Source organism: Platalea leucorodia (genome assembly GCF_965183815.1).
Source record: "Platalea leucorodia genome assembly, chromosome: 2".
NCBI lineage: Eukaryota > Metazoa > Chordata > Aves > Pelecaniformes > Threskiornithidae > Platalea > Platalea leucorodia.
Window position 1 is genome coordinate 57,968 of NC_138824.1, and position 119,860 is coordinate 177,827.

The 119,860-nt window shown below is 51.0% G+C and overlaps 2 protein-coding genes across 4 annotated transcripts; one reads left to right on the top strand and one right to left on the bottom strand.

Moving 5' to 3' along the window:
* Window positions 1–528: 528 nt before the first annotated feature.
* On the bottom strand, window positions 529–27,038 carry LCMT2 (leucine carboxyl methyltransferase 2). 3 transcript variants are annotated; one of them, XM_082304474.1, is made up of 15 exons: window positions 26,946–27,038; window positions 26,547–26,671; window positions 24,891–24,972; window positions 24,372–24,552; window positions 22,718–22,874; window positions 22,078–22,267; window positions 21,543–21,650; window positions 19,377–19,467; window positions 16,912–17,169; window positions 15,741–15,971; window positions 11,872–11,969; window positions 9,457–9,644; window positions 9,232–9,367; window positions 6,248–6,454; window positions 529–567 (listed from the first exon to the last, which is right to left on the bottom strand). In XM_082304474.1, exons 1-14 carry the CDS (start codon window positions 26,982–26,984, stop codon window positions 6,287–6,289), a joined length of 2,052 nt encoding a protein of 683 aa, XP_082160600.1. In that variant the 5' UTR covers window positions 26,985–27,038; the 3' UTR covers window positions 529–567; window positions 6,248–6,286. The 3 variants fall into 3 exon arrangements, with proteins under 3 accessions (XP_082160600.1, XP_082160601.1, XP_082160599.1); XM_082304475.1 differs by lacking the exon at window positions 529–567 and having other exon boundaries at window positions 4,236–6,454; window positions 19,377–19,419; XM_082304473.1 differs by lacking the exon at window positions 529–567 and having other exon boundaries at window positions 4,236–6,454.
* A 39,490-nt stretch (window positions 27,039–66,528) lies between these two features.
* On the top strand, window positions 66,529–115,687 carry DCHS1 (dachsous cadherin-related 1; the record flags this gene model as incomplete). The annotated part of the gene is made up of 20 exons (XM_082303892.1): window positions 66,529–68,280; window positions 85,098–85,286; window positions 85,400–85,631; window positions 86,665–86,901; window positions 87,283–88,302; window positions 88,497–88,684; window positions 93,569–93,665; window positions 93,850–94,007; window positions 97,143–97,977; window positions 98,291–98,530; window positions 98,969–99,094; window positions 99,392–99,601; window positions 100,201–101,064; window positions 101,559–101,672; window positions 106,040–106,251; window positions 106,433–106,587; window positions 107,818–107,948; window positions 108,460–108,746; window positions 110,054–110,192; window positions 110,445–115,687. 20 exons carry the CDS (start codon window positions 66,529–66,531, stop codon window positions 113,057–113,059), a joined length of 9,801 nt encoding a protein of 3,266 aa, XP_082160018.1. The 3' UTR covers window positions 113,060–115,687.
* Between the last annotated feature and the right edge of the window lie 4,173 nt (window positions 115,688–119,860).

Sequence of the window (119,860 nt, forward strand, 5' to 3'; positions counted from 1 at the left end):
AAAGAGAAAAGCTTTACTGAGTTGCCGCAGGGTACTTTGCTCTCAGATGCTGCCTCAGCCAACAACTGCCTCACCTTCTTGGACCGCACGTCAGTGTGCTGCTTCACTCTTCTGCTGCTACACACATCACCTGCAGAAATCAAAGCAAATAACACATGCTGAGATACTGCCCAAAACGAGACCCTGCCTGCACCGATTCCCATCTCCCGCTCCTTTACCTTGGCCTGTTGCCTGCGCTGCTTCTGCTGGTTTCAGGTTGCCATGTTGAGGTGCAGGTACCAGCTGTAAAACCCAAACAACAAGGGATGCTTATAGCTTCAGCAACAATACGACACCTGAAAAACACCTGCTACTTCAGCCCACTAGTCACTGCTTACCATGCCCAAGTCAGCTCCGGTGCCCATATCCCACATGGCTTCATACCTTCAAAATAAAACAAAAAAACTCAAACCATAAGCTAGTCATATAGCCACCAGTCACACCTTCCCTCTAATACCACCAACCCACCTTCTGATGGCACTCTGCTCACCTCTCCTCCGTTGCCCTGCACAGCTCATCCATCTGCATCTGCAAAAACAATGATATCAAACAAGTCACCTGGGTGCAGAGCGATAGCTTAACAATTCCAGAGGTCTTGTTCCCATTTAGGAATACCATCTAGAGCCCAACTACAGCCTGCCATTAAAAGAAATATACAGCTCAAACATTAAGCCCTAAACAATCAAGCATTAACACCTTTGAGATTCAAGCTGCTCAACTAGCAGCACCCTAGTGCCGCTCCCAGATGGCCCCGGTCATCCCCTTGGCACCTGCAGAACGCTACGGAAATTACTGTCCTCGCCTGCTGCCAATGGCTACTTGCTCTGAGATGGGCTGTACGGCCTTTGCCAAAACAGTCTAGGCATATTAACATTAACCATACACTCTTTGTGCTAATCTTCCCCTGACTTTACCATTGCTACACCCCCAGGCAGAGCAGCTCCAACCCAGACACACACATGCACAGACTGACACTGCACACAAACACTACAAATGACGCAACCCGGAGATCTAAGAAAACTCTCAGCAAGAAGAATGAGTCCCGGCCCAGAGATGCCGTCAGGCAAGAAGATCGATGGGGCCGTGAGGAAGAATTTACGGCAGCCCCAGAAAGTCAACTGCTGTCGCCAGTGATAAAAAGATATATAAAAAGATATATAAAAAATACATCCGTAACTGGGACAATGGATGCATGAGAAGCCAGGCTTAGAGACCTAAGAACGTTAAGACGCAGGGAAGAAGTCCCAGAAAAGGGCCCCGGGAAAACAGACTGCTCTTGAGCAGCGATGCTGACACTGCCTTAATCGCCACCACAAAATGATGACTATCCGTAAACTTCTAATACACGAGACACACAAGACAGATCCATGTGTTAGATTTATAACATGAGAAAGAAAGCACTCAGCATTATGCTGATGAGCTGAGGCTTGCGAGACCCCTGATATTGCTACCGATGTGCCTGCTGGGCACAGAGAACAACAGAGACGTGAAGACCCGAGTAAGGTATGGTATGAGACACAGAAGACAGACTACAAAGAGCACACAGTAACACAGACACAGGCTGGACCTGCCCTGCCCAGCAGATGCTCCTGTTTTATAGAAAGGACCCCGTGCCCTCTCTCTGCTCAAACGTGCCCAATCTCAAACCGCCTTCTCAGGTTAGTGAAGCAAAGAAGTCAGAATGGGGAAGGTTCACTGTTTGTTAGGATATTTATCAGCATCTGATTGACTTTGTTTTATTGCTGCTGCAGATGCAGAGTAGAGAACCGGACACTGAAGGGACGAGGCAAGCGGAGTGTCGTCAGAGGGTAAGCCGGCACACAACAACGGAGGGAACGTGCCCCTGTCGGTGCCTATGCAACCAGTTAACGCTCTTTTTTTTGAAGGTGTAAAGTGACTCACAAAACTACATGCAAAGCAGAATGTCTGCCCTGAGCTTGTCGGGCAAGTTGAGCAATGAACACCAACCATAGCAGCAGTTATTTTTGAGGTGTAGAATTGTTTGAGCGAGCAACCGCTTCCAGGCACAACGGTCGCTTTGTATCTCCGGTCTTCTAAGTGCCACGGGTGACGCTGGCCACAACATCTGGCATTAGACTGGGAGCAAGCAGAACACCGTGGCTTTTGCAAATCAACATTGCTGCCCAGTAGCCGAGTGCCCAAGGACTACATCTCCCGGCATGCTCTACCGGCCATCATGGCTGCTTGGCGTGGTCCTGGTGGAAGACCTCATCTCCCAGCATGCCACGCTGAACAACGTGGCTGCCCGGAAGCCGAGTGCCGGAAGACTTCACCTCCCGGCATGCCGCAGGCCCCAGGGTGGGGTCCGCTACAGCCCCCCGAGGACTCCGTCCTTGCCCCCTGCCCTCCTCCCACCCTGGTGTGGGACCCGGCAGCTGCCGCAGAGCCCTGAGCCCAGCCTCGGGAGCCCCAACACCGGCCCAGGGCTCACCCATGATGGGCCCTGGTTCGTCTCCGATGCTGCCATAGCCCCCCCCGCCTCACCACCCCACTCCTCTGGCACAGCCCCAGCCCACCTCAGGCCCCCGGCACACGCTTCATGACCTTCCCCTGGGCATCCTTTTCCTAGCATCCCACTGCACTTTGACACATCCCTGACCTGACCCAGGCTTCCCTGCAGTGCTACCATGGCCCATTAGCCGCCCTACCCGACCCGGACTCCCTCCAGGCTGATCCCAGTGCCCAGACATCCCTGCATGCCTAGGTGTGGCCCTTGCGCTGCCCGCGTGCACCACCTTCCCCCACCATGGCCCCCAGCTGCCCACCACCCCAGCGCTTCGTCCTCCTCCAGCCCCAGCGTGGTTCTCCCTGGGCCCTGTCCTGGTGCATGCCCAGGCTCCCCCACCATGTGTCACATTGCCTGGGACATGCCTGGTTGCAGGGACACCCTGCGTGTGCAGGACCTGCAGCCCCAAACACGGACCCCTGTTCACCTTCTCTGCAGTTTCAGCCACGGTCTTGATCCCTGGCGGCAATGCTTGTCCCAGACTGACCCTAAGGTGATGACCCCGAGCAGCACAGCCCCATCCAGCACCTGGCCTCTGTGAGCAGCACAGTCCCCCACAGCGAGCCTCAGATGCAGCCGGTGCAACCAGCCCCCATGGCCCACGGCTGTAGCCAAGGAGGAACAGGGGACCGTCACCATTAACCCCCGAGCTGGGGCTACCAAGAGCTGGGTAGCAGAGATGTGCCCCCCGCTCTTGAGAGCAGTTTGCTGAAAGTTAGAGCCCTGGAATGCACAAAAAGGAAAAAGCAGTATTAAAGGTGACAAGAGAGTAAATGCAGAGCCTGGAATACGGCAGAAATGGAGGACTCTGGAGGTACAGAAAGGTAAAGGGCGGGGCTGGGGCACACTGAAAGGAAAACAGTGACGCTGGAGCAGACAAAAAAGTACTTGAAAAATCTTTGGGACAGGGGAAAAAGTTAAACAGGAAAACTTTGGGGCACACTGCAATACAAACACACAGCCCAGGGGTATGCAGAAAGGCACGTGGAGGCCTCAGGGCAACCCAAAAATGTGAATTGAGGCATTCAGAAGGCAAACGGAGGGCTCTGGGCCACTACAAAATACAAAGGCAGGGTCTTGGTGCATACCAAAAGGGCCATAATGCATTCTGTGGGATCGGTGTTGCTGATCGAAGTTGCAGGCACTCCCTGTTCCTGTCAAACCCCCACCTTCCAGACCTACCCACACAGACCTCAGCCTCGGACACACGGGGGACATCTCAGTTTGTTGCAGGCAAACTGAGGAGCAGCCTGGGGACCTCGCACAGCTCTGGAGGGTGATGGGAAATGCCATCAACAGCCCTGAGTGTTCATGGCAACACAAAGGAAATCCCCCACAACCACATAAACAGCACAGGGGTTCTTCGGGAATCCCTGGGGACCCCAAAAGGTTCCAAGAGACCTTGGGACCAGCCTCCACCCCTTGAGACCCAATGGATAGGCCTCCTTCTCCTGGCCACAGTCTTCTGGCACTTTCTATCAAGGCTAAAGGGACTGCAGGAACCACAGACAAGAGTACAAAGAATGAAGCAATTGTTTATTAATACACATAAACAACATCTGGCAATAAGTCTGCCATGGGGCTCAGTGCCAATACACTGCCCCTTCTCTTGCAACACCTTAAGAGTCATTAATGGACCAGCATTCATGTCTGGTGAGGGAGGGCCAGCTCCTGCTGCTGCCTGTGGTGTAGCAAGTCACTGACTAGCTGTCAGCCACCACCCCCCCGTGCCCTCCAAACACTTTTCCCTTTGGGGATAGGATTCAGATCTTATGTTTGAGAGGAAAATCCTGCTCTCACCTGTCTGCATTTCTTCCCTACCCCTAAGACCAGAGCCCTGCAAGAAAATTTCACATCTCTGGTCATTCACCACCTCAGCAGTGTGACTGAATGGGTCGTGCCAGCTCTCTATCGAACCAAGACCTAAGATCTGAACACACAGCCAAATGCTGGCTGTCAAAGGGAGAGGTTACGGTAGTGATCCTAACCAGAGCAATACTGTACAGGAGTTAGTGATCCATTTAACAGTTAACCTTGAGAAGGCGCAGGCCTGGTGCTGTGCTATGTGGCAAATAAGCTTGGCCTTCAAGCCTGCGTCGTGCTGCACCTCAATACCTAACACAGTCTGAGTGCTTTTCTTACTGGGATCACAAAGAAAACTAGCTCCAGCGCACTACTTCTGTGAACCCATTCTGCATCTTTTGTTTTCTTACCTTTGCATCCTGTCCTGACACAAAGCAGCAGGACCTCTAGCATAAGAAAAGGGCAACAAGGAATATAGGTGATCCAGCTTATAACCTGAGTTAATTCCATAGACTGCTGGGGATACAAACTAGGAAGTCTTTCACGGATTCGTAACGCAGTTCCTAGCATAACCTGATTCACGTGCCTTCTGCAGCAGGAAGACCACGTTCAAGTGCATCAAGTTGCAATTCTTCCTCTGGCTCCTCCGAATGCCTCAATGAATTGCACTTCTCATCTTTTTTATTTACACGCTTCCCACCTGAGGCCCTGCCAAGTCACGGGACATCCCCAGTCTCCTCCAGATCCTGGGTACTGGCCATTCACAACTGCAGGAGGAGGGAGCTTGATGGGAAATGGAGCCGAGTGACTGCAGGGCCTACGCCTGCTCCAGTGTCTGCCAGCTCCTTGGACACGCTCCAGGCCCAGCAGGTGCTCTCAAAGGCACTTTGCTTTGTGTACCTCTTTCCTTACCACAGCCAGTAGAAGCCATGAAGAGCCACTGAGGTTATTGCACCTTCTCCTTAATTTCACAGGTTTATAGACACCTCTTCTCATTGAAGAATTCAGAAGGCAATCTGATTTTTGGATGCCTACAGATGTGATCCCAATCAGCAGCCTCAACCAATTTTGGTACTGCAATAGCTTTAGAGATCTCCCTTTCTCATTTTCTAGTTTATACTCTAAGGAGTCTCTCACTAGTAGTTTTCCATGGGGCCTTCCCCAAAACAAAAACCTCCCTGAACTACTTTGGTCATCTTATATAAAATACATATAGACAGAAGTGTATGTCTCTTCTCAAGAACATCATCCTAGTTTGAACATTGTGCTCACTGTGTTGCAAGCACAGTCTCCTCACCATGGCACCTTCCCAGGCATAGAAGAAGAGTTCAAATATTAGCAATGGGGCTGAGTTGTGATTTCATTTTCCCCCCCGCCCCTCTTTTATTGGTATGTCATTACCCTCCCAGGAAACAAGCAAGGGCTACAACTAGCAGGGTCTGAGCTGCTGGCAACAAGAATCAGAGGAGCATGAGTTTGTCATATCTAGACTAGACATGACATTTTGAAAACATTCAAGTATGACCTATGATACACTTCCTTTCAGTTATTTGTTTGAATGAACACTTCCAAGGGCTTTTTGACTCAGTGACTTCACCGTACCTCCAAGTCAGCATTGTGCAAAGTCACGTCCCTTTTGAACACAGCACTGTTCCTCCTTTCACCTCTAAGGACTACTGCTATCATCACAGAGCTACTTTTGAGATACTTTATTTACAGCAATGCAAAGAGCAGTACAAAAAAAAAAGACAGATGAGGTATGCAACCCCTTGTCATAACTGTCCCTCCTTATCCCACCTTTACAAATGCATTCTGGATACAAAACCTTTGTGGAAACATTTTGCTGGTCTTGGACATACAAGTGAATAGATGCCTCACCACAGTGCAGCAGCATGGTTCAATCCTGTTTGGTGCCAGTCAGTGGCTGGTCAGGATGCTGCTGAGGCTCAACAAGACAGGCTCTGGGTTCAGGTGTGTCCCAAAGGAGAAGCAGTTCCCACCACCGCCAATGAGCAACAACTCCTTCTCATTTGGCAGAAAGACACTACTATGATTGTGTAGCATTAATGGCCACTCCAGATGCTCCTAAAAAAGAAAAGGAGATACATACATACAGGAGTTCAACACGTGTAACTCATACAATGCCGTAGAGATATTTCATATGGTACCTTCATTAGAAAGTTAAGAGCAGCCACACTGGGTCCCATCTAGGACCGTTTAGTCTACTATACCACCCACAAATGTGGGCAAAAATAGATAGCTAGAGAACACAGGAACAAGGAAATGATGATACACTCTTCTAGTATACTCCACCCACACAACAACTTGCAGTTCAGTGATTTTTTTAATGAAAGTGAATGTCTTTGTACTCCCTGAACCTTAATGTTTTTCCTTTCGAGAACATAGCCAGTCACTTTTTGAATCCATGTAAACCTTTGGCATTCATGTTCTGTGACAACGAGTTCCAGAGCTTAACTATGTTTCATATGAAGTACTCTTCTGAAGCATATTGCCTGCCAGCTTCTTTCGATGTCTCCTAGTACTTATATCAGAAGCAGCAATGAACAGTCATGCCCTCTTCACCACAAAGGAGACAGTCTAAATTATATAGTTACACATTGAGGTCCACGAAACATCTGATTTATAACTTGTATATCTGACAATCTGAAGAGAAGCTCTTTCATGATGACCTCCAATATTTGAAAGCTCAGGAAAGTGAACCTTGGAGACACTTGTTGCAGATAACAGACTGCAGCAGTAACAAAACTGCTGTGTTGGCAATTCAGTTATTGTTGGGGCCACTGGAATCTGAAGAGGACAGGTTGTAGAGGCTTGCCTTGTAAAATGCTCAAGACAGAAGGCAGCTTTTATGAGGGTACCCTCGTCTATATTCTTGGAGAAAGATATATCTGCCCATGATAACTGTTCCATGGCTTTTTCAAGCACAGAGAAAGCTGCCAGACAATGGTTTTGGCGCCATCACCTTCTAATGCAGGTATCAAAGCAGTAATACTAATAGTATCTAGTACTGCATGGAAAATCACTCACAATTCCAGTCTTTCAAAACTTGGGACCAATCCACATACACTGTACAGTACTATCAATACTTTAGCACAGTACTGGTAAAAGCCTACAGAGTTTCACCTAAGTCAACGCAAACAGCTCATAAGCAAAGGCAGCTACCAATCCATCTGCATCCACTTATTCAATGTAAATAAAAAAGTTCTATTCTTTTAGATGGAACTTTATTATCACTGTACCCATCCTCACCACTATCCAACAAGAGTAGCCTATTTTATCTAAAGGATACTAGGCCACTTATAACTTCTGCTACAGAGAGTAAGAAAAAAACTAAACTAGATTTAAGCATACTTCATGCTTTATGCCCCCAGGAAAATGCTGCAAGGTCAGCCAGATGCACACGTATTGCCCATTATAAAAAACAGAGCAGTCACAAATTCCAGTTTCACCGAGGACAGGATCCATATGTACTGATATCTAAAGAAATTTGTTTCTTTACATAAAAGATAAATAAAAACTTGTCAAGCAACAGAAGCTTTCTCATAGAATCATAGAATGATTTGGGATGGAAGGGACCTTTAAAGGTCATCTAGTCCAACCCCTGCCCTGCAATGAGCAGGGACATCTTCCACTAGATCAGGTTGCTCAGAGCCCCATCCAACCTGACCTTGAATGCATTCAGGGATTGGGCATCTACAACTTCTCTGGGCAACCTGTGCCAGTGTTTCACCATTCTCATTGTAAAAAATGTCTTCCTTATATCTAGTCTGAATCTACTCCCATTTAGTTTAAAACCATGACCCCTTGTCCTATCACTACAGGCCCTGCTAAAAAGTCTGTCCCCATCTTTCTTGTAGGCCCCCTTTAGATACTGAAAGGCTGCAATAAGGTCTCCCTGGAGCCTTCTCTGCTCCAAGCTGAACAACCCTAACTCTCTCTCGGCCTGTCCTCACAGGAGAGGTGTTCCAAGCCTCTGAATATTTTTGTGGCCCTTCTCTGGACCCGCTCCAACAGGTCCATGTCTGTCTTGTACTCCAGGCACTATTATCACAGATGAAGGCTACTCATGGATTTAGACTAAGTTTTGCCCAGAGTATGCCAAAATCCTGCTATCCTGCTATGTGACATCACCTGTATGATTGTTCTTCACTGAATCATAGAAGAGAATCACAGAATAGTTGAGGTTGGAAGGGACCTCTTAGTATCATCTAGTCCAACCACCCCTGTTCAAAGCAGGCTCAACTACAGCAGGTTGCTCAGTGCCTTGCCCAGTCAGGTTTTGAGTATCTCCAATGATGGAGACACCACAGCTTCTCTGAACAACCTGTTCAGTGTTCAATCACCCTTACAGTAAAAAGTTTTCTCATGCTTAAGTGGAATTTCCAGTATTTCCATGCTGGTTTCTTGTACTTCAGGAAGCAGCTATAGCACACAGCAATTTCCACCATGAAGTTTTTAATGAAATTATACCACAGACCTCCATAAAGACTAACTGAGGCTCTGGTTTGATCTGTTCTCTTCTTCCATAGACATCCTGAAATGACTATGCTTGTGCCCATCTCAGTTCTCCCGCCCCCCCCCCCCCCCCCCCCCCCGCCACCTGGAATAGAGCAGCTCCGTGCCCTCCACTCTTCTGCACACTCAGACTCTCCCTCTCCTAACACTGTTACGTTCTCTGGGCTGGTAAAAGCACTTCAAAATTAGTTTCTACCTCAAACAGGGAATGTTTATTCCACTCACAAATTTGCCTACTTTGCATTCCCTACTCCATTTCAGGGAATAGCCCTAAAGTTACCACATTCCTTCACACAACACCCTGAAAGAAAAATTTCAGTACTTACCACATTAATTGCATAGTCCAAGCAGAGACCAGTAACTAAGTCAATGACAGTGATGCCTGGCACAGAGGATGAGTGAAACCACACTCCACCAACAAGCAGAAGTTTTCCATCATGCACATGTGCAGTATGTGAATACCTGTGAGTTCAAAATGAGATTGAACTTAATTAGTAAGAGAGGTGTGTAGAGACAGGCCGAAGATTCACTGCTGAATGCCTTCTACTTACCTTGGGATGAGAGGAGGGTGTGTCTCTATTATCTGCCACTGAAAGCCATGTTCAAGCTCCCTCAGAAAGAAAACTGAACCTAAGGGCTGCTCGGCTGCTCCCAGACCTCCTGCAATTAGCACTCCTCCTTTCCAGCTACAGGCACTGTGAGAGTGACGGCTTTCTGGTACTGGACCCTCAACAGGAATCTAGGAAAACATAAGTCCAAGGCTGAAGTTTGCCAAGCTAAGTGTCTTCTTCACGTCCAGGCTCTTAAATGATCTCTTCCTGTTGCATGTCCTGTGGGATGTAACGTTCTTTCCTGCCATAGGATAGGAACAGTTGCTGGAGGGGAACAGAGTAAGCATGATAGGGAACAATCAAAAAAACCCCAACTGACAGATGTTCCTCTAGAGCTAAGTAGAAGTGTTTCCTTTTACACTATCTCCAATATTTCTCCAATATTTCGCTGGCCCACAGTATATTTAATATCATTTAGTCTTCAGGAGGTTTTATTTCTGCATGTTTATTAGAGGTAACTTTATTTGTATTCTTGCGTGCTGCTTTCTGTTCAAGACATGCACCTGAGAACCACAAGCTTACAAACACATGGACTAATGCAGTGACCAGCAAAGCAGGTGATTAGTGGCTCAAACCACAGAGCAAGGTAACATGCTGAACTGCAGTACTAATATGCAGAAAGAAAACCTTTAATGCAAGCACTAAAGATGGTTATTTAATAGTTTCTGAAAGTCTGCAGTGATAAGAATTTCTCCCCTCTTTAGGCAGTCTACTGCAGCACTTTACTACCTTCACAATTAACAGCTTTTCTTAGTGTCAAATTGAAATTCCCCTTTCTATAGATTCCTTGTACTACCCAAAGTAAATATGGAGAATAATTTGTTTGTCCTCTCTGCAGCTGTATTTTATGTATTTGAAGATTTATTTCCATCTTGAATCTTCTCCAGACTCAATAGCTACAAGTCTTTCAAAATCGTCCCCTGTAAGGTATATGGTCTGGTCATTCTCGTTGCATACCTCTACAGAGCTGTACTGCATCCTGTCCACCACTTTTTCTCAGGAATCAGCTTTGGGTATTTTACAAGGGTCCTGCTGAGATTAAGAGCACTGAAGAGAAGGACCACTTCATGTGTCTTACAGATAACATTCCTAGTTACATACCTGAATTCACAGTATAGGCCTTCCACAATAGCATATTGCTCACTCATGTTTAGCTTGGGATCTCTTATAATTATGTGTGTCTCACCCTATAATTGTGCTACGCGCTATTTTAAAAACTCAGTCTATCTTTAATAAACTGCAATTTAGTTTTCCACAAGTATTTCTTCCATGTCAAAGTAATTTTGAATTTTCATCTTGTCCACTAATGTACTATTGAGCCTACTCTGCCTGATGTTAACTGCCTCTATAATATAAATACTGTTTGCTTCATCATTCTTGTCATTAATAATTAGACCCCAGTACTGATCCTGTGGGACGCCACCATTTCCACAGAGCATGATTTCTAAATATTCTCAAAGTCCGATTTCCAAATAATTTTTCACTAAGCTGAGGAGTTCCTCTGCCTGGGCACACCTCCTGCAGGTGTACCCTCTACTGCTGTCCCATACTGGCGTAAGAGTAGGGCACACCCTGCAGCCTGACACCTGGGTGGCAGCATGTTCCCATCAGAGCTCTGCCTGGGGAGATGCATCAGTTGCAGACATAGCCTTCTGCTGGGCAGACACCATTGCTCCCTGTTCGAGCCATCAAAGTTACAGTGCCCTTCCGTGCAAACTGCCGTGCAAACTGCCGCACCACACCCTGTTTGCCTGCTCTGGTCGCAGTCCTCCTGGTCGCCAGTGCTCCCTAGGGGTCTGTTTTATGGGGGGTGGGGGGGTGGGGCTTGGCCACAGTTGCTCCTGGCTGCATCTCTGCACGCCCCTGAGGAAAACCCCCTGACACCATGCTAGAGCATCCGCTGCGGATCATGCTGGCAGCGGAGCAGCTTGCCTCAGTGACCGAGAATGCTCACAGGGAAGTCTTATCAACATGTATAAATGCCTAATGGGAGAGATGAAAGAAGACAGGGACAGAATGTTCTCAGCAGTATCCAGCAACAGGGCAAGAGGCAAATCAAAACCCAACTGGACAGTATCCTGAGCAACCTGTTCTAGTTAGACCTGCTTTAAGCAAGGTTGCTGGCCTAGATGATCTCCAGATGTTCCTTGCAACCTCAACTACTCTGTGAAGACTATTCCACTAAATAGCAATGTGTTTAGAAGTTAGCTCTAACTCTAATCGCCACGGAGTGTGACAGTACTGCCAATGCCATCCACTGTGATCCACTGTGATTTAGTTGGGCTTCCAACACAGCAGCATGCACCTATGAAGTGAAGGCAATTTCCACTCCCTGGGGCTTCCCTAATTTCTTACCACAGTGCAGGAAAGTTCTTGAGTGTGCAGGAAATACCAATCCCCTAGCACAGGCTCCACAGCAGAGCGGCCACCATACAGAAACAGGTACTTCTCACCTATAGAAGAAGACAACCAGGTGAAAGGAGAAGTCAGAATCTGGTATGTCACAAAAGCAAAAATTTCTGTTGCACAGAAGTGAAGCTGACCAAAGACAGAAATTAATGCAGTCAGGCAGAAGTTTTATACACTATTCATACAAAGACATCCTGCAACCTGGCGAACATTTCCAGACAAGCAAGAAATTACTCTTGTATCTAAATCTTTTATAAGACACAGGAAAGACTAAATATTTTTACTAAGAAGCTGTATTCTTCACGTTTGCGGTCATTCAGAAGACGCCCGTCATCCACTTAAATTATGTAGTTTCTGAATGTTTAAGGTCTGAATGGAAATCACACACTATAGTCTCAAACGCAAAAGGAGAAAACATGTTTTTTTATATACTTAATAGACTTAAGGAATGAAAATTTAGGCAATGGAAAGATTACACCTGTAGAACTAATAAAACTAGAAAATCCTAAGTACATAAATCATAGCAACACAATGACATCTATTTATCCCAAGAAAACAGATAAATCCTCATAAAAAAGCAAGAATGTGTATTTGTTCATATAAAAGGGAGATAATGAGAATTTAAGTGTGTAGGAGTTAATCTGGAGAAGCGTCAAAAAGGAGGTACAAAAGGTGCAAAAGTACTTTGGGCAGATGTCAAGGATGTGTGTTAACTGCACTAAGCCCTGTCAGCTCATTTCTTCATAACGGACTACGCAAATAACACAAGTGTTGGTCACTTACTTCAGCTACAAAGCAAAATCAAGGCAAAAATAAGATGATACAATACAGTCTGAGAAAGATAAAACCCAATGTATTACTTATAAAATTTTATTTACCCATTTAGCATTTGCTTCTTTGATATAAAATTTAGACTGGAAGGATGAACTCTAAACTACATTACGGTGTTAATTAAACACTGCTCTACAAATTCAAAGTATGCTCCAGACTAGACTAACAACTGCTTAACAATTCCCCTGGTGTTCCCCTTCAATAGCTCCCTGCCAGCTAGTGGAGAATGAAACAGCTTAAGAAAGGACGGCTCTCACCTCCTGAATTCCACCGAGTCCCCCCACTGCTGAAGTTTTTGCCCCTTACAGTCAGTATTTTTTAGTAGACAAACCTTCAGTGTGCCACTGCAGGGCTTGATTCTAGACCTATTCAGAACTACTGAATATTTGTCAATTGCTACTAGAAGAGCAACATTTCTTCTGAGACACTTCTGGATAAAGAGCTAGGGATCCTGCTCTATAATGCTCCAGAATTAAAACATTATCATTCAGAGAGGAAGTTCTGAAACTTCTTTCTGGTGTGATCAAGCACGAATAACTTTAGCCATTAACGATCTCAAAGAATCAGTCTTCCAGAACAGATTACGTCCCCAGGTATCAATTCTACTTACCACTGGTGATTATGTAGTATACAAAATTGGAAATTATCACATTTCAAGTGTCAAGAAGAGATCTCAAAGCCTCTTTTAATTTCTTTTCTACTGACAGGATTGAGAAGTGCGCCAATATGAACCTGATGAAGTTCAACAAGGCCAAGTGCAAGGTCCCGCACCTGGGGCGGGGCAATCCCCAGTATCAATACAGACTGGAGGATGAATGGCTTGAGAGCAGCCCTGCAGAGAAGGACCTGGGGATGCTGGTAGATGAAAAACTAGATATGAGCTGGCAATGTGCACTTGCAGCCCAGAAAGCCAATTGTGTCCTGGGCTGCATAAAAAGAAATGTGGCCAACAGGTCGAGGGAGGTGAGACCCCACCTGGAGTACTGCATCCAGCTCTGGGGTCCCCAGCACAAGACAGACATGAACCTGTTAGAGTGGGTCCAAAGTCCATGAAAATTATCACAGGGCTGCAACACCTCTCCTACGAGGAGAGTCTGAAAGAGTTGGAATTGTTTAGCCTGGAGAAGAGGAGGCTTCAGGGAGACCTTACTGCAGCCTTTCAATACTTAGAGGCGGCTTATAAGAAAGACTGAGAGAGACTTTTTACAAGGGCCTGTAGTGACAGGACAAAGGGTAATGGTTTTAAACTAAATGGGAGTAGATTCAGACTAGATATAAGGAAGACATTTTTTACAATGAGAATGGTGAAACACTGGCACAGGTTGCCCAGAGAAGTTGTAGACGCCCAATCCCTGAACGCATTCAAGGTCAGGTTGGATGGGGCTCTGAGCAACCTGATCTAGTGGAAGATGTCCCTGCCCATGGCAGGGGGGTTGGAACCAGATGATCTTTAAAGGTCCCTTCCAACCCAAACCATTCTATGATTTACATAACGGCACAATAGTACTCTCCATTCTGGTTTTCGTTCCTTTACTAGTAATTCTTAACGCTAAGAATTCTTAACATTTGCTTTGCTTTTCTTTTAAGCATCTGTTTATCATTACAAAGCCTCACTCACTAGCAGTGCTAGGTTACCTGCTAAAAAGCTCACCTGCACACCCACAGAGGAGCACAGAGGCAAAAGAAGGTGGGGGAACCCAAATAATATCCTGCCTCAGGTACTTCCAGACCCATCCCAGGAGAGCAAGCAAGCCATAAAAGGCTCATTTCCTCATGCACAAGAGAAGCACAGAGAGGCAGTGGCAGGTGTGCAGGCAAAACCTCAATTACATGCTTATAGAAACAATCTGTCCCAGCTCCTCCCAGGGCTGTCCCAGGAGAACTGTCAGCCCCATTGTCCAGCTGTGAAACGCATCCAAATGAGTGAAGAGGAGCAATTCTCTGGAACACCTTTGAAGGGGTACTGCCTCGGGGTATGGGATACATTATAAGATGCAGGGGAAGAGCATTTGGAGTTTGTATAAGACTTATTATGAAGTGTTCAGGAGAGGAACCAGAGGCAGGAAAGGGGATGAATTTAAGTGATTTGGGGAGGTACAAACACAGGAAGATAGAGGGATAAAAGGATAAAAACGGCTAGTCACATCAACAGGTTGCTGGTCAATGTGCCTGTTTGGCCACATCCTGCACCTTAAACACGAAGAGCTGAAAATGAGTCTTTTCATCTGTGGGTAGGTGTGTTTGTGAGAGGTGAGCCAAACAAATTGCAGTTGCAAGTATATATTGTAGCACTTTCAAAAATGCATTATGAGCTTTTTTCGGCACTATACAAACATATATATTTTTTGATTCCTGCCCTACATCTAGAAAACTAACAAGATCGCAGCTCATCTATAATAAAAGTCATTATCACAAGGTATCTGTTGCATAGGTTCTGTAATGAATCAATCATGTATTAATGGCATAGATAATTGAAATCCTGCTCAATTGTTGGATCAACCAATTCAGTTGCTCAGTTCATGAAACTCAGCTGAGACTGCTCAGTCTTTCCCTTTTGTCAGATTTAGTAAAGTCTATCACAAATACTTTTGGACTTGACAAACAAAAAAGGCACAACAAGAACTGGGTAGATACGGTAAGAAAAGTACATTCAAATGAAGTTTAAGCCTTAAGTCTTTAAGCCCGGAGAAAAAAATCACCACTGGAACAAATTCATTACGAAATGTAATGGGATTATCTAAAATGATGATGAATCTATCAAGATCATATTCATTCCAAAATGTTCAGCAAAAAGCTATTGTTTCAGGCAAAGGAATACAACGCACCAACATTAACTGTATAGCCTGTACTACATAAAAAGTAAGGTTATATCATGACAATTTGCCTTTTAGACCTTACCGTCTGGACAGGCCTGCCCCATATATTCTGGAATTTGTATACCTCTGCATACCTACAGCCATTTCCACTCTTTCCAGGCTTTTTACCTTTGAATATTACTTCAGTTGTACTGTGTCTCCAACGCAAAGCAGCTGGTTCAGCAGCAGGCTGCAGACTTACAAGTTCCACTGTAATGTCATCTGGGTCCAAGGCATTACAGGTTTCAGGGAACTTCAACCACAACATTCCCAAGCCTGCACTTGATGGGGATGTTCGTCCTCCTACCACCAGGGCCAGACTGTTCGAAAGACATGACACAGTATGGTACAACCGCTCATCTGTAGAGATACAAAACATCATGGTTCACACTGATCTTTCTCCCATGAAATTTATAGAATCATAGAATCATTCAGGTTGGAAAAGACCTTTAAGATCATTGAGTCCAACCGTAAACCTAACACTGCCAAGTCCACCACTAAACCATGTCCCTAAGTGCCACATCTACATGTCTTTTAAATACCTCCAGGGATGGGGACTCAACCACTTCCCTGGGAAGCCTGTTCCAATGCTTAACCACTCTTTCAGTGAAGAAATTTTTCCTAATATCCAACCTAAACCTCCCCTGGCACAACTTGAGGCTGTTTCCTCTCATCCTATCATTTGTTGGGAAAAGAGACAGACCCCCACCTCACTACAGCCTCCTTTCAGGTAGTTGCAGAGAGCGATAACGTCTCCTGTCAGCCTCCTCTTCTCCAGGCTAAACAACCCCAGTTCCCTCAGCTGCTCCTCACAAGACTTGTGCTCCAGACCCTTCACCAGCTCCGTTGCCCTTCTTTGGACACGCTCCAGCACCTCGATGTCCTTCTTGGAGTGAGGGGCCCAAAACTGAACACAGGATTCGCGGTGCGGCCTCACCAGTGCTGAGTACAGGGGCACCATCACCTCCCTGGTCCTGCTGGCCACACTATTCTTGATACAGGCCAGGATGCCATTGGCCTTCTTGGCCACCTGGGCACACTGCTGGCTCATATTCAGCCAGCTGTCATCCAACGCCCCCAGGTTCCTTTCTGCTGGTCAGCTTTCCAGCTGCTATTCCCCAAGCCTATAGCATTGCATGGGGTTTTTGTGATCTGTGCAGGACCCGGCACTTAGCATTCAGTACCTTCTAGATCTCTTTGACTGCCAACATAATTGCACTGTGACATCACTTTTCCACTAGACGTTATTTCGTTGTTAGCACAAGAACGTCTCACACTTGCCATCAGTATGGGAACTCACCCCATCTTTTATCAGGATTTTCCTTTTTCACACAGCCAGCTTTCCAGTAGCCTGCGTGCTTAATTAGCACATGAAAATTTCTCATACGGCAGTGCTGTCCATCCTCCTCACCAAAGCCTCCAGTGGTGAGAATCACGTTGGGTTTTATCAGAACAGAGTGGTGACCGTATCGTCTCAGGCCAGAAATTTCAGATTGCATTGCACACACTGCTGCAGTGACACTCCCAGCTATCCTGGCAGGACCATCACGATGAGGAACTGTAAGTCAAGGAGAACCAAAGAACTTATGCACAAAAAGAACGAAGGACTACATTTTAAATGAGAGATTAAGCAAGTCTGTTCAGCTTTTCAAGAAGAAAAAATTATGAAGGAAGTTGACAGGGCACACAGACAATCTGACATGCCCTAGAAATCAAGCTGTAATGGTTTAAACTACCACTGTGCCAATGTTCAGCTTCTGCTCACTGCTCCCTCAACTCCTGACACAGTTCTGAGACTGCTTTAATGGGGTGGAGGTAAGACTGGCTAAGAGACTGGAGTATCCTAAATGGCTGTAGCAAGATAGGAATCACTGTAATACCTTCAAAAGGAGTACCTTTCTGATGAAGACAAGATTTGGCTACTTAAATAGAACAGCAGAAAAAGGACAAACACCTGGAAGCTGGATTTCAAACTTTCTTGCTAGATTTTGATCCTACCTTCACAAAAGCATTGAAATAAAGTTCTAAAGCATGACAAATAATCTCTGTTAATTCCAATGGTCCTACTAAGAGAATATTTTCAGTTATCTAAATATCTTCCCTCTAAATACTACACCCCTTAGTATGAAACAAGCTTTCAAGACAGGACTCTAGCTCACCTACGCATTGTACAAATTGTTTTCTTTTGATCAGTTTTGATTTGCATCTTCTTTGTTTTAAGCAAGTGCCTTATTCTGGTGTTATAACAGATGATGAGGTGGAGGAGAAGCAGCGCTCAGTCTATTTTTTGTATGCCATACCCAGAAAAATTGCCTGGGCTGAATGCTGTTTAGTAAAAGACCCTACTTTCTATTGCTTGATGAAGTAAAAAATTTCCTCTCCTTGGGCTTATCTGTCTTCCTACAGATGGGTCTTTTTAAGACCAATGTTGGTTTTTGTTTTTTTTTTTTAATTTCAGAAAACATACTTACCATGCTCTGTTTGGAAGATTTAGTACTTGCACTCTCTTGAACAGGGACCCAGATCTATTTGAGAGGATAGTTGTGGGGGCACATACTGGTATTTGAGACATACCTTTTGCCATTCCCAGTAAAAAAATCTAAGCATAGATAATTTACCAGACTTTGAAGGCTCTTGTTATCAGTTTTGAATACAACAGACACAGCAGCAGAAAGACCTTATTCCTGTCTCTAATGAATGAAGTGTCTTCACTGTATTAGTATCAGTTAAGCAAATGTCTTTTTTTTTTTTTTAAACTCATGGATAGATCCTATGCATTCAGGAGCCTTTAAGGTTTTAACATAAGGACCAGTGACAACCACAGATTATATTTAACCACATCCACATTCATTTAGCTTCGATTTCACTACACGTTTTCAGATCTAATCACAATGCATTCGGTGGCCTTGTTGGCTTAAGGAATGCCATCCTGACTTATCCTTTTCCAGCTGCTTTTCCTGCTCCTTAGAACACAGATTTCAACTTTCAATTGCAGAGAGAACTACTTGTGGTGCTATACTGTGGACAAGACTAGTGATGTGAAACAGGTTAAAAATAACCTTCTGCATTCCACCCTGAAAAAGGAAGGAAGCAGCCAAAAGCAGGAATTTCTTGCACTGCTACTGCTGCCAAGTCCTTTTTATCATGGAAACACAGTCTTGGTCTTGGCTTTTCCCCAGCTGTACCACTTTTCTCCCATCTAAAAAAAGCAACATACAGATCTAAAAGCATTTCAGAAACAGAAATACTACATGCACAATTCCATCCACAGCGGATAACAAAACAAAGCACAAACTTCGTGACATGCTCCTGAGTGCTCTGCTGGACAATACTATCATAGTGCAGTAAGTAAAACATAACAACCTTTCGGGAGCTGGAAGGATAGAATGACTCAGAGACCCCTGTATGGAGGCAAGTGGGCATAAATTGAAAAGGGAGAGTTTGTGGGATCCCAAAAATAGGAGGAGGAGCAGGGTAGAGTGGCATTGCAGCCAGGCACTGGAGGGCCCCACGTATAAACAGAAGGAAGAGCTGTCCAGACTGGAAGGTTCAATAAACTGAAAGAATGAAACCGCTAAGAACCACCAGAGTCAGGACGTGGCCCTGGCCTCGCTATGGACAGCAGAACCATTGTTAGAAGGATGGAGAAAGCTACTCAGATGGCAGCATCCCATCTGTTCCTTCCACGGTTTTACTGTCTCCTAAAACCTCTCAGAGAAGCCTGCATGAGATAAAAGAATACTACGAAAACTAGTCAGTACATACCTGTCATACGGGATAACAATGGAGTCCAGGAAGGTTCCATCCCCTTTGATGCAGTCAAGACAAAGTAATGAGAACATTTCAGATGCCATTCCTGTAGCAAGCCCAAAGATAAAAACAAAAATAAACAATCCCCCTCAAAATCTTAGAGCAAGCAGTAGTAAGGACCTCAGAACGGCCAGGGTAATCAAATCAAAGACCAACCTAGCCTAGCACTGTTTCCAACAGTTGCTAAAATCAGAAGCCTAAAGTTGAAGTTGAATCTGAGAAAGAGCAAGTGTGCAAATATCCTCCTCACCCCAACCTTCAAAAAATTACAGCTCAGGGATTTTGTAAGCAAGAAGCTGTGTCTTTGGATTGAACAATCCTTGATGGATTTCTCATCCATGAACCTATCCAGTTGCTCTTTTAACTCACATAAACTTTTATCATCTGTAATATGCTGTGGCAAGGAGTTCCATAGCTTAATTATACGTTTCATGAGGAACGTTTTTTGTTTTTTTTTTTTAATCAGCTTCCCTTTATGCTTCCCAGTTCTGATCACAGAAAAGAGTGAGGGCTGTATACCAGAGGGACTAAGGTTTCTTAAAGGTCACGGACATAAGTGATCCTAAAGAACTCACAAATGTTCAAAGGTGCAACATGGTCTCTGCTGGCCGATAATACATAAATATGATTTCCAGTCTGACCTTGGAATCACTCAGAGGCAGAAGCACAAGCAAGAGGACTGCACAGGAAGTCAGCAGCAATACCAGAGTCCACCCTGGCTTTTATGGACATTAGGGTATTGAGTATGTTCATTCCCATGGGGTGGGATATATTCAGCCAACTATGTGACTAGAAGGTATAAATATGAATTTAAAAGGCACAAGAAGCCACGATGTTAGCATCATTGCCCCAACTTCTACCAGAAGCAAAAAGCATCTTTTGAAAAGTGATATCCAAAATTCAATGTAAATACTGAAAATGGAAGAATCCGCTATTTGTCCCTAGGCAAATTATTCTAAAAATTAGTTGCTCTCAGCACTAAGCATGTATTTTACATTTCTTATCTAATTCGATCAGACTTGTTTCCAGTAAGACCTGGACCTTACTTTATCTCAAAGGTTAATTGTAGAACTCTCTGTTACCACATATGTTACTCCTATGCACATTTTTCAGCTTGGACTTGTGTACATGTTAACCTCCTCTATAAGGAAAATGATAAAAAGTCTTTACTTTCTCACTGTATGGGCAATTGCATATTTATCTACAGTAATTCTTGTAGACATTTCTACACCACTTTGCAAATCTGCCAGCATCTTTCAGTCATCACTTCTGCATTCATGTAGCAGAGCAGATCCTGCATGTTGGCAAAATAAATGCAAGCACATTAAACTGTTTTCATACTGCAGGCTGTTAGATTTCTAGAGATAATTATAAACAGAGAACCACAAAATTAAAAGGGAAACCTCTAGTAAGTATCCTACAGGATATTTATCTCAGAAGTTACTCAGTATCTTTGACTTCTCTTCTAGACTTCAAATAGTCTATAGTCAAATAGAACTTTGCCAGCAGTTAACATAAAAATGGCAAATAACAGAGGCATAGTTAAATTTCAGTCATTAATATAGGAATGGCTGTACAAAGCCAGACCAAAAAATATCCAAAACTAGTAACCTGCATCCAACAATGACAAACAGTAATAGCCTTCGGAAATGCAAGACAGCAGGACAAGCGCACCTACTTCTCCCAGGAATGCTCCCAACAATTTGCAGTCAGGAACCTCACATCGGGTGTATTTTTATGTATTCAGTAATTCTCAATGGATTTCTCTTTCATTAAAATAATTTCCCCTTGAAACCATGCAAACTTTTAGCATCTGCAACATCTTTTATAGCACTGGCTAGTCTGCTATGCTAAGACTGTCTCCCTGAGAGACCACTCACTGAGGAAGGAACAAGAATCTTTTCTAACACCAAAGACAGTCTTCTTCCCATGCTACTTGCCCCAGCTTCACATGGACCTTCCTGCAGTCTCTGCATTAACTAAGTCTGATTCAAGATCCTTTCTGCCTAAATGAACACCTATGCCTCAGCAGCTCTTCTACAGAACTGTGACCACAAGAAATTGCAAACACCTTATCATATCAAAGCCAGGTCACTGGTGTTCAGAATAAAGGAGGGTTACCTCATATTCATCAAAAGGCTCCAGAGCCTGCACTCTTTGCTGCTCATCTTCTGGAGTACAACAGGTGAAAAACTCATTCATATCCATGACACTGCACGCAGTCCAGCCCTAAAACAGAAACCCCTGAAAATTATTACCTCTGGAAGGATAGAGACTCACTTCCCACAAGAAAACAAAGACCCTAAATTAAACACCTCCATGAGCCTTTAAGACTGTCTAGCTGGAACAACAGCAGCCCAGAATCTGGTGAGGATAGATCTCTTACCTGTAAAGCTCTTAAGAACTTAATTTGGTATATCAAAAGTCTCAGAGGAACCCATCTTGCCTTAATCCCATACCAGAAAGTAGGCTGCAAGTTGGTTGGAAGGACCTGCAAATGACTAGTCATGCTACTAGAGAAGGCAGCGTCTCAGCCTTCGCCCTGTTTGGTTCAACCTGTAACTGACACAGCTGATGACTTCCAAAACTATTTGATGTTACAATCTTTCCCAGGCAAATTACGCTTCACGTGTGCCCTAGAGCTGCATGTACTTACCTTTTCAAAAAAGCGCCTCTGCTGTGCCTCACAATCAGGGTATTGTGCCAAAGAATGAAGTGCAGAGTTCAGCTGGCTAAAATGCTGCTGCATGACACGTCCGAAGGGGTCCCCTGGGTGCATCTGTTCATACAGCAGAAAGCATGCCTGAGAGAAATGCTCTGCTGCCCACTGAATCAAGGCATCTGACCTGTCAGGCACATTGTGCATAAGAAATTAAATAATTGAGGGCCTACCTATCATACGGCAGATGCAATGTATCTTCCTGCAACACCATAAAGCATGCTATTAAGGCATCCTGACAGAGGTAATACACAAAAGAGAATCCTGTGATGGGGACTTATGAACATCTCCTCCCCCATCTGTGCAGAAAATTCAGGGGATGAGAAGAACAAAAAACTCAAAATCACTCCTTCGAGGGTTTTGCTGCTGCTTCTTTTTTTTCCCTCCCTTTTAGGATTTCATATGGACACCAATTACCCCATCACAATTCTGATGTAAGGAACTGTTTGGCACTTGCACAGAATTCCCGAGGCTTTAGTTGTAAGACACCAGGTCTCACAGCCCCAAGTCACGTACGTACAAAGAACCTTGTTCTTTTCATTTTACCACCTAACTAACAGAGGAAAACTCAACTGACCTTCTATTTTCCATGTAGGTGAGCACCACCTCTGCTATGAAGAGGGTGGGGATTTCATTGTCCAGTCCTGCTTCCTCCAGGGCTCTCTCCAGCTCAGACAGCTCTGATAAATCCACTCCCAGTAATTTATAATCCTCTCCAGAAAAGGTGATGACTCCTGGGAGACAAAAATGATACAATCTCACTACAGTGCTGATGCAATACTGAGACCAAAAGGGACAAACCGAAAAATCAACCCCACAGGCAATCGCTCACAAGGCTGTGGCCATCAGCTCAATTTCTTTGGGACATGTACAAGAAAATTCCCATCACTAAATGAACCGTAAAGGGATAGTGTCACGAAGCGACCCATTAAATGCAGATCTAAAACTCTAATAAATAAATAAATAAATAATTATTCCTAATGCAAATTTCACCTACAGATAACTCATAGAATTATCACATTTCCTGTAACAACAAAACTTTATCATATTTACTTTAACATTCTCATAGAACCACTATAATTCAGAATCAAATCTTAAGGGCTCTCATTTATAGACCTTTCAGTTCAGGCTAAGAAAGTACCATTGCTTTGATAGAATTTGAATGGTTTGCCTCACAACCATAAAACCATTCTCAAGTATTTAGGGGCTTGTTTGTTTGTTTTTTAAACAGATTTCATTTCTGTAAAATGGCATTGAATCCTGAACCAGCACATGCTAGCTCTCTGCAAACACCAGGACTAGTCTCACAGATCACTGTTCTCAGAAATAAGTACCAATTCATGACTTGCAAGCATTATCATGGCATACCTCTATACTCCATAAGAATATCATAAGCTATAGCTTGTTGACTTGTTTCACCCAAAACCAAATCATAAACAAACCAAACTGCAAAGTACCTTTAGAAATCACCTACTCTATGTCTCTGTACCAGTGCAATCCAACAATGTCCTGAGGAGAACTGTTAATCTACGCTGTTCTCAAAGGCATCCATTACTGGAGGCAAAGTCACCTTCTTCAGAAGCCCATCCCAGTGTTCCCTGTTAATTTCTTCTAACAACTAACCTGTCTATCCATCACTTACTGCCCTCTGGACACAGAGAACAGGGTATTCCCAACTCTTTTGGCACCTGTCTTTTAGTTGAAGTACTTGAAGATTATTGATATGGACATTATTTGGGGACATTATCCCATCCTGTGGGATTCTTTCCCACAGGATGCTGCCAATATTAAAAATGCGAATGGATTCAAGAGGAAACTGAAAAAGCTCATGGAAGAGCTACTCACTAAGACTTGTTCAACTGCTCACAGGAGCCAGGGACTCCCCTCCTATGTCATGTCCTCCACCCCTTTATCACTCTCGTGACCTCTCACGGCACATGCTGCAGTTTGCCACTGTCTTTGTACTAGTGAGCCCAAAGCTGGACACAGTACTTCAGAAATTGTAACAGAAAGAAACTGAACTTGGTTTGATACAATCTGCTCCTGGCAGCCATACATCTTCTTGTTATCTCTATGATTTATTTGTTCCAAAATTTTTACAGAAAATGAATATGCTTTTCATCTACAACTTTGTAGTTCCTCTACCATCACATCTCATTTTTTGAAGGCTGAAACTAAGTTTGCTTCTTCTAAACATTTACTATCCAGAAAACCTTCCATAAATATCATACCTAATCCTTCGCCTCCAGTATCTCCCACCAGTGCCGACAACTCTTTCGTTCTTTTGATCAGAGTAGCTTTTTGGCATGCCACATTTGGGAAATCCACCTCATATACCACAGTGTGGTGCAGGAGACCCATGTCCTTCAAACGGAAGTATAAGGAGTCAAACCCAGCACCTAAAGACAGGATCTACAAAAAAAGTATCAGAAAAAGTTATACTCAACTCTAGCAGCATCTTGAGCGTCTATCTAGGTATGAAAAATATTCAGTAACATCATCTGCAGAGTGACAGAATCAGGCAATCTCCTGCAAGAGGTAGAAGCATTTTGTGCAGGTATTGCCCCCTCCCAGATATTTCTGTCAAAGTAACAAACGGACAGCCACAGTAGTGCCAGTCAGATTCTCTGCGCTCTTCTGGGAAAGATCACAATAGATGCATTAATAAGCTACTGCCATGCCAAGATACCAAAAAGACTTTTCACACATGTAGTGGAAACTGTCAGTACACCCAGACAAAGAAAATGCACCTGTGTCCTAGGGTGGCTTTGGGTCTTCAGCAGGAAGTCTTGAACACAGTGATCTACAGCACGGGTGCGGATGTAATAACCCCTGTGGAATGAAATTCAGTTGTAATCACTGTCCAGGAACCCTATTTCCCCAGTACTGGCATCCTCCATTTAAAAAAAAAACTGATTTTTTTCTCTCTCAGCTTCTACCCAATAACCCCACATTTATAGACCTGCACTGGGAGATGTCTGATGATTTTGTCGTATCTAGAGCTTGTTAATACATACAGATCTCCTGTATTCAGTAAGTGTATTAACCAACAAGACTATGGATAACCGAGAGAAAACGTGTAGGTATCCTACCTGGACCTATTCCGTTTCGCATAAATAAACATTCACTGGATGAAAAAGTACGAATCCAGACAGTTAGGATGCTCCCCTGCAATGTGAATGGCCAATACCCAAGTTCCTGCTCCAAATCAGATGCTATAACAATATGAAATTAACTCCTTTGCTTACAAGGGGCTACCGGGTATAACAAAATGAATGACAATGTGTGCAAATGCAGTGAGAGGGGAACAAAAAAGGGGAAGAGAAGAAAAGTCAGGAAAGGAATTTCATTCTGTTTTTTGAATGAATAGAACTAAGTAAGTCTAACTCCTGGAAAGTGTTTACCATTTGCCTAGTCTGGCAGGGACTGGTGCCTCTTTTTCCTTGGCATTCTCTTTCAGTTAGTTTCATCGTGTCCTCGACAGGCTTACCAGTTCCTGTCACCCCCTTTAACAAGCATGTTATCACCCCCATGCCTCTCAAGGACTGCAGATTTTACTAGATATTCTAAGATGTCCCAAAATTCACGACCGTGTTGACAACTGCAATACATAACCCTTTCTATGACTTTAGTTTGGCATGCCAATGTCACGTGACAAGTCCACACAGGCTCAGCCTCCTGACCTGATGAGCAACACTCATCTTCATAGGCCTGCAAGCTTCTGCTTGAATACTGCTTTTTTTTTTTTTTTTTTAAATTTCCCCCGAATGAAACTCCTTTAGGAATTCACATTTTGATTGCATTAAACTATTAGCCTCATATTATGTAAACTCCACTACCATATCAGCATCAACCCTCTACCCATGCACATTAAAACATTCATGCTTGTGTCCTGCAAAGTTCCAGAGAAGACCTACTGGTCAGACACGACTGATTCAAAAGATAACACTGTTTCCCTGAGCCACCAAAAACCTTACTGAAATTGTAACATTCTTGAGAATTAATGAGAAAACTATTGACGTGCTAACATTTTTAGTACACTAGTTTTTAAATCTTATCTAAAGTAGTTTTCAGCAGCATTGAATACTGGAGTTAGGAACCAGTTCGCTGATATATTTTACTCAGGACAAAGCTTTCAATTTTTGCCCATAAACCATGTAAAATTATACTAACAGTCTAAAAAGGTTACGCTACCGAGAGGCAGCGCTCTGCAAGTTGCCAACCTGTCACCGTGCGCGCTTCCTTAACGCATTTAAAGGAGTCGTGCCTTAAACCGAAGAGGCAGCTCCGGGGGCCCGGGGAACCACCGGGCCCCGCTGCAGCCGCCGGGGGGAGGCTGCGAGCCCCAGGCCGCCGCGGGCACCGGGGCTCGGCAGCCACGGCCCCGCGCAGCGCCCGCTCCTCACCGGTGCACAAGCGGGGCTCGCCGCCGCCGCCGCCCCACGAGGAACCGCAGGAACCGGTCCTGGGTGTAGCCCCGCGCCGCCGCCGAGCACTTGCTGACGGCGCTGCTGCCGCCGGTGCCCTGGACCTGCCGGGACAAGGACACAGCGCTGGCGCCCCACCGACACCGCGGGCCGAGGAGCGCCCGGGCCCACCCGGCCGGGACGGCGGGGCCAGGCGGCGCCGAGGGGGCTCCGCGGGGAGGGAGAGGCGGTTCCCGCCGGCGCCGCCGAGCCCCGTTCGCGTCCCAGCCTCCGCCCCCGCGTTCGCCTCCCCTCGCCCCCGAAGCCCCTCCGGGCCCCGCCGCCCGGGCCAAGGGCCCCGCCCGCGCGGACACCCGGCGGGTCCCGGGGGTCACTCACGGCGGCGGGGCGCGGGGCGCGCGGACGCTCGCGGCCCATCCCGCGCGCACCGGGGAGCCGCGCCGCAGCGACGGGAAGCGCGAGCGCAGGGCCCGGCGCAGGCCGCGTGACGCGCGGCGCCCGGCCGGGGAGCGTCCCGGGCGGGGAGCTGCCAGTGGAGCGCGCCCCCTGGCGGGCCCGCCCCGCCCGCCCTCGCCAGCGCCGGTCCCGCCCCCGGGCGACCCGCCTGGACGGGCCGCCCCCGCCTGGGATCCCGGGTGGCCGCCCCTGGCGTCCCGGTCCGCCGGGGTGGCGGCCTGGGCGCCCCGCTCCGAGCGCTGCCGCCGCGGCACCCGGCGGAGCCGCGAGCGCAGTCCCGTGGCCGGGCCCGGCGGCGAGGGAGAGCCCGGAGCACGTCGCCATGGCAACGGGCAGCCTCTGGGCGGTAAGCGGAGGGGCGGGGGGAGGGCGGCGCCGGGAGCGCGGTGCGGAGCCGCCCGCAGGGTGCGGGGCTCCCCCGGGCAGGGTGCGGGGCTCCCGGGGCAGGGTGCGGGGCTGGCCCGGGGCATGGTGCCGAGTTCCCTGGCGGGGTGCGGGGCTGGCCCGGGGCATGGTGCCGAGTTCCCTGGCGGGGTGCGGGGCTCCGTGGAGCGGTGCGGAGCTCTGTGCAGCAGGACCCGCAGCGGTTCCGCCCACGCTCTGTTCCCTGTGCTGCGGTTTGCAGCAGAGCTGGCACTGGTGACTGCGTGTGTTTTGGGACATGGCTTCTTGGGGGTTCGCAAGTGCTGAGGACAAACGGGCAGAAGGCCATGGGAGTGTCTGTGGTAGAGGAGGTGAACGTTTCATGTTATTTCTCTTTAGGATTTGTACTAGGAGCTGTAGAGGAGCCGTGGTAGCCTGAGCTATGTAAGATGTCATGAGTACTACGCTTCCTTCCTATTCAGTGTCTCTACACGTCTTGCACAGCACAAATTAGTATATTGTGCATTAAATAAGTTACAATCTCAAAGTGCCACTTTTACAGAGAATGGTCAGTATGCATATTTCTAACTGGGACCCATAAAGTTCAGTCCTCAGCCCGGTGCTAGCATTTTATCAACAACCACATGAAAATTTTTCTCTGAGGTGTATTTTATTAGTGTTGCGTTTTAGGTGATTCCTGGCATACCTGAAGTAGCTAGTCCTAGCTGCTGCAGTTATAGCGCAGGATACAGTACCTTATTGTAGCTCCTATATTTCTATTTGTATTCTAGATGTGTGCACAGTTTCTGCAGAGATCAAGGCTTCCTTTTCCTCCAGGTTCCCTTTTCCTAGCTGTTCATCATTTTGTTGCTCTTGTCACATCTCTGGAATCTGGAAATGATGTTTTGATTTAGTTACAGGTTAAGACTTACGGGGAATGCTAGCCCATCCTGCTGGCACTTCAGATCCTGCAGGATTTCCAATTATACTAGCATCCTGAGAATTGTGATGGAACAAAACACATGGCAAAGTTGGGGAGTGGCCACTGAGCTCACTGCATCCAGCCATCCCAGGAAGTCCTTTCCAGTCCTACGTTTCTATATCCATAACAATCTTCTGTGCAAACTCTGTGAGAAGACACTGAAACATGAACTGGGCATCTTGGGTTTAACACAAGAACACAGACCCAAACCGTTTTGTGGGGGAGAGCAGGGGGTTGGGAGGTTAGTTTCCTGTCCTTAGTACAAGACACCGCATGTGTGCTCCAGGAAGGGAGTCTCCAGATGAGATTTCCTTGGTAAAGCATGAGAAGGTGGTGTGCAGCCATTCTTGGGTCTGCGTGTCCAATCCCTAGCTGTCACAGATATAAAATCCTGTAATCAATCATCATTTTATCAGGCTCTAGTTTAGAAGCAGATGGCATTTTTGCTTCTGTGTCCTTCTTAGTTTGGAAGGATGTTTTGGAGCCTGATTGCTGTAATAGCTAGAAATCTCCTCCAGATTTCTTGTTGCATGTATTAATGGCCAATTTATATCCATTTATTCTTGATTCACAGTTAGTCTTAATCTGAAATTGTTCCTTTGCCTTTCTGGCACTGACTCCAAGTGTACAAGCAGACAGATTTATCACCTCTTGGCCTGTGTTTTGCTAGACTAAGGCTAGCTAAGCAAGTCCTGCTAGTAGGAAGCAGAAAGTTTTAAGATACACTTCTGAGAGGGGGTGGATGCTGTGTGTGGCGGGTATGCTGTCATAGACCTGGCACTTCCCTCTGGTTTGGACATCTTCACAGGCTGACGGGGAGGGGATGCCTCTTCCCTGGCGTGCATGGGCAACCTTCCCCTGCCTGGTCTCTCCTCCCACTCCTCTGAGGATTCCCCTGGGGCTCTGCACGACATTCAAAGCTTGTGAGGAATGCAGAACTCACCCCAAATAACAGAAAACACATAGCAGAGCAGCACAGGCATCTAGGGGCCCCATGCTGCTCCCACCCCCAACTGGGCGGGCGGTCTGAGGAGAGGGGAGTACTTAATGAAAAGCATTTGCTGCAACAGCTATCTATAGTCTTTTGTGTTTGGGAGCGGGCAAGGGACAGGCGTGGCCCTGCCTGCCTGACCTCAGAGCTGACGTCAGAGAACCCCAAATGAATAACAGGGAGTGCTCCAGAGAGAGAAGCACAGCCAGGCTACCCAGCATGGTAGGTGAGACACCAGCATCACTGAATGAGAGAAGAGATTCAATGGGAGGTATTTTCCCACAGAAGGGTACTCTGTATCCACAGTATCAAGACTCTGGCTTCAATTCAAGGTGGGCCAAAGAAGTTTGGGTCTTTCTGTGGGCTGACTCAGCACACAAAATCTGTGTTTCTGATCTACTCAAACATTTTCCCTTACCTGTTCTGCTTTCTTAACTGCTTAGATGCATGCTGAAGGTTACCAGTTGCAGCACGGTCTGTGTATCAGCTTGCACCTGGGAAACAGTTCTAGGAATGATAAGAAGGTTACACATCTGTGTTGTGCTAAGCAGTAGGACTGTGCCTTAAAAATATTGCTACCCAAAATATTTGGTTCTAACGCTACTGATATTGTCCTGTTGCTCCCAGTCACTGCAAGACTGGAGAGCTGGATTCATCTGCCAATCTAGGACAATGTGGTAAGAATTGGATCCAGAAGACCATATGGTATGAGTCTCAAATTTTGACCATTTTATTGTAATGTAATACCACAGAGAGGCCTCAGTGACAGGGCAAGGCCTTGTCAGGCTAAGGCCAGTGCGGCAAAATTTAGAGATAAACAACATAACTTGTGAGTCTTACATGCACACGGAAGTCTTGAGTGTACAGCCTAAATACTTCACCAAATACATCTGTGTCATCAAAGGGGCTCTGATTAACAAAACAAGATACAATCACAGAATCATAGAATGGTTTGGGTTGGAAGAGACCTTTAAAGATCATCTAGTCCACCCCCCTGCCATGGGCAGGGACATCTTTCACTAGATCGGGTAGCTTAAAGCCCCGTCCAACCTGACTTTGAACACTTTGAACACAATCACAGGAACCAACTTCCTAGTCATTGTTAAGAATGTAAACATCTCAAAAAAAAATCCATCACTGTCAAGGAAGGTATTGTGATTTTCTCATTCTTTGGTGTTCAGTGGAATCTTTTCTCCTTAAAAAAGAGTGATGGAAAGGAAGTTTAGAAGATATCCTTAGATGCTAAGGGCAGTGATGTTGCAAGTGGAGGGAATAAACAATCATCCTATGTCTTGTCACAGAAGTTAGGAAGTACAGGAAACAGTTGTGAGAACTTTTAAAAGATAAAAGAAATGCTTTGTTTTATTGCCTTGTAGAGACTGTGCAGTAGAGAAGGGAAACTGAGGTAAGGATATGGCTAAAATACTAGCCTGGAGGGATAACATTTGCAACGGTATTATAATGGACTTAGATTTATGGATCAACAAGGATGGTGAAAAGAACCAGCTGAGGAGATGTAAGGACAAAGAATGTTGAGGTGGGGTTTTGTTTTTCTCTTGTTTTTGTTTTGCAGAGATCTTGGACCAAAGGATCTTGGGGAATTACCAGTGCACTGATATTTATACGATGAAAGTGACATGTCTTGTGAAATTGTTGGACACAATACAGTATCAGCCCTGGGCAAAATAGTGGAAGGGTTGACCACACATTGTAAGAGGGAGTGATGATTGCCATTAACTATACAACCAATATAAATTTCTGAGCAATATAATTGTATGTCTGTTTGGAATACCACCAGTGGAGATATGTTGATATCCTAGGAGGTTTGCTTCCCTGTTTTATTCCCACATACTATTGTGGTCTTTTAAAATCTCCTTGTTAATAACTCAGAAGTTCATTAAATTATGTTGTCCATTCCATGTTGAAGGACAAGAGCTTGACCTTAGGCACTGCTATGATCTACTCTTTGTGAAAAACACCAGAGCTTTCCAAAAAATGTCTTGAAGTCTTCTTGCAGGAGGATGCTCATACGCTTCACATCAAGTGATACCGACCCCCATTCTGCCTTTCATCTGCTTGGTGGGAGGCACTCTTCATCTCCTTACCCACCACAGAGTTTCTGTGCTACCTGCTGCTTTCCCCACTTAAAGTAACACATTACCAAATGTATCTGTTGCATTTACATTCAGTGATTCTCTACATTTTGTGAATAAACATGGATTGGGGTAAAGCACCCGTGATACTTCTGATAAACTGATATGGCACTTTATGCTGCATTACACTTATGTTCGTGCTATGCAAAGACCTTATCACACCATCTCAATTTGCTTTTTCTCTCTAAACAGGTCGAATTCCAGTTTGAGTTATTGTCCAGTGTGGATTTTTTTCAAAGAGGTATGAGCAAGATAGGAACCTTTAACTTCCATTGAGGGAAGTTTCAAAAGTAACCTTTCTGAGTGTCTTTAGAGGCCTGATGAATGGGGGTGCTGCTCCTCTAGCTGCTTTAATCAACAGACTCAAGCCTCTCAGAGCTCCCTTTGTATTTTAGAGATAAAGACCCTGCCTTGTTCGTCTCTACAAATGCAAAAATTATACACTGGCTGTTTCATAGTTTCTTTGATGACTTGAAAGCCTTCAAAAATCTGTCTCTTACGTTGTATCCTCCTCAAGTCTCTGTCTCAATTCCCCATCTGTAAAATGGGGATAAGACTAAATTTCATACCTCCGAGGGGGAAGCATGAGGAAAAAAAGGGCATTTTGGCACATCAGAGATAGATAAGGGATTTCTGTAAGGCATTTGTCAGTAGCACTTGAAGAGCTGATTAAACACTGAGCAGTAATTCATCAGCTTTTGACTTAAACTCTGTTGCTGTGTTTTACAGCATTGTCAGCCAGCTGATGATTGTCAGCCAGCAGGGTTGTCTCTAGGAGAGTCCCACAGAGCAGTTCACAGTTACAGATTGGTTGCTGTGTCCTGGAAAGTGGGAATTAAAGGATTTATTGATTGCATTAGATGACCAACAGAATATGGGTTCTCAGTTTCATGAAATAGCTAGACCAAAAGGTATTTTGAAGAGTATATAAAAAGGACAATACCATAGAATAGAATAGAATAGAATAGAATAGAATAGAATAGAATAGAATGAAACAGTTCAGTTGGAAGGGACCTATAACAGTCATCTAGTCCAACTGCAAAGAAGGATTGGTATTACATATGTATATTTCATTAGTACAGTGATTACTGGCATAATGTCAGTGATCTGGGATCAGCATTTCAAACCCATTCTGGTTACAAGTTGAAAGGAGTTCTGGTTTGAGGTTTCCCCTGTATTCAGAGATTGAAGACACAGAGTCTCTTTAGTTTTAAAATGGTTGTAAAATTAACCAGTATGTAACTACAACAGGACTTTCAGAAAATGAAGTCCAATCTGTATTTGGACTATGAGTAAATTTCATTAGGGTCCCAGGTATGTGATGCCTTCTGTGTTCCTCTGGCAGGTAACATTATTTCTTACCGGTTTCCTGACGTTTCAAGGATCGCTAGTATTATATTGCCATGTTTGCCAGCAGACATAGTGCTGCTTTCCCCAGATTAGAATACCCCATCCACATGATGTTAAAACCAGAATCACATTCACCAATTTCTTCCTAGGAGGCTCAGATGAACAGGACTAGCAAAGGGAAAGTATATCTCCAGTGTCCTAACCCCCAATTCTGCAACTTCCCATTCTCTCAGCTTCATCCTGCTATATCTCTGCTCCCAGGAACCCCTAACCTAACACAGACATCTAGCCAGTCTCCAGGGAGTCTCTGGTCCATGAATTTGGCCTTGTTTATAGCATCTGAGCCACAACATCATCATTTTGGGGCCCCACACATAGATGGCAAGGGAGGAAACAATATAAATTATGCTGGCCCCTGCTTTCTTGTGGTGAGATCTGTATTTGCCAGAAACTTCTAGCCTTTGTTCTGGGCTGGGAATGGGTTTCATAATGGAGAGGGAGGCACTTTCTATTCTGAGTGGAGAAAGCAGTACCAAGGAAGGTTTTAATTATCTCCCATCAGTGCAGAGCAGCCAGGCTGCTTGCAGTTGCAGGAGTTGATGAACCGTGCAGTCCCAGTCCAGCCTATTACAATGAGAAGGGCTGCAGGAATGGAGCATGTTCTCACCCCGTGGGAAGAAGGTTCTTGTTGGAGGATGAGACCAATTCTTAGTAAGATCCAGAATGGAGCTCTTCCCAAGAGGAAAGGACTCCCTCTGCCAGACTAGGAGCAACAGAGTAAAGCAAACACCAATTAGAAATGGGAGGGAAGCACAACAGGCTTTTCTCACCTTGTCCCATCTCTCAACTCTGCTTGAGGTGACATTGTACTATGGAGAATAGCACTATGGGCTTGTTCTTCTAACCTGTCCTGAGGACTAATGTAGAGCTTGGGATACTGCTGTTCATAACCTAGCAGGCAATGTTACAAACATGTGGAAGATGTTCTTGTCTTCATTTTTATGCCTTGCCTTGCAATCATCCTCTTTTCCTCCAGGGTAGCCTGGTACAGTCCAGCACTTTGTGGTCCTGCTATGAAAATTATCTGCTCAGCATTTTTCAAATGCTTTGAGGGAGGCTTCTTGTTTATGTGCCATTCATACTTTTTTATTCCTCCTGTCTTGCTGATGCTAATTCTCCATCTTGTTATCCTTATATTTTAGTGGTTCACATTACCTTTGCTAGATCGTTTCTCTGCCTTGTTTTTGCTTTCCCATTGTAAGCATAAATCTAAATCCTGTATGCCTATTGCAAGAGCTGCTACTTCCTTCCCTCTCCCTTAGTTTGATTAATATTTCCTTCCATCTTTTCTGCCTACTCACCAGGTCATGTTGCTGATTTTAACATCACCTTGCCTTCTCGTGCTGTTTCTGAAATACTCTCCGTAAAAAACGCATCTGTCCCTGGCATCTTCATGGCCTCCCTGTCTATGTCCTGAGTCCTTCAGAGATTTCAATGCCATTATTTGACATTTCTCAAGGTCTACACTCCTGATGGATCGTGTTGCTTGAATTGGGTCAGGCCATGGGGGAATGCCGCACTGCTGCTTTTCCATTGCTCCCTCTTCCCCTACCCTGCTTGCTTCCCTCTTTTCCCTGTCAGAGCAGTGCTGTGTTGAGCTTTTCAGTGTTGCTGTCACCAGGTCCACCCTGCGAGCCTTTCTTTCTTCTTTCAGTTTCTGGCTCTTTCTCTTCTGCTCACAGTCATTGCTCACACTTCTCCACTGGCTAATACTCTTCATGTTCTGTTGTCCTCTACTCTTGATTTATTTTCCCCTTCTCTTCTACTACAAGCTCAACCCAGAAAGTCCTCAGCCCTTACATACTCCTGGGATCTCTTTCATAGAATCATAGAATCGTTAAGGTTGGAAAAGACCCTTAAGATCATTGAGTCCAACCGTTAACCCAGCACTGCCAAGCCCACCACTAAACCATGCCCTCAAGCACCACATCTACCCGTTTTTAAATACCTCCAGGGATGGAGACTCAACCACTTCCCTGGGAAGCCTGTTCCAGTGCCTGACTACCCTTTTGGTGAAGAAGTTTTTCCTAATATCCAACCTAAACCTGCCCTGGCGCAGCTTGAGGCCGTTCCCTCTTGTCCTATCACTTGTTCCTGGGGAGAAGAGACAGACACCCACCTCGCTACAGCCTCCTTTGAGGCCGTTGTAGAGAGCGATAACGTCTCCCCTCAGCCTCCTCTTCTCCAGACTAAACAACCCCAGCTCCCTCAGCCACTCCTCACAAGACTTGTGCTCCAGACTCTTCACCAGCTTCGTTGCCCTTCTCTGGCCACGCTCCAGCACCTCGATGTCCTTCTTGTAGTGAGGGGCCCAAAACTGAACACAGTACTCAAGGTGCAGCCTCACTCCTGCACTGGTATTAACAAACTCCTATAAACAGTCTGAATTCTGCCACTTCGCTACCTTTTCTCCTGCTCTCATTTTGCCATCTTCCTAGTTTAAAATGGAAAGGTTCAAAGTTTTACTTACTCCCTTGTCCTCAATTTCAGGTTCCTTCAGCCTGTTTTAGCTCATTCCTCAAACTCTTTCCTCCTCCTGCTTTCAGTTCTTTCTTTGTAAGAGCTCTCTGCTTTCTCCCACAGGAAAGGAACAAGAAATAACCTCTTGTTTCTCTTTGCCTTGCTTTCATTCTTCTCCTCTTTCTTCTCCCCATCACAAATGCAGAAATTTCTTACCTACTTTATTCTGTTATTGTAATCCCAGGTAACATGTTCTGAGGATTTCAAGTGCAGCATTTCAAAGAATTTATGTGACTCTCTCGTTGTTTGCTCTAGAAGGGAAGATGAAGCTTGTAGATGGTATTTTTACAATGAATAGGGAGTTTGTGGCACAGTGGGCTCTGGACTTCAGCCTCCGAGGCTACGGGATACAATGTGAGTGAGACATAAAACCTGTGATGCACAAAATCACTCAGGCACAAAGCAAGAGCTGTGAGATGTGTTAATTTTCTGTAAATTACACTTAAACCTTATATTTTGCTTCTTTATTTGAGAAATAAAGAACAAATAGTAAGCATAAAACAGAAGACCTGTAGTTGTGTGTAATCTAGGTGAAGGACAATGTTTCTCAGAATTACAGAGTTCTAAAAGGTGCATATTGTTCATTCTGTCACATGGCCGTGGCAGAGGATGCTAAAGCCACTGCACATCCCAAGTGTTCTTAGGTGAGTGATGTTGGATATATTGCTTTTCTAAGTGCTTATCTGGACACTGGATGGGACAGACCTGTGTGCTAAGAAGAGTCTTTCACCTTTGACAGTAATGAGACCAGAAAATATTAATTCTTCTTCTATATTAGAATAGAATAGATCTACTTGGAAGGGATCTACAATGATCGTCTAGTCCAACTGCCTGACCACTTCAGGGCTGACCAAAAGTTAAAGCATTAAGGCATTAAGGGCATTGTCCAAATGCCTCTTAAACACTGACAGGCATGGGGCATCGACCACCTCTCTAGGAAGCCTGCTCTGGTGTTTTACCACCCTTCCTGTAAAAAAATGCTTCCTAATGTCCAGTCTAAACCTCCCCTGAGACAACTTGGAACCATTCCCACGCATCCTGTTCCTGGATATCAGGGAGAAGAGATCAGCACCTCCCTCTCCACTTCCCTCCTCAGGAAGCTGTAGAGAGCAATGAAGTTGCCCCTCAGTCTCTTTTTCTCCAAACTAGACAAACCCAGAGTCCTTAGCCACTCCTCATAGGACATGCCTTCCAGCCCCTTCATCAGCTTTGTTGCCCTCCTCTGGACCCATTTGAGCACCTTCACATCCTTCTCAAATTGTGGGGCCCGGACCTGCACACAGAACTGAAGGTGAGGCCACACCATTGCTAAATACAGCGGGATAATTACCTCTCGTGACCAGCTAGTTGTACTGTGTTTGATGCACCCCAGGATGCAGTTTGCCCTCTTGGCTGCCAGGGCACACTGCTGACTCCTGTTGAGCCTGCTGCCAACCAGCACCCCCAGGGCCCTTTCTGCAGGGCTGCTCTCAAGCCACTCCTCTCCCAATTTGTACTTGTGTCCGGCGTTACTCCATCCCAGGGGCAGAATCCAGCTTTTGGTTTTGTTAAATTTCATGCCATTGATGATTGCCCAATGCTCCAAACTATCTAGATCCCTCTGCAAGGCCTCATGTCCCTCAAGAGAGTCAACAGCACCTCCCAGTTTCGTATCATCAGCAGACTTGCTACTGGTGCATTCAACTCCTGCATCCAGATCATTGATAAAAATATTGAACAGCACTGGCCCTAGGATTGAGCCCTGAGGAGCACCACTGGTGACTGGTTGCCAGCCAGATATAGCCCCATTCACTGCAGCCTTTTGAGCCCTGCTGTTCAGCCAGTTCTTCACCCAACGCACCATGTACTTGGTCGTCTCACAGTCGGACAACTTGACCAGAAGGATACTGTGAAGGACAGTATCAAAGGCCTTACTAAAATCCAGAAAAACTACATCCACCACCTTCCCTTCATCCACTAGGCAGGTGACCTTATCATAGAAGGATATCAAATTAGTTAGACAGGACTTGTGCTTTGTGAACCCATTTTGACTGTGCCTGACAATTGCATTGTCCTTTAAATGCCTTTCAATAGCACCCAGTATGATCTTCTCCATAATTTTTCCTGGTGCTGAGGTTAGACTAACAGGTCTGTAGTTTCCTGGGTCCTCCCTCATGCCCTTCTTGTAAATTGGAATAACGTTGGCTAGCTTCCAGTCAGCGGGGGCCTCCCCAGACTCCCAAGACCTTTGGTAGATGATTGAGAGGGGTCCTGCTGTAACATCCGCTAACTCCTTCAGTACTCTGGGATGAATCCCATCAGGTCCCATGGACTTACGAACATCCAGCTGATACAGCCAGTCCCTTACAATTTCAGTGTCCACAAATGGAAAGTCACTGTTCCCACAGTTGTGGTCCTCCAACTCAGAGGACCAGGCAGCCCCAGGTCTATCATTGCCATTAAAGACTGAGGCAAAAGAAGCAGTGAAAGCAATCTATGCGTCCTCTTTCAGGACTCAAAGAGGTAATTAGAGGTAATTGGTGCAGCAATCACGCCCATCTAGAATAGGGAAGAAGAGAGCTGAAGACTTCAGTCTAGGCTCAAACATCTTCCAATGTGCATGGAAGAAAGAAGTAGAGGATGCCAGGGCCAGATGAAATTGGGAAGCATCCAGTTTACATAGCATACTTTAGGAAGCAAAAGCACAAACAAGCTGTCTCCCTGGGTGTCCAAGCCCAGAGAGAGATGCTTCACACGAAAGTGTATCCCAAATAAACAGTAATGGCCAGGCACTATTCTGCCTTCTTACTACCCACCCATTTTCTCAGCTATGCTCACATTAGATCAAGAGCCTCACGATTGTAACAGTGGCACGTAATATTCAAGTTAGCTGTACAAGTCAGCCTTAATACAAGGGGAAGCAGGAGAGCTGTTAAGAACTCTTAAGTGCCCTGCCTCCTAGTAGATTAATACCTGAGTGTGTAAAAATTAATCTTGCTCTGCAACATGCTAACAGGGAACTTTTGGAGAGTTGCTGTTCTAAGAAAAAGATGTTAAGATTCACAGAGGAATTACAACAGGAGGAATTAGGTCACAAGAATAGAGAGAGAAACAAGGAGTGTTAGAGAAGAGTCTCTAGCAAAGGGAAGGACTGGAGAAATAGAAGGTGACTTGCTACAGCATTCTATGATGCAGCTCAAAAGCATCTGAATTGGCAAAAGCAGAGAGCCCTACATAACAGTAGGCATCATTCACTGGCCAGTGTGCATTTTTCTGTCTCTAGCAAAGGTTTCTGTAAACTGCCACAAAGAAACTACTGTAATACCTGCAGCAGCATCAGAGTTTAGCTGAGCATCCCTCAGTGATGATCAGGATATACCCACAAAATTAAAGCTTGCCCTCTCTCTGCACACTACCAGCTCAAAGCCTCCAGATCAAGAACAGACCCATTGGGTGTTTTACCTTTTGGACTGATGTCTTCATTTATGGAGTATGCATTTCACACCCCTCTATATACATGTGGTGGGCATTTCTTAAACTGATTGACAATAATGAAAGAAAACCTTTTAATGTGAGAAAATTTATGCTCAAATCCTCAGTAATTTGGTTGTTTCAAAAATTAAGATAGAATGAAACGGTATTTCACTTTCTCATAAAAGCAAGAAAAGGTGTCCTAGTCTGTGTACAAAGCTGCTAGTGGCATTCTGGGGAAGTGTCATGATGTGGCTCCTCTTTTCTCATGTTTTTCTAGGTATGTGCTGTCAAAGAGAGGATACTAGGCTAAATGGATCTTTGGTCTAACATACCATGATTATTCTAATGTACATGTTATAATACATATAATAGAATCATAGAATCGTTAAGGTTGGAAAAGACCCTTAAGATCATCGAGTCCAACCGTTAAGCTATCACTGCCAAGTCCACCACTAAACCATGTCCTCAAGCACCACATCTCCCGGCTTTTAAATAGCTCCAGGGATGGAGACTCAACCACTTCCCTGGGAAGCCTGTTCCAGTGCCTGACTACCCTTTTGGTGAATAATTTTTTCCTAATATCCAACCTAAACCTGCCCTGGCGCAGCTTGAGGCCGTTTCCTCTCGTCCTCTCGCTTGTTCCTGGGGAGAAGAGACCGACCCCCACCTCGCTACAGCCTCCTTTCAGGCCGTTGTAGAGAACAATAAGGTCTCCCCTCAGCCTCCTCTTCTCCAGACTAAACAACCCCAGCTCCCTCAGCCGCTCCTCACAAAACTTGTTCTCTAGACCCTTCACCAACTTCGTTGCCCTTCTCTGGGCACACTCCATCACCTCGATGTCCTTCTTGTAGTGAGGGGCCCAACACTGAACACAGTACTCGAGGTGCGGCCTCACCAGTGCCGAGTACAGGGGCACTGTCAGGGGTATTGTTGGTTTACTGGAGGGGTTTTTTGCCTGCAATTTTAGAACTGAATAGATAGATGTAAGAACTTGCAACACTCCAAAACTTTGCCAGCTCTCCCTTTTGCATAACACAAACACACAAGCTCCTGAGAACCACTGTGAAGTTTTTATAAGACACCTCATCTTGCAGAAAAGAAAACCCAAAAAGATGTCTGTACTGAATCACAGAAAGATGCTTAGTGTGTAAATACAGGCCTACACTGATTTTGAGGGAGGTGGGGTGAGGATAATACTGATTTTGAGGATGGCGGGGGAGAAAGAACCCCTGAAAGTTAAGTTTCAACCATTTCTTGGACAAAATGTTTGTTTTAATGAAATCAGTGCAACTTCACTGAGTTACACTTGCTATGGCAATACACTTCTGAAGAATTAGAAATGCTACTCAAACTGCCAGTGGAATTACAGGGATGAGTAGTCATCTAACAGAGTCAAAAAACCCCTGGATTTTTCTGATTCCTCTACTACTGTGACCCCTGCTTACATGATTTTACTTTGAACACTTGTTCAGGTTTGTCAGATCCATGATGAATGGAGAATGCTTAAGTTGCTTAAAATCATATTTTGCCTTCATTAAAGAACTATAGAACCTGGGTTAGGGCAATCACCAGTATCAATACAGACTGTGGGATGAATGGATTGAGAGCAGCCCTGCAGAGAAGGACTCGGGTATACTGGACTTGGGGATAAAAAATTGGACATGAGCCAACAATGTGCACTTACAGCCCAGAAAACCAATCGTATTGTGGTTGAGGATACAATATCCAGGTTGAGGGAAGTGATTCTCCCCGTCTACTCTGCTCTGGGTGAGACCTCACCTTGAGCACTGCATCCAGCTCTGGGGTTCCCAGCACAAGACAGACATGGACATGTTACAGTGGGTCCAGAGGAGGGCCATAAAAATTATTAGAGGGCTGGATCACCTATGAAGAAAGACTGAGAGAGCTGGGGTTGTTTAGCCTGGAGAAGAGAAGGCTCCAAGTACACCTTACTGTGACCTTTCAGTACTTAGAGGTGGCTTATAAGAAAGACTGAGAGAGACTTTTTAGCAGGGCCTGTATTGATAGGACAAGAGGTAATGGTTTTAAACTAAAAGAGGGAAGATTTAGATTAGATATAAGGAAAAAATAAAGAGACGCTGGAACAAGTTGCCCCGAAAAACTGTGGATGCCCCATCCCTGGAATTGTTCAAGGTCAGGTTGGATGGGGCTTTGAGCAACCTGATCTAGTGAAAGATGTCCCTGCCCATGGCAAGGAGGTTGGACTAGGTGATCTTTAAAGGTCCCTTTCAACCAAACCATTCTATGATAACCACAGAACCACAGAATCACAGAATGATTGAGGTTGGAAGGGATCTTTGGAAGTCATCTTGTCCAAACCCCATGCTCATTCAGGATCAGTGAACCATGGATCTCCTCAGTGAGCTTCTTTAGACTCATAGCTACAAATCAATTTGGCCCGTTGATTTAAACAAACTTTTATTATTGATAGACTACTGTTTACTATCTTCTAATGTTTTCTACTTGTATCTCACACATACAAAAGAGAATTTTGACGAACTATTCCTTCTTGGCATCATTAACAGTTTTACTATCTCTATGTAAGAGACTGCCCTTTGCCGCATTTCTTTTGTTCTTGCTTTACTTCAAAAACAAAAGTGTACCATCTTTATTATCTTTAGTGCTGTAAGGTTTTTATTCTTTCTTTTTCCCTTGGCTTCAGTTTTACAAGACCTAGGAATTATGTCACTTAGAAATGATCTATTTCCCCTTCATGACAGCCTCTTTTTCTATTCGCGGGATACAGATTTGACTTATGCCAAAAGCAGATGTGTTCCCATAATTAAAGCTTTTTTTTAAAATGCAATCCATGGTAATGTAACATTGAATATTCTTATCCTTGACAGCCTTCAATCCTTGAATTTTGTTGACCCTTTTGTTTAATGATGTCTTGCAATTATAAGATCTACAGTCTAATTTCATGTGTTACCGTGGGTTTTATCTTCAGAACAGTAGGATTCAAATTAATCTGAGATACAGTTACTAGCATTCATAAATCATAAAACCACAAAGAGTACTGTGAATCAGTCTGTCATCTTGTAAAACACATGCCGTAAAACTTCCCTGAATTATATTTTCCTTGACTTACTAACATACATTTTGCTAAAAAAAAAACAAACCAAAGCAAAGCAAATCAAAACCACACACAAACACATTTTGATTCAGGAGTTACCAATGACCAGAAATTCACAAGATCATTAGTTAAGTTGTTCATATTGTTAATTACTTGGGCTGTTAAAAGTTTGTATCATGCTTTTCAGCTGAATTGGTCTGGTTTATAAGGTTCCATCCAGGACAGTTTTGCAGTCTGTTACAATCAGGCTAACAGACCTGTAATTGTTCAAAACACTTTTTAGGAAATCTCTTCCTAAATATAGATACTGCATTAGATATTTACCAAATACGTCACCTGTAATGCGGTAGAATTGGTTAAAAATTGTTTCCATTATTAATTGCTGCAGTTATGTATGCCCATTCTTTCCATTCAGGGATGCAGAGGCAATGTAAGAACCAAATTAAAATTAAATTCTAATTGTTTCCATCTAATAAATTAGCATTTCCATACCCTTATTACCACTAGCTCCTGTGCTTTTGGCACCATGCTTCTCGGGTGTAGAAATCAGCCTCTTTTCCATTTCTACACATTCTAAGTTTCTCTCTATTATCTTTTTCAAGTAGTTATTCACCCAGGGAAGTCTAGTGCCTTAGGCAATGAAAGCATGATATTGGGACTCAGTTCAACAACAACAACAAAACAAACAAACAAAATGATTGAAATTTTAGACTGTTAAAACAGGGAATGGGATTCAGAGTGCTGAAGTACTGTAACACTGCATTAGAGAGTGCTGTAGCTTCAAAGGGGATACCAAGAGACACCTTAGCCAACGTGCTAGAGTCCACCAACAATGTGAAAACTTGCAGTGTTTGAGGGGGCAGTATTGGCTGTAAGGTGGCTGTTGGTAAGTGCTGTGGGGATATTATTTCAGTGATTCTTTATGTGAGATGAGGAGGAAGCTGGAAATCAAGAACACGTCGTGTAGATAATTGGGATAATGGGATTTACGTGGGATGGTCTTGTCTATTACCAGTCCCAAGTAGCAACAGACAGCTTGTCTGTGGTTTCTAAGAGAGCTCTTCACGCACAAATAGCAGTTCAAGCTAGTATTACCAACTTGCATTGCTGCAGGGTGAAATGCAAATGCTGCATACCTTTGGGGTTTCAGATCAATCTGGATTGTTTATATCCCCTACTTTATATTGGTCCATCAGTTCAGGAAAGCCATTTCTATATTGTTTGGTCAGTTGTCAGTGTCCAATAGTCTCTGACCAGGTTCTTTTAGAAATTCCACACAAGGAGGGTTTCATGTTTAGTAGCAGATTTACTTATTTGAAGATACTTGGCATTACATGGGATTTGATTTAGCAGAGTGATACAGCAGTATACTGAAATCACAACACAAGCATAATATAGCAATTGCAATATACAGTTGAATCTCAATACAAATGTGATTCTCATTACAAGTCTTTATATAGAATCATAGAATCATTTAAGTTGGAAAAGACCTTTAAGATCATCAAGTCCAACCATTAACCTAGCACTGCCAAGTCCACCACTAAACCATGCCCCTAAGCACCACATCTACACGTCTTTTAAATACCTCCAGGGATGGGGACTCAGCCCAATGCTTGACAACCCTTTCGGTGAAGAAATTTTTCCTAATATCCAACCTAAACCTCCCCTGGCACAGCTTGAGGCCGTTTCCTCTCATCCTGTCACTTGTTACTTGGCAGAAGAGACTGACCCCTGTCTCGCAACAACCTCCTTTCAGGTGGCTGTAGAGAGTGATAAGGTCTCCTCTGAGCCTCCTTTTCTCCAGGCTAAACAACCCCAGCTCCCTCAGCTGCTCCTCATAAGCCTTGTGCTCCAGACCCTTCACCAGCTTCGTTGCCCTTCCCTGGCCGCGCTCCAGCACCTCAATGTCCTTCTTGGAGCGAGGGCCCCAAAACTGAACACAGTCTGACTAGTCTGACACAACTGGTCTGACTATTAAAGACCGAGGCAAAGAAGGCATTAAGTACCTCAGCCGTTTCCTCAGCCTTTGTCACTGTTTCCCCCCACATCCAATAAAGGATGGAGATTCTCCTTAGCCCTCCTTTTGTTGCTAATATATTTATAGAAACATTTTTTATTGTCTTTTACGACAGTAGCCAAATTATGTTCTAGTTGGGCTTTGGCCCTTCTAATTTTCTTCCTGCATGACCTCATGACATCCTTGTAGTCCTCCTGAGTTGCCTGCCCCTTCTTCCAAAGGTCAGAAACTCTCCTTTTTGTCCTGAGTTCCAGCCAAAGCTCTCTGTTCAGCTCACTGTCACGATGCTGGGCATCTCCAGTTGCTGGGGAAGGGATACATCGGTTGAAGACAACTCAAGCCCCTTGGTCTCTTCAAGGTTCGTTATTTTGGTTGCTCAGTTGTTATACTCTATGTTAGGCTAAGCCATGTATATACTTAGCCCATGCTGGTCTTGGTAGCTCAGGAAGACATTCACACCTATGTGATTAACTCTGGGAAAGCCATTTATACAACCAGTTGATTCAAGTGATACTGCCTTTATCTAAAACAAAAGCCACCCTCCGGTCCCCTTTGTGTTAAGTTCAGCTTGCTTTGCAACAGCTGTGATCACTCCCTATACTCTTCCCTGAGCTTCAGGATTACACCACCTGTGGCCATCTCCTCTGAGCCTTCTTGCATTGTAGGGATTTGTTGATCAGTCCTATCAGTTGACCCATATTCATTTTTTTTCTCAATATTCAGTTACCACAGTAAAGCAAAAAGAAGGCTGTCCAAATAGCTAACCACATAAACATAAAACAAGAGTTCCTTTTAGACTGCTGAGTAATAGTTATAAGAAATAGAAGTTAAACAAGAGGGAAAAAAAAATTCCTATCATCTTCTTTCATCTCTAGTATACTTTTGTAGCTCTTCTGTGATGTCTCATTTACAACACATTCTTTGAAATGCCAGACAACTGTAGCCCTACGTTACGGTTAGCAAGTACATATTCCACACTCCAATTAATAATTGTACTGAATTATTCTCTGAATAATTGTACTGTTTATCTTCTAGAAATATTATTCTCTGGCAATAATATCCTCAATCTCCCTCTTCCACTCACTGCAAAAAATATCAACAGCATTTTTAAAGGACAGTGGGGCAGCAGTTACCTCTACTATTTTAAGTCCATTATGAGTTTCAGTAGTTCCTTTTTTTTTTCCACTCACAGTTTTCTTGGAGGAATTATTTCTATCTTGGCATCACCAGCTTCTTTTCAGGCAGCGTAACGCATATTTAAACATTCTTTTTAGATTTACATTAGTCAGTGTAACAAGTGTTAAGATATATACATGTGTGTCAAAGACTACGACCACCACTGCGCACTGGGTTTACGTGGCCAGGTGTTCAGGTGTTGGCAGCAGTGGAGCTGCAGGGGGGGCCTCTGTGAGAAGAGGCCACGGTTGCCCCGTGCCGGACACAGGTGGTTCCAGCCAGCTGCAAAACGAACCTACTGCTGCTCAAAACTGAGCCCATCAGCAGTGCTAGTGGAGAAGTGCTAGTGCAGCCTGTGGAGAAGACCATGGTGTCACAGGTTGTCCCCCTGCAGCCCATGGACGACCACGTTGGAGCAAATAGCCACCCTACAGCCTGTGGAGGATCCTACACCGCAGCAGGGGATATGTCCTGCCGCAAGCTGCAGCCCATGGAGAGGAGCCCCTGCAGGAGCAGGTTTTCTGGCAGGCACTGTGGCATGCAGGGGACCCATGCTGGAGCAGTCTTTTGCTGAAAGACCGTACGCTGTGGAAAGGCCCCCATGCTGGAGCACGGGAGCAGCGTGAGGAGGAAGGAGCAGCAGAGATGAAGTGTCGTGAGCTGACCACAAGCCCCGTTGCCCATCCCCCTGTGCCGCTGGGCTGGGGTGGAGGTAGAAGTGTCAGAAGTGAAGGAGTGAAGTTGACCCTGAGAAGAAGGGGGGCTGGGGAGAAGGTGGTTTTAGTTTTGTCTTTGTTTCTCACCATCCTACTCTATTTTAAATGGGCAATAAATTAAATTAGTCTTCCCCAGGTCGAGTCTGTTTTGCCAATGACAGTAGCTGGTAAGCGATCTCCCTGTTTTTATCTCAGCGTACAAGTTTTTTTGTCTTATTTTCTCCCCCTGTCCTGTTGATGGGGGAATGAGAGAGTGGCTTGGCCAGTGTTTCATCAGCTGTACATGGCCTGTTTAGATACAATCGTAACACAGAAAACATTGATCCAGTGACAGGGCACTTGTTTTTAAATTAGTTGTATTTTGGGGACCAGACTACTCAACTACATTGAATTTCAAAGCAGGGTGTAATGGAACATGATAACAAATGATGAATGAAGCAAGGTGAAATGGTGGTTGCTGACTTCTTATGGTGAGGGCCCAAAAGCAGTCAACTACAATCAGGGTAGGCCTCTGCTTGAAGGCTGTTGGTTCCCCGACAAAGAACAAGAGATTAGTTCAAATTATAATACACTCCATAATACTTCATGACATTTTCGTTAAAAAGTAGTGCATCTATCTAAACATATGTTAAATATATTAAGATATCTCAGAGGGAAAAGTTGTCAGAAGGAATATTTGAAGCTCAGTGCTGCTTCAATAGTTTTGGCGATTTAGAAGTAAATAAGTCATTGCTGATGAAGTTTGCAGATGACACTAACACTGGCTGAAAGATAAACAGGTAAGAAAGAAACAATGAACTAGTAAACTGGATCCTCCCAAACAAGGTTGCTCTTAACAGAGCCAAATGCAAAGCATTTCCATGATTATGGGACTGTCCAGAAAAATAAGGGCTGAAATGGTTTACACTGGTAGAAGATAAGCAAGTTAAAACTCAGTACTGGAGCAAAAAAGTGCTAAAGCTACCTTTGGATGCATGAAGAGGGAAGAAATTACTGGAATCTGACCTGAAAGAATGCACGCAAAAGTGGTGAGGGAGCTGGATGACATCACTGTGAGGCCACTCTCGATTTTCTTTGAAAGGTGTGGTCTTCATAAGAGGGACTGAATCATAGAATAATTGAAGTTGGAAGGGACACCTAGAGATCTCGTCCACCTCCCCTGCTCAAAGGAGGGGAAGCTAGAGCCTTACTAAAGTTGAGGCAAACAACATCCACTGCTCTCCCCTCCTACACTAAGTCATCTCATTGTAGAAGGCTGTCAGGTTAGTTAAGCATGATTTTCTCTTCATAAATCTTTGCGGACTACCCCTTTCTTGCTGCCTTGTGTTTGGAAATGGTTTTCAGGAAGATTTGCTCCATCACTTTCCCAGGGACTGAGGTGAGGCTGACTGGCCTGTTGTTCCCTGGATCTTCCCTTTTACCCTTCTTGCAGATAGGAGTGGTATTTGCTTTCTTCCAGTCGTCAGGAACCTCCCCCCAGTCACCATGACCTTTTGAAGATAATGGAGAGTGGTCTCGCAGTGATGTCATCCAGCTCCCTCACCACTTGTGGGTGCATTCTTTCAGGTCCCACGGACTTGTGTAAGCCCAGTCTGCTAAAAGTGGTCCCTAACCTGACCCTCCTCCACTGAGGTAAGTCTTCCTTGCTCCAGAGTTTCCCTTTCACTGTCTCCCGCAGCATTCTCCTGGAGAAGCTGGCTGCTCACGGCTTGGATGGGTGCACTCTGCGCTGGGTTAAAAACTGGCTGGACGGCCTAGCCCAGAGAGTGGTGGTGAATGGAGTCAAACCCAGTTGGCGGCCGGTCACAAGTGGTGTTCCCCAGGGCTCAGTGTTGGGGCTGCTCCTGTTCAACATCTTCATTGATGATCTGGAGGAGGGGATTGAGTGCACCCTCAGTCAGTTTGCAGATGACACCAAGTTGGGTGGAAATGTCAATCTGCTGGAGGATAGGAAGGCCCTGCAGAGGGCCCTGGACAGGCTGGATCGCTGGGCCGGGGCCAACTGTATGAGGTTCAACAAGGCTCAGTGCCAGGTCCTGCACTTGGGTCACAACAACCCCATGCAATGCTACAGGTGTGGGGAGGAGTGGCTGGAGAGCTGCCTGGCGGAAAAGGACCTGGGGGTGTTGGTCGACAGCCGCTGAACATGAGCCAGCAGTGTGCCCAGGTGGCCAAGAGGGCCAATGGCATCCTGGCCTGTATCAAGAATAGTGTGGCCAGCAGGACCAGGGAGGTGATAGTGCCCCTGTACTTGGCATTGGTGAGGCCGCACCTCGAGTGCTGTGTTCAGTGTTGGGCCCCTCACTACAAGAAGGACATCGAGGTGATGGAGCGTGGCCAGAGAAGGGCAACGAAGTTGGTGAAGGGTCTGGAGCCCAAGTCTTATGAGGAGTTGCTGAGGGAGCTGGGGTTGTTTAGTCTGGAGAAGAGGAGGCTGAGGGGAGACGTTATCGCTCTCTACAACTGCCTGAAAGGAGGCTGTAGCGAGGTGGGGGTCGGTCTCTTCTCCCAAGTAACAAGCGATAGGATGAGAGGAAACGGCCTCAAGCTGCGCCAGGGCAGGTTTAGGTTGGATATCAGGAAAAAATTATTCACCAAAAGGGTAGTCAGGCACTGGAACAGGCTTCCCAGGGAAGTGGTTGAGTCTCCATCCCTGGAGGTATTTAAGGGACGGATAGATGTGGTGCTTGAGGACATGGTTTAGTGGTGGACTTGGCAGTGATAGCTTAACGGTTGGACTCGATGATCTTAAGGGTCTTTTCCAACCTTAATGATTCTGTGATTCTATGATTCTATGATTTGGTCTTAGGGGCCTGGGATTCATGAAGGCTGCTTTTTTCTGTCCTTTTTCACCAGGGTGCTTGTCCCATTTAGCAGTGGACCCACATTTTCCTTAGTCTTCCTGTCGCTGCTGATACACCTGCAGAAGCCTCTCTTGTTGCACCTCACACCTCTCGCCAGATTTGACTCCAGGTGGGCTTTGGTTTTCCCTACCCCATATCTGCTTGCTTGGGTAACATCTCTATATTCCTCCTGGGTTACCTGTCCCTTCTTCCATCTCACAGTGCCTCACAGTGTCCTGAGTTATTTTTAGATATGTAAGAATCATTAAGTTGACTCATAAACCAAACTTACTTACTCTCTTCCTCCTGCCAGGTCAGTTATGGCCATTAAGGGTTATGTAAAGCAGAATGAACTAAGTGGTTGTTTATAGCCTGATTCTGCTGTTGGAGGACCTACGCAGCTGTGATTTAACCTGGAGGTCTGAGTGGCTTTTTAAAGTGTGTGGTAGGCTTATATGTGCGTTTGTAACCTATGGGATGTTGTCGGATTGTGACTTGGATTAGTGTTTGATGTTACCTAATGGTAACATCTTTGTAAAGTTATGTGCACCATAGAAACTTAAACTGCAAGTTAATGATTTTTTTAGGGTTTTGAAATAATTTAAACACGAGAAGTTTAGCACACATACTGGTCTGTATCTGGGACTTATAAGCAATGCTACAACACAAACAACGAATATTCGTGAGATTAAGCTTGTGTAATACCTAAACTTCCACTAGATGGGGCTGTATCATACCAGTTCGTGCCTGCCTGCCTTCCTGGGGGGGGAGAGTAAAGATATATACGTGCTTGTGTGTCATCCTCTCTAGTTTAGGAACCGCAGCTTCCTGTGTCTGTTTGGGGCAGGTATATTTAGTGCAGTTCAGCTCTTATATATGCATGCAGCATATTTAGCACGGACTGTTTGGTCAGCGTGCACATTGTGGCCAATTTGCCTGCTGGCACATACAGGAGTACAGTATTTGTGGGATATCTTGTTGCATCCTAGTGTGCATCGGTTGTGGATGACAAACAATTTGTCAAAGGCGAAAAGAAGGTCAGACCATCTGCATTTTTCCTTTTCCTGGAGGAATCATCAGATCTTACTTCAGAACCTGCCCCTCTGTGACAGACCAGAGCTTAAACCCAAGTGAGTTCTCTTGAGCGAGGAGAACTGAGGTATAGATGGGTGATACCTGGACAGTCACATCGCCCCTGCAGACTCCTCCCAGTTCCCTGCTGCTAGGCAGAAGAGTCCAATGGAGTCGACAGCATGTGGGTGAGACTTGACTCTGCTGATCTCAGAGCCTTTCCTTCCTGAACAAACATTTTCCATTCTGAAATAATCACCTCACTATATATAGAAAACTCCTCCAAAGCAAAAGGCACATTCTTTGGGAAGGGATATTCCTCAGATTGTTTTCTTCCTTTTACAAAACACCAGCAGGCCCTTTGCCATCAGGCTTGTATCTGTTTGTGAACACTGTTGATCAAAGGCATGTGTTCACCTCGCACGAAAATAATCTGGATTGCTCATGCAGCTCCTGTGCTCCCCACCCCCATCCCACGGATTCTGAGGCTATGTCTGTAATCACAATCCACAGTATTTCGGAAACCACCTCCCCATCTCACTTCCTCCCAGCTGATTTTCAGGGGAACAGAAGGAGACTTGTTTGCTACCAAGGAGGAAGTCCAGGCCTTAGCGAGCAGCTTTCTAAGAGCCACCTATGAGAATGGTGTGCTTTAGTCAGCGCACGCTTGCAGAGGCCGCTGCCAAATGAGGTCACCCTGCGGCAGAAACGTGGATGAAGAGATTCCAGAAGAGGAGGATGGAAGAAGCCAGGGCAGGAAGCAGAGCCGTCAGTAGCACAGGGCTCAGCACAGTCAACTCCCCTCTCTGGAAATGTTGATTTCAGTGTTGTCTTGGCGCACAGACTAAAATGTATTAGATGGTTTCCTCCTCGTCATTCTTTCATTCCCTTTTCTCATCATAAAAATCATTCCTTGGTTTGACACAGTTCAGCCATCTCTTTGGGAAGAGTTTAATGGGGCAAGCAGCACACAGATTCAGAGGGCAGTTCAGACACTAGGACTGGGTGACACTATCTGTGACTTTTGGGAATCACAAAGCTCACAGAACCTCAGGGAGAGACTCCTCTTTCAAACCCCGTAACTTTCGCTGAGCTAGCACATCTCTTGAGAAAGATCATGGAATCATGGAATCGTAGAATACCAGGTTGGAAGGGACCTCACGGATCAACTGGTCCAAACTTTCCTAGCAAAAGCATGGTCTAGACAAGATGGCCCAGCACCCTGTCCAGCCAAAGATGGACAACCTCGACTGCTAGGAATCTGTTATGCCTTTTTCTTGGTTATTCTAATGATTAATTCCTCCCTCCATTGAACTGTTGCTCTTTACTTTTAGTTTGTATAACTGCAGTTCCACCCCATTGCTCCTGTTCTGCCTTCATTTGCTAGATTGAAACATTATACACAATTAAAAATTTTCTTTCTTACAGATCCTTAGAAATCACTTTTTTTTTTTAATCTTTCTGAAGCTCTCCATGTGGAAACTTGTTCTACGGATCTTGACTCATTCTTATGACTCTTCTCTGACCACTTTGAATTTTCGACAGTCTTTATAAATATTATTAAATTTACATCACTAAAGCTGCAGTAATATAATTTCCCTATTGTTCTGTGTGCTTCTGTTTAGTCAGTCCATACTTCCTTGCAGATTATTAGTCAAGATACTAAACAACATTGATAGAAATATTAAAATTATTATTATTCCTTGGTAGGAAGATTATCTGCTTGGTAGGAATAATAAGCTGTACAGATAGAGACTGAGAAACAACAGTCTATACAGTAGTTCTCCATGTTTAGTTTATAGTGATCTGTAGGTTGAATATGACTCAGCTGAGAGCATGTTGTTGCAAAAACAAAATAACATCATATGAGATCGTATAAAGAGGAATGCGACTTGCAGGATGCATGAAGTGACATTTCTGGCTCTGCTTTGCTGTGATAAGGCCCTTAGCCACAGTACTGCGTCCAATCTTAGTGCACTTCAGAGAATGTAGACAAATCTGAGAAAGTCCAGAGGAGATGATTAAAGGTTGAGAAAATACAATATGCAAAGATTAAATGCTCTGGGGCAGTTCAGCTTAAAGAAGAGTGAGAAGATATGATAACTGCCTTGATTTGTACAAGACAGTTGCAAGGAGAACAATCTATTTCCAGTGTTCATGACAGATCGTACAAGAAACAATGGGTTTAAATAACAGCAAAGAAAATTTAGCACTGAATAGATTGACTGGCAGGTTTATGAAGTCTTCATTATGGGAGGACTTTAAGAACTAGTTAAGTGCACGTCTGCTGAGCACGACAGGGGCTTCTGGGTTCAGCTGAACTCTCTTTGAGGTATGGGAATGAAGCAGCTGATAGCCCTAGATTTTTCTTCTACTTTTTAAAATCTGCTTATGCTATGCTGTTTAGAAAGGTGCTATGCTGCAAAGAATATAACTGCTGTCTCACTTGTAGCCTTATCCTTCCATGCTCTTTGTTGTATCTACCTACTTGTCTTCACTTTTGATTATTTTGTCTTCTGAGCATGAATTGTCTTATTGCTGCACTTGAAGTCTTAACCTTTAGATGCTGCTATAACTTAAAATAATACCAAATGAGCTGTTTGAGAAGTCCCAAGTTGAATTACAAGACAGCTGCTAGTTGGGAATGCAAGGAACTGGCAAAATTAAAAACACGTCCAGGGCTGGGACAGGTGAAACAATGAGCAGTGGGACTCCCAGCCTGCAAGATGCATGGTATAATGTAAATTCAAGACAAGGAGGTAGCAAGGAGCAACATTTTAAGTTCAATTATTTCACAGGTTTTGCTGTGCTAGAGAATTTCTCTAAAAAAGGAGGCAAGGTTGACAAGCGTTCAGGGCATTTAGGACTGTTCTAGATAGAGCCCTGGAAAATAGACTGTGGGAGTCCTTACCAGGCTACCATGAGAAAGATGGGAAGCAAGGGGAGGTGATTGCTGGGCATCCTTACTTCAAGCATGATGTAGCAGAAGTGTGATGTTAAGACTACTGCTCAATCCAGCTGCTTCCAACACTGCCAGAGCTTCACCAAATTTCCAAGATTGTAAACATTCTCATAAACAAATTAACAGAAGCCATGAACTCCACCTGCTCTACCCTAACCCATCCATCATATGCAGCCCAGGGAGAGGACCTTACATTCAGGGCTCGGGGCTGCTTATGAACAAACCCTATTGCACAGAAATATGCCTGTTGCAAGAACTTTATGTGACAGGAGCTTTGCATCCATCTGGACAAGCAGGAGATGCAGAACTCTTCCACTGTAAGGTTCACAGCTATCTAGTCAGCTTACATCCAGCAGCAGTGCACCAGCAGCATTTCCTTTTGACCAGGCTGTGAATATAGAGCTGCAAAGCTGAGGTACCAGCTCTGTTTGCTAGGTGAAGTGATCTTGCAACTCTTTCTCTATATTTCATGGATTTCAAGGGCATTCCAAATGACAGAGGTAAACTCAGGATCTCACCCGAAAAAACTTACTCCTGTATTAGGGAGAGCTGTCCCCTCACTTCCTTCCCTCCCCCGCCACCCGGCCGCAGCCATGTATGCTCCTAGCAGGTGCCTGCCTTCTTTTATTTTTAATCTCCATTCTGAATGCAGGAAGCCTTTGCTTGCTGTGGAGATCCGGGAATCAGAGCCTAAGGACATCCTAGAAGGATTTCCTGTTTGGGACTTTTGAGCCAGACTCCAGCCTGCAAGAGTGGAAGCCTCTGAGCAATTTACTCAGTCCTGCTGGGCTACCTGCCAGATTGCTCCTATCTGGTTGAGGAGCAAGATGCCATCTAGCAGGAAGATGCTAAACTGCCAGACCACTTCCCACCTGCTATGGATGAGGGTGGGAACATGCAAAGTCTAGTCTGGATGGGGATGTGCATGGCTGCATGATGAGAGTCATTGTGGTGGCAGAATAGCAACATGAGAGAGAGCACGACATCCCATTACACTGCAGTATTTGCCTGTACATCTAGGGAAACACAAAGCATGCAGAGAGCATGTTTTCTGTGCTGCCTTCCAACTATGCTTTGGTCACTACTGACTCCAGTTTGCTATCTTTCACCAGCTCCTATGTTATTTCAGTTTCTGAAGTTCACCAAAGCATTGATTAATCCAAAGACCTCAGTCATCTTCAAATTTTGCTCCCTTCTCCGTACTTTGGTCTCCATATCATTAATAATTCTATCAAAAGGCATGACACAGCTGGGCGCCTTGCAGTTCTGTCCCAGCCTTTATTACCACCAGTAGCCTTCTGCCCTGAATAGCTGAATAGCATATTTCTGCTCTTGTTTCTGTGTCTTAGTTGCTCTTACAAGGCATAGCTTGACTTACATTTTCCTATCAGTCCACATACAGCTCCAAAGATACTTGCACGTCAGAAGGACTAAGATCTCTCTGAATGTCCAAGTGCATGATATGGATCTGTTCTCCCCTCTCTTGCCAAGGGCCTCCAAGAATATATAGTAAATTAGAATTTACTGGGAGACGAAAAGGAACCCGCTAATGTCCGTCTCTAAGTACAGGCAGCACTTGCGTACAAATCGCAAGTCTGAGAGGAGGGTTGTTTAATGATCCGGGGTAATGCCATGGGGCTGAAGAATAACAAACATCACAGATACTGAAGAAAGGAGGACTGAAATGAATGACCTAGGAAAATGTAGATTGCTTGCAGTAGTATAAAGGATTCAAAGCAGATTTTAAAGGCAAATGATAATTTGAAAACATGACAATAAATGGCAAATGTGATCAAATGCAGCAGGTTTGCCAAATCATGCCAGACTAGTACATTAGACAACTTACTTTATAAGTGATTTTTTGGGGGCTGGGAAAAAAGGTCGATCGGACTATCTGAACTGCAGTGCTACATTAACACATGAGAAATTATTTATTCAAATGGAGAAGACAGAAATCAATACAAAAACTGTAAGATGTGGAAGACTGGTGAAAAAAAAGGATTACCAGTAAATCAGAAGTTTTATGCTTGAGGAAATGCACAGTCTTTTCAAGGATCAGTTTTGGAGCACATCTATTTAGTTTTTTTCAGTAAAGATCTCAGCCAGAAAAAAAAAATATATACTGATAAGGTTGATCAGTGGCACAAAGTAAAGAGGCATTGTAAGTACAGAGGGTGACCAGAACAGCATAAAAGCAAAAAGCTGTTATTAAGGAGAAGCATAACAGAAATGCAATGAAATTTATGGATTCATAGTAGACAGCCCTTCATGGTTAAAAGGGGTGTCCAGAGATGCACAGTCCAGCCTCTCGTCTGAAGACAGACTGTCAATATTAGGTCAGATAAGCCTTGAAAACTTGCTAGGGGCTGAGATTCACAGCCTCTGTGAGTAGCTTTTTCCAGTGCTACACTACTCTTCTGGTGAAAAAACTTTCCCTAATGTTCACTCTGAATCTCCCAAGCTGTAATTGTGGCCATTGTTATTGTTCTGTTGTCTGCTACTACAAAGAAATATTTGGTTCCATCATCTTTTTAACCTGTCTTTCAAGTAGCAGTAGGATGCCATTAAAAAGCCCCTTAGCCTTCTCATCACCAGACTGAGCAAGCCCAGCTTCTTCAGTCTCTATAAATCAATCGTGTATGCCAGGCCCCTACCTATCTTCTACAGTCTTTCCATATCCCTCATGAACAGGGGGAGCCAAAAACGTACATAGGATTCCAGGTGTGGCTTCACCACCTCCCAAATCGAGGGGGATAATTATTTCCCTCGATCTGCTGCTCACCCTTCTCCTAATGTTGTGTAGTAAGTTGTTTGCCTCATTTGCACTGAGAGCATACTATTGACTCTTAATTCAGTGTCCACCCCTACCTCCATGTTCTTGTCAGCAGGACTGAAACTCAGGCAGTTGGTTCCCAACCTGTACCAATTATGGAGTTATACTACCTCAGGTGCAGAACGTTGTATTTCTCCTTATTGAACTTCATGAGGTTTCTGCTGATCCAATTCTTTGAGTTTCTAGACATCTCTCTGGACCAAAGTTCTGTTGTGCAACATAACAGCCCCCCCTCCTAGTGTCATCTGCAAACTTGTACTCTGTATCATCGTAGAACATTAATGAAGATACTGAACAATATAGGCTCCCAAATCAATGCTTGGTGTACTTTGTTGGCAGCCAGGCACCAACCCCGTATGGAGTCATTCATCACTACCCTTTAAGCCCAGAGGTGCAGCCAGTTTTCAGCCCACCTAGTGCTCCATTCATTCAGCCCAAACTTCCATATAGCCAGTCATTTTGTCAGAGAAGCTAATCAGGCTGGTCAAGCACGATTTGTGCTTGCTAAATCTATGCTGACTGTTCCTGATTGCCTCCTTGTTCTCCACATTTGGAAATGGATTTTGAGAGAATATGGTCCATGAGTTTTCTGGGTACGGAGATGACTGTGACAAACTGATGGTTCGCTGAGTTCCTCCTTGCCTTTCTTAAAGGTGAGTGTAATGTTAGAATCATAGAATCATAGAATGGTTTGGGTTGGAAGGGACCTTTAAAGGTCATCTAGTCCAACCCCTGCCCTGCAATGAGCAGGGACATCTTCCACTAGATCAGGTTGCTCAGAGCCCCATCCAACCTGACCTTGAATGCGTTCAGGGATTGGGCGTCTACAACTTCTCTGGGCAACCTGTGCCAGTGTTTCACCACCCTCATTGTAAGAAATGTCTTCCTTATATCTAGTCTGAATCTACTCCCATTTAGTTTAAAACCATGACCCCTTGTCCTATCACTACAGGCCCTGCTAAAAAGTTTGTCCCCATCTTTCTTGTAGGCCCCCTTTAAATACTGAAAGGCTGCAATAAGGTCTCCCTGGAGCCTTCTCTGCTCCAGGCTGAACAACCCTAACTCTCTCTTAGCCTGTCCTCACAGGAGAGGTGTTCCAAGCCTCTGAACATTTCTGTGGCCCTCCTCTGGACCTGCTCCAACATGTCCATGTCTTTCCTGTACTGAGGACTCCAGAGCTGGATGCAGTGCTCCAGGTGAGGTCTCACCAGAGCAGAGTAGAGGGACAGAATTACTTCCTTAGACCTCCTGGCCACACTTCTTTTGATGCAGCCCAGGATACAGTTGGCTTTCTGGGCCGCAAGTGCACATTGCCAGCTCATGTCCAGTTTTTCATCCACCAGTATCCCCAAGTCCTTCTCAGCTGCTCTCAATCCCTTCATCCCCCAGCCTGTATTGATGCCAGGGCTTGCCCTGACCCAGGTGCAGGACCTTGCACTTGGCCTTGTTGAATGTCATGATGTTCACATGGGCCCACTTCTCGAGCTTGCCCAGGTCCCTCTGAATGGCATCACGTCCCTCAGCTGTGTTAACTGCACCACTCAGCTTAGTGTCATCTGCAAATTTGCTGAGGGTGCACTCAATCCCACTGTCTATGTCATTGACAAAGATATTAAACTGTACTGGTCCTAATACAGACCCTTAAGGGACACCACTCGTCACTGATCTCCATCTGGATACTGAGCCATTGACCACTACTCTCTGGATGCAGCCATCCAGCCAATTCATTATCCACTGAATAGTCCATCCATCAAATCCATACCTCTCCAATTTAGAGAGAAGGATGTTGTGGGGGACCGTGTCAAAGGCCTTACAGAAGTCCAGATAGATAGATGACATCCGTAGCTCTTCCCTTGTCCACTGATGTAGCCACTCCATCACAGAAGGCCACTAGGTTCGTCAGGCAAGACTTTGCCTTGGTGAAGCCATGCTGGCTGTTGCGAATCACCTCCCTGTCCTCCATGTGCCTTAACATAGCTTCTAGGAGGATCTGTTCCATGATCTTCCCAGGCACAGAGGTGAAGCTGACATGTCAGTAGTTCCCAGGGTCCTCCTTTCTACCCTTTTTAAAAATGGGTGCAACATTTCCCTTTTTCTAGTAAACTGAGACTTCATCTGACTGCCATGACTTTTCAAATACGATGGAGAGTGGCTTGGCAACTACATCAGCCAATTCCCTCAGGACTTTGGGATGCATCCTGTCAGGTCCCATAGACTTAATGTACATTCAGATTCCTCAGGCGGTCTCAAACCTGATCTTCTCTTACAGTGGGAGGGACTTTTCTCCCCAGTCCCTGCCTTGAGGTCCATCCACTCAAGAGGTGTGGGAAAAGAGATTGCCAGTGAAGACAGGCAAAAAAGTTATTGAGTAGAATCAAGGAATCATAGAATCGTTTATGTTGGAAAAGACCTTTTATGATCATCGAGTCCAACCATAAGCCAAACACTGCCAAGTTCACCGCTAAACAATGCCACTAAGCACTACATCTACATGGCTTTTAAATACCTCCAGGGATGGGGACTCAACCACTTCCCTGGGAAGCCTGTTCCAATGCTTAACCACTCTTTCAGTGAAGAAATTTTTCCTAATATCCAATCTAAACCTCCCCTGGCGCAGCTTGAGGCCGTTTCCTCTCATCCTATCACTTGTTACTTGGGAGAAGAGGCAGACACCCACCTCGCTACAGCCTCCTTTCAAGTAGCTGTAGAGAGCGATGAGGTCTCCCCTCAGCCTCCTCTTCTCCAGGCTAAACAACCCCAGCTCCCTCAGCCGCTCCTCACAAGACTTGTGCTCTAAACCCTTCACCAGCTTCGTTGCTCTTCTTTGGACACGCTCCAGCACCTCGATGTCCTTCTTGGAGTGAGGGGCCCAAAACTGAACACAGTACTCAAGGTGCAGCCTCACCAGTGCCCAGCACAGGGGGACAATCCCTGCCCTGGTCCTGCTGGCCACACTATTCCTGATACAAGCCAGGAAGCCATTGGCCCTCTTGGCCACCTGAGCACACTGTGGGCTCATATTCAGTCAGTTGTTGACCAACACCCCCAGGTCCTTTTCCGCCAGGCAGCTCTCCAGCCACTCCTCCCCAAGCCTGTAGCGCTGCATGGGGTTGTAGTGACCCAAGTGCAGGACCCCGCACTGAGCCTGGTTGAACCTCATACAGTTGGCCCCGGCCCAATGATCCAGCCTGTCCAGGTCCCTCTGCAGGGCCTTCCTACCCTCCAGCAGATCGACACTCCCGCCCAACTTGGTGTCGTCTGCCACAGGCTGAGTACCTCAGCCTTCTCCTTATCTGTTGTTACCAGCTTGCCAGTCGTGTTCATCATGGGGGGTACACTTTCTTTGACATTCCTTTTCTGGCTGACATACCGATAGAAGCCCTTCTTATTATACTTTGCATCCCTTGCCAAGTTCACCTCCAGCTGTGCCTTGGCCTTCCTGACTCCATCCCCACACAACTGGGCAAGGTCCCTATATTCTTCCCAGGATACCTGTCCCTGCTTCCACTGCCCATGCATTTCCTTCTTGCCCTTTAGTTTGACCAGCAGGTCTTTACTCAGCCATGCCCATCTCTTGCCTTCCTTTCCTGATTTCTTATACATGGGGACTGAGAGCTCTTGTGCTCTATGGAAAGTGTCATTAAAGATCTGCCAGCTCTATTAGCTTATTTCCAGTCATCAAGGACCTCTCCAAAGGCACAATTTTTTATGTATCATGGACAGCAGCCTTGTGATCACATCAACAACGTCCTTCAGCACCATCAGCCCCATGTATTTCATTATCTATCAAAAAGTAAAAGTTAATGCATTTGAACCCGTATCAATAAAAGCATTGCTGCAAATACCAAGGAACGAGAAACCATGGAGAGTATATGCCTAAATCACATTGTGGATCTTGGTCTTAGCAACGTATTAGGAAATATTTGGCCAGAAGCTGGAAACGACCCTAGCTAGAAACCACAGAAAAGGAAGAATACCTGTGTGTGAGGCACATGTAAGATAGTATGATGATGCAACTATGAAAAAGCAAATGTCATCCCTAAGTACAACAAGCAAGACATTTCCAGCAGAGAAAGGAAGCCTTCCCTTAAACGCTTTTCTATGAGGTGCAGATGACATTTCTTCAGAACACAGTGGGAATTCTGATCTACTATATTAAAGAGACATTAATTTAAACTAGAAGACATACATATGGAAGACCAATTAGGATAACAGCAATGGATAGCTAAGGTAAGAGTAAGATAGCACAACGTTTGTTTCATTTAGAAGAAGAGATGCTGAATGATAAGCTTACTGCTGTTTCTGAAAATATCTGGGAGGGAATAAGGGTAATGTAAGAAAAAACAATTGTAGACAAAAATAGAGAGAAATAAAGACACCATAGCTAAATCAAGGCTGAAATGTCATTAAAACTGGGACACAAGATCATAAGGACCCTCCCACTAGGAATCAGTTCAAGGCTCCCTCTAGCCCAGGCCCAGACTCCAGCTGTGGCTACAAGTGGATGCATGGGAAGGTGTGGAAGAACAGGAGAAGCACACACAATATTTCACCTAAGTCCACCTCCAGACCCAACTCTGTGATTCACGTGACTTCATGAGCTGGAGGTGGTTTCCTCTAGTCAGGAACCCTCAAAGGATTTCTCTTCTGTGAACTACTCCAGGCACCCTTTGGGCCAATGTAAATTTCGAGCATCCACAGCATTCTATGTCAAGAAGTTCCCCGGGTCCACAGCCCCTCACATGAAGTACCACCTTCTTTTGTTTGTTTTGATTGTGGCTTCTGTTAGCCTCATTTCGTGCATCTTTTATATTGGAAGACACAGTGAACAAAATCAGCTCCACAGACCACTCATGATTTCATTGTCCTCTTCCCCATTTCACTCGTTTGTCTCCTTTCCAGAATGGAGACTAAATTGTTCCACGCATTGAAGCTGATCCGGACCTTTATCATCCTCACTCTCCCCTTCTGAACTTTTTTCCTGCCTTCCTATGACCTTCTGAAGATAGATGTAGGGGGAAATAAACTGAATATATTACAGCTTGGTGAATTTATGGTAAGAATTGTACGATGTGCTGTTCAGGGTCAAAAGGATTTGGTTTCTCCAGGGTACCTTTAGCTCAGTAAAAGTAAACCAGAGTTACTTTTTATTTCTAAATCCAGCTCAGCCTATGTGGTATTCAGGAAGGGATGCAGACATGCAAATCTTGAAGGGTTGCTTCTCTATGAAATTAGTCGGGTGGTCCATATGCTAGCGGACGGTGTCCCAGCCCATGGCAGAGGGGTTGGACTAGATGATCTTTAAGGTCCCTTCCAACCCAAACCATTCTATGATTCTATGATTCTGTGGTTCTATGATTCTATTCACTATTTGAATTGATTGCCACTGATGGAAGAACCTAGACATTTTCCTGATAAAGCAGACTGAGCCGTGGCCTTTATAGCACATTATCTTAGCAATGGACCGTCACAGCCAGTAGTCAATGGCAGTTTCTCTACTAAGAAATAAAAGAAGGGCCAGCAGTGATTATTGGCCTGGCGGCTGAGCGGTCCCCAACAGACACACCAATACTGCTGTGACCTGGCCTGTCTGGAGCAGAGAAAAACGGTCTGAGTGGCCAAGCTGAGCCAGGGAGCCAGCCACTGGTGGAGAAGCCTAGACCGTCACCCACCAGAGTCTTGGTGTGTCTCAGTACAGGCTGGTGGGGCGCCAGTCGCTTGCAGCGCAGGCACTACAGGTGGGTACCTCCCAGCCCGGGCATCGGAAGCCCTGATGTGAGTCGAGGTGTTGGCAGGTTACAGGTACTCGGACTCTGGGCTCTGTGCTTTGGAAGGAACTGTGGTAGAAAGCAGAGAACGGGCTGTGCCTCTGCGATCGTGTCCCCACGTGCCCCCCAGTGTCACCCACAGCCTCCCTCCATCTCCTGCCCAGCCCTGTCCCGTCCCACCGCTGCCCTGCCTCTCGCTCCTGCCTACCCCCTCCTACTTCCCCGGGCTCCCGGCGCCCCTCGCTTCCTCCCCATCCCTCTTTACACCCTCCGTGCCGGCCTTCTCCCCGACGCCGCTCCCCGGCCCCTTCGTGCCCCGTGCCCCGTGCCCCGCCACGCCGTCCCATCGCCCCGGACCCCCGCCCGGGGCCGCGCCGGGGCCGCGCTCCGCCGGCGCGCTCCGGTGGCGGGGCGGGGATGGGGGCGGCGGGGGGAGCGGGGGGCTGAGGGCGGCGCTGGGTCGGGTTTCAGCAGGAGCCTCCGCGCCGAGCCAGCGCCGACCCGCCGCCTGCCGCCGAGCGCTGCGCGGGGCGACCGCGGCACCGGGGCGGCCGCGGCACCGGGAGGCGGGCACACCCACGCACCGGGGCGGCCGCGGCACGGGAGGGCACCGGCGCCCTGGGGGCAGCGGCGCGGCCGGCGGTACCGAAGCGGCGGCGGCGGCGGAGCAGCGGGGCACCGGAGCGGCCGCGGGACGTCTTGGCGGGGCCGGATCCTGCGGGATGTGAGCGCCGCCAGCGCGGGACGCAGGGTGTAAGTGCCGGCGCCGGGGACCGGCCCGCTCCTGCTGCCCTGCCGGCCGTGCCCGGGGCTCCGCGCGTCGGCACCGCCGCACGGCGGGCCGGGCCGGGCCGGGCCGGGCGGGACCGGGACCGGGACCGGGACCGGGCGCTTTGTTCTCTCTCCGCCGCGCAGACAATGGGGCGGGGGGGGCGGGGGGGGCGCGCCCGCGGCGGCGCAGCACCGCGGGTCCGCGGCCGGACCGGCCTCGCCCGCGGCGCGACGGCAGCGGGGCCGGCGCGGGCAGCGGGGAGCGGGACGGTGCGGGCGCGGCGCGGGCGCGGGGCCGCCGCCGCCGGGGCCGCCGCCGCCGCCGCCGGGGCCGCCGCAGGGGCAGAGCCGCCGCGGGGCGGGCGCTTAGCGGCCGCGGCAGAGGAGCCGCGGAGGCGCCGGGCGGGGGCTGCGGGCCCGAGCGGAGCGGGGACCGGGGCTGGCGGAGCCCCGGCGCGGAGGCTGCTCTGTGCGGGACGCCCGGGAGCGCCCGGGGACCGGGCTGTGCGCAGGGACGGGGAGCACCAGCGGGCGATGGGCCCGACGGCTGGGAAGCCCCGGGCGGGGCGGGGAGCCCCGAGAGCCAGGGGGCCCGGGCTGCCCAGGAGCTCTGAGGGCGAGGGAACCCTGGCAGCCTGGGGGCACCAGTGGACAGGGCGCAGCCAAGTCCCTGCAGCACCTCTGCGATGGGCATACGGTATGGCAGGGGCCAGGTCAGGGCCGAGATGCATGTGGGCTGGGGCTGTGGGAACCGGCTAATGCGTGAGGAAATTTTATCAGAGCTTCCTTTGTGGGGGAAGTGTTTTCAAACACAGGACAGCCTGCAGGAAGCCCTGGTGTGGCACAGAAATGGGATGCACAGGGATGCAGTGGAGCTTGCCTGCGTGCTCGTGAGAGGATGGTCGCCACCGCTGGTCACTGCTCAGAGCTGATAACGGAGGGAAATGAGGCTGTGTGGCTGGGTTGGAAGTGAGCAATAGGGTGCTGGTCCTGAAGGGCCAGGTGGGAGGTGGTAGGAGGGCCAGGAGGCATGGAGATGACTGTAGGTAGTGGCAGACTAAGTAGAGGTTGAAAGTGAGTTGTTAGCCTGAGGCTGCACTGCAGGCAGGCCTGGGCTGTGTCTGGTTCTGAGGGCAGATAATCTGAAACTCTTGAGAGAGAGATCTGTGTAAATGTGGAAGAGAAAAGCATATTCCAGGTCAGTGACTGGTGCTCAGCAAAGATTAAACGGGCTTCTGAATCCTTCCTCATCTGGACTGGAGTCTCAAAAACATCATTACATGAGTCATGGCCTCTCATGTGAGACTTTGGGTATGGCATCGGCAGCATCTGCAGCTTTGATGGAGCTTTTGCACAGCAAGCACTCTGACATCTGTTCGTGGCATGCACAGTGGGTGCCGTCTTTGCAGCTTCTCTGCTGGGGCTGGTGTGGGCCTGCTTCCCCTTCCTCACGGCTGACATGAGATGCGAGGTGCCACTGGCAGGCAGGCAGGGATGCATGCAGAGGTCCCTCTGTAATTCCATATCTTTTCTTTCTAAATGTGACTTATCTGCTAAGCATAGGCTGGGCTCTCCTAGTGCCCTGGCCTATCAGCCCTAGGCTTGGAGATGCTTATGTATATTGCAGCCCACTCCATTTACATGCCCTTCCTGTCAACCTCATTACTGTGGCTCTGGACCCCAAACGCCTCTCTGGACAGATTCTCATGCTAGCCGTTTTCTTCAGAGGCTTCTGCTGCCATTTTTTACTAGGGAACTCAGTGCCCGATGGTGGGAGGGACAGGGAAGGAGCAGGGCAGTCTGGCTCACATTACACAGGCTGGGCCTGGACCAGTCAAGCCAGCCCCCAGTGCGGAGCTATCTGCTAATTGGAAGCAGCTGTTCAGATTTGGTGACTCTGCATCCACTGAGGTCACTGCTGTCTTCCTCTATGACCCAAGCCTGCAAACTTCATAGGAACAGAGGGCTGCTAGTACCATGGATGGCTGCCTGCCCATCCTGGACTGGTGCAATCTGGCAACCTGGCAGTTGCATCTCTTACCCAAGAGGTAGTTAGGCTCTGAAACGACCCACTTATATCCAGGGAGGAAGGAAAGGGACAAGTTTACACACTTTCATCACCAGTTCCCTACCCCAAGGACCCTAATTTCTGTTCCCTGGTTGCCCCAGTGCTCTCAGCTGCTCTTCATGCTCCCCAGATTTGCTTTTCAAGCGTCTTTCTTCCCCGCCAGCAGCCCACAAAGCCTTGCTGCACTCCCTTCTGCTTCTCAAGAGCCACATCACTAATCAAACCAGGTGGTTTTTTTCAACGTATCTGTGCCCTGATCTGTTCTAGGCACTACCCAAGACCTTTCAGCTTCACCCTGTCCTCAGCCACTGAGATTACCCTAGGGAGCCTTGTCCCTCTACCTGTTTTTCTACTCCTTTTTGTTTAGTTTTTGTCTAACCTCCTGCCAAGGCTTTAAACCCTCTGCCCTGTACCTTCCCATGGCCTGAGCAGCTGGGTCACAGTTAGGATGGTGCAATTTCATCACAGAAGCAAACGTGGACCCCATTCCCCCAGCACTGCATGTTCTGGATGTATGCAGTTACCCCTCCAGCTGGGGAAATTTAACTGGCTCCAGCAGAGAGAGAGACCTGTCTAAGACCACTGAGTCAGTGCAGATCCCCAGCTAGCAGCCCACAGGGATAAAAGTAACTTCTTTTGACTTCTACTCCTGAGAGATAATGAGGATTCATACTTGCTAGGTGCAAGAAGAGTGTGTGGATTTACTTGCCATAGACCTCAGACACTGGATGCCCACTGAAGTAAACAAACACTTCTTTATGTGTAGAAAACACTTTTTAATATTTTTCTTTCTGTCACTAATCCAGGATTTCCACAGGGAAAACCAATCTAAACAGCAGACCCGAGGTGGGAAAGAGGATCCAGGAATAATCATCCTACGTCCCCTGGAAAGGGTTAACACTGCTGTAGGGTTCTTTAGATCAAGGGCTGACATTCTTAGTCCCCGAACTAGGCAATGTCAGCCACCTCCATCCCCCAAGACAGGGAGGTTCCTGCCGTCCTTCGTCTGACATGAGCGGCTCCTGAGTGTGGTTACGGGACCAGCAGCAAATGCTTTCAAGAGAGTCCAAGTGTGAGCTCATGCTGCCGCCATCCCTGCAGACCACTAAGCCTCGTTTACCGGGGGCTGAAAGCAGCACTGGGGCTGGTGTTCTTCACAAGCTCCTTGACTGCTGAGTTTCTCTGGCTATTCACAGGGAGGGTGGGCAGAGCCCTGGGGGGCTGACAGCCTTTGGGCACTGGGAGCGTGTCCAGCGTGTCCAGTAGTGGTGTTGCTGCAGGGAGCTGCTCCTCCCTGCTCGTCCCTCCCCCACTGCTGCAGTGAAATGAAGCTACGGCAGGGGGAAATGGAGTGAAGGAGCCAGAATGAGCAAGGAGCAGTGAAAAGGAGACAAAGGAGGAGAGTGAGCAGTGGAGGGTGTGGGACCGGGAAGGAGCCAGAGCAGCTGGCAGTTCAGAGGGAGTTGCTGCGTTCCTACTGTACTGCCACCACCCTCCATGGTACCAGCTTGGGGCATCCACAGATCTCTGCGCCAGGCCAAACAATGGGCGCTGTCTGATTTTGTCCTGGGCATTCCCAGCTGTGGGTACATCCTTTGCAACACAGCCATTCTGATTTATTGTTCACTGGATGTAAGCCCGTTCCAGTTCTGCTGCTCCCTCCCAGGGACACCAGATTTGCACTTCATGGTTTTATTGGCACCTACATCCCTGTGGTCCCGAAAGGCCTGCTGGGGGCGGGGGGTGGGGGGGGTCTCAATACGCTCACTTGCTGAGCTCTCTCCCAATTTGAGAACAGCTTTTTTCAGGGTGGAGAGGTGCTAGGCTGCTGTTTGTCCAAAAATCTCTTGTCTTCTTGCAGACAGCCTCTGTCAGCTTCACAGGAAGCATTCAGCTGTTAAAGGCACAGGAACACTCTGCCCTAGGGCAGCTGGCTCCAGTGTTGCCAGGAGGGCGGGTGATTAGGAAGAATGCTTGACTATGTAGGAAATAGCTTATGTGGTAGGGTACTAGCTGCTAACCTCTGCGCACTGTCAGGTGTGACCTGCTTGGCTGACTTTAGGTGCTGTCCCAGGCCTTCATTCTGGGCACCCTCTGCTCTGACACATTTTCACCTTCGCTTCTTGTGAGGGATGGGTGATAAAGCGCAATCGGGCAAGAAGGTACGTGGCAGGCCTTGCCTCTCCATGTTTTTTTTCTGTCCTTCCTTTGCTGCTCCCTCTTAACCAGCATCCTCTGGTCTGCATTCCATGCAGGATTAAAGTGCACACTGCAAAGGAGATCAAGCCACCCTCTGCTCTGCAAGTCACTAGCAATGGAGCAGATGAAGGGGTCAGCCATGCTTCTGCTGGAGCTGCTAATTCTTGGGGGCCTGAGAGCAGGGAAGGGCTCTGCTGTCCTGGGCACCCTGGATCTACAAATAGATGAGGAGCAGCCAGCTGGCACCATCATTGGGGACATCAGTGCTGGCCTGCCCCCTGGAACTAGTGCCTACATGTATTTCATCTCAGCACAGGAGGGCAGCGGTGTTACCACTGACTTGGGGATAGATGAGAACACTGGTATCATCAAAACAGCTCGTGTCCTGGACCGAGAGACTCGGGACCACTACAGCTTCATTGCTGTTACCCCAGAGGGCATCACAGTAGAAGTGAACATCCAAGTGAATGACATCAATGACCATGCTCCAGCCTTTCCCAAACAACACAGCACCTTCCAGATCCCAGAGCACACGCCCATTGGCAGCAGATTTCCCTTGGACCCAGCCTTCGATGCTGACAGTGGCCTACTGAATACGCAAGGCTATGTGATTAAGGGAGAGAATGTGGGGCAGGCTTTCCGCCTGGAAACACGTCGAGGACCCAATGGGGTTCTGTATTTGGACCTGGTGGTCAGCAACGTCTTGGATCGGGAGAACCGCTCATCGTACTCGCTGCTGTTGGAAGCCTATGATGGTGGCTCTCCTCCCCGGAGCACCCAGATGACACTGGATGTGTCCATCCAGGACATCAATGACAATGCTCCTACCTTCAACCAGAGCCGCTACCATACTCTCATCTCAGAGAATTTGAAACCTGGCAGCAGCATCCTGCAGGTCTTTGCCTCTGACGCAGATGAAGGCGACAATGGGGATGTGATTTATGAGATCAACCGGCGGCAGAGCGATCCTGACCAGTACTTCACCATTGACCCCCGGACTGGAGTCATCAAGCTCAACAAGGGTCTGGACTATGAAGTAAGGAAGGTGCATGAGCTGGTGGTGCAGGCAAGGGATAAGGCTGTCCATCCTGAGGTCACCACAGCGTTTGTCACTATTCATGTGCGTGACTACAATGACAACCAGCCCACCATGACTATCATCTTCCTGAGCGAAGATGGCTCCCCTCAGATCTCTGAGGGAGCCCAGCCCGGCCAGTATGTGGCACGCATCTCTGTTTCTGACCCAGACTATGGCGAGTACTCCAATGTCAATGTCACACTGGAGGGAGGGGATGGCAAATTTGCCCTCACTACCAAGGACAACATCATCTACCTGATCTGTGTGGACCAGCTTCTGGATCGGGAAGAAAGAGACTCCTATGATTTGCGGGTGACAGCTACTGACTCAGGAACACCCCCACTCCGGGCAGAATCAGCCTTTGTGCTGCAAGTGATGGATATCAATGACAACCCTCCACTCTTCGACCAGCAGGAGTACAAACAAAGCATCCCCGAGGTTGTGTACCCGGGCAGCTTTGTCCTGCAGGTGACAGCTCGTGACAAGGACCAGGGTCCCAATGGGGAGGTGCGGTACAGTATCGTGCATGGCCATGACACCCACTCCAGCTGGTTTGCCATTGACCCTGCCACAGGTATCATTACCACCGCTGCCCCACTGGATTATGAGAAGGATCCTCAGCCTCAGCTGACTGTGCTGGCCACAGACAGGGGAACCCCTGCCCTCTCTTCTTCAGCTGTGGTGCATGTGGCCCTGCAGGATGTCAATGACAATGAGCCAGTGTTCAGGAGTAATTTCTACAATGTGTCCCTGAAGGAGAACACCCCCGTTGGGACCTGCTTCTTACAGGTAGGTAAAATTGTCAGGAGCTGAGCTTGAGGAGGGCATGGCCAGGGCTGTGCAAGGCTTGGGTCGGGAGACAGAATCACAGAATCACAGAATGGTTGGGGTTGGAAGGGACCTCTGGAGATTATCTAGTCCAACCCCCCTGCTAAAGCAGGTTCACCTAGAGCAGGTTGCGCAAGATCGGGCGGGTTTTGAATATCTCCAGAGAAGGAGACTCCACAACCCCTCTGGGCAGCCTGTTCCAGTGCTCTGTCACCCTCAAAGTAAAGAAGTTTTTCCTCATATTCAGATGGAACTCCCTGTGTTTCAGTTTGTGCTCGTTGCCCCTTATCCTTTTCGCTGGGCACCACTGAAAGGAATCTGGCCCCCTCGTCCTGACATCTGCCCTTAAGATATTTGTAAGCGTTGATAAGATCCCCTCTCAATCTCCTCTCCTCCAGGCTAAACAGACCCAGCTCTCTCAGCCTTTCCTCATAAGAGAGATGCTCCAGTCCCCTAGTCATCTTTGTAGCCCTCCACTGAACTCTCCCCAGTAGTTCCTTGTCTTTCTTGAACTGGGGAGCCCAGAACTGGACACAGTACTCCAGATGTGGCCACAGTCCTGCCACCGAAGGCTGTTTGGTGCAGTTGTCATGGCTTAGATGGGCAACAGTTGCAGCAGGAATGCTAGAACAGAGATCCCTGTGCTCAGCGTGAGTCAGAAATGGGGCAGAGCGCTGTTACACCCTTTCTGCACATGAGTACTGGGTGATATCACTGATCCTATGGGCACGCCTCGAGGATGTCCTTTGTGCAAAGCATGGTGTGGACCTCAGCTAGGATTGGGGCCCACTGTGCCAGGCCTTGCTTGCGCAAGTGTGGAGCTGCCTTGCAGGCCAGGATGCTCGATATGTTGCTCAGGAACACGGGTAGGACCTCCAGGAAGCTGCTTGTAGCCAAGCTGCTAACTTCTCTCTCCCCCTGTGAGGTCATTAGCCTAAATTCATCAGTGTTTGTAAGGCTGGTTGAGAACATTAGCATTAATTGTGCACAACTGGTATTGTTATATTACCTTGGAAACAGCATCTGTGGGATTTGAGCTGAGACACACATGCTGCATCAGCCTTCATGTAGCGAGAGGTCACAGGTGAGGCGTGGAGAGGTGCTGCCCCTCTGGCACATTCTGCGGACCCCAAGATGTGCCAGTGATGCCATTTGTATTTTGTACATTTTGTCTTCCCTGCATTTGCTGTTTCAATGAGAGCTCAGGCCCTGGAGCCCTGGTTGCTGGAGACAGGCGATGCAGCCCATCTGAGCCAGGATGGGGAGACACGGGGCTTGGGGCTGACAGTGGGGAACTGGTTTGGTAATGCAGCAAGGCACTGCCAACCAAGGCAGCGTCCAGACTGTCCATCAGGACAAGCACCTGTGAAGTTTGGGGCACTTCTTTGCTGGAGTCGGGGGGCTCTGGGATGTCTGGCTGGGGCCATGAGGGGCTCTGGGGCCAGGTGTGAGCAGTGCCCATGGGGCCAGGAGGAGAGGGTGAGGGAGAGCAGAAATTCTGGGGCCCATGAGACAAGGCAGGAGGAGGTCCTGCGACCTGGCCAGGGTAGAGGGCCTCCAGATGGGTCTGGAGGAGGAAGTGGCGCTGGCAAGAAAAGCTGCTCTGTGGGCGTGCTGTGGGTACACTGCTGGGGCATGGGGGGTATACGCGTGTGGGCCATGTAGGGTGTGTGATCGCAGGGGACTGACAGTATGGGATGGGAGCGCTGGAGAGGGGCTTGTAGGGTGGGTGGGTGCAGGGGACGGGGGGTAGGAGTGTGGGGGAGAGTGTGGGGGGCAGGAGGAATTGTGTGGGAGCAAGGGCGAGGTGTAGAATGGAGAAGGGACATGGGGCAGGAGCAAGTTTAGGATGGGGCAGATCTGGGGGTGTAGGGGATGGGTCAGGGTGGGATTGGGGGGGGAAGTCTGGGCAGAAGAAGTGGGTGGGAGATGAGGGGGAAGATTTGGGTGGGGGAAGGTTTGGGTTTGGTCTGTGCAGGGCAACACTCCACACTGTCCCAGGTTGGGGGGATGGGGACAGGGACAGGATCAGGGCTGGGGACAGAGATGGAGAGGGGGTCAAGGGTGGGTGTGGGTTCAGGGACAGGGACAGGGTCGGAGTGGAGGAGCCATGTGTCCCTGGGTGAGCATGGAGGCCCCAGGCGTGTGCAGGGATGTCTTGGCTGCGGCAGCCCCTGAAGGGAGGCCCCCCTCTCTCTCCTTCTCCGTGCCTTCCTGCTCAGTGCCGCTTGCCGTGTGGGAAGGCGTTCTGGAAATGCAATTGGAGATGGCGGCTGGGCTCTTGACTGCGAGTGCCGGGACAGGCAGGAGGGAGAGCAGGACCTGTGGAGGAGCTGGGGTGGTGCGGGGCTATGGGGATGGCACAGAGAAGCTAGTCCAGCACGTGGCTGCCTGGCCATGGTGAGGCCAGTGTAGCGCAGGGGCCAGCCCAGCTCCACACTGCACAGGGGAAGGTGCTGGCCCGGCGGCCGGCAGCGACTGAGGGTTTGGCCAGATTTCGATGGTCTTGGCTCAGCCCTCATGTTTCATTTGGAAACGGCGCGTCTGGGCTGAGCGCAGGTAACTCCCGCGTGGCCTCGGCACAAAGCAAACAGCTCACACATCTGCTGCTGCTTCCTCTGAGCCGGGAAACGTGAGAGGATGGGAAAGGAGGCTGGCCAGGCTGCTGGCTCGGCACTGGGCCGCAGCAGGAGTGAGCCGGGTCGGGGAGCCGGGCAGAGCTGGGGCAGGGAGCTCAGGTCTCAGAGCACAGCTGCCCGGTGTGGCCACCCCTCAGCCACGGCATCCCTGTTGCCCTGAACAGGGGGGCTTCAGAGGTACTGTCAGGGTCCACGGTGGCCAGCAGCCAGCACCGTGTCCCACAGGGTCGCCCATGTCAGGTGTGCTGCCCCACAGCCCCTGTGTGCAATTGCTCCCACTTGACTCCATCTGTCTGTGGCTTCTAGGTGTCAGGGCTCATCCTGCCTTGGGAGGTTAAAGGGTCTCTGTCAAGGTCTGGATTTGGTCCAGCCCTGCATAATGGTTAAGAGAGCTTAGGCCATGGGCAGGCCCTGCCAGCGTGATGTGCAGGACACAGGACAGCTTCCAAGGTCAGCACAGAACTGAACGGGTTCGATTCTCCATCGCGCTGCCATGTTTCTAAGCAAAAAACCCTGGGAGGACCAGGTCTATTTTCAGACGGTGACATCGGCTCTCCATGGGCAGGACAGAGCGATTGGGAACTGGGGAGTCCATGTGAGTGGCCAGAAGAGACTTCAAGAATGGCTGCAGGTCTGCTCCCTTGCACACCCCATCCTCTCTGCGCGGTCGGTCTTTGGGTTTGGTGTACGAACAGAGATGAGCAGCGCAGGTTGCTGCCCTGAGTACCTGAGAAAGAAAAAGGATCTCGTAACATCTTCTTTACTTATTACTTGTGTTTATCATGGGCCAGGTCCTACAGTAGCAGACTCTGCACGAGCACTAAGCAAAGGAAATAGAAAACTCACAGTTCAAGTCTGAGATGAGAGAGAAACACCAGTGGAGAAGGAGCCCAGGGAATCAGTGAACATGACACCAGCAGAAAATAGACCAAGGGATAGTCACTGACTGGTCGTCTCTGTTTCTCTCTGTGGCCATGAGTTGATAACATAGAAGCTTTAGGGCTCATCGGACTACGTTCAAATGCTAGGGTTACATGATGTGAAGCACTGTTCTGGTATAAATTCACCCTGCTGGCTTAAATTTGTTTTAAACATTTGACTTTGTACCAGCAAGCTGCATGCATGGTCAGATATTGTCTTTCTGAGCCTTTCTAACTTTTCATGCTAAATCAAGTATTGTCTGTCCTCTGGCAGCCAGCATGAAGCACAGAGAGCTGTGTAAACCCCATGTTGTGAGCACAGGCTGATCTGACAGAAATGTGAATGAGATGGTGGATTATTGATTCTTGCATAGATCCAATATTAATGATTTTGGAATCAGGATTTACATAGTTCCTTTGCATTCATACACACAATTGTTGGGGAACAAGAACATCAGAAATCAAAAGCTGACCAGCAACACACCTAATGTATAGTCTTATCTTGCAGTTTTGAGGACAAGTCTGATGAGTGTTGAAGTTTTGAGTACTGATTTGTGATTCTGTGGGTCTGGCTATGCTGCATGCACAGCACCAGGATGGCCTCTTGGGCTGTGCCCCAGATAGGAAGACCTGCATGACGTGCTGTAGGCTAGACCAGGCCACATATACTGTATTACTGAGAGTCTTGACAGATAATCCTGATGCGTCGCTTATGCTACTGAAGGGGGCAGCTGTGAGAGGACACGGGGAGTAGCCGTGCATGGGGACTGGAACAGCAAGAGGACTAATGCTTACCGACTTTGCTGCCAAAGCGAGTGGCGGGAGGTGGGGGGGACATTACTACATGCATTTGTTTTCTTGGGACAAGGGATTTAGCATTAACCTATTTTCAGACCTTTGCACGACATAAAACAGGCCTTCCCCTCCACAGAAACAAGAAGGCAAGCTTCCTGAGGCAAGATGGGGAGATGCCTGTGAGCTTGCTGGGGAGCAGTGTGAGGGGAGCGAGTGCATCATGCTTCTGGGAGAGCAGGCTGTCATGTGGGAGAGTCTGGGGGTACACAAGGAGTGGGGACATGGGGGAGATGCTGGTACATGGGGAGGTTGTGGGGGAGGTGAGTGCTGTTGTTACCGCCAGAAGAGCTGCATTTGTTCCAAATTCCTGTGAAAGTTATTTCCTTGCGCTGCCAGCAGCCTCCTCCTGGGCTTGGCACAGCAGCCAGCGCCATGATTAATTCAAGTAGCATTTCCCCTGGAGCTGCAGCAGCTTTTCCACTGCAGCCGAGAGGCCCCAGCCCCTCACGCTCCTCTCCCCCCATGCTCCGCTCCTCCCCCAGCCCCTCGCACAGCTCCCTCCTTCTTCCACGAGATCCCCAGCCCCCTCACAGCTGCCCCTTTTCCCTCACCTCTGCTTCAGCCCTAGGCTCCTTATAACTCCCCTTCCTCCAACAGTGCTTGCTCACGCTCTCCCTCCTCCATGTCCCCCCACAGCCCCACACCTGTGCACGCTGCCCTCCAAAGTGCCAGTCCCTGCGCCTCCCCTCCGGGAGCCCCAGCCCGCCAGCATTCCCTGTCCCCCTTCCCCATCCCTCAGTCTCTGCTCCCTCTTGTTCTCTCCGTACCCCTTGGCTGCTGCCAGCAGTTGTTGCCTGCTCGCCCCGGGGACCCTCGCTGTTTTGCTCCCAGGGCAGCTCTCACTGGCAGTGCTCGCCCTCACCTGCATGGCCCTTGGGACGCTCCAGCGTCTTCCTGCTCCCCATCCCCGCCTCATTCCCCAGCGTCACCCTTCTTGGCGTGCTCGATCTCATGCTGCCCTGAGCCCCAGTCTCACCTGCATGTCTTGCCCAGCCGTGTCCCATCTTCTGTGTAGACCTGCTCTGTGAGCACGCCCTGCCTGAGCTCTGCCCAGCCGAAACCCAGCCCAACACCCTGGTTTGGAGTTCTTCTTGGCATCAGTGCCCCCCAGGAGGCCGCGGCCAGACGCTGTCACTTCCCACCCTGCACTGTTGCTGCCCCACTCGAGCCCCTCACCTTGAGCACTCTTCCTCTGCCCAGCTTCCCTGCCCTGCTCAGCTCCTGAACTCCTGCACGCTCTGCTGGGGCTCCTGGTGCCCTGTAGCTCCCTGCTGCAGCTCCCATTTCACCTCCCTGCTGCTCCACCAGAGAGGACACCTGGGTGCTCACGTGTGAGCCTTGCTCCTTGTCTTGCTGTGCCTTACTCTGCCCCTGCGCTCAGAGGCACCGGGACTCCCAGAAAGGCAGTGTTCACTGCCAGGCTCCTGCAGCCTGTTGCCCAGCCTTAGCCTCCACGGTCCTACCTCCCTGCCAATGTCTATGATTAAACTGCTTCCCCTCCTCCTCAAAACTGAGGGCTTTACCCCATCCAAGAGCAGTGCTGGAGGCCATAGGCTGCCCCTGTTCTCCACACCTTGCTGTGCATGGCTGTGGCAGCCGTGCGCCTGTCCATGCCTAGGCTGCGGCTGTGGGGCTGCTTGCCAGAGCCCTTGCCTGTGCCCTGTAGCTGCTGGGCTGCGGGGAGCCAGTGGTGCAAGCAGGCAGGGCCTGCAGCTGTGCAGAGGGCTGCACCCGGACGTGGCGCTCCCTGCAGCCTCAGGGTCTGACCCTCGCCTCGGCCACGTGTGCTGGACAATCGCTGGGGCCAAACCCTGACCCCGCTTACTCCCCCGAGGCCTGAGCATGCTGGAGGCTGAGACGCAGCCCGGGAGCCAGAGACAGCTCCTGAAATAGCAGCCGTGGCCGCTCCCTGGCTGCTTTTAGCTGGTCAGCAGCTGTGCCAGGGCTGGGGAGGGCAGGACGCCTGGCACACGCTCAGGCAAAGGGAGCTGTGCGTGGGATCGTTGACCACACTGGCGCCAGCCTCCCCTCCTCTCCCACCAAGAGCCGTCACTCTGAGGGGCGGGAGCCCAGAACCAGATGTTTGCCAAAGCCACAGCGTAACATGTGCGTAGCAGAGATCCAGCCAGGGCAGGGCTCCAGATGAGCTCCCTGCCTGCTGACTGCGCTTGCTGGAGATGGGGAGGACAGCCAGAGAATGGAGGCCTGAGCTGCTGAGAAGCACTCCGTCCCTTTCCAGCACTGTGGACTGCGTAGGGGGGTACATGGGTCAGCAGCAAGGCTGGGAAGGCAAGGGATGGCTGTGTTTGAGGGGCTCTGGTGTTGCCCTCTAGCTGGGTCTGGGAGAAGGAGAAGGCTTGACTCCTACAGGTGATGCAGCTGAGGACCCCAGTGTGGAGCTGTGTTTCTCTGTCCATCTCTGACTCTGGGGAACGTAAGAGCTTTGTGGTGCCTTTGCTCCACTCTTCCCTCCTGTCTTCCTGGGGGACTGGGAGGAGGGCATGAAATAACAAGGCCTCAATGCCCATCCTTGTCCTCCCAGCAGTCATAGCTTCCTAAGACTGGTGCTCTGGTTTCCTTCTGCCTGACCCTGAGCTATCTTGCTGCTCTTCTTTGTCATCCACTTCTGCTCTACTTTGGCCACAGCATGCCCGGCTGCAGTAGCTGCAGGGTACACAAGTGAAGTCTTCTCACCACACCTGCAGGGAAGAAGGAGCGGGTAGCAGATGCTGCTGGACAAGGCTGTCAGGGCTGTGGTGCAGCGCTGGTGGAGTAGATCAGCTCTCTCAGAAGGATTGGAGCTGAATGGGAAAATGGGAGATTCAGGAGGGCCTTTGGCTGGAGATCACAGAACAGTTGAGTTTGGAAAGGACCTCTCGAGATAATGTAGTACAACCCCCCCTGCTCAAGCAGGGCCATCCAGAGTTGGTTGCCCAGGACCATGTCCAGATGGCTTTTCAATACCTCCCAAGCATGGGGACTCCACCACCTCCCTGGGCAACCTGTGCCAGAGCTTGGTCACTCTCACAGTGAAAATGTGCTTCCTGATGTTCAGAGGGAACCTCCTGTGTTTTAGGTTGTGCCCATTGCCTCTGGTCCTGGCACTGGGCACCACTGGGAAGAGCCTGGCTCCATCCTCTTGGTGTCCTCTTTCATGTACGGATGATATCCGCCCTGAGCCTTCTCTTCTCCAGGCTGAATAGTCCCAGCTCTCTCAGCCTTTCCTCATAGGAGCAATGCTTCAGTCCCTTCATCATCTTCATGGCCCTTCACTGGACTCTCTCCTATACTGGGGAGCCCAGCACTGGACCCAGCACTCCAGCTGTGGCCTCACCAGTGCTGAGTAGAGGGGCAGGATCACCTCCCTCGACCTGCTGGCAATGCTCCTCCCGATGCGGCCCAGGATGCCATTTGCCTTCTTTGCAGCAAGGCCACATTGCTGTCTCCTCTTCAACTTGGTGTCCACCAGGACCCCCAGTTTTTTTTTCTGCCAAGCTGCTTTCCAACTGGGTGGCCCCCAGCATATGTTGTTGCACAGGGTTGTTCCTCCCTGGGTGCAGGACTTTGCACTTCCCCTGGTTGAACCTCATGAAGTTCCTGTCAGTCCAGTTCTCCAGCCTGTCCAGGTCCCTCTGGATGGCAGCACAACCCTCTGGCGTATCAGCCACTCCTTCCAATTTGGTGTCATCAGCAAACGTGCTGAGGGTATACTCTGCCCCATCATCTAGATCATTAATGAAGATGTTAAACAAGACTGGACCCAGTATTGACCCCTGGGGTACAACACTAGCTACTGGCCTCCAAGTAGACTTTGTGCTGCTGATCACCACTCACTGGGCCGAGCCATTCAGCCAGCTTTCAATCCACCTCACTATCTTCTCATCCAGCCCATTCATCAACAGCTTGTCTGTGAGGATCTTATGGGAGACGGTGTCAAAGGCCTTACTGAAGTCCAGGTAGACAATGTCCACTGCTTTTACTTCATCTACCAGGCCAGTCATTTATCAAGTCGGTCAAGCATGACTTCCCCTTGGGTGAAGCCATGCTGACTACTGCTGATGATTTTCTTGTCCTTCATGTGCATGGAAATGGTTTCCAGGATTAGCTGCTCCATAACCTTCCCAGGGATCAAGGTGAGGCTGACTGGTCTGTAGTTACCTGGGTCCTCCTGCTTACCCTTCCTGAAGACTGGAGTGACATTTACTTTCCTGCAGTCTTCAGGCACTTCTCCTAAACACTATGATTGAGCAAAGATTATTGAGAGTGGCCTCGCAATGACATTTTCCAGCTCCCTTAGCACTCATGGGTGCATCCCATCAGGGCCCGTGGACTTACGTCTGTCCAGTTTGCTTAAGAATTCACTGACCTGATCCCCTTCAACCAAGGGTACATCTTCCGTGCTCCAGCCTTCACCCCAGTCTCTGGGACCTGGGATTCCTGAAGACTGGTCTTACTAGTAAAGACTGAGGGAAAGAAGGCATTAAGTACCCCAGTCTTTTATGTGTCCTGTCTCACCAGGTCCCCCGTCTCCTTCAGCTGTGGGTCTACATTTTCCCTAGCCTTCCTTTTGCCAGCTATGCACTTATAGAAGCCCTTCTTTTTGACTTTGACATCCCTTGCCAGATTCAAGTCCAGTTGGGAACTGAATGCAAACAGCTACATTTTCATGTCATTACAATGATCAGTTAGTGATTTCAGCAGAAAATGCCCCAAATGTATTCCCTGAGCCCCTCCGTGGTAGTGGCCTCTTCTATACCTATCAAAGGCTTCAAAACACAGTATCAGGTTCATCCCCTGGGTTCCTTAACACATTCTTGGGTCCCAAGGGGCACATGCCATTTCATTTGCATCCATTATATGAAAGTAATAATATATTTTGTCTGTCACTTTCATCCAGTTTCTTTTCCTGGCTTGACATCAGCAACCTGATCTGGTTGAAGATGTCCCTGTTCATTGCAGAGGGGTTGGACTAGATGACCTTTAAAGGTCTCCTCCAACCCAAACTATTCTATGATTCTATGATTTTTAATGCAAAAACAACAGTAGCATATCCCAGCCTTATGCTACCACTACACTGTGCAGTTCCTTTGCATTTACTGTCCTATCCCTTTTCCCCCTGCCTCTCATCCTTTAGGCCTTTCCCCGTTCTCCTCCATGGCACACAGATGGTGATTGTGCCAAACTGTAGCTATTTTACTTTAACATTTTGCATTTTTGTGTGTTTTCCAGTTAGCACATTTCTCCTTCTGGCATGCCTTTTACATACTGGTGTTCACATGACTGTCTTGATATTCAAGTCTGAGTTTACAGTATCTGGCTAATCACATCTTAAATATTCACTGTTTGTCATGCATATAGACTTGAGAACATCCTCAGCCTTTTTATAGTGGTTGCAAACAACTTCTGTAGACATGGAGAGGCTGCCCAATGTACAAAACATCCTGCTGGGGTTGTCTGTAAGGGCTCGCTGCCCACTCAGCAGCTGTCAGCATTTGAGTGGCTTTGTCCCCTCTCCCCCATCCTGCTCTGGGACGTGGCTGCAGCACTGATTAACAACTGCCTATACTAAACATCTTGTTTCCAAAATCTGTAGTGAAATGCTGCTTTTCCCCTAAGGATGCTGTTGGTTTCTGGCCCTGGACTCAGTCTCCAGGCCCTGATCTCCAGCTGGATCTCCAGGTTGCCTGCTCTGTGCCCGGGTCCTGGCTGAAGGTGTTAAGCAGGAGAGGTCCCCGGGCTGGTCCCTGTGCTGCTCCACTTGTCACCCGCCTCCAGGCAGAGGACAGCCCATGAACCACCGCCCTCTGAGCCCAACCCTCCAACCTGTTTTTGGCCCGCCCGTCCATCCCTCCAAACCATAACGTCCTGCCTTGGATATGAGGATTGTGGGAGAAGGTATCAAAAGCCTTCTTAAAGTCAAGGCAGTTGTCATCCACAGCTGTCATCCCTTCAGCCACAGATCCCATCATTGCCTCGCAGAAAGCAAACAGAACGGTCAATTCGTGCTGGCTGTTCCCCTCCCAGGCTCCTCCATGTGGCCAAAACATGCTCCAAGAGGACTCGCTCCATGATTCTCCTAGGGACCAAAGTGTGGCTGACAAGACTGTAGATCCTCAGATCATCCTTTTGGCCTTTTTTGACGGTGTTGAAAGTACAATACTTGCTTTCCTCCAGTTGTCAGGGATCTCCCCTGATCTGCACCACATTTGAAAGAGCAGCCCTGCAAGTCTGTTTGGATTCGTATGGATCAAAAGTTCACTGAAGAAATCCTGACTCAATCTTCATCCCTGTCTGGTAGCTCTCTGAACCCCTTCAAAAAGCACGGAGGCCTGGGAGACCTTGTTGGTGAAGACTGAGGTAAAGGAGGCGTTGAGTGTCTCAGTCTTATCTGTGTTTGCTGTCACTAAATCACCCAGTCCATTCAGAAATGGGCCCTTATTCAGCCTTTTACTGACAATGTAGTGGTAGAGGCTCTTTTTAGCACCCTCAATTTTCCTTGCAAGTCTCAACCCCACTTGAACTTTGACTTTCCTGACACCATCCCTACACGCCTGGGTAATGTTTATAAATTCCTCCTTTGTAGCTTGCCTCTGCGTCCACCTCCCATATGCTGCCTTTTTGCATTGCAGCTTAGCCATAAGGTCCCTGCTTAGCCAAGGCCATTTGCTGATATGTCTCCTTGTTTTCCTGAGTACTGGGATGGACTGTTCTTGTGCCTGGAGTATGCTGTTCTGAAGGCTTGCCAGCTTTCCTGAGCTCCCTTGGCCTTCAGAGCTGCCTCCCATGGGATCTCTCCCACCTACCAGTTCCCTGTATAAACTGAAGTCTTGCTTGAAGTCCAGAGTCTGTACTCTGCTACTCTCCTTCGGCACTCCGTTTAGGATCCTGAACACTACTACTTCATGGTCGCTACAGCCAAGGCTACCACTGATGACTACAACCTCAGTCAGTGCTCCCTTGCTAGTGAACAGCAGATCCAGATGTGTGTCACCCCTGGCTGGCCTGGAAAATTGAAGTTCTTTGTGAGACCCAGGGTCTATGGTCCAGAGGCTTCCCTCAGGTACTGCTGCCTCCTTAGCACACTGTCCCAGCCGCAACTCAGGGATTTCCTGGCCCAGCATTGATGTCCTTGTGTTTAAAGCCTTTAGTGGATTTTTCTCTGTGAATGTGGGTAGTTGCTTTCTGAATCTATACAATTCAGTATCACTGTGCTCTGAAGCAAGGAATTCCACATTTCTGCATTTTTTTAACTGTGCACTGCTGGAGATCAACCAGCTCTGGCTGGCCCTGAACCAGGGCACTGCCAGCACACCCTCACAGACTGAGGCCGTGCTGTGCTGCCATGCTTGCTGCCCTGCAAGGAGGAAGGCAGACATGAAGAGAGATCGAGCGCCGCAAGCACAGGCTGTGCTCTCCAGCCCATGGTCAGGTGCCGGCTCTGCACAGCCACAGAACTGCAGGGCACCGCTGTGTGGCCGGGGGGATATCCCGGATAGGGGACAGTGGAGGAAGCTGGCAATACAGGGAGGTGGTGGAGGTGTCACTGGGGGTGACAAGAGAAAAATGCCAGTCCTAGTGCCCATGGGAGCATCTGTATGGGGCTTGGGACATGATAGAGCTGTGTGGGGCACAAGAGGCAGGTAGGGATGGGGTGTGCTGTGGAACACGGGAGAGGTGTAGTAGCCTGTTGCAGGCCAGACCTGGCCATGGCTAGCACGGGATGCAGTGCTGGGGGACACCAGTGCTGCCCTGGGCTGAGTGGGCTCTGTGTGAGGCTGTGTGAAGGCTATCCCAGGAGCATGCTGTAGGCACAATGAGAGGACAAGGCATGGAGGGAGACTGATGCTCCATGTGCTGTGCGCATCTGCAGCAGGTTCCAGAGAAATACCATGCCTGCAGCCAAGCACATCTTAACAAGGCCGAAAGACAGGCGGGAGCGCTGGCCCTGTGCTGCTCAGAAACCCTGGCCTCATTCTGGACTCGAGCAGGATGCTCCAGGACCCTGAGTCTCAGTCTCCTTCTCTCTTCAAGACCAAGGAGCTGATTGCTATCAGAAACACATCCCATATGCAGTAGCAGGATGCATTCATGCAGCCATTATCTCCTGATGGCAAAGGATTTCCCTTTGGAGAATGGGGTCCTATAGGATAGAACAAGAAAGCTACAGGCCAGAAAACACTCTGACCGTGCAGCTGGTTTATCCAGGAAGGGGATGGGTTGCCTGGTCCACCCACCAATGCCAATACAGAGAGGGTTTCTGAGAACTGTTGCCCCTTAGTCTGACAAGGGCAGAATCAGACTCGGGGGTAGTAGCAGTGATCAGAAGCAGGTCTTCAACAGAGAACGCAATGAACCATAGAAACAATTCACCGTGGCTTCCTTCTCACTGCTGATCTGGCTGGGTCTGTGAATGGGAACATCTGGACTCTTGATGTCAGAGCTCCAGGGTCCCCACACTCCCTGCCTCATGGAGCACTCTCTGGAGTCACAACATGGGGAGAGAGTGCTGGGCTCTGGCATCACTGCTGTCCAACGACATGGCACGGGACAGTTTCACCCGGTGTGGGGAATCTCCCTGCACTTGCGCTTTGTGAACACTTCTGTTCTTGGCACATGGGGTTGCAGCTGCACATGCTGTAGTCTTGGGCAGAAACACAGCATGCACTTTGCCTCTGCACATTGTGCCTGGTGTATCCGTGGTGATCCGGCGAGCTTGTGCAAGTGTCCTGTGCAGATGAGGTGACCCCACAGCTTTGTCCATGTCTCCTATCTGCACGCTGACCCTGCAGGCTCATGCAGGTGTCTTGTTCCCAGCTGCAGCCTTCTCCTTCTCTCCTTTCTCCTCTCACATAGCTCCTCCTGGGAACAGCCAGTCTTGGCCCTGCAGGATGTTCGAAGAAGTCAGAGGTGAAGGTGCTGCAGGGGCTCCGTTCAGGCTCAGAGCTCTGACTCCTGCTCCCACATTTTCAAGCAGCAGGCCTTGCACAACGCCAACTTGAGTGTTTCCTGGGCTGTCCCATAGACAGCTTGACCCCATTTCTCTCTCATTTCTCAGGCAAACATCAGGAGCCTCATAAGTAAGCTGCAGTAAAACCAGCTGTTGATCCAAGATTTGGGGTGGGCGCTAAATACAGAGCCTGGGGCTGCCCTGCATTAGTTTCTAGCAAAGTTCCTAGAAAAATATCCAGACTTGGTTTAAAAATTTCCAGGAGCGGTGAATTCACCACAGGCCTTGATGAGCCCTTTTGGTGGTTAATTATCCTCACAGCTAAAAATGTGCACCATGTCCCAGACTGCGTGTGCTCTGCAGTCTGCAGCCATGGGTCCCAGCGACACATGCCGGCTAGACTGAGGTGTCTGCCATACCTAGTGGCTGATCAGACCCTGTGCCGCCTGTCAGAGGAGTCCCCAGGAGGCATCACCCCTGCCATAGCGGGCGTCTGTGCTGTCTTCGGGGCTTGCGTCAGGCCCTGCTGAGCGTGGGCTGGCCACAGGCCCGCGTCCAGCCCCATCCCACGAAACGCACACGCGGGGCGTCAGCGGTCTGCAGGCACTGCCTGCCTGCAGGCTGGAGAGCTCGGGGTGGGGGGTGCACCAGCCACAGCCCCACTCCCTCTCCACACAGCGGCAGAGATGCTCAGCAAACTGTCCAGCCGCTCCACGCTGAGCTAACACAGTTACCCGCCCCTTCAGGTGTTTGTTGTTCCAGTGGCTCTTCTCTGGGCGCTAGTTTAGCACCACCTCTCCAAGCGAGACTAGGACCAGACACAAGTCCCCAGTAGTGGTTGCACCACTGCTGGTGTAGCAGTGACGTGACCTCTCTTGGACCCTGTGTGGGCTTGTACAGGCAGGGCTTGTGTTAGACTGCTGGTCCACAGACAGTCCCACAGCAGGATGGGGAGGCAGAGTGCTGGACACATGTGAACGAGGAGCTTTTCTGAGGGTGCCCTGCCCTGGCTCTACAGCTAGGTTTGCTTCTGATGCCAGACTGCTGGCTCCATGAGGCAGTCTTGCAGGAAGATAGCTCTGGATACCAGGGAACAGCCAGGGAGATAGAGCTGTACTGCATAATAGCGAGAGCTCCTCTGTTTCTTCCCTGTTCCCAAAACCTGACCCAGTTCCTGTGGCAGAAAGCTGGACTTCCAGAGAGCTTCCCCTGTGGCTATCTGTGCTAGGATGGCGACTGCCAGAGGATGGTTAAGGTGGGGAAGTGAGGCTGTTCTGGAAGCACCAGAGCCCATGGCCTGAGGAGCCTAAGGAAAATATCTTATTCTGCTGCAGAGCTAGTTGCTGTACAGTGTATTAGAGCAGCTGACATGCATTTTAGAGCACTTTCAGAGTGATAAGAAGTTCATTTTGAAGGAAAGAAGTTATTAATTTGCTGCCAGTCACTGTGGCAGCTGATCAGTTTCAGGTCAGTTTCCATCGGCAGTGGTAGAGAATGCCACCAGCTAAAACCCAGGCATGGCACACAACTCGGGTGTATTGGTACAGGGCTATTGCCCCAGTAATAATATCCAACATGGACCCAGAATACAGGTAACCTGAGTACAGGTTTCAGCAATGTCAGTGAGGTCAGACTTATGCTCTCAGATGAGCAGCTCCACAGCACGGGGCGCTGGGGCAGGAGGGAGGAGGATGTTGAACTCAAGGGGGAGGCAGGTGGGTCCAATTTCCCAAAGTGCTTTCTGGCTGCTGTCATGGCACCTGTGGCTCTGAGTGCTCTGCAGCTGGAGCAGGGAAGGGGGATCCTGTTTCACGGTGCTTCTTCTGGCAGCTGCTGCAGGGCTGGGGAGCAAATACTCTGTACAGGGAGCATGGTGCTCGTTGTAGGTGCGCTCTCAGCTTCTCCTCTCAGGCATCCCCTTAGACCACAGGGAGCAGGGCAGGAGAGCTGGTGAGGGTGTGTTGCAGGTGCTGCCTCCTCTCCCTGGAGGCTGTGGATCACTGGGCCGGAGAACTGGCAAGGGGCTATCTCAGGTACTGCCTCCCCTCCCTGGGGTGCAGAGGATACGTTCTGGGGGGAGGGAGGTCCCACCTCTACCTGATTTATTTTTTCTTCCCTGGCCCAGCCGTTCTCTGTGCTCCCTCTTGTTGTTCCTCCATCTCTGATGATCGGGTGAGTGGTTCAGGTTAGGGGCCCTGCCCAAAGGAAAGAGCTGTTTGCAGCCCCCAGCTGGGCCCTTTCCTTGGCGCGTGTGCAACGTTCCTGTGCTTCTCGCTCACGGGAGCCGAGGCCCCAGCGCTGCTGCTGGGAGGAGCTGTGGCTGACGAGGCCTGAACTCCACTTCACCCGGGGCCTGGCCCAGCTGCCTCCCTCCTGGCTGCGTCCTCTAGCTTTGTTCTCTGTGCGGAGCTCCCAGCTGGTGGATGAGCCATGGGCAGCGATGCTGGGGTCAGGGGGAAGGAGCTGTTTTCTGCTGACCTGAGCTCTGCAAGGAGCCCAAGGAACTGGGGCCTTGCAAGCAGGGAGCAGTTTTAGTCCTCCCGCTGTGTCTGTAACTGCTAATGCAATTCCTGTGCCCCAGGCTCCGGTGGGCCCTGGCTGTCACAGGGCAATGCCACCCTCAGTCATCATCCTCAGAGCCCAGGGCTGCTGGGCACAGAGCTCTGAGAGCAGGACAGAGCCAGGGTCATGGTGAAAAGGGGGCTGGTTTTCTTCCTGTCTTGTCATAAGCGTTTTTGCAGAAAAGAAGGAGCAGAGGGCCAGGGGCAGCTGCTGCAAAAGCGCATGTTGTCCCTGGCTGGCTGATCAAGCTGGGTGCAGTGGGGATGCTTGGCCGCTAGATCCTTGGCATCTGTGTGAGGCCTGGCCTTTCTGCAATGCCCTCTCCATATGGCCTTTTCCTTTGCTAAGGCAAGTCTGTTGAGCTGGGTCATCGGTGTTGCCCCAGGGGTGCAAGAAGGGAGATACCACTTGAAAAAAGTCACCTCTGATGGTGCAGGGACCCATGGCAGCACTGTAGATAGAAAGCATGGTGCAGCTCTTGCGAGTCTGCAATGCTGTGCTCCCCTACCTCTGTGTCCCCTCATGGGGACTGGGCAGCATAGGCTGATCCTGGGGTGCCCCACAGCTGCCTGCAGCACTGCTCAGGGCACTGTCTGCAGCCAGTGAGCCCCTGGGAGGCCCTGTCCTCTTGCAGGGAGGGCTGCAGAGGGAGTGGTGGCTTGTCTGGGACAAGAATTGCAGGGCTGAGGTGGTAACTGTCAGTCTGCTTTACTGTGGCCAGCTTTGAGGACTGTGCAGTGGTTGTGGGCCACAGCACTGGGTTGTGGAGGTGGTGGTGGTGGTGATGGGCTGGGTCTGGCTGGTGGTCTTCTCTGTGGTGCTGACCCTGCTCATGTAGTGCCTTCCCTCACCCAGGTGACAGCCACAGATGCAGACAGCGGCACGTTTGGTTCCCTTTCCTACTCCATTGGTTCTGGCATCGGCAGTGTTGTCCCCACGCAGTTCAGCATCGACAAGCACACAGGGCAGCTCTGCACTGTGCAGCCTCTGGATCGTGATGAGGGCACGTCTGCCTATGATTTCACCATCACTGCTGTTGATGGGGTGAGTGCTGGAGGGGCCACAGGGATGCAGTGCTGCTGACTCAGCACTGTGCAGGGGATACTGTTGTCCTTGCCCCTACTCTTTGCACCATCTCTGATCTGGTCTTTCCACAGGGTGGCCTGAACTCCATGGTGTATGTGAAGGTTTTCCTGGAGGACATAAATGACAACCGGCCAGTGTTTTACCCGCTGGAGTATGCTGCCAGCATCAGCACGCAGAGCATGCCAGGTACAGCTGTGCTGCGTGTTACTGCCCACGACAAGGATGAGGGGCTGCACGGGAAGGTGACCTACCGCATTGTCCTGGGAAACTCACCCCCTCTCTTCTCCCTCAACAAGGACACAGGTGAGAGAGCGCTCGGGGGCAGCCAGAGTAGGCAGCAATCAGAGCAGTGGGATGCGGGCAGGTGTAAAAGCCAGCCTGAGGGTCACTGCTTGGCCATCTCGGTGGTGCAGCCTGCCACCAGAATATGTCTGTTCCTCTCCCTGCCACATTTTCCCTGCTTTGGCTTCTTGAGCCTCTGCAGCCCCTTCCCAGACTCAGTCTCTGACCTCTGTCTTCCTTCCTCTCCCTCATTCCCCATCCCTGACTCACTGCGCCTTTCCTCCTGCATGCTGCTTGCTTTGCCCCATCAGGCTGTATCCTGCTTAGTTTCTTGTCCCTGCCCAGTTCCCTTCTCTCCCCTGCTCAGTCTACTCTCCTTCCCTATAACTCTCTGTCACACTCAGTCCCACCTGTCTCATTGGCTGCATCTGCTCTACCTTGCTTTGGCCACCAAAGCCAGAGCAGTTTCTGCTGGGGAGGCGAGTGCATGGGCGTGTGGTGCCAGGGGCTCTCAGCAGGACAGGAAGGTGTCCTGTGCACAGCACAGACATTGGGGTCTCTCCATGCTGGTCCCCCAGTTCCCAGAATGTGACTGGGGTGAGACAGGCCTACCAGCCATCCTAATGCAGGGCCACCTCCTTTGTAGGGCCTGTCAAGGATGGTCCTTCAGTTCTACGTTTCCTCCAAGGCCCGCCCCACAGCCCAGATCCCACCTGCTGCGTCGTGACCCTCACCCTGTGCCCCACATTGGAAGCCCTAGTCTCTCCTTTCCCTCTCCCGAGACCTGCCCTCTGGCTCGTTTCCCCCAGCCCTTACCACTGCTTAGCTCAGGGCTGGGCTTAAGGTTGGGAAAGGACGATTTGGGGAGGCTTTCCCAGGAGGGTTCCTCTTCTTTACTCCAGTTCTTCCATGGCAAGCTCCCCACTGCGATGTACATTGTTTGCTGCCCCCCCTAGGTCTTTCCTTTCAAGCTTATGATTTCTCCTGTTCCCTTGGTGCCAGATGACAGGCAGGGGTGCGGGCATCGTGCCCTCTGAACTGCTTTCTTCCCTAGGTGTCATCTCCCTCTCATGGTCCCTGAGTGGTAAAGCCAACACACTGGTGCAGCTGGTGATCTCTGCACAAGATGGTGGGGGCCTACAGGCGCAGCCAAATGCCCGAGTGAACATCAGCATCGTGGAGGGCACGGTCTCACCCCCTGTCTTTGAGCAAGCTCAGTACTTCTTCACAGTGCCTGAGGACATGCTGCAGGGTGCCAGTGTGGGGGCTGTCCGGGCCCAGAACCCTCCAGGTACGGGCATGTCCCTTTTGTATGCAGTCACTTTCCCTCTCACTGCATCATCTTGAAGGTCCAGTGCCGCACTTCCTCACAGAGCAACCCTGTTCTGGGAGCTCCATGCACGCACAGAGGCACTGGCATCCGAATGTGCGCCTGTGCGACTGTCACTCAACTCAGTGCATGCTCTCACACATGTGCTTACACACGTGTGTGCACACACCCCTGTGCACATGCATCTGTGCATACATGCACATGTACACAGTGCTGCTGTGCGCCTCCTGACCAGAGCCTGCCGCAGACAGCACTGCCCAGCCCTGCTGCTGTCTGTGGCGGGCTGAGGAGGTGAGCTGGGTACACAAATCATTCTTCCTGTCTTCATTTCCTTGTTCACAGGTCATGCTGATGACATCTTTTATTCCATCTCCTCGGGGGATCCTCATGGCTACTTTTCCATTGACTCTGCCTCCGGGCAGCTCCGCACCAGCCTGCCTCTTGATCATGAGACCCAGGCAGTCCTCATTCTGGATGTCCAGGCCCGAAGTGGTTCACCTCCTGCCTATAGCAACACACGTGTGAAGATCTCTGTGTCAGACGTGAATGACAACGTGCCAGTGTTCCCAGCCCCCTCCGACTCCATTCTGCTCCCAGAGGCCACAGAACCTGGGACTACAGTGTACACTTTGCAGGCCGAGGACCGTGACAGCGGTGCCAACGGTCAGGTGAATTTTGAGCTGGTGTCAGGAGGTGATGGCACCTTCAGTGTGGAGCGCTCATCAGGGGCGGTGCGACTGATCGGGGCCCTGCAATATGAAGCCAGCGCAGCCTACAGGCTGGCCATTGTGGCCCGAGACAGTGGCGTTCCCCAGCTCAGCTCCACGTTCACGCTGCTGGTGCATGTGCAAGCCGAGCACGACAATGGGCCCATCTTTGACACACTCACCTACCGCGTGGAGGTACGGGAAGGTGTGCCTGTCTCCACCCGCTTCCTGCAGGTGCGGGCCCTGGCACGCGATGCAGAATCCATGACCCTTACCTACCACTTGCGTGCAGATGGGGATGCTGCCAGCTTTGGCATCATGCCTGAGAGTGGTTGGCTGTATGTCAAAAGCGCACTGGACCGGGAGACGCGGGACCTGTATGTGCTCACAGTGCTGGCCTCGGCAGGAGGCAGTGGGGCAGGGGGGGAAGCACGGAAAACAGGCACCAGCACTGTACGGATCAGCATCACTGATGAGAATGACAACAGCCCCCGGCTGAGTGAGGAGCGTTACTTCTTCACTGTTCCTGAGAATCAGGCTCCTGGTAGCAGCGTGGGGAGAGTGATGGCAAGTGACCGGGATGCTGGGCAGAACAGCCGGCTCACCTACCGCCTGCTCCAGCACGATCCCAACTTTCTCATCCACACACAGACAGGTGAGAGGTTTCCTGGCTTCCAAGGCTGGGGAGAAAGCCCAGAGCGGGTCAAAAGTGATGCGGGCCAGGCCAGTGCCGCAACAGAATATTGATCTTCCTGCCCCTGCGGTGCTGGGCTCCCCAGCACCATACCTCAGCACAGGCTCTTTAAAGAGGTTTTTGGGCTGAGCTGTGTCCCCACTTCTCCCCCACAGGGGACCTCAGCACCAAGCATAGCCTGGACCGGGAGCAGCAGTCCAGCTACCAGCTCTTGGTGATTGTGCAGGATGGGGGAGCACCACCCCGCAGTGCCACAGGAACCGTCTATGTCACTGTGCTGGATGAGAACGACAACGCTCCAGCTTTCCTTCATGTGGCCAGTGGTCAGGAGCTGCCCGTGCAGGTAGGGGCAGCAGGCTGGAGCCCTGCTGAGGCAGGGGTGGGATAGCCTCTGGGTTTTGGGGCAGGCCGTTCAGCAGGGGGAAAGGGAGTGGGCAGGGGCACCGAGGAGAGTTTCGGGGTGGGAGATAAGCAGGCACAAGCTGCATCCGTGCAGCAGCCAGGGCAGCCTGGTAAATCTGATCGAGATGTGCTAAGATGGGCATGTCCTTGGGCAATACAGCCATCCCTGTGCACGGAGCAGGTGACGACTGCAGGGCTCTCAGACCAATAGGACTGACCAGCAGGCAGAAGCTCTTGGCTCACACATGCTTGCAAGGAGGGAAGGCAAAAAGGAGCCCTAAGCCTGACCCACCGGAGCTGGGGTAAAACACTTGTGAGCAGGGAGGCACAGGGTGCTGTTAACTTCTAGGTCTCAGGACTCTTGGTATAGCCACTGGGCTTTCTGGGAGGTCAAGAAAGCACTGCCCAGCTGGACTTCGCACTCACAAGGGTTTTCTGAGAATCTGCTATGGGTCCCAGCCCAGCTTTCCCTCTCAGCACTGTGTGGTGGCAGCAGTCACCTGGGCACTGAGTGTGCTGCAGATCAAGTTATGTCTGTGCTGCTCAACAGAAGTGGGTGAGGATCAACCCTCCACCCCCAGCTGGCTGCATCTGCTCTGCTGTAGCCCCTTGTGGAGCGGCATCTGTGGCGAGGGCTCGCTGGAGCCAGCCGAGTGGCGCTGGCAGCAACAGGACAGGATGGGCAATCGAGGCCCTGTCCTCATCTCCTCTGCACAGGGTGGGGAGAACCTGCAACTGAAAGGACGTGCTTGCTCTGCATGGTGCTGCGCTTCAGGCAGTGTGCTCAAAGCCACTTGCGCTGTGCTGGGTTTAAAACATCATGGTGATGGCAGGCTTTCTCTGTCGCAGGTCCTGCCTGAGCCACACACCAGAGGCAGGTCAGAGCAGGCAGGACTGTATTGGCAGGTCACTGCCGCACCTGGGTGGCCATCAGCACAGGACCCCGGGGACACTCTGTGACTCCAGTCAGGCCCTCCCTGTTCATTACTTTTTTCCTTCCTGTTCCAGGTCGCAGCTATCCCTTGCCCAGCCGCCTTCTTGCATGTCCAGCTGGCACTCTCTGCTTGCAAAACTGTCTGGCAAGGCTTGGCCTGGATGAAGGCATGTCTCAGGGCCTGGTGGAGGCAGAGGAAGGCAAAGTTAGTCTTGTCCTCTCTCTGAGCAAGGCTCTGGCCTTTGAGTCACTCCTGCAGGGCAGAGACCAACCAGCCGTGGCATTGCTGAGACTGCAGCTGAACAGGCTCTGCAAAATGGCATTGCTCACACTCTGTGGCTGCAGTCTGCCGAGTGTCCTGTCTCCTGTGCGGGGACACCTGCAACACGCTCGCGCAGCAGGCTCTGCAGTCGATTCCAGTGTTTGGGGGCATGAAATGCTGGGAATGTCCTGCTAGAGCTCGGGAGGTCTTTTCTCTTACAAAGGTACCGCAAAAGCATACTCCTCCTTCAGGAGACGGAGCAAGGCTGGGACAGATTTAGAGTCCTGAAGGCAGGTAAACGATGACAGTTTTGAACTAAATGAATATTTGGGCACTTTGGTTTGAAGCGCTCCTGCTAGAAACACTGGCAGAGAAGGGTGAAGCACAGGAAGAGGCCACTGTTAATCATGACTTAAGTGTAGAAGAAAGGCTTGGAGGGAAAAGTAAAAACTGAATGATAAATGCAAAAGTTTAGTGATTTATTGCAGACTTGCTCCGTGAAGTATTCATATCGATGTTCATTAGGCAAAGCAGGGGGAGGTTTCTGTATCAGCACGTGCTTTAAGCATCAGCTAGAGGGGTGTCTCCCACTGTGAGGTTGCAAGATGAGCTTGTCAAGCAGGCTGGTAACTCTGGCAGGACCAGGTGGTGTTCACACAGGAACTGCAGTAGTAATGGATCCTCCCAGGGAATGATCCCTAGGAAAGGGGAGAGGGAGCAAAGGGAAGGAAGAAGCGGTCGGTTTTCACAGAGCGGGGATGTCACTGGTGGGTGCCTAGGACTGGTGCTGGTATCCTTGCTATTTAGCATTTTCATATATCCTCCAAAGAGGTGATGTTACTGGTCTATTCATAGTAACAAAGGTGCGGGCTCCCTGTGAAGAACTGTGGAAGGATCTTGTTTTACTGTTCAGTTAGGAAAGAAGATGGGAGATGAAATTCACTGTTGCTAACTGGAAAGTGGTGCACGTGGCAAAAAGCAATATGAATTTCACTTCCACAGGGGTGGGCTCTGAATTGGCTACTTAAGTTTAGGGAGAAGATTGGGACATCGCCATGAATGCTTTGTGAAAATGTCATCTCAGGGCTCAGCCACAGTCAAAAAGGCAAATCAAATGCTGAGTTTTATTAGAAAAGGAACAGAGAATGAAAGAAAACATCATTACCCTACATCTCAAATTCTGCACACGCTCTCTGCCCTGCCTCCATTCCACTAAATAAGCAGCAGTGCTAGAAAAGGTTCAGAAAAGGATGTTAATGTGATCTCCAGTAGATAATGGTTTCCATGCAGAAAGAAAGTACTTGAACATTCTTTGGCATGGAAGAAACTGCAGGAATATAACAGAGGTGTGCAGCGAATGGCACAGAGAAAGTCGTGGGGAAATGAGAAGTTGTTTTTTTCACAATACAAGACCTAGGCAGCTTCATAAGAAATGATCAGGCAGCAGGTTTAAAATAAACAAAGGCAGTACTTTTTAATGTAGAACATAATTAAATTGTGAAATCATTGCCAAAAGTTGCATGGGTTCAAAATTAGATGAATTCATGGAAAGAAAAAGATCCATCAAAGGCTGTTGAACAAAAATATGATCTGTGGCTCAGGAAGTGACTTAGCCACAGACTGCTGGAAGCTGGGAAGGTTTCACAGGAGGATTATTCCATGCGTACCCTATTTCTTGCATCTTCTCTATATATCCACTGCCAGCCACTGTCAGAGCTATGCCAGTGGTTGAGATGGCTCTCTGATCTTTGGACCAAGCTGGTATTTGCAACAACCTTCTTGGAGGGTGGACATCAGACCTGGACAAGCCTGCCTGGTAGCAATTTTACTAAGGCTGAGGTTTTTGCAGAGGCAGGGCCACTTCTATTGCTGTTTATTCCTCTGTTTGTGCATCTGAAGTGGCATTTGTACACGGAGCCAGTGTGGGTGCTGCTCATTTAACTCCTCTGCTGAGTCACTGCTTTCCTCAGATGGAGTTTGATTCCTTGTGGAAGAGGGTGACCACGCACGCAAAGCAGGAGCCCCTTGTAAGCTGGTTGAGGGCAATTAGGGACAGCATGGGGGGCAGACCTTGCCCCAGCCTGTTACAGGGGAGGGGTTGGAAGGGGCCTCCTAAGCATGGCCCCACTCAGAGGTGTCCACGCAGACGCTCCTTTTCATAAACAGCCAAGCTATATTTAGAAGGTCTTCTGCCTCCATCACTGCTGTGAAATGCTGTTCCAGATTCCTTGATCTGGTAGTTAGAAAACATCTCTTAATTTCCAGCCTAAACTAATTTCTGACCACTTTATACTCATTTGTTCTTGTGCCAATATTGTGTTTTTGCTTAAATAGCTCTTCTCTCTCCTTGGAATTTCCCTCCCCTCTCCCAGCGTTTACAGAGTGCAGTCACATCACTGCTTGGCCTGGCTAAACAAGTCCAGCTCCTCTGGTCTCCCCCCCTGCGCGCCACCATCGTGGTGCCAGCAGCTTGTGCAACAGCATTAACCCTTGCCTCCTCTCAGGAGCTTGCAGCCTCTTTCCTTGGGTTCTTGCTTGGATTCCACTTGTCTTTTTCATAAATGCATTAAGGCAGTACCACACAGAGATCACCCAGCACAGCTGCATCTGTGAGGATGATTTGTGCTGTGGGATGTGAATGATTTGTGCTGATAGGATGTGAATTTGAGGTCTGTAACCTCAGGATGTGAATTCGATGTCTTCTGGTGTGGAAGGGACCACAGAGTCTCTGCCAAGTGGGGAACCTTCTCTGCCAGTGAGGTGTGGGTAGGTGCAAGGAGTCTGTGCTGGAGGAGAGACAGGTCTGCCAGCAGGCCGGCAAGTGGTAAGGGGCAGGAACGGGGATGCGGCCATTTCCATAATTATCCAGGAAAGGTGCTTGCGTGCTGTTACGTGTGGTCTCTGTCAGGAAGCTGATAACTCACCTCAGAATGTGGGGTTAACTGAGCACGTGTGTAATTAATGTCTTGATGGTACTGAGATGCACTGGCATAAAATGATGGTCTTAAGTGCCTACAGACGGGCAGTCAGCAGTACTAACTAGGAACAAAGGAGAGAAGGGAAAAGCCCTAAGAGTCCGGGTGTCCGAGCCCAGGAAGAACTGCCAGCTGCATTCCCAGAGATCACAAACCTCCCTGGGCCGGCTGGTGGGAACTGAGGAAATCACCTTGCATTACCAGGGTGACTGGCCTCTCAGCCTGTCAGTGCTCGTACCTTTGCATTTGCAGCTGGAGGGGTCTGTTGGGGGCAGAGAGAACCAGGACTGTCGTGGAGCCCTGGATTTTCCTAGCTGTAGAGGCTTTGGATGTAACATGGGTGAAATAGTGTCCTCCCATCGCCCTGCAGCTCACTGCTGCAGCATGCCCCAACGCTGCTAAGCTGGTTGTTAAACAGGGCAGGATGGGAGGAGGGCTGGCAAGGCAGAAGCGCCCTTTGCCAGCTATGCTGTGGACTCCTCCATGTTGTCCAGCCTCAGGCACAGCCGGTGGGTCTTGCCAGGGAGTCTGTGCCTTGGGTGAGGTGCAGGGCTGGTGTAGGAAGGTGCAGATCCTGTGCTGTGCTCGGGGGCTTGTGGGGGTAGGCTGAAGGGTGCCCTGTGCCACTCAGCTGCTCCCTGGGCTGTGCTGCAGGTGCTGGAAGAGAAGCCGTCGGGACTTCTAGTCGCCTCCCTGCAGGCCAAGGACCCCGACGAGGGTGAGAATGGGACCATCATCTACTCACTGATAGGTATGAGCTGCAGAACTGACTAATTGATGCTGCTCTCTCTCTACCTTGCAGCCACCACCCTTGTGGGCAGATGGGTGCCCACTGCCCAAGCCCTGCCACACCGCGCTCCCTCCTCCATCCCACCCTGCCCCCTGCCCTCCCTCCTCTCTGCCTTTCCCTGCAGCATTTCACCTTCTTTCTGCAGGAGCCTGGGCAGAGCGTTTCACACTCCACATGGCTACGGGAGAGTTGCGGACTGCCACAGTTCTACGCCGATCTGATCGTGCTGAGTACATCTTCACTGTGACAGCCAGTGACCGGGGCACGGTGCCTCGCAGTACGTCAGCCATCATTCGCATTCAGGTATCCAGCACCCCAGCTCCTCTTGTCCCTGCTTGTCCCCCATCTACCCCTCGCTCACCTCTTGGAAGACACCATCCAGCTACTTGGCAGCCTTCCTCCCCACCTTCTCATCCTTCCCTGCCTTCATCCCAGGGCACCCTCTGCCCTTGCTCAGCTGTTGATCCAGCCCTAAATCTGTGTGGAGAACCTGGGATGGGAAGGGATGGGCCTACTTGTCACTGTGCATGTTCTCATCTGTAAAGTGCTCAACAGCATTAACAGTAAGCAGTTCTGTCTTTTCCAGACTTGGACAGCTGACCCTGTCGTAGATATGCTGTTGCAGAGAAGACCTTAGAGGTCCCCTGCACAGAGACATTAATTCTTCCCAGCATAGAATTATAGAATCATAGAATGCTTTGGGACGGAAGGGACCTTTAAAGGTCATCCAGTCCATCCCCCCTGCAATTGGCAGGGACATCTTCAACCAGATCAGGTTGCTCAGAGCCCCATCCAGACTGGCCTTGAATGTTTCCAAGGATGGGGCATCTACCACCTCTCTGGGCAACCTGGGCCAGTGTTTCGCTGATAGAATTACTTCCCTCGCCCTGCTGGCCACACTTCTTTTGATGCAGCCCAGGATACAGTTGGCCTTCTGGGCTGCGAGAGCACATTGCTGGCTCATGTCCAGCTTTTCGTCTATCAGTACCCCCCAAGTCCTTCTTGGCAGGGCTGCACACAATCCCTTCCTCCCCCAGCCTTAACTGATACCAGGGATTACCCTGACCCAAGTGCAGGACCCTGCACTTGGCCTTGTTGAACCTCATGACGTTCACACAGGCCCACCTCTCCAGCCTGTCCAGATCCCTCTGGATGGCACCCCATCCCTCAGGCGTGTCGACTGCACCGCTCAGCCTGGTGTCATCTGCAAACTTGCTGAGGGTGCACTCGATCCCGCTGTCTGTGTCATTGATGAAGATATTGAACAGCACTGGCCCCAGAACGGATCCCTGAGGGACACTACTCATCACTGTTCTCCATCTGGACATCGAGCCATTGACCACTACCCTCTGGATGCAACCATCCAGCCAATTCATTATCCACTGAATAATGGAATATCCATCCATCAAATCCATACCTCTCGAATTTAGAGAGAAGGATGTTGTGGGGGACCGTGTCAAAGGCCTTACAGAAGTCCAGGTAGATGACATCCGTAGCTCTTCCCTCGTCCACTAATGTAGTCACTCCATCATAGAAGGCCACTAGGTTGGTTGGGCAGGACTTGCCCTTGGTGAAGCCGTGCTGACTGTCCCGAATCACTTCCCTGTCCTCCATGTGCCTTAGCATAGACTCCAGGAGGATCTGTTCCATGATCTTCCCAGGCACAGAGGTGAGGCTGACAGGTTGGTAGTTCCCAGGGTCCTCCTTTTTACCCTTTTTAAAAATGGCTGCAATATTTCCCTGAAATATTTCAGCATCTACTGAAAACAGTGTTCCTGACATGCAGGGTGTTCTGCACATCTGTATAACTTTGGCACTCACTGTCTGGTGTGTTGGCCCAGACAGCCAAGTCCTTTCTCTGTTGTTAGTAATGAGCTTCCTTTTACAGCAGAGACTCCGGTTTCCCCCCAGTCAAGGCACTGTCACAGCACACCTTTTCACATCTTCCTGTCCCTGTTCTTGCAGTTCCCAAGGCCATTCTCCTTGTTTGACATTCTGCTGCTTCTCTGTGCTGGCAGTGACCTCTAATATCGTCAGCAAGTTCACAACGTACTCGGCTTTCTTTTGCCCTTGCACCTATCGAAAGTAAATGTCAGCACCAAGAGCCATCTCTGCAAAGGCCTGCTAATCACTCTCCTTGAGCCAGTCGATCTTTTAGTCCTTTCTGTCACACAGCCATACTCCTGTTGTGCCTTTCCCCAGTTTAATGAGTGATCTCCCATGTGCTCCTGCATCAGAGCCCAGCTAAAACCCAGACGAGTTAGATAGATACACTGCGTTTCCTTTGACCTTGAGGAGAGAAGCACTGTGTTAGCCTGGCACATCTGCCTGTAGCCATTCCACAATACATTTTATACCGTTTCCTTTTTATGCCATGTCTGTAACTATTCTTGCCATTAAAGTTGTTCTACAGCCTTCAAAGTGTTGAGGCCAGGCTGGCAGCCTGGTTGTCCCTGAAGTGCTTGTTTGCATCTCTATAACGTAGCTATTTGCTTGACAGTTGCTAGTTTTGATACCCCTCTGGGCTGACAGTTTTGCTGTATTCTCTTTTTCCCCGGCTCCTTGACATGAGTGCACTGAGTTCTTCAACGTGTTTTCCCTTCAGATAACACTATTGCTTTTCATGCATCCTCTCTCCCATCCACAGGTGCACCTCATCCCCAAATTGACTTCGGTATCTTTAATAAAAGTAGTGATAGTATTTATTCATGTTTGTGTCATACGGGGTTATCTCTCTTCTCTGCACCTCTCTTCTTGCCCACTCTTGCTTATGTTTTGCAGAATTGTTTCTGCTGGTGTCTGTTGTCTTTGCAGTATGTAACACAATCACAGACTCACAGACTCGCAGAATGGTTGAGGTGGGAAGGCAGCTCTGGAGGTCATCTTGTCCAACCACCCTGCTCAAGCAGGGCCACTCAGAGTCAGTTTCCCAGGACCATGTCCAGGTGGCTTTTGACTGTCTCCAAGGATGGAGACTCCACCACCTCTCTGGGCAATCTGTGCCAGTGCTCGGTCACCCTCACAGTTGAAAAAAATGTTTCCTGATGTTCAGAGGGAACCTCCTGTGTTTCAGTTTGTGCCCGTTGCCTCTGCCACTGGGAAGAGCCTGGCTCTGTCCTCTTTGCACTCTCCCTTCAGGTAGTGATATACTTTGGTAAGATCCCCCCCCGAGCCTTCTCTGCCCAGTCAGCAGCTCTCTCTGTCCTTACCTACCCTGGCTCCCCAGGTGAAGCTCGTCTTTCACCCTGTCAAACCTGCACTTATTGTCAGCATGTTTTTCAGGTTGCTATTCATTTTTTAGGCCACAAGAGCTGAGACCTTGCCTCCCGACACTTGCTCTCTGCAGGCCCCGTGTCCCCCTCTTCACTGGCTCTCCAATAGGACCTCCTGGCACACAGCACCCTGGTGTGTGCCCCTCACTGCTGCCTCTCCCTACAGGTACTGCCATCCTCCCGGGTGCTGCCACGGCCTGATGCCACTGTGCTGACCCTGCACCCTCTCGAGGGGGTCAAGCCAGGGTCTGTGATCGGCTCAGTGGCACCCCCAGATGCCCCTGCGCGAGGACAGCTGACCTACACAGTGGTAGGAGGTGGTGGGGATGGCACCTTTGTGGTTGACAGTGTGACAGGGGAGATTTACGCTGCCCGGGAGTTGGACTATGAAGCTGGGGCACGGCACGTGCTTCAGGTGAGTGCTGAGGACATGCAGCATGGCTATCCCTCCAGCCGACTGGTGCTGGTACAGATCCATGTGCAGGACTGCAATGACCAGGCGCCCACCTTCCCTGAAGACCCCATCACCATTGTGGTGCCCGAGAATGCCCAGGCTGGCTCGTCCATCTTCACTTTCCAGGCGCTGGATGGGGATGGTGTGGGTCCCAATAGCCAGGTGCGCTACGCCCTGCTGCACCAGGAGCCCCCCAGGGCTCCCTTCCAGCTTGACAGCCGCTCGGGGCTGCTGACCCTTCGCCAGGGCCTTGACCGGGAGGCTGCTGCCTCCTTCCTCTTGGTGGTGGAGGCCACGGACCAGGCCCGCAACGTCAGCCAGCGCCGTTCGGCAGCCGTCACAGCCCGTGTGTTTGTCACTGATGAGAATGACAACGTGCCCGTGTTCCTCTCACCTGCTGCTGTCAGCGTCATGGAGGACCAGCCGACAGGGTTCGTGGCGCTGCATGTGGTGGCCCAGGACAACGATTTGGGAGAGAACGGGCGTGTGAGCTACTTGTTGCGAGCAGGCAACAGTGACGGCCGCTTCCACCTTAACCCCAGCACTGGTGAGGGCCCAGGAGGATGCAGGGTGGGTGGCAGGGACACTGGGAACGCAGGGGCTGAGGAGGGTGCAGGGATACATGGGGATGTAGCATGGTGCACAGGAGGAGGGCGTGGGCTGGGGAACCCGGAGGAGGGAGATTTGTGGGGTGTGGAGAGTCCTGAGCATAGCACCTGGTTGGCATGATACTGCTGTCTCTCGAGACCTGGCTGTCCCTGGCTCACCCCACTGCTTGCAGCCTTGCCATAGCTCTGTCCTGGGAACAGTCGGCCCTGGCGCCATGCGATCCCAGCTCGCCCCTCTCCCTGTGTCTGCAGGTGCGCTCTCCATTGTGCGGGCCCTGAACCGGGAGGAGGTGGTGCAGCACAATCTGACTGTGGTGGCCATGGATCACGGTTTCCCACGCCGCTCCGCCACACAGCTACTGTCCGTGCTGGTGCTGGATGTCAACGATGAGGCTCCCACTTTTGAGAAACCTGAGTATGAAGCACACATCATGGAGAACTTGCCAGCTGGCAGCCCTGTGCTGCAGGTGCTGGCCACGGACCGGGACCTGGGTGAGGATGCAGGGCAAGGGTGAGCTGCCCAGTTTGGTCAGGGGCCCTTCTGGAGATGCAGCACCCAGGACTGGGTGAACTCTGCTCCCTCCCACCTGGTTTGGAGAGGGAAGGATCATGACCTGGCCTGGAGATGAGAGGGGCTGAATCCTGGGAGAAGCTGAGAATGAGAACAGGGACTGTGATTCCCTCTGCTCCCCAAGACAGTGGCCTTTGTTCCTTGAAGGTTCCTTGGCCCATCTTCCTTTCCACAAACTGGGCTGGGCTGGGACCTCCCTCCACCACACATCTCTGCCATGGAGTGAGATGATCCTCTCCCGGAGCCTGTGTGACTCCTGGGTGGGCAGCCTGGGAGGAGGGAGGTGCAGGGCTCTGAGCCAAATGAGAGGCTCCTGGGGTTGCTGCTGGGCTGCCCTCAAACCATGTTCCTCCCTGCAGGTGCCAATGGGCAGGTGTCCTATGGGGGTCTCTCTGGGGGGCCGTTCTCCATCCACCCACAGACGGGGCTTATTGTCACCACGCGTCGCCTGGACCGCGAGGAGCAGGAGCAACACGTGCTGATGGGTAGGGCTGAGCTGGTGCATTAGAGGGGTGCAGCAGGCATGGGGGTAGGGAGCACAGGGGAGACCGATGGGTGCTCCCCACTCCTGGGGTAGGGCAGTATTACAGGGAGGGCAGGCCATGGGAAGTGATGGAGGTTTGTGGGGCAGGTGGGGTTGTTGGCTGGTTTGAGCATGCAGGAATGCCGGTGATCCCATGCCTGGCTGCCCCTGTGGTTGTCCGCACATTTCCATATGACAGCCTTGATAGTAGCTCCCAGTCAGCAGGGTGGCCTGCAGTGCTTTTGCTGTGTTCCCGCAGTCTATGCACGGGATGGTGGCCTGCCCCCCAACCTCTCCAGGGCAACTGTGCGGATAACGGTAGGGGATGAGAATGACCACGCACCACACCTAGAGAGTGAGTCCTGCTCTGTGGAGGTCCCTGAGAACCAAAGCCGCGTGGCACTCTACACCTTGCGGGCCACCGATCCTGATGGAGGCGAGAACGGGCGCTTGGAATACTACGTGGCAGGTGAGGCACACAGGGAGCTCTGTAGCTTCTGTCTCGGCAGTGGGTAAGGGCAGTTCACCCTGGGCTGCCCATGGCTCTGGAAGCATCACCTGTGGCAGTTCCTGTTCCACTTCGGTTCTCTCCTACTCCAAAGCACAGGTAGCTGCTGCCACCTCTCAGCCCTCTAGTTTCTCTGCCCCTGGTAAAGAGCACCCCAAGATCTGGACAGGCTGCGCTTCCTCATTCCCCAGGCTCTTGTCTGGTTCCCCAGGCTTGGACTAGTTCCATACCTCTCTTGGCTGCTCTGACCTGTTGAATTTACAGGTTGCTAAGTGAGATCTCTTTGCTGTTATCATGCCATGCATTGCCTGGGGGCTTCCCATGGCAGCAACACTGGCCTGTAAGCTGTTGGAGCCAGTTCTTACATACACACACACACACACAGCTGGACCAAGGAGGTTCAGTCCCACTGGGGCCTTACAGAGAACAGCTCACTCCACCCTCCCTGCAGGCCACACTGGGATGGACTTCATGCTGTCCTCTCTGGGCAGCATAGGGCAGGTCCTTCCTTGTACCAGTTATAGTCATGCTGTCTTGTTATTCCGTCTCTTCTTTTCCAGATGGAGACCCTGGGCAGGATTTCAGCCTAGACCCGGTCTCTGGTGTCCTTTCCACTGCACGTGCCCTTGACCGGGAGCAAGTTGCTTCCTACAGCCTCACAGTGGTGGTACAAGACCACGGCACTCCCCCACGCAGTGCCACCATGTCAGTGAACGTGCGGGTGTTGGACCTAAATGACAACGCACCTGGTTTTGCTCAGGCCACCTATGTGGTGGAGGTGCCAGAGGACTTGCCTGTTGGTGCCCTGGTGCTGCAGCTGGTGGCTGAGGACCCTGACGAGGGCACCAATGGGCAGGTCTCTTACTACCTGGGCAATGAGTCACTTGGCATGTTCCAGGTCGAGCCACAGAGTGGGCGCATCAGAAGTGCCCAGGCGCTGGACCGGGAACGCCACCCCAGTTACAGCTTCCTGGCTAAGGCTGTGGACTCAGCACCATGGGAGCCCAAGAGCGCAGCTGTGCGTGTCACGGTCACGGTGCGAGATGTCAATGACCATGCCCCCGCTTTCCTGCACAGCCCACTCACTGTCAACTTGTCCCGCCACACACCACTCAAGCAGGTCGTGGCCACCATGAGGGCAGAGGACAGGGATGCGGGTGCCAATGCCTCCATCCTGTATCGCCTTGCCACCCCCAACTCTGCCTTCGCAATCAACTCCTACACAGGGGATATCCAACTGCTGCAGCCCCTGGGCTCACTCAACCAGCGCCAGCGGACACTCTTCATCCTGGCCACAGACCTGGGGCAACCAGCACTCTCCTCTACTGGTGTGGTGGTCATCCATTTGCAGGAAGAGCCCTACCGGGGGCTGCGCTTTCCCCGGAGCACCAGTGACGTGGCCTTGCCAGAAAATGCTGCCCCAGGTATCAGCAGGGCAGAGTGACCAGCAAGTGCTGGGATGAAATGGGACAGGACGGGAGGGGAGGTGGGTGCTGGACTGGCAAAGCTGTGGGAAGCTCAAACCAGGGAGCACTGCAAGGCCTTGGGAAGCCCCATTATGCTTTGGGTAGACCCAAGGGACTGCAGGATCCCACTGGTGCCCAGGCCGTTCAGGGTGGTAATCCCTGTGGGTTTGCCTCAGGGTCCTCAGATCACTGTGGGCAGTCATGGGTACCCGGTTGCTCCTGGAAGGTCTCCAGGGGTCACAGTGAGACCATAGAGGGGCCATGGACAGGACCCACGAATCCTGGCTTCCAGCCCAAAGTTACCATTGGATCTCGCTCCCTCTGGCAGCAGTGTCCTCAGGCAGACCTGTGTTCCTGTGGCACAGCGTGTGCTGCCCACACACCACCCTGCCCCTCTCTGCCACCTGCCCCGAGATTCTGCTGCCCCTTCACGCTGTTTCACTCTCTTCCAGGCACTGTCGTGGCCAGCATCCAAGCTGTGCACACGGGGGGCTCTTCTGGGCGCATCACGTACAGCATCGTCAGCGGCAACGAGAAGAATGCTTTCCTTATCCAGCCCAGCTCAGGTACAGCACCAAGACCGCCCGGGGAAGCAGCAAGGGGGAGGCCACCTGTGCTCTGCCAATGCCTGCTCAGCTATCACAAGGCTCAGAGCCCCCCAAAGGCACAGCAGCACAGTCCGCGTCTCTATACCAGTGAATTAAATAGTGTTAGTATTTGGACGTGGACAGTAACCTGTCATTGTCCAGAGGCTGTTAGCACAGCTCCCAGCACAGTTTTTGTCCCTCCTAAGTGGACCTTTCCCCAAAAGCTCGTAGGCCTAGTTCAGGAGTTAGCAGAGGCCAGGACCATCACTGAGATGCAGTCTGGGTGCAGCCCCTGCCTTAGATGGCAAGTTCAGCCAAATGGCACATCCTGTGTTGGGGCCTCAGAGCCAGGCACCTGGACTGCTGCGCTTTATTCTCTGGTGTGCATGAAGCTGCTGTGTCTGCAGCCCTGCTGTGGACTCATGGCTGTCTCTGTGCAGTCCCAAAGGTGACAAAGATGGGGGACCACTCACTGTCCAATGGGCATCCTAAGGGAGCCCTCCCTCTGCACCAGACTGTTCCCTGAGCCGTCAGCGGGTGCTGAACCCAGCAGTGGTGTCTGTGGGTGGCTGATAACCCAGGCACAGCAGTGAGGCAGGTTGCAGGATGCTGCCCAGGGATACTGGGCAAGCTGGCATTGTTTGCACCACAGGTTCAAAGGGCAGCCTTTGAAGGGCTGCACATCCCTTAGTGTCCGGGAAACCCTGGCTGAGGGTAGCGTGAGGCGTGCCTTGCTGGGAGGTTGGTGCTTGCCCTGTAGTTTGGAAGAGACTGGAATATTGCAGCACCCGGTATCAATACAGGCTGGGGGATGAAGGGATTGAGAGCAGCCCTGTGGAGAAGGACTTGGGGGTGCTGGTGAATGAAAAGCTGGACATGAGCTGGCAATGTGCACTCACAACCCAGAAAGCCAACCGTATCCTGGGCTGCATCAAGAGAAGCGTGGCCAGCAGGGCAAGGGAGGGGATCCTGCCCCTCTGCTCCACTCTGGTGAGACCCCACCTGGAGCCCTGCGTCCAGCTCTGGAGTCCTCAGCAGTTGGAGCAGCTCCAGAGGAGGACCACAGAAATGATCAGAGGCTTGGAACACCTCTGCTATGAGGAAAGGCTGAAAGAGCTGGGGTCATTCAGCCTGGAGCAGAGAAGCCTGTGGAGAGACCTTACTGTGGTCTTGAAGGGGGCTTATAAGAAAGATGGGGACAAACTTTTTAGCAGGGCCTGTAGTGATAGGATAAGAGGTCATGGTTTTAAACTAAAGGAGGGTAGATTCAGACTAGCTATAAGAAAGAAATTTTTTACAATGAGAATGGTGAAACACTGGCACAGGTTGCCCAGAGAAGTGGGAGATGCCCCATCCCTGGACACATTCAATGTCAGGCTGGATGGGGCCCTGAGCAACCTGATCTAGTGGAAGATGTCCCTGCTCATTGCAGGGCGGGGTTGGACTAGGTGACCTTTAAAGGTCCCTTCCAACCCAAACTATGCTATGATTCTATGATATGAGAAAGTCAGTCCTCAGAGCCCAGACGTCAAGCTGGAGCCTCTTGTTAAAACTCCGTTCTCTTGTGCCTGCTCGATGGTTGAGTTTGGGACAGGATACCAGGCTGACAGAGATTTTTCTGACACTGTGCCACTGTGCAAGCCCTTGTGAGCCACCCATGGTATGGCACAGCGTTCAATCCATTGGCACCATGATTAAGTCCCACCATGAGCATGGCGGGAAATGCTCAGCCATGTACAAGTACCCATCTGAAATAGCAGTGCTCACAGCAGCCCCCGTCACCGCACATCCCCTCAGCCACTACACAGGCTCCTCAGCACCCTGGTGTCGCTGCGAGCTACTCACTGCACAGTGCTGCTGCTGCTGCAAGCAAGCCACAGCACGGCCACCGAGAGCACTGTGGAGAGGCCAGACCAGCACACCATATCTCATGAAGGGGGTCCCAGCCCCCACTGGGGCATGGGCCCACTGAGTCCTGAGGAACCTGAGCTGCAGCTGCAGGTTTCCTGCTGCAGCCTTGCATCATGGCAGCCAGCCAGCACCACGCTGAGCTGCCCCTGCAGGACTGTCTGCACCCCGACTGTCCCAGAGGGCCTGATGCCACCTTGCAACGAAACCATGTGCACAGCCCGATCGCAACTCCTCTGTCACCTGGTACATGCGGGCACCCAAACAGAGTAACCCCCACCCCAGACTCAGCTCAGGAGTTGGTACTCTGCAGTTCCTGAAACCCAGAGTCAATGGGCAGCAGGCTCACAGAGGTCTTTGACCATGGAGAGCTGCTGTGCCCAGGGCTCCCCTGCATGCTCTGTCCCAGGGATCGCTGCCTGTGAAGGAGAGCAGCCTTTGCACAGTGCCATAGGAGTGTGTCTGTCTGAAGCTGCCATTCAGAGGTGAGCATTTCATAGCTATGGAGCTGTGCCAAAGCTGCTATGTCCATGAAGGAGGGGCTGACAGGGTCACACCCTGGCCAATTCTGTCTGGTCCCTGAGCCAGCACCCAGGTCTCTGAGCCAGCAGTCACCATGCTCCTATGTGTACCCAGGTCTCTCAGCTGAAGCCTACATGGCTGCCATTATAGCCTGGGGGTGAAAGCAGCCCCAAGTGACTCCCAGGCTGCCAGAGCTGTGCCTTGTCCCATCTGTTCAGTTCAGAGCCAGGCTGTGCGAGAACAGCAACTGCTGAGATCTGCCCAGCGGTCTGCTCCTGAGCACTGCTGCAGCAGCTCACAACTGAAACCCTGTGCCGACAACACAGCTGAAACAGACCTCACAGTGCCCTTCTCCTCCCCCTCGCTTTTCCACCCAGGTCTGCAGCCAGACCCTGCACGCAGGGACCGTGCTCCCCAGTGGGCGAGGCTGAGACCTGTGGGGTCCGTCATGCAGAGAGCTCGCCTCTCCCTGCTGTCCTGGGTAGTATAAGCAGGGCTCTGCTACCCCATGCATGGCTGTGACACTGGTCTGCATGGCAAGCTGCCCTGATGGCAAGTGACCCTGATGGGGTCACAGAATCACATCCCCCCGTGATCCCTGTCACTTCGCGTCCTTTCATCTTGTCTCTGCTCAAGCCATGTGTGCCAGTGGCTCTCAGAACACCCTGGACGTGTCCTGGCTGCATCTCGGTTGCACCTCAGTCGCTGTGGCAATACCACTTCATCTCAATGAGGAAACATTTCCCTTGGGCAAAGTGCCCAGAATACAGGATTTTTCCTTTAAAACACATCCCTCCTTGAGCCTCGTTTGTCTGTCTGTGAGACACTGCCCTGCTTTCTCCCAGGGCAAGGGGCTGCATGCTGCAACTGAATACGGGGTGCTGGAGCACCAGAGTGAGGGAGGCCAAGGGGGGCTGGCACAGTGCTGCTCTCCTGCCCTGTGCCAGCTGCCAAGCGGTGTTACACAGGGCCCCTGTCCTTCAGCTCTGCTGTGACGATGGACCAGTGCATGGGCACCAGTGCATGACTGTCCTCAGCCACCCCCAGGCTTATCTCCTTTTCAAGGAGGACCAGAGGTGATGTCCACAGGAGCTGTGTGAGCGCTTTGCATTGGCGAGCATACTAAAGTGCCTGCTGTGGACAAGACCAGAGCAGGGGAATGTCACAGGAGCATCCTCAGCCCCATACTGTGGCACCTCAGGCTCTGCTGCTTCTGTCCTAGGCAGGAACAACCCTTCAGAAAGCGGACTGCTGCTGACTGCTTTCCTTGTATTTTCTCTGTGCCATGCCAGCCCAGGAGGCAGGGCCTGCTCTCGCAGTCAAATGGTGCCAGTCATTTTAGTATATCTTTTTGGATGTCCTCCACCTTCTTGGGTGGGACAGCAATACCTTGTCATTGCAAAAGCCCAGGTGCACAGTGGCTCAGAAGGGTAAAAATAGATGTCTGTCCTCAGACGCCTAGCAGGAGAACTGCTGGCAGCTCCTACAGTGTCTTTGTAAGGATTTGACCTAGACTAATAGCTGCAGTTAGGTGACTTTGGCTTGGAGCTTGAGGGGCTTGTGTAGCAGTATAGGGCTTGACACAGAGCAGTTCTCTCTTAAACTGGCCATACCTCAGAAGGTGTCTCCATAGTGGGAGGACTATTGCATGCTTTAATGTAAGCAGAAGCTGTCTGTCCTGAGCAAGGTGCAGGATTTATCACCCAGGGCAGCTCACTGGGACTGACAAGAAGGCTGTCAGTTTGGAGAGGGCTCAGAAGAGCTCAGGGTGTGTGTTCTGTCTATTTGAGAATGGATGGATGGGCAGAGGGATGGACTGAGTGCAAGGGAACAAAAGAGAAGACAAGGGATGGATGTGCTGGTGCCTCATTCACCCCCTCTTCACCCATCCTATCCTGCTGTTTCCCTGCTCCCAGGTGCCATCTCAGTTCAGGACTCCAGCAGCCTGGATTTCGAGGCCAGCCCCCGGCTGCGCCTTGTGGTCCAGGCAGAGACAGCAGCTTCCTTCGGCTTTATGGCCATAAACCTTAACCTGCAAGATGTGAATGACAACTTGCCACGCTTCCAGCTGCAGAACTATGTGGCGTTCATCTGGGAGTCACAGAGCTATGACTCGCCAGTCATCCAGGTATCACTGGGGGCACAAACAGGGACATCTGGGCCCCTGGCCTGCCTCTCTGCTGGGGTGAGGCAGTGGGGGGCTGTGCCATGGGCCTGGGGCTGGCACCTACGGAGAGGTCTAGTCTTAGAGGGCTGTGGTTTGCAAGGCTCCACAACTGCACTGCTGAATCTCTCGTGTGGCTTTGCAGGTCCTGGCAGATGATATGGATCAGGGAGCGAATGGGCAGGTGACTTATGCCATCAACCAGTCCCTGCCAATGACAGGCTTGTACCACATCGATTCTCAGACTGGCACTATCACTACTGCTGCCATCCTGGACAGGGAGATCTGGTCCCAGACCCGGTGAGTGGAGCCAGGCTAACTTGTGCCACAGGTACGAGGGGGGCATAGCTGTGGAGCAGCGTCCTCAAGGCTGCGGAGGATACTCTGCTACTTGGTGCCACCCAAAGCTGTCTCAGCCCTGCCTGTAAAATATTTTTACCAAACAGCAGGAACTTAGGCTTAGTGTTAACATGGGGAGCAAATGGTATCGAAGGCATGACAGATGGCCATGAGATGAGCCAGTGCTCTGTTCAGCCTGGTCTCTGCAAATCTGAGAAGATTGTAAGGGGGGGCAGTGGACTCTCTTCAGTGGCCACATCCATTCCCTTTCCTGCCTGCTTAATCCAGACCACATATGCTCAGTCCCTTCCCACTCCCATGCATTGCACCCTTCTGCCCTGCCACACATGCTCCAGATGCTATGCACTGCCCTGAACCCTCTTGTAAGGCCTCCTGAGTTCAGCCCAGGTCCTCTGGGCCCCTCACCATGTGCACACACTCTAGACATCGTCTAGCCGCACAGATATAAGATAATGGCAAACACTACACACAATGAATTTAAGTCTTCCCCTACCCTTTTACACATGCATGGTTCAGATGCAAGGAACAACTTCTGCCACCCCACTCAGGCTATGTTCTCTCCCCCGTATGCACGCTCCAATGTCTACGTGTCTCTCTCCCCTCTTCCCAGGCATGGGGAGGCCTAGGGCATTCATTCCATTCACATACCCATCACCATTCCACAAAGAGGCTCCTTGCATTCCCCAACACCCAGATATGCTCCAAAGGCCTGTCTCCCTTGCAAAAGCCTCCAACCATGCATGCATCTTCTGTCCCACATGCCCATGCCAGGGCTGTGCATGAATCCACTGCCCACCACATGCTCCAAAGACTTGTGCCCACATTCACTGCCTGCTCGTATGTTCCAGGTGCTGGACACAAACCCACTGCCCTCCAAACATGCACCTCAGATGTGCATCCATCTGCTGCCCTGCCCCACCGTACTCTCCATGTACACACATCCACTGCCCCACATATGCATTCCAGATGCTCTGCACATGTCCCTTGCCCTAGACACTCCAGATGCTGTGCACAGTTCCACTACCACATGTACACACTCCAACCCTGTGCACACATGCAGTATCCCCCCCGACATGTTCCAGATGCGGTGCATGCATGCAAGCATTGCTACCTCACACATATGGCCACATATCTGTGAACCTTGTGCTGTGCCCTTGTGCTTGCCCACAGTTTGGTGGTAACGGCAATGGACAGAGGGACGCCGCCTCTTGTGGGCTCTGCCACGCTGACCGTTGTGGTGATGGACATCAATGACAATAGCCCCACCATCCCGTTTCCCTGGGAGGTGCGGGTCCCAGAGAGTAAGTGCAGCTCAGCCCCATGAGGTAATGTGTCACCAATGGCAGGAGTTGAGGCGCGATGGACACCTGTGGGTTGGGGAGAAGCCCCCGGAGAGGCCTGTCTGTTCCCTTGCCAAGGGCTGGCTTGTGCTGACCCACTGGCTGGGCTCCTCCGAGCTCTTCGGCACTGCCCCATCTGTGACGGCCTGGGGCTGGGGGTTGTACAGCCCCTATGCTGCAGCTGTGTCCTGAGGGAATCAGCTGAATTCCCAACTCATCCCTGGCCCCTGCCCGCACTGTAGGCTCTGGCTGCACACACCTGCCCTGCCTGCTCTCTGTCCTTGGCCTGCGTGCCCTGTGCCTGTGCCAGCCTTGACCTGCCCTGCCTAGCTCCCAAGACCGTCCCCCTTACCCCTAGCATCTCCCCCTTCTCCCCGGTGCTCAGGCTCTGGACTGAGCTGGTTTCCCACCACGTGAGCCAGGTCTTCTCCAAGGAGATGGGGCTGCTTGCTCATGCCTCGCCTCTCCACAGACACGCTGCTGGGCACCCAGATAGCCCAGCTGACCGGGAATGATGTGGACTCAGGCCCCACGCTCTCCTACACGCTCATGCTGGATGGCGATGCCGTGGGCACGTTCAGTGTGCTGCGGTATGGGGGACGCATTGCCCTGACAGGGCCACTGGACTATGAACAGCGCAGCCACTACACCCTCACCCTGCGTGCCTCTGACACCCGCCACGAGACCGAGGCCAACCTCACCGTCGTTGTGGAGGATGTGAATGACAATGCGCCGACTTTCAGCCAGGGCTTCTATCAGGTACGGTGCACGCAGGTGTGCCAGGCAGTGCAGGCTGTCTGGCACAAGCCCCTCTGCTGCTCCTGCCTGGCTCACCTGGCCTTACAAGGCACAGAGATCCCCTTGAGCGTGGGTCTGAGCCCATCCTGGCCCCTCTCTTCCTGGGCTCCCATCCACATCCTGACACCCCTTGTGCTGTCACTGCGGTGTGGACAGGAGGCTGAAACCAGGCACGTAGCACTGGGATCAGCAGCTGCGGGCCTGCACAGCTGCATGCAGATCATAGAATCGTTTAGGTTGGAAAAGACCCTTAAGATCATTGAGTCCAACCGTTTATCTAATGCTGCCAAGCCCACCACTAAACCACGTCCCCAAGCACCACATCTCCCGGCTTTTAAATAGCTCCAGGGATGGGGACTCAACCACTTCCCTGGGCAGCCTGGGCCAGGGCCTGACAGCCCTTTCGGTGAAGTTTTTCCTAATATCCAACCTAAACCTGCCCTGGCACAGCTTGAGGCCATTCCTCTTGTCCCATCGCTTGTTACTTGGGAAAAGAGACCGACCCCCACCTGGCTCCAGCCTCCTTTCAGGCCGTTGCAGAGAGCGATGAGGGCTCCCCTCAGCCTCCTCTTCTCCAGACTAAACAACCCCAGCTCCCTCAACCGCTCCTTGTAAGACTTGTGCTCTAAACCCTTCACCAGCTTCGTTGCCCTTCTTTGCACATGCTCCAGATGGTACATGCTGGAATAGGTGGGAACTGTGGGAAGGCCAGAAGTGGTGGGAGATGGCTCACAACCTGGACAAGTGTTTCTGGCGAGACCTGGCCTGGGGCCCCATAGGCAGATCACTGGATGAAAGCAGACTCGCGCAACATGCTGCATCTCTGAAGCAGAGATGCAAGAAACTGGGAAGCCACAGAAATGCTTGAAGGTTGTGAGAGGACAGAACTGTCTGTACATGCACACCAAAAAGACAACAGCTGTTTTGATTTGTGTAAAACACCTTTTGTGGAGAAAATACCAGCTATTCTTCAGAATAGCACAGCAAAACAGAGAAAAGGATCGGGAACTGGATGCTGAAGCTGGTTGGGGGTCACACTAACAAGGCTAGGTGCTGTGCACATGGGACAGGCCCCCGCAGTATGCCAGCCATGGCCCTGGTGCAGAGGTGGGGCGGGCCCTGGCCAGCGATAAGCTGGACCACCTTGGCTATCACTGCCCTGGCCCAGCCCCAGACCTTCTCCCAGCCCTGCTGGCTGACTCCAGGCAAGGGGGAACAGGCACCCGTGTGGGGGACCCGGTGCTGACTGGGGCTTCCTCCTCTTCCAGGTGACGTTGCCGGAGCACACGCCTGCAGGCAGCATCATTCTCACCTTGAGCGCAACCGACCCAGACTCAGGGAACAACGGGGATGTCACCTTCCACCTGGCCGTGCCCAGCCCCGACATCGCCATCGACCCCAGCAATGGTGCGTGGCACTGGCTGCTGTGTGGGGCCCATCTCGTGGGTTGCTCTGACAGTGCCTGCAGAGGGAGGTGCCCCAGTGCTGGCCCAGGCTCAGCCCCTCACCAGGTCACTGTCTGGGGTGGCCAGTGAGGCAGACATGGTGGTGTGGCCATCGAGCACTCCCACCGCAGCATCCTGGACGCCTGTTCCTCCCTAACGTCCTTCCCAGCTCCCTGTTGGCCCCCATGCTGACTCTGGCTTTGTGCCCTCACAGGGACCCTCTTCACCATTCGGCGGGTGGAATTCAACGCCAGCCAGCCCACCCTGGACCTGGTGGTGGAGGCCCGCGACCGTGGCTCTCCCAGCCTCTCATCCTGGGCCACAGTGCAGCTCCAGGTGCTGGATGTGAATGACCACAGCCCCAGCTTCCAGGTGCCATGCTACAACGCCAGTGTCCCTGAGGACCTGCGCCCCGGAACCACCGTGCTGACACTAGAGGCAGGTGACGCCGACCTCTCCCGGGAGAACGCTGGCTTCGACTACACCATCGTCAGTGGCAATGGCGGCAATGCCTTCCAGGTGGAGAGCCGGGTGGCCTGGGCAGGAGGGCATCTCCGCACACAGGGTGCCTTGGTGCTTGTGGAGCCTTTAGACTTTGAGGCCATCCCGGTCTACAACCTCACTGTGGCGGCCTCGGACCGGGGCCTGCCGCAGCGCAGCACCACGGTGCCTGTGCTCATCACCGTGCAGGATGTCAACGACAACCCACCCGTGTTCACCAGAGCTGAGTACCGCACAGCGGTGAGCGAGAGCGCACCCCCCGGCACAGAGCTGCTGCGCGTGGTGGCCCACGATGCTGACTCGGGACCCCGTGGCCATGTTCACTACACCATCAGCTCAGGTGACCAGCATGGGCTCTTCCAGCTTCATGAGAGTACGGGGGCCCTGTGCCTGGCACGGCCCCTGGACCGGGAGGCCCAGGCACTACACACACTTGTGGTGCAGGCCACAGATGTGCCAGGCGGGCACTTTGCACTGGTACCTGTAGCCATCGAGGTGAAGGATGTCAACGATAACAAGCCATACTTCCCAGTGGAGGTGCTGAGTGCCAGCATGCGGGAGAACCTGCCTCCCGGCACACTGGTCACCACGCTGCGTGCCGTCGACGCAGACACCGGTATCTTCGGGGAACTGCGGTACACAGTGCTGGAGCAGCCAGTGGGGGAGCCCAGCATGGCGGAGGGCCGGGATGCCTTCGCCGTCAACAGCAGCTCTGGGGAGCTGCGCTCCCGACTTACCTTTGACTATGAACGAGCCAAAGCCTTCCAGCTCCTCGTCAGGGCCACTGATGCTGGCAATGCCTCTGCCACGGTGACCGTGCGGGTGCTGGTGACCGGAGAGGACGAATATGATCCCATCTTCCTGAGCCCCTCCTTCAACTTTGAGGTCCCTGAGGGCGCCCGCAAAGGGCAGAGCATTGGGCGGGTGCTGGCAACAGACGAGGACGAGGGGGCTGATGGTGTTGTGTTGTACTCCCTGGCAAAGCCCTCACCGTACTTTGCCATCAACCAAACCACAGGCACCATCTACCTGCGTGTGGACAGCCAGCCCCAGGCCGGAGCTGGGCGCGCCAAGAGGGAGCCACGCGAGATGAGCCTGGAGGTGCAGGCGCGCAGCCCCCTGCCTGCCTCCCGCTCGGCCTCTGCGCAGGTCACCATCGACGTCACGCACACCTCCTTCGGCCTGGCTCCGGACCTCAACCTGCTGCTGGTGGCCGTCGCCGCCTCGCTGGGGGTTGTGGTGGTGCTGGCCGCCGTGGCCATTGTGCTGGCACTGGTCCGTTCTCGTCACCGCCGGGGCCATGAGAAGCCGGAGGGGGATGGGCCGCTGGGCCGCGTGCAGAGCGGCTCCCTGCAGAAGCTCGGCCGCGAGGAGCCGGCGCTTCCCGGGGGCGAGCACATTTACCACCAGGCCCTGCCGGGGTATGGGGGCGAGCCGGCAGGGCCCTACACGCGGGGCGGCTCGCTGGACCCCTCACACTCCAGCGGCCGAGGCTCCGCCGAAGCTGCTGAGGATGATGAGATCCGGATGATCAACGAGTACCCACGCGTGGCCAGCATCACAGCCTCCATGCAGGAGCACATTTCCGCCCGCGGCCCTGACTCCGGCATCCAGCAAGATGCCGACCAGCTCTCTGACATCTCCTGTGAGCCGGCCGCCCTGGAGAGCACCCAGTGGTTCAAGAGCAAGAAGGGCTCCGGGCTGCTGCTGCCAGGGCCACCCCCGCAGCTGTACCGCGAGGATGGGGGAGGCAGCGCCTTCCTCGGCGTGCGCTGTGGCCTCAGCGTCTCCTCCCAGCCCCAGGACTATGCCTTCCCGGAGGACGGCAAGCCCTCCGTGGAGGGCTCGCTCACCGCCATCGTGGCCAGTGATGAGGAGCTCCGCGGCAGCTACAACTGGGATTACCTGCTGAACTGGTGCCCCCAGTTCCAGCCGCTGGCCAGCGTCTTCACAGAGATTGCCCGCCTCAAGGATGAGAGCTCCCTGCGCAAGCCTTTCCCGACCAAGCCCAAGGCAGAGCCCAAGCCCCGCATCGACCCCCCACCTCTCATCACCTCAGTCGCCCACCCGGGTGCCAAGTCTGTGCCCCCCAAGCCGCCGGCGGGCAGGACCTTCCCGCACCCGTCCTCCCTGCGCCGCTCGCCCATCAGCCACGAGGGCTCTATCTCGTCCTCTGCCATGTCGCCCAGCTTCTCCCCCTCGCTGTCCCCGCTGGCCGCCCGCTCCCCCGTGGTCTCGCCCTTTGGCATCTCACAGGGGCCTTCTGCCTCTGCCATCAGTGCCGAGCACTCGCTGGAGCCCCCTGAGGAGGCCGAGCTCAGGATTTAGACCTGGGCCCGTGGACTCCTCTGCCCCACCCCACAGCCATGGGGTCAGGAGCAGGGCCAAGCCCAGGGCTGCTCTGCATGGGTGCTAATCCTGCTCTCCCAGCACCTTGCCTGGCCCGGGGCCCCCATGGGCTGTGGGTTCCTGTGTCCTTTGGGGCTGCTGCCTCCTGTCACACCCTGTGGTCTGGCAGATTCAGTGCTGGTTTTGATGCCCTATGGACTGCTGATCCTAGTGCCAGCACCCCAGGGCGGCGGTTCCTTGTACTGCTCATGGTGTCTCAGATCGGCGCCTGGCAGGATGGTGCTTCACGGTACTCTGCTCTGAGAGAGGCTGGGAGCAGACGGGGTGCTCCCTGCCCTGCTGGGCCAGGTTACTGCAGACTGCAGACCCTGCCCTTCCCCGGCCACTTACCCAAGCCACGCAGCAGCCTGGGTGCAGCAGGACACTGAGCCATCCCCGTTGGCCCTTTCCCCGCAGGAGCTCACAGGGCTGGGGAGGAATGCTCCCAGGGCAGGGATGCACTGCTCAGCAGGCATAGCCACAGCAGCCCGCTGGGCTGCCCATCCTGCCTGCGGGGCCGGGGATGGCTGAGCCTGCTTCCTGATAGTGAGGGGAGACCCATCTCAGGCCAGGCTGGAGTGGGAGGAGAAGGCAGTGCCCGCTTTCTGCTTGCCTATCCATGGCTGGTGGGGGGAAAGGGGATTCTTTGGGGTCTCTCGAGCCCTTCCACCTCCCACCACTGCATGTGACCCTTTTAAGGGCTCTCCTTCCCAGAGCTGCTGGAGAGCCTTGTTCCTCGGAGCCTGGGCTAGGAGGCAGGTACCCTGCTCAGCATGGGAGCCCCATTCCTGGAGAAGCTGCTCCCGGGGCCAGGTACCTCTCTGGGCTGCGGGCTGGCTGGGCACCAGGCACGGATGCTGCCCAGGCACCAGGCAGGCTGTGCGGCGGGGCCAGCAGGAGCAGTGGCGCGAGAGCTGCAGCAGAGCTGACCCCAAGACAGCCTGGCCCCAGGAAAGGCAGCAATGTGGCTGCTCAGTGACACAAGCCAGTGGCCTCCTCCTGCTCCATCTGCCCCAGGCCTGGTAGCCAGCCTGCAGCTGCCCAGGAGCAGGTGGGAGGGGATACCCCAAAAAGCCACATGGCCTGAAGCTGGCACGGTGGCAGCCAGCATATTACATATAGACTGGGCAGCCAGCCTCCCCCAGGGCCCTGCAGTGTGCCGTGCTCAGCAGGACAGTGTGGGCCACCAGGGACACCTCCAAAATGCGGGCAGGTGCCAGCCCTCTGTGCACGGGCTGCTCTGCACCGGTCCTTCATGCCATGTCGTGAGCATGGGGTAGAGCCACACTTCAATGGGGCTGGTCCCCATCCTCACTCCAGCACCACTCGCCTTGCAGCTGGTGTCACGCTCACGCTGGGATCAGCCCCCACCTGGTGCTCACCCTGCAGCCCATGGCTGCTCACAGTGAAGCAGGCATGCATCGTGTGGCCCTGTGCCCTGGGAGTGCAGCCCTAGGGCTTGCCACTGCGGCCCTGGCCCTGGACGGTCACGGTCGCTGTGACCCACATGCAGACATGGGTGCAGGGCCAGGGCCAGGGCATGTGGAGCACCGCAGCAGCTGCAAATACACAGTCAGCCTGGGCACGAGCATGTTTGTGATGTCGGGGAGGACACCCAGCCATCTGAGAAGGGGGTCTGCGGGAATTTCCTTCCTATCACACTTTTCCTAGACCCACTCTGTAGCCTCAGCCCGAAGCATGTCAGCACCATGGCTGCAACCCTAGCCCCAAACGTTTTATCACACCAGCCAAAACCCATCACTTTTGCCCACTCCCCCCCATTTCCCACTAAGAACCATCTGACACTGCAGCCCCATCTCTGTCATTGTCTCAGCCCTGAACCCTCCGCTTTGTGCCACAGGTCCCAGCCCAGCTGCACTGTGGGCGTCCCCACGCCGCAGGCACAGTGCTGCACCCCGGTCCCCATGATGCACGTGTGAGTGGGTCCCTGGTGCCAGCAGCCCTGGGAGCTGTCCTGGGCACAGGGCAGCGACACAGGACAGGGATCTGCAGCAGCGATGGTGGCACCAAGGGGGCTGCAGGGCCATGCCTGCACTGCTTGGGAGCCACAGAGGACCCAAGGCAGCTCTGGGAGGGGAGGATGGGTTCTGCCTCACTCAGCACAGGGACAGCCCATGGAGGCTCTCGGGGCGGGCACCCCTCGTCCCTTCTCTCCTGGCCGGGCTGTCCTGCTCACGAGCACTGTGGGGAGCATGCCAAGGGCGCCCTGTGCTCCCTGAGCCCTAGCAGCCCTGCTCCCCCCAGCATGTTTGGGACAGGGGACACGGACGGGTCACCCCTCTGCACGCCACATAGAAGGGTCAGACACACAGCAGCCCCACTTTGGTCTGGGGGACACAGCCATGGGCTGCTGAGCCCAGCCAGGAGCCGAGCCTCCAGTTATTTATTTTTACACATTGTACTACGATTCCTGTTTTCTACTTTGTTTGTACCTTTTGTATCGTGTCTCGCTGAGCTGCATGTATTGGGCGCTGCTCATCGGCCTGCACACTGGGCCGTTCCAGCACAGCCTGGACCCAAGTGCCAACTTCTCAAAGAAATGCCTTAATAAACCACACTTGTTTGTACAGAGACGACATCATCACTGCTGCTCTGGGCTCGCGCTGTGCTGGCACCGTGGCCCTGCCGGGCGCTGGGGAGAAGCACCAGCAGGGCTGGCAGGCGGGGACAGACCTGAGGCACGGTGGGGCTCAGCGCGTGGCGTGGCTGCCAGCAACGTGCCATGGGCCACAGTCACCCGTGCAGGACCCGTACCTTGCACTTGGCTCTGGGCAGCTCCTTGGGCGGGAGAGCTGCGGCATGTGGGCTGTGCTGTGGCTGCTTCTGGCCCCTGGGGCAGACACTGCCAGCTCCAGGCAGCCCTGCTGCCTCGCTACGGCCGCCTGCCTCCTGGCCTTGGCAATAGGTCAGGCCTGCAATGAGAAGCAGGTATTTCAGCCCGAGCACAGCACTGTGGGCATGGCCCGGGTGCCCCTGACTCCTCCCGGTGCATGCTGTGGCTGCGCGTGTCCCGGCATTGCTGCGCACGCGGCCCTGGCTTGGCTGTTGCCCTGGCCACGCCACCAGCACCCACGTGCATGGCTACATCATCATGCAAGTCCCTTCTGCGAGAGGCTGCCGAATCCGGCAGGTGAGGCTGCCACAGTGCCATGGCCCCAGGTCTAACCAGTAGTGAGGTTGAGCATGTCTTCCCGACAGGCAGACACACACAAACACAGGTGTACAAGACACGTCTACATGTGTGCACGCAGCCGGCCATACAGAGCAACACGGACAGACACAAACAGCACCAACGGCCTCATCCTGCTCCCCTCACTGGCTGATGAAGGTCTGTCAGCGGGAATATACGTGTACAAAGTGGAGCTCTCCAGTAGCTGGGCTTAGACACGCAGCCTGCCCGGTAGGTGCCCCCGGATTCCCAGTCTCCCCAGTTGCTGACACCTAGACGTACAAGTCCCTAGCCCCACTCCAGCTGCTACAGACCCCCCCCATTACAGACACCAACACACACAGAGACACACACACCGTGGATCCCTGTGGTAAGCGGGCTTAGAAAATCAGTCTACCCAGTAGCTTGCCTTTGGATCTCCTCACCTCCTGTTGCCTAACACAGAGGCACACAAGTGGTTCTTGGTTGATCTCCGGACCCTACGGTCTCTCTGGCAGTTGGCTAGGGCTCCCCCGATCCCTCTGGAAGCCTTCTGCCCTGTGGTCCTGCCACACACACACACACGCACTCACTCCCCTTCCTCCCAGGCCACTTCACCTACTCGCTGCCTAGCCCGGATGGCTATTTGCTAGCAATGACGCACGCACGCACCTATACTCCCTCTCTCCAGTTGCTGGCACCATGGGCACACTGGCCCTGGGACCTGTGATCTGACACTACACACATCCGACGCACACACATGCACACAGAACAGAGTCCCCCTGACCCAGGAAAACAGTTAGAAATTGAGTGTAAGAAGACGACAGGACAGGCTATGCAGTCACTGGATGCAGGACATGGCCTGACAAATGTACTGACCATCAATCCATTTACACGTGACCAGACACTTTTATCTGTTTTTCCCTGTTTTCCCATTTTTTGTTCCTCCCCAAACCACCTTGATCCCTCTCTTTCCTCACCTTTTAGTTCCTCTGCTAAACATCCCATAATAAGTCTTGCGCAATCCTAAAATGCTCCACATTTTGCCTCGTGTAATGTGTCCCATACTCCTAGACAGTGCCCCTTCAGTCCGTGGCATGACTGGGAGAGCAGCTCCCACGCACTCGTTCTGGTGGGTGCCACCCTCAGCCCACGGGGCTGATCGTGAGCCAGGGACAGCCTGGGCAGCACTGGGGAAGGGTGTCCCTTTCTCTGACTGCGTTATGGGGGTTCCTCTGCCTGCCGCTGTTTCTCTGCTACTTTATCATAGAATCATAGAATCATTAAGGTTGGAAAAGACCTCTTATCACGTAACCTAACACCTTCCAGCTCCCTGACCGGTAGCAACAGCAATGCCAGTGTATGCCGGGCATGCTCGCTGCTCTGTGGCTGAGACTAAGGGGGTCTTTGGCCAGCAGGAAGAACCTTGATGTTACTGTTCTCCCCTGGCATTGCCTGACCTCGGGTAATCCTGACTGTCCAGAGGAGGAGGCACACTTGCCTCCATCTGCAGGAAGAGCACACAAGCCTACCCGGGGGGAGCAGAGCTCCACCCAGGACACCTTGGCAGCTTCACTGGATGCTCGGGCTCTCTTGTCCCCTGCCTGCTGCAGACGAGCTAGTCAGACTAGCAGCAGATGCTTGTTAGAGTAATTAGCTCTGTCAGGGCAACCTAATCTTTGCTGGCCAGACAGATCCAGGAAATAATCGCCTGCAAATCTCATCCCACTTAGAGTCCTGCCCAAAGCTGTAACCAGCTGGACAGCTGGGTGGGCTGCAGCTCTCCGGCAGCGCACGCTGCCCAGCGCCCCAGGCCCCCAGCCAATGTGCGTCAAGGCTGAGCAGCGGCGAGTCCCTCCAGGCTGCAGCTGGAGCTGCTGGGCTGGTGCCACACCAGCTGGGGCGGCTGGCCGGGCCCGGGGCAGCGGGGAACCAGGAACGGGAAGGTGGGCCACCCCGAATGCGGTGGGACAGGGTGAGGGTGGGGACACGGGAAGGGCTGCATGCCCGGGTGCAGGACAAGGAAGCAGCAAGGGCTGCGTGGCTGGGAGTGCAGTGCAGCAGACCAGCAACAGCCAGATGTGGCCCGGGTGCAGGGACTGCGCTCTGCCCTGCAGCTGCTCATTCTGGTGCCGTCAGGGCCCCGCACGCCTCCCTGCACATCCCGAGTCTTTGTTTCCTCACAGGGTCCTGGGAAGGGGCAGCACCCAGGGCCACCTCTAGCTGAGCAGCCCCGTGCTTCAGCACCACCCTCTCACGTAGGACAGGTGACTCCTGACCCGCAGCTACCTCCGCACGGTTCAGGAGCCTTCCTGCGGCGCAGCGGAAAGCTCTTCCCACCCACAAGGCTGGGGAGACAGGGCTTGGCTGGCTGTGAGGGGATGCTGGGCTGTTCCCTCTAAACCTGTGCCGTACTGGGCCCCGTGTCCCCTGGCCCCCAACCCCTAACGGCTGCCCTACACCCAGCCTGCCCAGCCCTTTCTCCCTGCACACAGCTCCCCTGCTCGCCCCCCAGCCCTGCAGGGTGCAACTGCGCAGCTTCGGGCAGGCAACCAGCTCCAGCTGCTGCAAACCACACAGCGCCGCATGCATGGAAACGCTACATGTGCTTCCAATTGCAGGGACCGGGAGTGCCCTAGGGCTTTGCACAGACACCCACAGAGGGGTGCTGGCATCCCGCAAGGAACGGGGATGGAGCAGTGGGTTCCTAGAAGACGCAAGAACTGGCCTCAAGGTGGCAAGCGAAGTACCTTGGAGGCCAGATGGGGGCTTGGGTGAGCCTGAGGAACACGGGCTGAGGTCCCAGCGTCAATGAGATGCTGAGTGGTGTTCTGTGAACAGGAAAGATGCTGGTCAAGGCCCACTGGGTTTCATGGCTGCCTCCCATCACCCAAAGGGAGGAGGGCCACAGGTCTGCAGCAGGCACTGCCCGCCTGGACATGTGGCACCTCCACCTCTCAGCTGCACAGACGGCACAGCTGGAAAAGTGCTGCCTGCACAGCAGGGCTAAAGCCAGGAAGGAGAACAGTGGGACTTCTACAGTCCTGGCCTTCCCTAGGAAAGGACCTTCACCTACCCTGCAACAATATAAGCATCGGCCCACTTCCTTAGCGATGCCTCGTGCTGCTACTGAGGCAAGAGAGATCCTCCGGCCCTCCCTCCCCCTGACAGCTGCTGCTCCGGACGGCCACAGTGCAGCTCTGGCGTGGGAGACATGGCAGCCTGGGCCAGGCAGGTGGTTTTCCCATTGTCAGTCTCTTCCTGACTTGGACTCTGCTCTGCAGAAGCAGGAAAGCGACTGGGAACGGCTGGAGCCACGGCGTGCAGCATGCCTATGCATGTGACCAGGGCTGGGACAAGGACTAGACTAGCTGAGCCAAACTGGCCTGGGGCAGATGGGGTCACAGCACCCTCTGCCTCACCAGCCACCTCTGAAACACCCCCTCCAGTACTGCCCTCGGGCTCGCAGGCAGGGGCACAAGCTCCGTGGTTTCTGAGGCACCATTTCCAGAGCTCCCTTGCAAAAATTGCTCAAACCTTCCACAACCCCGAGATCTGCAAGTATCATAATA

Coding starts and splice junctions, on each gene's coding strand:
- LCMT2 (XM_082304474.1), bottom strand. CDS start 26,984: ATGGGCCGCGAGCGTCCGCGCGCCCCGCGCCCCGCCGCC. Junction 22,268..22,717: donor ACCTACATGGAAAATAGAAG/GTCAGTTGAGTT, acceptor TGTGCCTGACAG/GTCAGATGCCTTGATTCAGT. Junction 6,455..9,231: donor TGGACTATGCAATTAATGTG/GTAAGTACTGAA, acceptor TTTCTTTTTTAG/GAGCATCTGGAGTGGCCATT.